A 144179-nucleotide genomic window follows, 5' to 3' on the forward strand; every position below is an offset into this window, starting at 1 on the left:
TCATGTCTCTCATCTTTCTCTTGGCAATGCCCCATAGATTCTCTATGGGGTTCAGGTCAGGCGAGTTTGCTGGCCAATCCAGCACAGTAATCCCACGGTCATTGAACCAGGTTTTGGTACTTTTGGCAGTTTGGGCAGGTGCCAAGTCCTTCTGAAAAATGAAGTCAGCATCTCCATAAAGCTTGTCTGCTGAAGGAAGCATGAAGTGCTCTAAAATGTCCTGGTAGATGGCTGCATTGACTCTGGACTTAATAAAGCACAGTGGACCAACACCAGCAGATGACATGGCTCTCTAAATCAACACAGACTGTGGAAACTTCACACTGGACTTCAAGCACCTTGGATTGTGTGCCTCTCGATTCTTCCTCCATACTCTGGGACCTTGGTTTCCAAATGAGATGGAAAATTTGCTCTCATCAGAAAAGAGGACTTTGGACCACTGAACAACAAACCAGTTCTTTTTTTTTGTCAGGAAAAGGCCATTCAAAAGTGTGGGGGAGCTTCACAAGGAGTGGACTGAGGCTGGAGTTAGTGCATCAAGAGTCACCACACACAGACGGATCCTGGACATGGGATTCAAATGTTGTATTCCTATTGTCAAGACACTCCTGAACAACAAACATCGTCAGAAGCGTCTTACCTAGGCTAAAGAAAAAAGTGAATCTATGGGGCATTGCCAAGAGAAAGATGAGAGACATGAGACCGAACAATGCAGAAGAGCTGATACTATAAATACTAAAAATATAAAAAAATACATGTTAAAAAGGGTAAAAATCTAAATAATCCTAAATCTATCTGGCCTCCAACCTACCCTTCCAGCCGGCCAGTCTCGTGCCTTTTTCTATAGTGTTATTCTGTTATGAATATTAAACATGTATTAACTTACTATAAATATTAAAAATACATGTGGAAAAGGGTAAAATATATAAATAACCCTAAATCTACCCAGCCTCCAACCTCCTCTTCCAGCCAACCAGTCTCACACCTTTTTCTATGGTGTTAGGCTATTACATAAACCACTATTAGGAGTACTAACTACCTACCTACTACTAGGAGTACAAACTTTCTTTAAAATTAAAATTTTAAATCTAAAGGTAAAACATGATTTTTTTTAATCTCTAACAATGTTTTTCAAATGTAAAAATTAACAAAAATATATTAAGATTCTTAAACTGTCCCAACCCTAACCCACCCTGTATGACCATCTAAACTGATACCAACCTAACAAAACTAAAACATTTAAAATAACCGGGAGCTTAAACTCATTATCTTCATTCTGTTCCATTTGATGCAGTCTTCCATTCTCGTAACCAGCAGTGCTGTTGCCTCAGCTGACATTTTTTATAGCTGTCAAATAAGAACCCTCTAAATCGTCCTTGCTCCTCAGCTGTTATTGATCGCTTACAGGTCCCTTCTGCCTCCATTCTCTGTAGGTGACTTATAATGAAGTCAGAGTATGGTAAGGATTGTGCCTTGGGGCTGCATGGGGGTACAGTCTCAAGGGCTTCCACTGTGACTCAGTTGACTGGTTAGAAGAACGGATGGTCTTGTATGTTACCATTGACTCCGAGTCATCTGTCACAATCTTTCTAGAGGAGCTCTTTAATTATGTCTTTCACAGCAGTGCCAAGTACATGAAATCTTGTAGGATGGTAATCAAGACTTCCGGTGATCATTTGGGTCATTATGACACTAAATGAAAACCAGTCGGCAACGGCACTGTACTTCTTGCCAGCACATACTTTAGGAGCAATGTAACCATGTGCTCCAGCGATGCCAGTTGGCCTCTGGTCTCCAAGGATGTTCTTGAGTGTGAGACTGAAGTCTGTGATCTTAATCTGGCCCGTTCCAGCCACCAGGATGTTCTCTGCCTTGAGGTCTTGGATTATGCCCTTAGAATGGAGGAACTGTATTCCACATACAAGCTTTACTGAGTAAAACCTGGCACTAGGGATGATAAGGCAGCTTTTCCTCTTCAAAAGCTGATGGAAATCTCCACTTGCATACTGCATTTCAAGTAACAGATGCTCCTTGGTACGCAGAGAAAAGGGGCCAATGATGAGGAAGGCACTTCCTTTTGCCAGTTCTAACACTCTCCTTTCTAAAAATGCTAGTTTTTATTTGCCCCTGGCTAGCAACTGTCTCTTCTTTATGACTTTCATAGCCACCATCTGATGGTTAGACAACTCTGCTGCCAGCAGGACCTTACCAAAGATACCCCAGCCTAACTGATGGAAAAACATCAGTCTTTGAATGGTGTCTCCTCTGAGCTGGATGAGAATGTCACACATCTCTTCTTACTTCCTTTCTGGATGCAGATATTTAGCTCTTCCTCATCAGAGGAGTCAGAAGAGTCATCTTGTATGTTATTCCTTTTTGACTCCAAACTGGATGAAAACTTCCACCATCTATTCTTCTCCTTCTTGATTGGGACCTTTGGCTGTTGCTCCTCAGAGGAGTCAGAAATTATAATCATCTTCCTGTCATGCCCGGCCTTGTTCTTCTCCTCTTCTGCACTAGATGATAGCTCCCTCAATGTTTTCCTCTTCTTTTTCATGGAAATCTTCTCCTCTTCTGAACTGGATGATACCTTCTTTTCCTCTCCTTCTTCATGGATATCTTGTACCTCAGAGCGGCTGGAAACGAACCAACTCTTATGGCCTTTTTCATGGCTGCTTCCAACTGTCACTCTGCCACCAAAGTAAGCAACCTGGTTGCCCTGGCAATGGCTGCATCTTTCAAAAGTGGCATGCAGCAGTCAGTGGCAGTTACCTGCCCAGTGTATGCTGGCTGTGTCTGTGTGCATGTGACATTAATTGGGAAGCATGTGTGAAATTAACACTCAATTAATCAGGCGTTTCCTAAATTATGAGGGGGGGGGGGCAATTTTATCAATGCAGATTGATCAGATTAAGATGTATCTATATTTAGATATATACTGAATTATGTTTGTCACTTATTAAGATAACAATAATTTATTTAATATTTGTATTATTATTATTGTGTTATTTATATAGAGCACACATATTACACACAGCTTTCAGTCATTGACATTAGTCCCTGCCCAGTAGATCTTAAAAGGCCACATTAATGTGCACAGATCATGTATTCAAACTGACTGAGGTACTAATTAAGTCACCTGTGATTAATCATGGATATTCATAAAACCTGGACTTTAGTGGGCCCTACACACTGGGCGATTTGCCACCGAGGTGCCCGAAGGCCGATGCGGCCGATGGCCGACCTGGCTGGGGGGGGGGAGGGGTGACGGGTGGAGTGAAGTTTCTTCACTCCCTGACATCACCCGCCCCGTAGCCCTGCATGCTAATATGGGCAATATTGTCCGTATTGGCTTGCAGGTATAAACGAGCCGGCACCAACGATGAATGACCGTGGGGCCGTGCATCGTTCATCGTTGGTGCCTACACACTGAAAGATATAAACAATATCTCGTTCATTACTGAACGAGATTGTTCATATCGGCCGCACACATCGGCCACTGTGTAGGGCCCTTTAGATTGCCTTGAGGGCCATGTTTGGGAACCACTAGAATAAAATGTAGGTGCAAAGTGGGCGTCTTCCTTAATTTGGGGCCAATTCAGTAAGGGTTGTAAAAATTACTAATGTGCTAAATTTGCGAGCAATCCCAAAATTGCGAAAGCACGCCCAAACGGAAAAAGTGCAACACTAATTTAATGTTACAAAAAGAAGGTGGGCTTGTGAAATGTGCAAATATTGCGAAGACCTAAAAAAGTATGCCTTATGTGCGTATAAATTTACAATTTTACGCATTTTTTGCTTACATGTTTCTGATGTTGCAATTTTTGCAAACAACTGTGTTTTAACCTCAAATATTGCTCTACCTACTTTCCGGGCCGAAAAAAAAAAAATGGTTCTTGAACATATGTTTGTGTGTGTAGCGATATAAAAAAAAATAACCAAATGTATGTGGCTATGTTTTGGTAACAAAAAATGTGTTGGTTGCTTAAATAGCATTAAAAAACATTAAAAGATATTAAGCAGATCCTACAAAACAAAATGCTTGGAAATGTTAATTAACGTTTGCTTTTAAAAAATAGTGTGGTTGTCAAACCTCGATTGTTAGTAAGTGTAAAAACAATTAGGTTCCTAACCTATATTTTATAAATAAACGTGTTACAGAGTTTAAAGCTCCCTTAGATGTTTAGAAGTTTCAATACAGCTGAATGAAGTGATTTGTGGTCTGAGGTGTGACCTTCTTCAGCTGGGTGTAATGAAGCAATGATTGCAGTATACATCGAACTAGAGATGTGCAGTGGGCATTTTTCGGGTTTTGTGTTTTGGTTTTGGATTCGGTTCCGCGGCAGTGTTTTGGATTCGGACGCGTTTTGGCAAAACCTCCCTTAAGAATTTTTGTCGTATTCGGGTGTGTTTTGGATTCGGTGTTTTTTTTCAAAAACTCCTCAAAAACAGCTTAAATTATATAATTTGGGGGTAATTTTGATCCTATAGTATTATTAACCTCAATAACCATAATTTCCACTAATTTCCAGTCTATTCTGAACACCTCACACCTCACAATATTATTTTTAGTCCTAAAATTTGCACCGAGGTCGCTGGATGACTAAGCTAAGCGACCCAAGTGGGCGGCACAAACACCTGGCCCATCTAGGAGTGGCACTGCAGTGTCAGACCGGATGGCACTTAAAAAATTAGTCCCCAAACAGCACATGATGCAAAGATAAATAAAAAAAAAAAGAGGTGCAAGATGGAATTGTCCTTGGGCCCTCCCTCCCACCCACCCTTATGTTGTATAAACAGGACATGCACACTTTAACAAACCTATCATTTCAGCGACAGGGTCTGCCACACGACTGTGGCTGAAATGACTGGTTGGTTTGGGCCCCCACCAAAAAAGAAGCAATCAATCTCTCCTTGCACAAACTGGCTCTACAGAGGCAGGATGTCCACCTCCTCCTCATAGTCCGATTCCTCACCCCTAACAGAGTATTAATTCGTCCCCACTGGAATCCATCATCACACTGGAATCCACCATCACAGGTCCCTGTGTACTTTCTGGAGGCAATTTCTGGTAAATGTCTCCAAGGAGGAATTGATTATAATTCATTTTGATGAACATCATCTTCTCCACATTTTCTGGAATTAACCTCCTACGCCGATCGCTGACAAGGTTACCGGCTACACTAAACACTCTTTTGGAGTACACACAGGAGGGGGGGCAACTTAGGTAAAATAAAGCCAGTTTGTGCAAGGGCCTCCAAATTGCCTCTTTTTCCTGCCAGTATACATACGGACTGTCTGACATGCCTACAGTGATGCTGTCACTCATAATCCTCAACCATTCTTTCAATGGTGACAGAATCATATGCAGTGACAGTAGACGACATGTTAGTAATCGTTGGCAGGTCCTTCAGTCCGGACCAGATGTCCGCTATCGCTCCTGACTGCCTTGCATCACCCCAGCAGGTGGTTTTGGAAATGTTATCCTATTCCTGGCAGCTCCAGTGGCGTGAGAAAATGAAGGAGGAGCTGTTGGCGGGTCACGTTCCGCTTGACTTGACAATTGTCTCACCAGCAGGTCTTTGAACATCTGCAGACTTGTGTCTGCTGGAAAGAGAGATACAACGTAGGCTTTAAACCTAGGATCGAGCACGGTGGCCAAAATGTAGTGCTCTGATTTCAACAGATTGACCACCTGTGAATCCTGGTTAAGCGAATGAAGGGCTCCATCCACAAGTCCCACATGCCTAGCAGAATCGCTCCGTTTTAGCTCCTCCTTCAATCTCTCCAGCTGCTTCTGCAGAAGCCTGATGAGGGGAATGACCTGACTCAGGCTGGCAGTGTCTGAACTGACTTCACGTGTGGCAAGTTCAAAGGGTTGGAGAACCTTGCACAACGTTGAATTCATTCTCCACTGTGCTTGAGTCAGGTGCATTCCCCCTCCTTTGCCTATATCGTAGGCAGATGTATAGGCTTGAATGGCCTTTTGCTGCTCCTCCATCCTCTGAAGCATATGGGTGTGGATCATCAAATCGACAGTATCTAGGTCGACAATGTTTAGGTCGACCCCTATAGGTCGACAGTCACTAGGTCGACAGGGATGGAAGGTCGACAGGGTTTCTAGGTCGACATGTGCTAGGTCAAAAGGTCGACATGAGGTTGTTGTTTTTTGGTGTCATTTTCTTCATAGAGTGAATGGGAACCCCAATTAGTGCACCGTGTCCCCTCGCAGCTTCGGGCATGGTGCCTCGCTTCACTAGGCACAGATTACCATTCCAATCGTAGTCCACGTAGATCGCTAAGTATGAAAAAGTTAAAAAAATGAAAAAAAAATGTGAAAAACTCATGTCGACCTAGCACATGTCGATCTAGAAACCCTGTCAACCTTCCATCCCTGTCGACCTAGTGAATGTAGACCTATAGTGGTCGACCTAAACATTGTCGACCTAGACAGTGTTGATCTTCAGACTGGATCCCGAAGCATATAGAGTGTTGAATTCCACCTCGTTACCACCTCTTGCTTCAGCTGATGGCAGGGCATGTTCAGGAGTGTTTGCTGGTGCTCCAGTCTTCGGCACGCGGTGGCTGAATACCAAAAGTGGCCCGCACTTCTTCGGGCCACCGACAGACAGCATCTCTTGCACGCCCCTGTCGTTTTTTAAAAAATTCTGCACCACCAAATTCATTGTATGTGCAAAACATGGGACGTGCTGGAATTTGCCCACATGTAATGCACACACAATATTGGTGGTGTTGTCCGATGTCACAAATCTCCAGGAGAGTCCAATTGGGGTAAGCCAATCTGTGATGATGTTCCTCAGTTTCAATAAGAGGTTGTCAGCTGTGTGCGTCTTATGGAAAGCTGTGATACAAAGCGTAGCCTGCCTAGGAACGAGTTGGCGTTTGCGAGATGCTGCTACTGGTGCCGCTGCTGCTGTTCTTGCTGGAGGCAATACATCTACCCAGTGGGCTGTCACAGTCATATAGTCCTTAGTCTGCCCTGCTCCACTTGTACACATGTCCGTGGTTAAGTGGACAGTGGGTACAACTGCATTTTATAGGACACTGGTGACTCTTTTTCTGACGTCTGTGTACATTCTCGGTATCGCCTGCCTAGAGAAGTGGAACCTAGATGGTATTTGGTACCGGGGACACACTACCTCAAGCAATTCTCTAAGTCCCTATGAAATAACAGCGGATACCAGACGCACGTCTAACACCAACATAGTTGTCAAGGCCTGAGTTATCCGCTTTGCAACAGGATGACTGCTGTGATATTTCATCTTCCTCGCAAAGGACTATTGGACAGTCAATTGCTTACTGGAAGTAGTACAAGTGGTCTTCCGACTTCCCCTCTGGGATGACGATCGACTCCCAGCAGCAACAACAGCAGCGCCAGCAGCAGAAGGATCCATCGGAGGAATCCTAGTTAGGAGAGGACTCGTCAGACTTGCCAGTGACATGGCCTGCAGGAGTATTGGCGTTCCTGTCTAAGGAGGAAATTAACACTGAGGGAGTTGGTGTTGTGGTTTGCAGGAGCTTGGGTACAAGAGGAAGAAGGTATTTAGTTGTCAGTGGACTGCTTCCGCTGTCACCCAAAGTTTTTGAACTTGTCAATGACTTCTGATGAATCCGCTCCAGGTGACGTATAAGGGAGGATGTTCCTAGGTGGTTAACGTCCTTACCCCTACTTATTACAGCTTGAAAAAGGCAACACACGGTTTGACACCAGTTGTCCGCATTTCTGTTTAATAATTCCACACCGAAGAGGTGATTTTTTTTGGTATTTTGACCAGGCATGTCAATGGCCTTATTCATCCCACGGACAACAGGTGTCTCCTCGGGTGCCTGACTTAAACAAACCACCTCTCCGTCAGAATCCTCCTTGTCAATTTTCTCCTCAGCGCCAGCAACACCCATATCCTCATCCTGGTGTACTTCAACAGTGACATCTTCAATTTGACTATCAGGAACTGGACTGTGGGTGCTCCTTCCAGCACTTGCAGGGGGCGTGCAAATGGTGGAAGGAGCCACCTCTTCCCGTCCAGTGTTGGGAAGGTCAGGCATCGCAACCGATACATTTGGACTCTCCTTGGAGATTTGTGATTTAGAACGCACAATTCTTTGCTGTGCTTTTGCCAGCTTAACTCTTCATTTTTCTAGCAGGAGGATGAGTGCTTCCATCGTCATGTGAAGCTGAACCACTAGTCATGAGGAACTCCGTGTCGTAATTGGCATATTGGCAAGTTTTCGCTTCTCCTCAGACGATTTTAATTTAGATTTTTGGGTCATTTTACTGAACTTTTGCTTTTTGGATTTTACATGCTCTCTACTATGACATTGGGCATCGGCCTTGGCAGACGACGTTGATGGCATTTCATTGTCTCTGCCATCACTAGTGGCAGCAGCTTCAGCACGAGGTGAAAGTGGATCTTGATCTTTCCCTATTTTACCCTCCACAATTTTTATCCATTTTTTAATATGTGGAATTATATGCCAGTAATATATCTGGAATTAGAAGGCAGTAATGTCTGGAATTAGATACCACTAGATAGATACCAGATACCACTGTGACTGGAATGATGATGACCCATGCACAGTGACAGGACACTACCACAGCACCCTACAGCTGCAAGATGCAGCACAAGACACTGGACTTTTAGTCACCACAATGCAGCACAAGACAATGAGTAGTGATACTGAGCACTGATGAGGATACTAGAACTGACACTGGGTAGTGAGAACAGCACTGGACTACTGTACTGTAGTATTATATACTGGTCACCACAGTGCAGCACTGATACTGAGCACAGATATTGATCACTGATGAGGATACTAGAACTGACACGGAGCAGCAAGTTGCAGCAATGGACTACTGTACTGTACTACTATATAATGGTCACCACAATGCAGCACTGATACTGAGCACAGATATTGAGCACTGATGAGGATACTAGAACTGACACGGAGCAGCAAGCTACAGCAATGGACTACTGTACTGTACTACTATATACTGGTCACCACAATGCAGCACTGATACTGAGCACAGATATTGAGCACTAATGAGGATACTAGTACGGACATGGAGCAGTAAGATACAGCAATGGACTACTGTACTGTACTACTATATACTTGTCACCACAATGCCGCACTGATACTGAGCACAGATATTGAGCACTGATGAGGATACTAGAACTGACACGGAGCAGCAAGATACAGCACTGGACTACTGTACTGCTCTACTATTTACTGGTCACCACAATGCAGCACTGACACTAAGCACAGATATTGAGCACTGATGAGGATATTACTAGAACTGACATGGAGCAGCAAGATACAGCAATGGACCACTGTACTGTACTACTATATCCTGGTCACCACAATGCAGCACTGATACTGAGCACAGATATTGAGCACTGATGCGGATACTAGAACTGACACGGAGCAGCAAGATACAGCAATGGACTACTGTACTGTACTACTATATCCTGGTCACCACAATGCAGCACTGATACTGAGCACAGATATTGAGCACTGATGAGGACACTAGAACTGACACGGAGCAGCAAGATACAGCACTGGACTACTGTACTGTACTACTATATACTGGTCACCACAATGCAGCACTGATACTAAGCACAGATATTGAGCACTGATGAGGATATTACTAGAACTGACACGGAGCAGCAAGATACAGCAATTGACTACTGTACTGTACTAATATACACTGGTCACCACAATGCAGCACTGATACTGAGCACAGATATTGAGCACTGATGAGGATACTAGAACTGACACGGAGCAGCAAGATACAGCAATAGACTACTGTACTGTACTACTATATACTGGTCACCACAATGCAGCACTGATACTGAGCACAGATATTGAGCACTGATGAGGATACTAGAACTGACACGGAGCAGCAAGATACAGCAATGGACTACTGTACTGTACTACTATATACTGGACACCACAATGCAGCACTGATACTGAGCACAGATATTGAGCACTGATGAGGATAATACTAGAACTGACACGGAGTAGCAAGATACAGCAATGGACTACTGTACTGTACTACTATACACTGGTCACCACAATGCAGCACTGATACTGAGCACAGATATTGAGCACTGATGAGGATACTAGAACTGACGCGGAGCAGCAAGATACAGCAATGGACTACTGTACTATACTACTATATACTGGTCACCACAATGCAGCACTGATACTCAGCACAGATATTGAGCACTGATGAGGATACTAGAACTGACACGGAGCAGCAAGATACAGCAATGGACTACTGAATTGTACTACTACTATATACTGGTCTCCACAATGCAGCACTGATACTGAGCACAGATATTGAGCACTGATGAGGATACTAGAACTGACACGGAGCAGCAAGATACAGCACTGGACTACTGTACTGTACTACTATATACTGGTCACCATAATGCAGCACTGATACTGAGCACAGATATTGACCTCTGATGAGGATAATACTAGAACTGACATGGAGCAGCAAGATACAGCAATGGGCTACTGTACTGTACTACTATATACTGGTCACCACAATGCAGCACTGATACTGGGCACAGATATTGAGCACTGATGAGGATAATACTAGAACTGACGCGGAGCAGCAAGATACAGCAATAGACTATTGTACTGTAGTATACTGGTCACCACAATGTAGCACTGATACTGAGCACAGATATTGAGCTGATATTGGGCTATTCAGGCAGAGAACATAGCCACGTCCTCTCCGCTCAATCTACAATGCACAAGTGACTTGTAGTTCTGCTACAAAAAACAATATTCTTTTTTTACACAAAAGGCTATCAGCCTCCCATCCACCGCCCACGGATGGGGGGGACAGCCTCGGACTTCACCCCTGGTCCTTGGGTGGCTGGAGGGGGGGACCCCTTGATTTAAAGGGTCCCCACTCCTCCAGGGTACCCCGGCCAGGGATGAGTAGATGGGGATGTAATGCCAGGGCCGCAGGGACCAATATAAAAGTGTCCCCCGGCTGTGGCAATATCTCCATGACTAGTGGAGCCCGGTGCTGGTGTTAAAAATACGGGGGACCCCTAAGTCTTTTGTCTCCCATATTTTTGGCACCAGGCGCAGAGCCCGGTGCTGGTTGTTTAAATATGGGGGAACCCTATGCATTTTTTTCCCTGTATTTTTACAACCAGGACCAACTCAAAGAGCCCGAGGCTGGTTACGCATAGGAGGGGGGATCTCACACAATTTTTTTTTACAATTTTTCATCACTTGTCACAATGCACTCAATGAAGACCTGCACGGATCTCACAGATCCGGCCGGGATTCATTGTGTTATCTCCGGCAGTGTTTTACTAATTACTCCCGTAAAACACTGCCCGACAATACGAATCACGACATCGGAAAATACGAAACTAGAAAACTCAGTAGCTTAGTAAATTACCATAGATAGATTCAAAAACTTGCATGAAAATGCACCCGATAAAAAATGAGTTTAAACTCTACCCAAACTGACTCAAACATGAATATTAGTAAATAAACCCCCTGGTCTTTTGAGAGCTGAGCAGAAACCCAGAGATGAGAGCATCATTGCCAGACTCCTACCCAGGCCTAGCAATGGCTGTTCTGTAATCACAACTCTCAGACATGTGACAATGTGACAAAATAAGCCCTCTCCCATCAGCAAATTGCTGTCCACTTTTATAAAAATTTTGCCCCTTTGGATGTCTTCACATTGGATAGGTTGGGAGCAGTAGCAGCTCTTGCTATGGGCAAGCAGGATTTTTTCCTGGCCGCCCCCTTCCAGAGGGCGCCACTGCCGTGGGAGCGGCACATAGACGCTAGAGGTCATAATTGATCTCTAGTGTCTATGCAGTGCTATGGGAGAGATGTCATAACGTCTCTCCCATAGATCCGTGGAGCGGCGCCGGCGGCCGGAGACGGAGGGCAGCAGCGGTCAGGAAGCAGGAGCGGGATTGTGAGTATTTATTTTGATATTTTTTTTTGTGTAAGTGGCGCAACTAGGGGGCAGAGTACTGGGGACAATACTACTGGGGGCACAACTCTACAGGGGGCACAGTACTAGGGGCAATACTACTGTGGGCACAACTGTACAGGGGGCACATAACTGAGGGCAATACTACTGTGGGCACAGCTACAGGGGGCACAGTACTGGGGCAATACTACCATGGGCACAACTCTACAGGGGGCATAGAACTGGGGGCAATACTACTGTGGGCACAGCACAGCTACAGGGGGCACAGTACTGGGGGCACAACTCTACAGGGGGCATAGTACTGGGGGCAATACTACTGTGGGCACAACTGTACAGGGGGCACATAACTGAGGGCAATACTACTGTGGGCACAGCTACAGGGGGCACAGTACTGGGGCAATACTACCATGGGCACAACTCTACAGGGGGCATAGAACTGGGGGCAATACTACTGTGGGCACAGCACAGCTACAGGGGGCACAGTACTGGGGGCACAACTACTGAGAGCACAGCTACAGGGGGGCATAACTGACCACACATCTTCTCCATGAAGCCACGCCCCTATTTTTTCGCTCTGGGCGCCACAAGATCTAGATCCGGCTCTGGTTGGGAGGTATGCAATGCTGCCACTGTTTATCCCTAAATACTCACTAAAACTGTCTTTCACACAAATGTCTTCATGTTTTGCTGTGGCCAATGTCTGTGCTATGACATAATGGACCTAATGCAGAGTTGATCGCAGCAGCAAATTTGTTAGCAGTTGGGCAAAACCATGGGGGTCATTCCGACCCGTTCGTACACAGCGGTTTGTCGCTGCGGTGCGAACGGGTCCAGAATGCGTATGCGCGGCGGCCGCACTGCGCATGCGCGATGTTGCCGGGATACGTCGTGTACTACGAAGAAAGCGGTCGCAGAGCCGACTACAAGAAGATTGACAGAAAGAAGGCGTACCTGGGCGTCACCGGACTGTTGCCTGCCGTTTTCGGGGAGTGGAGAAGAAAACGCAGGCGTGTCCAGCAGAACGGAGGGCGGATATCTGACATCAAAGCCGGCCCCAGCATCGCTGAGATCGTCGCATAGGGTAAGTATGTCCAGGGCTAGTCTTCTTTTTCTTGAATTTTTTTTAGCTTAGCAGGGCTGCACAAGCAATCGCAGTCCTATCTAAGCTAAAATCCACTCCCCCATAGACGTGTACTAGTTGATCGCAGCAGCAGCAAAAAGTTGCTGGCTGCGATCAACTTGGAATGACCACCCATGTGCACTGCAGGGGGGTCAGATATAACATGTGCAGAGAGAGTTAGATTTGGGTGTGGTGTGTTCAATCTGAAATCTAATTTGCAGTGTAAAAATAAAGGAGCCAGTATTTACCCTGCACAGAACCAAAATAACCCACCCAAATCTAACTCTCTCTGCAAATGTTATATCTGCCCCCCCTGCAGTGCACATGGGGAGTCATTCCGAGTTCTTCGCTCGTTGCCGATTTTCGCTATGCTGCGATTTGTTGCTAATTGCGCATGTGCAAGGCACGCAGGGCGCATGCGCTTAGTTATTTAACTAAAAACTTAGCAGATTTGCTGTGGATTCTGCGGCGCTTTTCAGTCGCTCTGCTGATCGGTGAGTGATTGACAGGAAAGGGGCGTTTCTGGGTGGTAACTGAGCGTTTTCCGGGAGTGTGCTAAAAAATGCAGGCGTGTCAGGGAAAAACGCGGGAGTGTCTGGAGAGACGGGGGAGTGGCTGGCCGAATGCAGGGCGTGTTTGTGACGTCAAACCAGGAACTAAACGGACTGAGCTGATCGCAATCTGTGAGTAGGTCTGGAGCTACTCAGAAACTGCAAAGAATTATTTATTAGCAATTCTGCTAATCTTTAGTTCGCTATTCTGCTAAGCTAAGATACACTCCCAGAGGGCGGCGGCCTAGTGTGTGCATTGCTGCTAAAAGCAGCTAGTGAGCGAACAACTCGGAATGAGGGCCATGGTTTTGCCCAACTGCTAACAAATTTGCAGCTGTGATCAACTCTGAATTTCTCTCCAATAAGCAGCAGTGTATGGTGGTACGTCGTACTGTTAACAAATTTTCGGCTGGTACACCATACCACATGGCCACCAGGAATGTGCAGTAAGGGTACGCAGAGCCTCACCTGTCATACTCCAATGAACAGAAGAGATTTTTCCAATGATCAGTGTTATATTTACAATATATATATATATTGTAAATATAACACTGATCATATATAACACTGATCATATATATATATATATAAATAAAACAGTCTGTTATAAACGTTAAAATATCTGCTTTTATCATTGGAGTATAAAAGGGAGAGACTATGGGAGAGATGTACTACTAAGCAGTAAAAAGAGTGGAGAAGTGAGCCAGCACTAAAGTAACATTTAATATTTGCATATTATAAAATTATACAGAGCAGCTGACTGGTTGCCATGGGTAACTTCTCTGCTCTCTCATTTCTCCACTATTATCACTGCTTAGTACATCTCCCCCTACGTGAGGCAGCAACAGATCAGCCTCCCCTCTCAATTAGAAACAGAAGAGGCAGCAAATAAGGCAGCTGCGGCGGGTGACAGCCAGACTGGAAGCTGCACCTGATCAGTGCATCTGCATCTCCCCGCCATTGTACAGCCATGGGGCCCAAGTCCGAGCAGCGTCCATCCCGTAAAGAAAGCAGCGATTCCACCAATCAGACTCCCCTATGCTGACAGGTTGAGGGCTGGGTGGTGCAGGGAGTCTGGCAGGTGGGGGGCTGTGGGGTGCTTACATATAATATATGTGTGCCTCCCCAGATTTTTACCTCACCGCACGTCACTGCTGACCACCTTGCAGCCATCATTAGTTACAAACGTAACTACGTAGTTGAAAAAAATCCACAGTGCTCTGTGGCATGACTCCTCTTCCTATCTACCCAGGGGCAGTCTACCGGAAGCACAATGGTGATGTTGTGATGTCACGCTCCCTGTCCTGGCACAAAGAGGATCCAAGATTCCTGCTGTGCACTTCATGCAGCATCCCTGCCTGGCATTACTGAATGCATCAGAGAGACATCAAAGGTGAGGCTGACAGGGAGTGACGGGGAGGAGTTAAGACAAAAGGAGAGGGGGACGTTGAGAGATGTGAAATAAGGGGGAGGCTGATAGATGTGTAATGATGGGGATACTTAAAGGCACAGGGGGTGAGGGAGACTGAGAGACACATGGGGTGGGGGAAACTGAGAGACACAGAGAGTGAGTGGGAGGCAGAGAGACACAAAGTTAGGAGGAGGCTAAGAGACAAAGAGAGTGAGGGGGAGGCAGACAGACACAAAGTTAGAAGAAGCCTAAGAGACACAAAGAGTAAGGGTAAGGCTGAGAGACACAGAGAGTGAGGGGGAGGCGGAGAGAGCCAAAGTTAGAAGGAGAGTAACAGACACAAAGAGTGAGGGGGAGGCTGAGAGACACAGGGGATGGGGGAGATGCAAAAGGCATAATTCATACTTGTGGGTCTGCATATGTGCAGAATAGGTCTTGCGATAGCGCTCGCAGCCCCGTCATCCACAGCGCATTTGGGGAGTGGAGTGGGGGCGCACCTGGCACCATTCTTCAAAATGGGGCGTGTCACCCCTGTTTTGAAGGTGTGATGAGTCCAGGGTCTGCGTTGTCGATCGCAGACTTCCTGGACCCGGGTATCCGGATCCGACGGCCAGCCTGAGTAACCTTCAGCGTATGTAGGCTGACTGCTTCCTAAAACCATTGCGAATCATGACTGATAGTCACAATGGATGCAATGGTGATCGGAGGCTGTGTCCTCAGACGCAGCACACAGATCTCGCTAATGCCAATAGGAGGCGTCTATTTCCTACGGACGCCTCCTGCTAACTTCTGATAGATAACTTCTGTATTATGTTCATCTAGAGCCCAGCCGGCATTAGGCTGTTTCGTCTCATAACATGTTTTTATTTTTCTTGAACACAGCAAACAAATAATAAATCTGGCTGTGATTTGTTGGCAAGCATGCTGGCGTCTCTAAAATGTTTTACTAGGCCACAGAAATTGTAGTATTGTTTAGAAAATATTTTTAGCATTATGAATTTCATATGAAATATAGAATACTGATATAATAAAACAAGCTTTGATCATCTTCAATCATGGAAGTTTAGTTTGATTGACAAATGTTTTTTCTTTTTTTTCCACCAAATGGTTGTATTTAGCAGTAAAGGATTACAGCTGTGGCATTGGCACCAGCATGCCCGGGGGAGGAGGTGGGGGCACTGAGCAACGAGCCCTGTTAGCACCAAATTATCGTCTGTAAAATTTCCCATCATCACGTTTTTCATGTGCACCCAAAAAAGCTAAATTAAAAAAAGAGTCTGAGCAATAGGAGCTGTTACTATAATACTATATAATGGGCGAGGTGAACTGTATTGTACACAAGGGCGTAGCTACCATAGGTGCAGGCAGTACAGTTGCTATGGGGCCTAGAGCTGAGAGGGGCCCACCTTCCCTGTCAAAATTACATATGTTGTACAGTATACGTTTTTCTCCATTGGTAGATATATAAGGGCCCTTACAAACTTTTACCTTGGGGGCTACAATTAGAGATGAGCGGGTTCGGTTCGCCGAGAACCGAACCCCCCCGAACTCCACGTGTCAAACACGGTTCCGAGCCTGGCTCAGTTGTTCCCACCAGACTCGGAAAGCCCGAACGAGACAAAACGTCATCATCCCGCTGTCGGATTCTCGCGAGATTCGTATTCCATATAAAGAGCCGCGTGTCGCCGCCATTTTCACTCGGGCATTGTAGAGGGTACAGAGAGGACGTGGCTACATTCTCTCAGTGTCAGTTCTCAGTGTCAGTGCTCAGTACCAGTGCTTATTGCTGCTCAGTAATACTAGTACAGTGTCTCTCTTGTGCTGCTCAGTAATACTAGTACAGTGTCTCTCTTGTGCTGCACACTAATACTAGTATGGTGTCTTGTGCTGCTCAGTGTCAGTTCTCAGTAGTATCATCAGTGCTCAGTATCACTGCTCATTGTCTTGTGCTGCATTGTGGTGCTCAGTAATACTACATTACTAATACTAGTACAGTGTCTTGTGCTGCATCGTGCTGCTCAGTGTCAGTGCTCAGTAGTATCATCAGTGCTCAGTATCACTGCTCATTGTCTTGTGCTGTATTGTGGTGCTCAGTAATACTACATTACTAATACTAGTACAGTGTCTTGTGCTGCATCGTGCTGCTCAGTGTCAGTGCTCAGTAGTATCATCAGTGCTCAGTATCACTGCTCATTGTCTTGTGCTGTATTGTGGTGCTCAGTAATGCTACATTACTAATACTAGTACAGTGTCTTGTGCTTCATCGTGCTGCTCAGTGTCAGTGCTCAGTAGTATCATCAGTGCTCAGTATCACTGCTCATTGTCTTGTGCTGCATTGTGGTGCTCAGTAATACTACATTACTAATACTAGTACAGTGTCTTGTGTTGCATCGTGCTGCTCAGTGTCAGTGCTCAGTAGTATCATCAGTGCTCAGTATCACTGCTCATTGTCTTGTGCTGCATTGTGGTGCTCAGTAATACTTAGTGATGAGCGGATTCGGTTACATTACTAATACTAGTACAGTGTCTTGCAGTGCCGTAACTAGGCATTTTAGCGCTGTGTGCAAGAAACGACAGTGGCGTCCCCCCCATGTAAGATTGGGCTAGTGGCGTGGCTTCACGGGGAAGGGGCGTGGCCACAAAATAATAGCAATCCATACTACGGTGCACAGTAGTCTACATTATTCAAATTACGCTGCACAGTAGCGCCACTACACCAGGTAGAGCCCCTTTTATACATTACAGCAGACAGTGTCCCCCTTTTTACACATTGCGGCAGCCAGTCCCCCTTTTTACACATTGCGGCAGCCAGTCTCCCTTTTTACACATTGCGGCAGCCAGGACCCCTTCTTACACATTGCGGCAACCAGGCCCCCTTTTTACACATTGTGGCAGATAGACCCTTTTTGCACATTGCGGCAGCCAGTCCCCCTTTTTACACATTGCGGCAGATAGACCCTTTTTACACATTGCGGCAGCCAGTCCCCCTTTTTACACATTACAGCAGCCAATCTCCCTTTTAACACATTGCGGCAGCCGGTCCTCCTTTTTACACATTGCGGCAGCCAGGACCCCTTTTTACACATTGCGGCAGCCAGGCCCCCTTTTTACACATTGCGGCAGCCAGGCCCCCTTTTTACACATTGCGGCAGCCAGGCCCCCTTTTTACACATTGCGGCAGCCAGTCCCCCTTTTTACACATTGCAGCAGCCAGTCCCATTTCTTACACATTGCAGCAGCCAGTCCCCCTTTTTACACATTGCAGCAGCCAGTCCCATTTTTTACACATTGCGGCTACCAGTCCCATTTTACACATTGCGGCAGCCAGTCCCATTTTACACATTGCGGCAGCCAGTCCCATTTTTTTACACATTGCGGCAGCCAGTCTCATTTTACACATTGCGGCAGCCAGTCCCATTTTTTACACATTGCGGCAGCCAGTCCCATTTTACACATTGCGGCAGCCAGTCCCTCTTTTTACACATTGCAGCAGCCAGTCCCCCTTTTTACACATTGCAGCAGCCAGTCCCCCTTTTTACACATTGCGGCAGCCAGTCCCATTTTACACATTGCGGCAGCCAGTCCCATATTTTACACATTGCGGCAGCCAGTCCCATTTTACATATTGCGGCAGCCAGTCCCATTTTTTACACATTGCGGCAGCCAGTCCCATTTTACACATTGCGGCAGCCAGTCCCTCTTTTTACACATTGCAGCAGCCAGTCCCCCTTTTTACACATTGCAGCAGCCAGTCCCCCTTTTTACACATTGCGGCAGCCAGTCCCATTTTACACATTGCGGCAGCCAGTCCCATTTTTTACACATTGCGGCAGCCAGTCCCATTTTACACATTGCGGCAGCCAGTCCTATTTTTTACACATTGCGGCAACCAGTCCCATTTTACACATTGCGGCAGCCAGTCCCTCTTTTTACACATTGCAGCAGCCAGTCCCCCTTTTTACACATTGCAGCAGCCAGTCCCCCTTTTTACACATTGCGGCAGCCAGTCACATTTTACACATTGCGGCAGCCAGTCCCTCTTTTTACACATTGCAGCAGCCAGTCCCTCTTTTTACACATTGCAGCAGCCAGTCCCCCTTTTTACACATTGCAGCAGCAGCCAGTCCCCCTTTTTACACATTGCGGCAGCCAGTCCCATTTTACACATTGCGGCAGCCAGTCCCATTTTTTACACATTGCGGCAGCCAGTCCCATTTTTTACACATTGCGGCAGCCAGTCCCATTTTACACATTGCGGCAGCCAGTCCCATTTTTTACACATTGCGGCAACCAGTCCCATTTTACACATTGCGGCAGCCAGTCCCATTTTACACATTGCGGCAGCCAGTCCCATTTTTTACACATTGCGGCAGCCAGTCCCATTTTACACATTGCAGCAGCCAGTCCCCCTTTTTACACATTGCAGCAGCCAATCCCCCTTTTTACACATTGCGGCAGCCAGTCACATTTTACACATTGCGGCAGCCAGTCCCTCTTTTTACACATTGCAGCAGCCAGTCCCTCTTTTTACACATTGCAGCAGCCAGTCCCCCTTTTTACACATTGCAGCAGCCAGTCCCCCTTTTTACACATTGCGGCAGCCAGTCCCATTTTACACATTGCGGCAGCCAGTCCCATTTTACACATTGCGGCAGCCAGTCCCATTTTTTACACATTGCGGCAGCCAGTCCCATTTTTTACACATTGCGGCAGCCAGTCCCATTTTTTACACATTGCGGCAGCCAGTCCCATTTTTTACACATTGCGGCAGCCAGTCCCATTTTACACATTGCGGCAGCCAGTCCCATTTTTTACACATTGCGGCAACCAGTCCCATTTTACACATTGCGGCAGCCAGTCCCATTTTACACATTGCGGCAGCCAGTCCCATTTTTTACACATTGCGGCAGCCAGTCCCATTTTACACATTGCAGCAGCCAGTCCCATTTTTTACACATTGCGGCAGCCAGTCCCATTTTTTACACATTGCGGCAGCCAGTCCCATTTTACACATTGCGGCAGCCAGTCCCATTTTTTACACATTGCGGCAGCCAGTCCCACTTTACACATTGCGGCAGCCAGTCCCATTTTTTACACATTGCGGCAGCCAGTCCCATTTTTTACACATTGCGGCAGGCGGTGTCCGAGAGAGAGAGAGAGAGAGAGAGAGGGGGGGGGGTATACTTACCTTCTCCCCGCTGACAGGCTCCTCGTGCAGCTCCCTCGGTGCAGGCAGTGGATGCTGGGATGCGATTGGCTGCCCGGCACTGCTGTGGATGCTGGGATGCGGTTCCTCCATCCCAGCATCCACAGCAGCGCCGGGCAGCCAATACGGAAGGAGAGGGGGATGCTGCAGCGGCGCTTACTACCAATAACATAGCGCTGCTGCGGCTCCCTGCTCCCCCTCCCTCCTCCTTCTCCGCTGCCCGGCGCTGATGTCTTCTATCTTCACAGCGCGGCGCACAGCGCAGAGACTTAGAGGCGGCATGTAATGAGTCAGTTTGACTCATTACATGCCGCTGGCCGTGCGCCCTCAGGGCAACTGCGCTGTGTGCCAAGCCCACTTGGCACACACGTAGTTACGGCCCTGGTGTCTTGTGCTGCATCGTGCTGCTCAGTGTCAGTGCTCAGTAGTATCATCAGTGCTCAGTATCACTGCTCATTGTCTTGTGCTGCATTGTGATGCTCAGTAATACTACATTACTAATACTAGTACAGTGTCTTGTGCTGCATCTTGCTGCTCAGTGTCACTGCTCAGTAATATCATCAGTGCTCAGTATCACTGCTCATTGGTGGTCATTCCCAGTTGTTCGCTCGGTAATTTTCTTCGCATCGCAGCGATTTTCCGCTAATTGCGCATGCGCAATGTTCGCACTGCGACTGCGCCAAGTAAATTTGCTATGAAGATTGGTATTTTACTCACGGCATTACGAGGTTTTTTCTTCGTTCTGGTGATCGTAATGTGATTGACAGGAAGTGGGTGTTTCTGGGCGGAAACTGGCCGTTTTATGGGAGTGTGTAAAAAAACGCTACCGTTTCTGGGAAAAACGCGGGAGTGGCTGGAGAAACGGAGGAGTGTCTGGGCGAACGCTGGGTGTGTTTGTGACGTCAAACCAGGAACGACAAGCACTGAACTGATCGCACTGGAAGAGTAAGTCTCGAGCTACTCAGAAACTGCACAGAGAAGTCTTTTCGCAATATTGCAAATCTTTCGTTCGCAATTTTGATAAGCTAAGATTCACTCCCAGTAGGCGGCGGCTTAGCGTGTGCAATGCTGCTAAAAGCAGCTTGCGAGCGAACAACTCGGAATGAGGGCCATTGTCTTGTGCTGCATTGTGGTGCTCATTAATACTACATTACTAATACTAGTACAGTGTCTTGTGCTGCATCGTGCTGCTCAGTGTCAGTGCTCAGTAGTATCATCAGTGCTCAGTATCACTGCTCATTGTCTTGTGCTGCATCTTGCTGCTGTAGGGTGCTGTGGTAGTGTCCTGTCACTGTGCATGGGTCATCATCATTCCAGTCACAGTGGTATCTGGAATCTATCTAGTGGTATCTAATTCCAGACATTACTGCCGTCTAATTCCAGATATACTACTGGCATATAATTCCACACATTAAAAAATGGAGAACAAAAATTTGGAGGGTAAAATAGGGAAAGATGAAGATCCACTTCCATCTAGTGCTGAAGCTGCTGCCACCAGTCATGGCAGAGACGATGAAATGCCATCAACGTCGTCTGCCAAGGCCGATGCCCAATGTCATAGTAGAGAGCATGTAAAATCCAAAAAGCAAAAGTTCAGTAAAATGACCCAAAAATCTAAATTAAAATTGTCTGAGGAGAAGCGTAAACTTGCCAATATGCCAATTACGACACGGAGTTCCTCATGACTAGTTATTTAGCTTCACATGACGATGGAAGCACTCATCCTCCTGCTAGAAGAATGAAGAGTTCAGCTGGCAAAAGCACAGCAAAGAATTGTGCGTTCTAAATCACAAATCCCCAAGGAGAGTCCAAATGTGTCTCCTTCCACCATTTGCACGCCCCCTGCAAGTGCTGGAAGGAGCACCCACAGTCCAGTTCCTGATATTCAAATTGAAGATGTCACTGTTGAACTACATCAGGATGAGGATATGGGTGTTGCTGGCGCTGAGGAGGAAGATGACGACGAGGATACTGATGGTGATGATGTGGTTTGTTTAAGTCAGGCACCCGGGGAGACAGTTGTTGTCCGTGGGATGAATAAGCCCATTGACATGCCTGGTCAAAATACAAAAAAAATCACCTCTTCATGTGGAATTATTTCAACAGAAATGCGGACAACAGGTGTCAAGCCGTGTGTTGCCTTTGTCAAGCCGTAATAAGTAGGGGTAAGGACATTAACCACCTAGGAACATCCTCCCTTATACATCACCTGGAGCGCATTCATCAGAAGTCATTGACAAGTTCAAAAACTTTGGGTAACAGCGGAAGCAGTCCACTGACAACTAAATACCTTCTTCCTCTTGTACCCAAGCTCCTGCAAACCACACCACCAACTCCCTCAATGTCAATTTCCTCCTTAGACAGGAACGCCAATAGTCCTGCAGGCCATGTCACTGGCAAGACTGACGAGTCCTCTCCTAACTGGGATTCCTCAGATGGATCCTTGAGTGGAACGCCTACTACTGCTGTTGCTGCTGGCGTTGCTGTTGTTGCTGCTGGGAGTCAATCGTCATCCCAGAGGGGAAGTCGGAAGACCACTTGTACTACTTCCAGTAAGCAATTGACTGTCCAACAGTCCTTTGCGAGGAAGATGATATATCACAGCAGTCATCCTGTTGCAAAGCGGATAACTGAGGCCTTGACAACTATGTTGGTGTTGGACGTGCATCCGGTATCCACCGTTAGTTCACAGGGAATTAGAGAATTGCTTGAGGTAGTGTGTCCCCGGTACCAAATCCCATCTAAGTTCCACTTCTCTAGGCAGGCGATACCGAGAATGTACACAGACGTCAGAAAAAGTGTCCTCAGTGTCCTAAAAAATGCAGTTGTACCCACTGTCCACTTAACCACGGACATGTGGACAAGTGGAGCAGGGCAGACTAAGGACTATATGACTGTGACAGCCCACTGGGTAGATGTATTGCCTCCCGCAGCAACAACAGCAGCGGCACCAGTAGCAGCATCTCGCAAACGCCTACTCATTCCTAGGCAGGCTACGCTTTGTATCACCGCTTTCCAGAAGAGACACACAGCTGACAACCTCTTACAGAGACTGGGGAACATCATCGCAGAATGGCTTACCCCAATTGGACTCTCCTGGGGTTTTGTGATATCGGACAATGCCACCAATATTGTGCGTGCATTACATGTGGGCAAATTCCAGCACGTCCCATGTTTTGCACATACAATAAATTTGGTGGTGCATAATTTTTTTAAAAACGACAGGGGCGTCCAGGAGATGCTGTCGTGGCCCGAAAAATTGCGGACCACTATCGGCATTCAGCCACCGCGTGCCGAAGACTGGAGCGCCAGCAAAACATGCCGTGCCATCAGCTGAAGCAAGAGGTGGTAACGAGGTGAAATTCAAACCTCTATATGCTTCAGAGAATGGAGGAGCAGCAAAAGGCCATTCAAGCCTATACATCTGCCTACGATATAGGCAAAGGAGGGGGAATTCACCTGACTCAAGCGCAGTGGAGAATGATTTCCATGTTGTGCAAGGTTCTGCAACCCTTTGAACTTGCCACACGTGAAGTCAGTTCAGACACTGCCAGCCTAAGTCAGGTCATTCCCCTCATCAGGCTTTTGTAGAAGCAGCTGGAGAGATTGAAGGAGGAGCTAAAACATAGCGATTCTGCTAGGCATGTGGGACTTGTGGATGGAGCCCTTCATTCGTTTAACCGGGATTCACGGGTGGTCAATCTGTTGAAATCAGAGCACTACATTTTGGCCACCGTGCTCGATCCTAAGTTTAAAGCCTATGTTGTATCTCTCTTTCCGGCAGACACAAGTCTGCAGATGTTCAAAGACCTGCTGGTGAGACACTTGTCAAGTCCAGCGGAACGTGACCTGCCAACAGCTCCTCCTTCATTTTCTCACGCCACTGGAGCTGCCAGGAAAAGGATAACATTTCCAAAACCACCCGCTGGCGGTGATGCAGGGCAGTCAGGAGCAAGTGCTGGCATCTGGTCCGGACTGAAGGACATACTAACGATTACTGACATGTCTACTGTCACTGCATATGATTCTGTCACCATTGAAAGAATGGTATAGGATTATATGAGTGACAGCCTCCAAGTAGGCATGTCAGACAGTCCGTACGTATACTGGCAGGAAAAAGAGGCAATTTGGAGGCCCTTACACAAACTGGTTTTATTTTACCTAAGTTGCCCCCCGTCCAGTGGGTACTCCGAAAGAGTGTTTAGTTCAGCCGGTAACCTTGTCAGCGATCGGCGTAGGAGGTTACTTCCAGAAAATGTGGAGATGATGATGTTCATCAAAATGAATTATAAATTCCTCCGTGGAGACATTTACCAGCAATTGCCTCCAGAAAGTAAACAGGGACCTGTGAAGGTGGATTCCAGTGAGGACAAATTAATACTCTGTGAGGAGGAGGATGTACACAGTGAAAGGGGAGAGGAATCGGAGGATGAGGATGAGGTGGGCATCTTGCCTCTGTAGAGCCAGTTTGTGCAAGGAGAGATTGATTGCTTCTTTTTTGGTGGGGGCCCAAACCAACCAGTCATTTCAGCCACAGTCGTGTGGCAGACCCTGTCGCTGAATGATTTGTTTGTTAAAGTGTGCATGTCCTGTTTATACAACATAAGGGTGGGAGGGCCCAAGGACAATTCCATCTTGCATGTCTTTTTTTATTTATCTTTGCATCATGTGCTGTTTGGGGACTATTTTTTGAAGTGCCATCCTGTCTGACACTGCAGTGCCACTCCTAGATGGGCCAGGTGTTTGTGCCGCCCACTTGGGTCGCTTAGCTTAGTCATCCAGCGACTAGGGTGCAAATTTTAGGACTAAAAATAATATTGTGAGGTGTGATTATTGAGCTTAATAATACTATAGGATCAAAATTACTCCCAAATTCTATAATTTTAGCTGTTTTTGAGGTTTAAAAAAAAAAATCACCCGAATCCAAAACCCGAAAGGGTGGTTTTGCCAAAACGCGTCTGAATCCAAAACACGACAGCAGACCCGTATCCAAAACCAGAACACAAAACACAAAAAATGTCCGCTGCACATCTCTAGCTACAATATATCTAGTTATGCCCCTAGACCTGCTCATTGTAATTTGGTATAAAATGAACTGGAAGGCATTATGCTGTTACATTATATAAACTAAAGCACTGTAATGTGACACAATATAAAGTGGAGGCACTATAGTGTGGCATAATATGAACTGTATCAAACTGTAATATGATTTGGGGATACTGTGTTGCATAACATTAACTAAGTCACTACTATGGTTCAGAAAATGAACTAGGGCACTATTATGGGGCATAAAATTAACAACTGCTCTGAATAGGTATCTCTCTTGAAGCATTGGGACAGGAGCCCTTCAAAATGTTGCTATGGGGCCCATTAGGTTCTGGCTACGCCCCTGATTGTACACTAGGCAATGACAATTGTGGTTTGCGTATGCACAATACAATATTATGGTGAGTGCTAGTAGAAGATATTATAAGGGAGCCCAAGCTCACATCTTGCACCCAGACATGGAGGCGGTTATCTTCACCACCCTACCAGTTGCTTTCTAGATTGCATGTAGTGGTATCTACTCTGCACATTGGATCCATCTGTTTCCACAGAGCATATTTATGCTGTAACAAATAGCATACAAATAAATAAATAAATAAATAAATAAATAAATAAATAAATGTCCTCTTAAACCCCTTTCACATCGCACAAATAACCCGGTACCGACACGGCATATTGCCGTGTCGAACCGGGTCAGTGTGCGATGTGAAAGCACACTGGCCGATTTAGCGGGTCGCCTGACCCGGTAAATCAACCCGGTAAAAAAGAAGGGTTTTACCCGGGTTGATTACCGGGTCAGGTGCGGTGTGAATGGGAGCCGTGTCGATGCGACACGGTTCCCATTCACAAGATAGGGAGAGGCGGCGCTGGAGATGAGCTCATCTCCCGACGCCGCCTCCACCCCCGCCCCTGCTGCTGCTGCGCGCTCCGTTGTTATGGCAACCGACCCGGTATATTGCCGGGTCGGAAAGCCAGCAGCGGAGTGCAAATGCCGGATCCCACCCGGTAAGTACACGTTTGTCTTACCGGGTAGGATCCGGCATTTGCAGTCTGAATGCAGCATTAAAGAGGAAAACCCTTCCAGAATAGTAAGCATGCTCTGTTTCATTTATATTTTCACCTTTATTTGCCTTTTAGACATTTGGGAAGGAATTAAATTGTTTGAAAAGTCGGTTGGGTATCTGTTTTTTCCTGTTTATTAAATAGGAAAAAACAGACACCCAACTGTCTTTTCAAACAATTGAATTCCCCCCTTTGAATCTGAAAAATAGTAACTACCAGTGGTGGCTCCAAAGGTGGGGCTGCAGCACAGTCCATATTTCAAATAGGGGAGTCACACCAACTGCCAGTAAGTACTAGCCGGAGATGTTTGGCAGTTGGTGTGACTCCTCTATTTGAATCTTGTACTGTTCTGCAGCCCCACCTCTGGAGCTGCCATTTGTAACTACTAATAACAGTCACAAATTATATGGAAACTAGTTACCAGCTTGTCAGAATGATGGAACAACATAACGTAATGTCAGCGCCCGAACAGAGCAACACTTGAATTGCTCTACTCTCCATATAGTGGCCGCCGGCACACAAAACAATTGACTCCCCATAGAGGTGAGGAGCAGCATTAGCCCTTTATTATATAGGAAGCTGATGGAAGAATCTAATTACTCCAGGGCAGTTGTGAGAAGAAATACCACTACTGTAGGCCCAACAGCATGCTGACACTAAGAACCTGGTTCTCCACTAGTGGGTTACATGGTAGGTTCTTTCCCTTTCCCAACATTTAGGTATATTTATTATGGTATCCGGATGATACATCGACAGTAAAAAGGTCGACAGTAAATAGGTTGACCCCAAAAGACTGACATGCATTAGATTGACAGGTATAAAAGGTCAACATGGTCAAAAGGTTGACACGTAAAAGGTAGGCAGCACTAAAGGTCAACAGTTTCAAAAGCTTGACAGTACAATGGTCAACACACATTGGCCGACACAAGTTCTTTACATTTTTTTAACTTTTTGGGAATAGTAACCTTGCCTGAAGCGTGGTGAGTGAATTGAGCCATGCAAGAGAATGAGGTACACTAGTGGGGGTACGCTAATGGGCATGGGGGAAGTTCTAGGAAAAAAGTGGAAAAAAAACCCCCAACAAAAAATGAAGAAAAAAAAAAAATTGTATACCTTTCTTGTGTGGACTATTTCCATCCCAACCTTTTGCACTATCCACATTTTGCCTGTCAACCTTTTGACCCTGTTGACCTTTTGATCCCATGTTGACCATTTGGGGTCGGTCGACCTATGGACTGTAGACCTTTTTAATGTCGATCTATTGAACCACATCCATTTATTACAGATCTTTCTTACAATACCACTGATTTTTGGAGACTTTGAGGTCTGGATTTAAAAGGGCAATAGTTATACACGCAAATAAAAACTTGTTTTGCATATACAGGTATTACAATTGCCCTTTCAGATACCAATGACCAATAGTAATATATGCAAAACAAGTCTTTAAAAAAAATTATCTTCAGTAAATATACACTCATGCCTTAGTCTGTCTGGCCCAGGGACGTGCAGTCAGGGGAGGCAGGGGAGGCAGTGCCTCCCCTGTCATTAATGATTAAAATAATATAAAGAAGATACTTATGACACATATTCTGTGTCATAAGTATCTCCTTTATATTAATGTAATCATTATCCCTGTCTAAATGGGGTTGGGAGGCACCGATCGTGGTGCCTCCCGGTCAGATAGGGAAAGGAATGGGGAGCAGGGGGCGGGAGCGGGCGGGGCCTAGCAATGGGCATTAAAAGCCCATTGAAATAACATAGGAAAGCGGCACCATTAGTGGTGCCGCTTTCACACAGGGACGTGCTTTCAACCTATGAAAGCACGTCCCCTGTCAGTCAGGCCACAGTGATTGGCCAGTGGATCCATCACTGGATCCGCTGTCAATCACTGATGTGGGCGTGGCGGAGGTGCGGGTGTCGGTGGAGGTGCTGGCGGCGGAAGTGCGGGTGTCGGCGGAGGTGCTGGCGGCGGCGATGTAGGCGGAGGAGGGCGGGTGACGGCAGAGGTGCGGGCGGCGGCGATGCAGAGTTTGGCAGCGGAGCGGTAACCCATTTAAAAAATGGCGCCTTAGCGTCATTTTTGAAATTGAAGATGGCCGCTGCGAGCCAATCACGGCTCGCCGCGTCATCGCTCCGCCCCCTCTGGCTGACTTATATAAGTCAGCGCGAGGGAGCGGCTGTCAGTCCGACGGCGGAGGAGGAGCGGAGAAGAGCTCCTGAAGGCTGAAGACGCCGGAAGTCCTGGATGGGCGGCGGCTATGCAAAAGAGCTTAGCAGCCCACGCCCACCAGGTGAAGACGCTGGAAGTCCTGGGGAAGGCGGCGGCCATGCAAAAGAGCTTAATGGCCGCCACCTCCCAGGTGAAGACGCCGGAGGAAGACGCTGGAAGCCCTGGGGAGGTGGCGCCCCCCAGGTGAAGACGCCGGAAGCCCTGGGGAGGCGTCGGCCATGCAAAAGAGCTTAAAGGCCGCCGCCCCCAGGTGAAGACCCTGTCAAATAAACTATTTTTTTTTTAAAGAGACTGGTGTTTTTATTTTAATATTTTCTTTACAGGTGGAGAACAGGTGCCAGCAGGCCATTTATGTCTGGGCATGCTGGCACTTGTGGTTCTCCATGTGCCAGCATGCTGGCGCAGGCTTGCTGGGACCTGTTGGCCACCTGTAAAGAACAATATTACTGTTCTTTACAGGTAGACCACAGGTGCCAGCGGGCCATTTATGTCCGGGCATGCTGGCACTTGTGGTTCTCCAAGTGCCGGCATGCTGGGGCAGGCTTGCTTGGACCTGTAGGGCACCTGTCAAGAACAATATTAACAATGAACCCCGCACCCACCGCCACCAGGGGTGCGGGGCATAGCACTGGGCCATCAGCCAAGTGCTGGTTGTTGCTCGGGAGAGGGACCCCATTTTCATTTTTTGGGGTCCCCACTTCCGAGGAATTCCAGCCCTCGGCTGACTGGTTTGGGGGGCAGATTAATGTTATGGCTGGGTGACCCCATACCGAGTGTCTCCCCTGCTATGGCATTAGACCCCCCTGGCTGGTTCTGCCCGGTGCTGGTTTCACGAATGTGGGGGGGCTACACTTTTTTTTTTTACCCCACTCTATGGGGGGGGGGGGGGGGTTGGCTGCTTGTGCCTCCCCAGCCACCGACCTCACCGCACGCCACTGGTCTGGCCACTGCAGAGCCCAACTTAAGTCTGCCCACTCTAGACCTCGGCCTATCTTACTGCCCAATCCAGTCTCCTGACTCTGGCCTATCTGATTGTCCACTCTACCACACCTGAACCTAGTCTGCCAAACTGCCCAATCCAGACCCTGGCCTGTCAGATTGTCCACTCTGCACTGAACGCAAATTGAATTATTGTCTAGCTTTGGCTCTTCCCCTTGGCTTCTATATCCATCTTTGCTTTGTTCATCAGTCATAGCTCCTGCTTTGTACAACCTCCCAAAATACATAAGGGTCTGTAAAATTCAATCATATTGATGCAATATATCTTGAAATTACCAAGTGATTAAGTAATACTGTACTTACTTATCTAGCGGTGTCCCACAAAGTCAGCCTCCTGAGGGTAGCAGCTTATCAGTGTTATACCACATCTGTGTCCGGTCCATAGATACTGCGCATGCCCTGGTGAAGTATACAGTGAGCTGGCTGTGGGAGAAAAGGGGTAATGGTGGAAGCAGGCAGTCAGCAGTGACCCAGCACATGCATTTGTCAGGTCACTTTACTTATATGTTGCAGCGAGGTAGAGCAGTGGAGAGGGTCAGTCAGACAGGCGGCATCAGACATTCTAGTGCCTCACTCACTCAGGGCAGTTTGTAATACATTCTGCCCTCAGTCATCCAAACCACTGCAGCTTCCCCACATAACATCCGGGAGCCAGCAAGCTGGATCGAATGCAGCAGGCAGCGGAGGGAGAGGAGTACACAGTCACAACAGCCAGCATGTAATTACCTACCTGCAGCCTGTCAGAGACTGAGGGTGGCAGCGGGGGCACTTGGGAGTGCCCTGCTGTCCTGGTCACACAGGGAGCAGGCAGAGTAGATTTTTCTCTGCCAGTTTTTCCCTGATTGTCCGGAGTCCGAGAAGGAGGATTTTCTCCACTCAGGAGGGTCTCTATGCTATCCTGAGATGGCAACATTTTTTTTGAGAAGCAAAATGGAAAGCACAGCTGTATGGACACTGCTCATAGTGTTCACGTCTTCCTTATATATATATATGAAAACGTGCTTTCACAATTTTCCCAGTCTATTGCCAGTATTCAATTACAGCAAAGAAAGTCTCAGTAGTTAGAAAGTCTCAGTAGTCTGAGCACCACCATACACCCACACTTGAGCATTCGTCTCATTACGACTGGGAACAGTGGTTTCAAATTTTATTTTATTTGATAAAGCTTTAAAGAATGTTTTTCTTCGAATCAGTGCAGTGAGGCATTTCCCCTTTTCCTTATTTTATGACAGTATTCAATTACCCCTGAAGAAACAGCTGGAGTGAAAAATTTACGTTTTCCCCTGATGTTTCCTCAATCTTTTTTTGGGGGGGGACTATCCAATAAGGTTACCCCCCAAAAAATTCTTCCAAACACACAGATTCAGTTAAACCTGCACGTTTTCGGTAGAAAAAGACCCATTTGCGGCCAAAAATGGGTCTGTTTTCAGGGCTTTTGCTTCACCTGCCTCAATAATCCGGTGTGAGCTGCGATTTATCAGGGCTAATTGAGTCCCCGGCAACGCAATTACCCGCGATCAATGATCGCTGGTAATTGAATTAGAGCCTATGCCATTTTAACAATGTATTTCTCAGAGATGAGCGCACACATGTTCTAATCAGCAGGAAGCCATCTAAAACATATTGGTTTATAATCATTTGTCAGAACAGGCGATGTTAGAATAAGTAATTTGCAAGTATCATTTTTATTGGCAGGTACATTACACAACGGGTAATATGAAAGTGCAGCCTGTCAAACATTTCAGACAAGCAATATGTGAAATAATAATATTAACAAGTCCCTGTGCTACAATACTATATTTATTCCTAGCTCAGATGAATGATTAGACCAGGCTAGGAAAGCTTTATGCATGAAGGAATGCGGGAACATTCTTGCCCCAAATCCCTTTCTCTAGCACAATTTCAGCACTCCAGTATTCAGTTTAATTTTATGAAGTTGAATGAGGGGGAATGGATAACCCTACAGGACTTTTCGTAATCAATATCCATTTGTGTCCATCCATCTGGTTTATCAAAACAGAGAGACGAGCCAAAGAAAGTACCTTGGATCGTGTTGTACTGAACTGATGTTATAGGCAATACCTGCAAATAAATCTGGGAATGGGTAAAATAACATTTTCAGAAATGTGATCTGGTTGTCGTGTTTAATTGCTGTACTAAACCACGTTACATTAACATAAAATGTGGTTTTCAGATATGTGAATTAGCTACAAAACGCTCATATCAGTTCTGTGAACTAATTATTTTTTGATTTAGTCAATGATTTTCACAAAACAGACCTTCACTGATTTGATATAATACAGTGGCCCTCATTCCAAGTTGATCGCTCGCTAGCTACTTTCAGCAGCCGTGCATACGCATAGTCGCCGCCCACGGGGGAGTGTATTTTCGCTTTGCAGGAGTGCGAACGCCTGTGCAGCAGAGCGGCTGCAAAAACATTTTGTGCAGAACAAGACCAGCACTGTAGTTACTTATCCTGTGCAATGATTGCTGCGACGTGTGACATAGTAATGACGTCAGATACCCGCCCAGAAAACGCCCGGCCACGCCTGCGTTTTACCAAACACTCCCAGAAAACGGTCAGTTGCCACCCAGAAACTCCCACTTTCTGTCAATCTCCTTGCGATCGGCTGTGCGACTGAAAGCGTCGCTAGAACCTGTGCAAAACCACGATGCTCTTTGTACCCGTATGCCGCGAGTGCGCATTGCGCTGCATGCGCAGTTTTGCTATTTTTTAACTGATCGCTATGCAGTGAACAACGGCAGCTAGCGATCAACTCGGAATGAGGGCCAGTATGTAACACTGATACACACATGAAATGAGCTGTCCAGACAGGGACAATGAAGGTTTTCCTGAATTTTTGTCCCGTTCATTACTTAACTTTGTCAAGTCACCTACTCCTGTGGTTTTCAACACCAGAACCCACAGCAGGTCATATTTTCAGGACTTCCCACCTGTAAGGAGCGAAACCGGTTAGATATTGTATTGTGGCTTAATTATCTACCCTGTGGATAAGTGAAGCCCGCATTGTGCCAGCTGTGCTGTAACACATCTATCGTCTGGAGTATCAGCACACTATCATAGCCCATTGAAGGGCTCACACAGCCACCAAGCCTGCTGCAAGTGGCTAATACAACAAATAGGGCGACCAGCTAACCAAAACAGTTACAGTGAGCAGTGGGCCTAATTCAGACCTGATCGCTGTGCTGCAAATTTGCAGAGGTCTGTGATTAGATAGTCATCGCTCAGGAAGAGTGAAAACCTGCTCCGTGCAAGTGTGCGAATGCATGTGTACGCCGTGCAAAAACTTCACCAGGCAAAGGACATCTGCTTATCCGTTCGCAACTCACTCACCGTCAAATGGTTTTTCCATACTGTGCAGTCTGTGTGTAGCCCAGGACTTACTCCTGTAGTGCGATACAAACAGGCTGATCGGGGCCGGAGCTGAAATCACACACCCTTGCTGAAAACGCTTGGGAACGCCTGCGCTTTTCCTGACACTCCCAGAAAATGGGCAGTTACCACCCACAAACATCCACTTCCTGTCAATCACCTTGCGAACGTCATTGCGATCGAAAATTTTTGCACCAAATTGTCGCTGTTTGGTGTCGCACCGGTGTATTGCGGTGCCTGCGCAGTCATTCGATAATCGTCCGCTGAGCGATTTCGCACAACAGCAATCAGTTCTGAATTAGGCGCAGTGTTTCTAGAGGGGCTGGAAAAGCTACACACAGGAGCGGGAGAGTGGCAATCCTTTCTTCATAGGCAGCAGCCGCACCTGCTTTACTACAGTGCTCATTGGAGGTGTCTGTTTATTCCACATTTGGATCCTTCTTGCACAATCACCTTATGAGTAATTCACGAGTTTATTAAACGATCTGCACTATAAGAAACTTAGGGCCCGATTCAGACCTGAACGCTCCTCTGCGATTTTGCAGAGGTTTTGGATAACATAGTCGCCGTCCAGAAAAAGTGAATACCCGCCCTGTGCAAGTCTCAGTACGCCTTGCAAAAAGCTCTGCATACACTGGTCAGCTGCAAATCCGTTCGCAACTCACACACCATCTAATGTTTTTTCCAGTCTGTGCGTAACCCAGGACCTACTCCTATAGTGCAATAGCAACAGTCTGTTTGGAGCCAGAGCTGATGTCACACACCCTCCCTGAAAACACTTGGGAACGCCTGCGTTTTTCCTGACACTCCCAGAAAACAGCAAGTTACCACCCACAAACCTCCGCTTCCTGTCAATCATCTTGCGTCCACTGAACAATCCAAAAATTTGCTGGATTATTTTGCAGTTTGGCCTCGCACATGCGCATTATGATCCGTACGCATGTGCAGTCGATCGATAAACGTCCACCTTGCGAAGTCGCACAACAGCGATTAGGTCTGAATTAGGCCCTTAATGCAGGTGGTTTTGTCACCAGCAGTTGCAATATATATATATATATATATATATATATATATATATATTACATATATATATATATATATATACACAGATTTTTATATTGTGGTTTTAATAACATTGTCATTACATTAGTGTTACATTGTTACAAATAATTGTATATATTTTTATTGTGTTTGGAGCAACCGGCTGTCCTTTTTTGAATATTGAATGCTTAATTAACATTTGTTTCAATAAAACAATCCATGATTCTTCCTATCAGACTGAGAGTGTTTAACTAGTGCAATGCCAAAGTATTCTTTCTTGTGTCTTTTCATCTGCTTAACTGCAGGTGTAATTTTGAATGCATTCACAGGCATTCAAGTTAGTTTGCTGCTTATATTACTAGATATACTTTATTTATTTAATTCATCTTATTAGCACTTGAATTTGTTTGTTTTATTGTTTAGACACACAGACACACACACACACACACACACACACACACACACACACACACACACACACACACACACATCTCTAGTCTCTACCTGGATGACCATCCCAAAGCAGCAGTTGTAGCGCCGGAGCAGACAACGTGGCAGGCTCAGTGTCTGTGTCTCGCTGGAGTTAACTTTATTATACCATGAGACATGTACATTGGAGCTTGAGCTCCTCGGTGGCAGCTGTTAATAAACAGTTGAGCCATGAGGGCGCATGCCTCCGGTTCAAATAGCACTGTGTGGGGGCCCCAAATATGTGGGTGCCCCAGGACAACCGTCCCTGTCGCCCCTCCTTTAATCCGTCCCTGCCTACTGTGTTGGCTGATACAGATGCAATGACTTGGTTGGTTACAACTACGAAAATTTTACTTTACTATTCAGTTTTGACCGAGATGCTAGTTGTCAATTAAATCCTAAAAAAAATTATGATCAGGTAAACCTGTAATACTGTAATGGAAAAAATATTTTCCCTATGTAATATACTGTATGTACCACATAAATTCCTAGATAAATTCCTAAATTACTAATTTGTCATATATTTTATTATATTTGATACTAGGGACATCTAATCCCATATAAATTAACATCAGCATAGAAACGGAAAAGCTAAATTTGGGCATCCTAATCAAAGATGACAATGACATAGCGGAAAAGTTAAACAAATGAAAGTAAATCAAACCCCCAAAAGTTTTTCAAATACATCAACAGCAAAAGTTTAAAGAAAGAGAGTATAGGCCATTTAAAAGGCAATTTGGGCATCCTAATCAAAGATGACAATGACATAGCGGAAAAGTTAAACAAGTTTTTCTCATCAGTATTCACAAGAGAGGACCAGATGGCGGGATTGACGCATCACATCAGCAATGATAATGTCCCGCTGCTTAATGCTTATTTAAGTGAGGAAGTAGTCGGGTAATTATAGACCAGTAAGTATTACATCTATAGTGGGGAAAGTACTGTAAGGTATTTTAAGGGATAGAATACAGGAGTTCCTCGAAACCAATAAAGTTATTATTAGGAACCAACACGGATTTGTGAAGGATAGATCATATCAAACTAACTTAATAGGCTTTTATGAAATGGTTAGTGCAAATCTAGATCAGGGTAAAGAGGTGGATATAATCTTTTTAGTAGAGATGTGTGGCGGGCACTTTTCGTGTTTTGTGTTTTGGTTTCGGTTCTAATTCCATTTTTGTGTTTTGGTTTTGGCTTGGTTTTGCCAAAACCACCCTTTCGTGTTTTGGTTTTGGTTTTGGATCTGGATGATTTTTGAAAAAAACATAAAAACAGCTAAAATAACAGAATTTTGGGGTAATTTTCCTCCTACAGTATTATTAACCTCAATAACAATCATTTCCACTCATTTCCAGTCTATTCTGAACACCTCACACCTCACAATATTGTTTTTAGGTTGCACTGAGGTGGCTGTATGACTAAACCAAGCGACACAAGTGTGCGGCAAAAACACCTGGCCCATCTAGGAGTGGCACTGCAGTGGCAGACAGGATGGCAGATTTAAAAAATAGGCCCCAAACAGCACATGATGAAAAGAAGAAAAAGAGGTGCAATGAGGTAGCTGGATGGCCAAGCTAAGCAACACAAGTGTGCGGCACAAACACCTGGCCCATCTAGGAGTGGCACTGCAGTTACAGACAGGATGGCACTTAAAAAAACTAGTCCCCAAACAGCACATGATGGGAAGAAGAAAAAGAGGTGCAAGATGGAATTGTCCTTGGGCCCTCCCACCCACCCTTATGTTGTATAAACAGGACATGCACACTTTAACAAACCAATCATTTCAGCGACAGGGTCTGCCACACGACTGTGGCTGAAATGACTGGTTTGTTTGGGCTCTCACCATAAAAGAAGCAATCAATCTCTCCTTGCACAAACTGGCACTACAGAGGCAAGATGTCCACCTCATCATCATCCTCCGATTCCTCACCCCTTTCACCGTGTACATCCTACTCACTGAGTATTAATACGTCCCCACTGGAATCCACCATCACAGGTCCCTGTGTACTTTCTGGAGGCAATTGCTGGTAAAGGTCTTCCCGGAGGACTTTATATTTCATTTTGATGAACATCATCTTCTCCACATTTTGTGGAAGTAACCTCCTACGCCGATCGCTGACAAGGTTACCGGCTGCACTAAACACTCTTTCGGAGTACACACTGGAGGGGGGGGGGGCAACTTAGGTAAAATAAAGCCAGTTTGTGCAAGGGCCTCCAAATTGCCTCTTTTTCCTGCCAGTATATGTATGAACTGTCTGACATGCAGGGGCGGATTGGGAACAAAAAACGGCCCTGGAAAAATTTGTACTAGTGGCCCCACATGGGCAGCACCAGAGGTGTAAGGTCTAGCCATGGGCCATGGCAGCAGCACCCTCCACCCAAGACTTTCCAGATAGTGGGCATGTCTAGCATCAAGGGGGAAGTTAAAAGGAAATAAAATTAAATATTATGAGCACATTATATGATACACCTTCAGAATTTAGGAAACTATATAATTCTTTAGAAAGATATAATTAATTGCTTATTACACCAACCGTATCCCAATCACTATTCACTCAATCTTTTATGTCAGCCAAGCAGGCAGACAGAGCATGCACTAGATCATCTGCAATCACAGGCTAAGTGGCAAAATAATTTTCATGTATGCAAATTATTTTGCACCTTATTCATTATGTCTATAAATAGGACCACATGTCCTCAAACAAAACAGGCCCCCACGGGTGCGTCAGCCCATCGGGAATCTTCCCTGTAAGCCCTATGGCCAATCCACCTCTGCTGACATGCCTACTTGGATGCTGTCACTCATATAATCCTCCACCATTCTTTCAATGGTGACAGAATCATATGTAGTGACAGTAGACATGTCAGTAATCATTGGCAGGTCCTTCAGTCCAGACCAGATGTCAGCTTTCGCTCCTGACTGCCCTGCATCACCGCCAGCGGGTGGGCTAGGAAATGTTATCCTTTTCCTTGCAGCCCCAGTGGCGGGAGAGATTGAAGGAGATGTTAACGGGTCACGTTCCGCTTGAGTTGACAATTTACTAACCAGCAGGTCTTTACACCTCTGCACACTTGTGTCTGCTGGAAAGAGAGATACAACGTAGGCTTTAAACCTAGGATCGAGCACGGTGGCCAAAATGTAGTGCTCTGATTTCAACAGATTGACCACCCTTGAATCCTGGCAAAGCGAATGAAGGGCTCCATCCACAAGTCCCACATACTTTGCGGACTTGCTCCGTTTTAGCTCCTCCTTCAATTTATCCAGCTGCTTCTGCAAAAGCCTGATGAGGGGAATGACCTGACTAAAGCTGGCAGTGTCAGAACTGCAGGGCTACCATCACAAATTGTGAGGCCTGAAACTGACAAAACAGACAGGCACCCCCATCAAAAATAAAAAAGATTCTGCCACCGCTCCACCGCTATGTGATGTCACACATCATGATGTTACATAAAGGTGGAGCATTGCGGACCTGCAGGAACGATTTACAGAGCTGAAGCACAGGGAAGGCTTGTTTTAAGTCTTCACTGTGCATCAGCCCGCTGTTGTTGCACTGCCTGTGCAGCTCTCCAGGTATTGGCTGTAGGAGCCAAGGGCCTCTCTCTGATGGCTGCCCTGCTGAACTGACTTCACGTGTGGCAAGTTCGAAGGGTTGGAGAACTTTGCACAAGACGGAAATCATTCTCCACTGCGCTTGAAGTCAGGTGCATGACCCCTCCTTTGCCTATATCGTAGGTGGATGTATAGGCTCTGAAGCATAGAGTGTTGAATTCCACCTCGTTACCACCTCTTGCTTCAATTGATGGCAGGGCATGTTCAGGAGTGTTTGCTGGCGCTCCAGTCTTCGGCACGCAGTGGCAGAATGCCGAAAGTGGCCACCGACAGCATTTCTTGCACACCCCTCTCATTTTTAAAAAAATTCTGCACTACCAAATTAATTGTATGTGCAAAACATGGGACATGCTGGAATTTGCCCAGATGTAATGCACGCACAATATTGGTGGCGTTGTCCAATATCACAAATCCCCAGGAGAGTCCAATTGGGGTAAGCCATTCTGCGATGATTTTCCTCGGTTTCCGTAAGAGGTTGTCAGCTGTGTGCCTCTTATGGAAAGCGGTGATACATAGCGTAGCCTGTCTAGGAACGAGTTGGCGTTTGCAAGATGCTGCTACTGGTGCTGCTGCGGGAGCCCATACATCTACCCAGTGGGCTGTTAAAATCATATAGTTCTTAGTCTGTCCTGTTCCACTTGTCCATATGTCCGTGGTTACAACCGCATTTTTTAGGACACTGGTGACTCTTTTTCTGACGTCTGTGTATATTCTCTGTATCGCCTGCCTAGAGAAGTGGAACCTAGATGGGATTTGATACCGGGGACACAGTACCTCAAACAAATCTTTAAGTGACTCTGAACTAATGGTGGATACCGGACGCACCTCCAACACCAACATAGCTGTCAAGGCCTCAGTTATCCGCTTTGCAAAAGGATGACTGCTGTCATATTTCATCTTCCTCACAAAGGACTGTTGGACAGTCAATTGCTTACTGGAAGTAGTACAAGTGGTCTTCCGACTTCCCCTCTGGGATGACGATCGACTCCCACCAGCAACAACAGCAGCGGCAGCAACAGCAGGAGTAACACTCAAGGATCCTACGGAGGAATCCCGGTTAGGAGAGGACTTCTCAGTCTTGACAGTGACATGGCCTGCAGGACTACGGACGTTCTTGACTGAGGAGGAAGTTGACGTTGAGGGAGTTGGTGGTGTGGCTTGCAGGAGCTTGAGTACAGGAGGAAGAAGGGATTTAGGTGTCAGTGGAATGCTTACGATCTTACCCAAAGTTTCTGAACTTGACAGTGACTTCTGATGAATGCGCAGCAGGTGACGTATAAGGGAGGATGTTCCTAGGTGGTTAACACCCTTACCCCTACTTATTACAGATTGACAGAGGCAACAGATGGCTTGACACCTGTTGTCCGGATTTGTGGAGAAATAATTCCACACCGAAGAGGTGGCTTTTTTGGTAGTTTGCCCAGGCATCACAATGGGCTACTTCGTCCCAGGGACAACAGGTGTCTCCCCCGGTGCCTGACTTAAACAAACCACATCACCATCAGCAGTGGCGTAAGTTCGTCCCAGGTGCCCGGAGGCAAGATAAATGTTGGTGCCCCCCCTTCCCATGCCGACTCTTTGTAAAACAAATTTGAACCTGATTTACGGTTATACAGGCAACAAAAATGCAAGTAAGCATAGATCACCATGAAGGCACAGATTACCGTTCCTATCGTAGTCCACGTGGATCGTTAAGTATGAAAAAGTTAAAAAATAAAATAAAATGTGAAACTCATGTCGACCTTTTGACCAGTTGACCTAGCACATGTTGACCTAGAAACCCTATCGACCTTCCAACCCTGTCGACCTAAACATTGTCGACCTAGACACTGTCGATCTAATGATCCACACCGGATTTTTCCAAATTATGCATGTACAGTAGCACAGAAAGAATATAAATGTCCCACTTAATTCCTGGCTACTGGTGCTATAGCAGTCTATGATAGTTTTCAGTAACACAAATTTTGATGGCAGATAACCACTTGGCCCATCTAGCCTGCCCATGTACACACACACTTGGGTTCATTTTTGTTGAGTGACAATGAACCTACCAGTATATTTTTTGATTGTGGGAGAAAACCCACACAAGCATGGGGAGAATATACAAACTCCACACAGTTAGGCTCATGGTGAGAGTAAAACCCATGACCTCAGTGCTGCAAGGGAGTAATGTTATCCATTACACCGTCCATACTGCCCATTACAACATCCATACTGCCTGTAACTTACATTTTTAAAGTGGAAGTTCCATATAGACAAATTACATCACAGTAACACCCAGCCAGCGCTCTGCCTACAGGCAAGTAGAATGGACTTGAAGATATACAAATAAGTGGCCAGTCTGGCATTGAGAGGTCAAGCAAATAGGAGATCAACACAAAGAGCAATGTGCAATGGAAGGGGACTGAGAATTGGGGACAGTGTGAAATGTTCATACGCTAGCCATGGTCTAAGCTGTGTTTACTGTCTGGGAGCCGCATGCATTTATGATATATATAGATAGATAGATAGATAGATAGATAGATAGATAGATAGATAGATAGATAGATAGATAGATAGATAGATACACAGCAAATGACCCAGCACTCCCGTATACCAGAGCTTTAGACACCCGGTGCCTCCGAAAGAGTAATGTGTATACAGCGAACAGCTGTGCGGCACTCAAGGCAATAATGACAGAACTCCAATAATGCTGGTAGACTACCAGCATTATTGGAGTTCTGTCATTATTGCCTTGAGTGCCACACCGCTGTGTGTGTGTGTGTGTGTGTGTGTGTGTGTGTGTGTGTGTGTGTGTGTGTGTGTGTGTGTGTGTGTATGTATGTATGTATGTATGTATATATATATATAGTGTTCACTCTAGGATTTTTTTAGGGCAGGGTGCTGATCACGGGGAGGGCACATTTTTCATTCGTGAGGGCACATTTTTAAGTTAGAAGGGCAAAATTAGGTACATACTATAATGCTTGGTGCTCCCATTCCTATAGGTGAAAGCATGGACAGTGCGCGCCGAAGCAAAAATTTAGGGGCGTTGTTTCGTGGGGAAGGGGCGTGACCACATAATAGTACCAAATCACATTATACCACACAACAGTGCCGCTTATACACATTGCACCAGGTAGAACCTCCTATACACACTGCGCCAGGTAGAGCACGTTATACATATTGCGCCAGATAGAGCACGTTATACACATTGCACCAGGTAGAACCTCCTATACACACTGCGCCAGGTAGAGCACGTTATACATATTGCACCAGATAGAGCACGTTATACACATTGCACCAGGCAGAGCACTGAGACACACTGCACCAGGGAGAGAACACTGAGGCACATTGCACCAGGGAGCGAACACTGAGGCACACTGCACCAGGGATGGAGCACTGAGGCACATTGCACCAGGGAGAGAACACTGAGGCACACTGCACCAGGGAGAGAACACTGAGGCACATTGCACCAGGGAGAGAACACTGAGGCACATTGCACCAGGGAGAGAACACTGAGGCACATTGCACCAGGGATAGAGCACTGAGGCACATTGCACCAGGGAGAGAACACTGAGGCACATTGCACCAGGGAGAGAACACTGAGGCACATTGCACCAGGGAGAGAACACTGAGGCACATTGCACCAGGGAGAGAACACTGAGGCACACTGCACCAGGGAGAGAACACTGAGGCACACTGCACCAGGGAGAGAACACTGAGGCACATTGCACCAGGGAGAGAACACTGAGGCACATTGCACCAGGGAGAGAACACTGAGGCACACTGCACCAGGGAGAGAACACTGAGGCACATTGCACCAGGGAGAGAACACTGAGGCACACTGCAACAGGTAGAGAACACTGAGGCACACTGCACCAGGGAGAGAACACTGAGGCACACTGCACCAGGGAGAGAACACTGAGGCACACTGCACCAGGGAGAGAACACTGAGGCACATTGCACCAGGGAGAGAACACTGAGGCACTTTGCACCAGGGAGAGAACACTGAGGCACATTGCACCAGCGAGAGAACACTGAGGCACATTGCACCAGGGAGAGAACACTGAGGCACACTGCACCAGGGAGAGAACACTGAGGCACATTGCACCAGGGAGAGAACACTGAGGCACACTGCACCAGGGAGAGAACACTGAGGCACACTGCACCAGGGAGAGAACACTGAGGCACACTGCACCAGGGAGAGAACACTGAGGCACACTGCAACAGGGAGAGAACACTGAGGCACACTGCAACAGGGAGAGAACACTGAGGCACACTGCAACAGGGAGAGAGCACTAGGAGGAAAGGGAGGACGGGCACAGGGCCGATGCAGAGCGGCACTCACCGTTGCAGAGGAGAGCGCTGTGCCGGGTCAGCGGGGCCGGTCTCTTGATGCTGACAGCGGAGCCCAGGTCAGCGCACAGCGCCATGGTGAGGGGGAATCAAACCATGCCGGAGGACTGGCGGGAGACACCACAGGCTCTGATTGGCTGCTCCTCCCCGCTGCACGCTGACCCTGTCTCCGCCTTCAGCTGAGAGATATCAGCGCGGCGGGGGGGAGAAGTGACAGCACGGCGGGGGGAGAAGTGACAGCACGGCGGGGGGAGAAGTGACAGCGCGGCGGGGGGAGAAGAGCAGTCCTTAGCAGGGCGGGCACAAACGGGCAGGGCGGCATTCTGTCACTCAAAAAAGGGGCAGGGCGCAGCGCCCTGCGAAAGAAGCTTAGAGTGAACACTATATATATATATATAAATCCACTTTGTCCGGCTCTCCCTTTAAGCTGGTTGCTGCAGCAGGTGCCCAAACAGAAGGATTACACAAAATAGCAGCAGGTTCAGCACTCATAGTGACTCACACACAGGTACACTGGTGGCAGGGTTAATGGCCATCAGTGTACCTGTGTGTGAGTCACTATGAGTGCCGAACCTGCTGCTATTTTATGTTTATGTGTCAAACCCCCCCCCCCTCTCTCTTTCCGAAAGTGCTTGCATTTTTACATACTGAGTGTAGGGTACTTTACAGGAGTCCACGCTCCTGACTGTGACAGCTCCGCTATCCCGCACTACCACTCTCTCCTGGCGGCTCTTTTCTTATGTGTCCTGGTGGGCGGCTGCTCTGGGTCGCGGGAGGATGTCACGTGACATCTGCGACCCAGGCCAGAGCACACAGCAGCAGACAGCACAGAGAGGAGGAGGAGCGAGCGCCGCTGATGCTGATAGCGCTGCGCTCGCTCGTTCGTTCGTCAGCTGCTGCTCCTCTAGCAGCTCCTGCTGCACTACAGAAACGTATCGTGTGAACGGAACGGGGGACAACGGAGCAGCTGTAGGCGCCGTGCCCCCTTCATGGCCAGGAGCCCGGCGGCAACAGACTCCGCTGTCTCCGGGAGTTCCGCCCCTGACCATCAGACTCCTCATCGTCAACTTCCTCCTCAGCGCCAACACCCATATCCTCATCCTGGTGTACTTCAACAGTGACATCTTCAATTTGAACATAAAGAACTGGACTGTGGGTGCTCCTTCCAGCACTTGCAGGGGGCACCCCTTCCTGTCCAGTGTTGGGAAGGTCAGGCATCGCAGCCGCCGACACACTTGGACTCTCCTTGGGGATTTGTGATACCATCTCAGAGCGCACAGTTCTTTTCTGTGCTCTTTCCAGCTTAACTCTTTTAATATTTCTAGTGGGAGGATGAGGGCTTCCATCATCATGTGAATCTGAACCACTAGCCATGAACATAGGCCATGGCCTCAGCTGTTCCTTGCCGTAAATGGCATATTGGCAAGTTTACGTTTCTCCTCAGACAATTTAAATTTCTTTTTTTGGTTCTTTTTACTGAACTTTGGCTTTTTGGATTTTACACACCCTCTACTATCACATTGGGCATCGGCCTTGGCAGACGACGTTGATGGCATTTCATCGTCTATGTCATGGCTAGTGGCAGCAGCTTCAGCACTAGGAGGAAGTGGTTCTTCTTGATCTTTCCTTATTTTATCCTCAAAATTTTTGTTCTCCATTATTTTTTGGGAGTTATATGAGATAATATGCGTCACAGGAATGACTGGAATTACTGATGACACAGGACACTACCACTGGTCTGATGCAGCACAACACGTTGTTGTTGTTATAATTATTATACTGCAGCAGTGGACATATAGCAGCAGCATATATCGTCACTGGAATTACTGATGACACAGGACACTACCACTGGTCTGATGCAGCCCAACAGGTTGTTATAATTGTTATACTGCAGCAGTGGACATATAGCAGCAGCGTATATCGTCACTGGAATTACTGATGACACAGGACACTACCACTGGTCTGCACAACACAGCACCACTTTATACAGCTACACTGGATATATGGCAGCAGAGAACACCAACACTGTGAATGGCTGGACTCATACAGCACAATACACTGACTACTCTGGACTGGTCTGCACAACACAGCACCACTTTACAGCTACACTGGATATATCTGCCTGGACTGATACAGCACAATACACTAACAACACTGGACTGGTCTGCACAACACAGCACCACTTTACAGCTACACTGGATATATGGCAGCAGAGAACACCAACACTGTGACTGCCTGGATTGATGCAGCACAATACACTGAGTGACTACACTGGACTGGACTGAGCATCACAACACTTGCCACCCAACTTTCCCGTCCCAACACACAGACACTGAACACTGAGGACACGTCCTCTCTATACACTCTCCGAGACTGGAGTGAAAATGGCGGGGACGCGCAGCTCCTTATATGGAATCCAAATCCTGCGAGAATCCGACAGCGGGATGATGACTAGTGCTATTCTCTTACCCTGCTCAGAGTGTTCCAGTGACCACTACCATTCCTCAGTACTTCCAGTCAGCACTACCATTCCTCAGTACTTCCAGTCAGCACTACCATTCCTCAGTACTTCCAGTCAGCACTACCATTCCTCAGTACTTCCAGTCAGCACTACCATTCCTCAGTACTTCCAGTCAGCACTACGTTCGGGTTTCCGAGTCAAGAGGGAAAATCCGAGCCTGGCTCGGATCCGGACTCGGAAGCCAAAGTTCGGTAGGGTTTGGTTCTCTGAGAACCGAACCCGTTCATCTCTACTTTTTAGACTTTGCCAAAGCTTTCGATACAGTACCTCACATGAGACTCATATACAAATAAAGAGAACTTGGGCTGGGGAGCACAATATGCACTTGGGTTTGAAATTGGTTGGATAAAAGGGAGCAGTGAGTTGTGGTAAATGGAAGATTTTCAAATTGGACTGAAGTACTAAGTGGTGTCTGTAAGGGTCTGTATTTGGACCATTATTGTTTAACATTTTCATAAATGATCTACATAGTAACATAGTAACTAAGGTTGAAAAACGACAATTGTCCATCGAGTTCAACCTATTTGTGGTCTCCTATGCAGTCTTATTATAGGACTAGTTACTTTTATGTTAGGACTAGTTAAATTAACTATAATGCGTGCCTACGCAACATAACCCTGAATATCTTTATCCAATAGGAATTTATCTAACCCATTCTTAAAGGTGTTGACTGAGTCCGCAGTTACTACTCTCTCAGGCAGGGAATTCCAAACACGTATTGTCCTTACTGTGAAAAAACCTTTTCGCCTCAATGTGCGGAAACTCCTCTCCTCTAATCTAAGCGAGTGACCACGTGTTCTCTGTACTGATCTTATATAAAACAGGTCCCTCCCAAGCTCTGTGTATTGACCCCTTATATATTTGTAGAAGTTGATCATGTCCCCTCTTAGTCTCCTCTTTTCCAATGTAAACATGCCTAGCCTTGCAAGCCTTTCCTCGTATTCCAGCGTCTCCATGCCCTTGATTAGTTTGGTCACCTGCCTCTGAACCTTTTCTAGCTCCAGGATATCCTTTTTGTAATATGGTGCCCAAAATTGCACACAGTATTCAAGATGTGGCCTCACTAGTGATTTATATAATGGGAGTATAATACTCTCGTCCCTTGCATCAATTCCCCGTTTTATGCATGCTAATATCTTATTAGCCTTCTTTGCTGCACTCCTACTTTGGGTACTGCTGCTTAATTTGTTATCTATGTGAACCCCTAAGTCTTTTTCCAATACATAATCCCCTAATATTACCCCATTTAGTATGTAGGTGTAATTTTTGGTCTTGCACCCACAGTGCATTACCTTACACTTGTCTGTGTTGAATCTCATTCTACATTTTGCTGCCCATGCTTCCAGTTTAGTTAAGTCGTTCTGAAGAAACTCAGCATCCCCCTCCGTATTTATAACCTTACACAATTTGGTATCTAGATGTGGCTCTAGAGAGTACAATGTCAATTTTTGCAGACGATACCAAACTGTGTAAGGTTATAAATTCGGAGGAGGATGCTAAGTCTCTGCAGAATGACATATTTAGAGTAGAAACATGGGCAGCAAAATGGAGAATGCAGTTCAACATAGACAAATGTAAAGTAATGCACTTTGGTAGCAAGAACAGCAATACTACCTCCATACTAAATGGGGAGAAACTAGGGGATTCTGTACTGGAGAAAGATTTAGGTGTTCACATTAAAACAGTTAAACATTCACCAAAGTTAAATTAGTGATCTCCTATACTCAGGGCCGGTTCTAAGAGTTGTGGCGCCCCGGGCAAAATATGGGGGCGTGGCTTCAATTGGGGGCGTGATCACAACGCTGCAAGAAAATAAATAAATAAATAAAAAGAATACTTACCATCCCCGTTCCTGATCCAGACCCCCTCCGCCGGCGGCACCGCTCTTCTCCCCTCTCTCTTCTCTTCGATCTATGGGAGAGACGTTATTACGTCTCTCCCATAGAACAGCATAGACACTAGAGGTCAATTATGACCCCTAGTGTCTGTGCCACTATGCTGTGCGGTGCGCGATGACGTCATCGCGCATCGCACAGCAAAGGTCCTCTACACGAAGGGAAACTAGACCGTAGCGTCTAGTTTCCCTTCATGGAGAGGACCTTTGCTGTGCGGTGCGCGATGACGTCATCGCGCACCGCACAACTAAGGTCCTCTCAATGAAGGGAAACTAGACGCTACGCGTCTGGTTCCCTTCAAAGCGGGGGGGCACAGCAGGGCACTGCGGGGGGCACAGTGGCGGATCTTGCCCTGGTGCGGCGCCCTTCGGGCAAAAGTACCGCTTGCCCGTGGCAAGAACCGCCACTGCCTATACTGCAATATTTTAAGACTAATAGGTTGAACTCGATGGACAAATTGTCTTTTTTCAACCTCAAAAACTATGTTACTATGTTACTGAGGGCCTAATTTAGATCTGATCGCAGCAGCAAAATTGTTAGCTAATGGGCAAAACCATGGGGGTAATTCCAAGTTGATCGCAGCAGGATTTTTGTTAGCAATTGGGCAAAACCATGTGCACTGCAGGGGAGGCAGCTATAACATGTGCAGAGAGAGTTAGATTTGGGTGGGGTGTGTTCAATCTGCAATCTAATTTGCAGTGTAAAAATAAAGCAGCCAGTATTTACCCTGCACAGAAATAAAATAACCCACTCAAATCTAACTCTCTCTGCAAATGTTATATCTGCCTCCCCTGCAGTGCACATGGTTTTGCCCAATTGCTATCAAAAATCCTGCTGCGATAAACTTGGAATTATCCCCCATGTGCACTGCAGGTTGGGCAGATATAACATGTGCAGAGAGTTAGATTTGGGTGGCGTGTGTTCAAACTGAAATCTAAATTGCAGTGTAAAAATAAAGCAGCCAGTATTCACCCTGCACAGAAACAATATAACCCACCCAGATCTAACTCTCTCTGCACATGTTATATCTGCCCCACCTGCAGTGCACATGGTGGGTAATTCCAAGTTGATCGCAGCAGGAAATTTTTTAGCAGTTGGGCAAAACCATGTGCACTGCAGGGTAGGCAGATATAACATGTGCAGAGAGAGATAGATTTGGGTGGGTTATTCTGTTTCTGTGCAGGGTAAATACTGGCTGCTTTATTTTTACACTGCAATTTAGATTGCAGATTGAACTCACCACACCCAAATCTATCTCTCTCTGCACATGTTATATCTGCCTCCCCTGCAGTGCACATGGTTTTGCCCAATTGCTAACAAAAATCCTGCTGCGATCAACTTGGAATTACCCCCTTGGTTTTGCCCAATAACTAACAAATTTGCTGCTGCGATCAGATCTGAATTAGGCCCTATGTTACTATCATCAGTTACAGGGCCTATTAAATCACAAAGAAATTAATCCTTATCTAAACAGTACAGGAAGAAATATAACTTGTAATTCTAAAATTGCGTTTTTTAAATACTTAATATATATTATTTTCTATAATGCAGTAAGAGTGAGACATAGACTTAGGAAAGGAAGTACTGAGGAATGGTAGTGCTGACTGGAAGTACTGAGGAATGGTAGTGCTGACTGGAAGTACTGAGGAATGGTAGTGCTGACTGGAAGTACTGAGGAATGGTAGTGCTGACTGGAAGTACTGAGGAATGGTAGTGCTGACTGGAAGTACTGAGGAATGGTAGTGCTGACTGGAAGTACTGAGGAATGGTAGTGCTGCTGACTGGAAGTACTGAGGAATGGTAGTGCTGACTGGAAGTACTGAGGAATGGTAGTGCTGACTGGAAGTACTGAGGAATGGTAGTGCTGACTGGAAGTACTGAGGAATGGTAGTGCTGACTGGAAGTACTGAGGAATGGTAGTGCTGACTGGAAGTACTGAGGAATGGTAGTGCTGACTGGAAGTACTGAGGAATGGTAGTGCTGACTGGAAGTACTGAGGAATGGTAGTGGTCACTGGAACACTTTGAGCAGGGTAAGAGAATAGCACTAGTCTTGTCTATTTACCAGGACGATGAAGAGAGTCAGCCTCAAGTATAGAGTGAGCAAGTGTATGGGGACATGGCCTAACCCTATTGTGAATATTGCTGCCCTGTGTAAATGCAGCAGCATTGAGCATGGGGGACATGGTTTCATCTCCTGGGCCCCACGACAAGACTCTGGCCCAGATTTAACAAGCCTTTGAGAATGATAAATTGCACGGTGATAAAGTACCAATCAGCTTCTAACTGCCATGTTACAGGCTGTGTTTGAAAAATGACAGTTAGGAGCTGATTGGTTGGTACTTTATCAGCGTGCAATTTATCACTCTCCAGGGCTTGATAAATCTGGGCATCTGTACTTGCCCCATTCCCTTTTCTGAGCCATTGGCTCTCTAATACACATACTGCCGATTGCGTTTGCCTTAATAAGTGCATTTTTCCAGCCTGTACAGTATGTATAAGGATACTACAGTGCTGCTGCTGCTACTATTAATAATAATAAATGAATGATAGATGACTGTTGGGATAAATGTGTGATGCCTGAGTGATCCTTCCCTGACCAGTGGTGCCGAGAGAGGGGGGGAGAGGGTACAAATTACATGCACCCAGGTCTGATAGAGGGGCCCAGTGAGGGCCCAATGTAGGCCCTGGGCCCCCTCCCCCTTACCTGGCAGCAGCTGCAGTTCTTCTCAGCCCAGCACACGCTACTGTGTACTGGGCTGCAGTGTGGCCATGGAGGAGCTTAAAATACCATTTTTTTCAGTATTTTTTTCTAAGGTGCATGACCACTCCTCCTGTGATTAGGCCATGCCCCCTGAAAATTACCTGGGCCCAGCCATGCTCTCTACTGCCCTGTCCCTACTTAAGTCAAACACCTAGTTGCAGTTCAGCCTCTCTCTCCCTCCTCCATCCAAGGGCAGAGCGGTCTTTACATAACTTACTTGCATATATTTATTTAGTCTCTCTGTGTACAGTCTCTCAAAAGACAATGCAGAATAAAGAGCCTGTTCACACCTGTATCCGTGCATTGATTTAAATAATCCCATCTTCATTAGAGATACAATCTAATTACATGTCTGCTTGGCATATCAGGGCTATCTCTCTCAGTGCTCTCTTCCAGCAATGTAACTGTACTCTGTTCCTTCATAACTCCACTTCCAGGACTCCTCTCTGTGATGCCACCCACTGCCCAGGTTCTAGACAATGAACATAAACTTCACATTATCATACATGTACGTCTTCAGATTCTGATGCTCATACTAAGAATGGTCAGTACGCTACGCTGACGTTTACTCTGTTACAACATTCCCTTTATCTCTCATGGGGATCATACTGAGGTGGGTGGGGAAGAGGTCAGGATTCTGGTAGTCAGGGTCCCGACAGCATCATCCTGCCGGTCAGAATCCCGATGGATCATGAAGTTAAGTAATGGGGTTGGGGTTAGGGATAGGTTGCAGGAGGGAACAGTTAGGGTTAGGCTGCGGGAGTGTGGGGGTTTAGGGTAGAATTAGGCTTAAAATACTTACTGGAATCTGTTGGCATTCAACCGTCAGAATCCCGAATAACTGCCGGGATTTTGTACTTAACCCATTGGGTGTATATACCCATTTGGTTAGCAAATAATCATAATAATAATAATAATAATAATAATAATAATAATAATAATAATTATTATTATTATTATTATTATTATAAAGTATATGTGCACCTGGCCTGTCCTAATATCTGACCAAGGATAGGCACATACAGTAGGGGTATATTGGACAGTAATTTGCAGGAAATCTTCACATCCGTTTTTGTATGATTTGTGCAAAAATTAAATATCCCCCAGACATATGGAGTAATGACAACAACAGATATCTGAGATATGCCTGCTGAGGCCCTTCCGTTACCAATTGCAAAAACAGCCTCTGACCTTGGCCATGCCATAATAGCCTGTGGGTTACATTTTGCAAAAATTTCCAACAAGAGGATCTGTGTAACTGCAGCAATGCCTTCAGTATTTATTATAGCCGTGATATGCAATTTCACTTAGCTGGGTTTTATTTGGAACATTGGCAAAAAGAGAGACAAATATGTAGTAGATAATATGGAACAAGAAGCAAAACTCAGACACTTATTAGGCAGAAAAGATTGTCGAGTGTATGACCCTCTCCTACTAGTTCTGTTATAGAAATTCCTAACATCCTCTTGCACTACAGATAATGGCAATGTGTATCCTAGTAGAGAGCTACAAGGATCTTCTTGGGCTCATCAAGAGGTAAAAACAATAGCAGCTTAGAGTGTAGTTTGAGTTCTATCCATCATCTTCTGCCAAAACCAGCTTTTTTATAGAGAAACAGATGGCCAGTTTTCATACTGCAACATTTTACATCTTGGCCTTGAAGTCAAATAAAAATAATTGCAAACTTTCTTAAGATGCCAAAATGGATAATTGGCCCCTAGTGGATTACAAGATGCTGTATATTTCTACCACATGAAGCACAATGAATAACAAGGACCAGCAGAAAAGTCTTATTAGGGTTGTTTTGCTAAGTTCAGTAATAAAATGATGCCTATTTAAATAATAATAATTTAATGATGTCACAAAATATACAATGGAACCTGGAACTTGTGACTAAAAAAGCCTTTTGCAATAATATTGTAGCATAGCATTTATCCTGGATGCAGTAATTGGATACTCTATGCATTGTACCAGCTTTTCCCAGCATACGGCAATGTCCTTCAGTGCTCCTTAATCAAAGTGTTAGATTAATCTTATTGTCCACTGCAGTTTGTTTGCTTTGTACAGTGAAGATGCTGTGACTTCAGGAATGACAACAGTCATGTCAAGTAATTCTTCTTGACATGAACTAGAAGGCCTGTAGTTTCCATCCCTGCTTGTCAACAGGGTTAGCCAGAACCAATGCCAAATATCGTCTACTGATGACATAGAATGGGAACAGCCATGGCAAAAATGGACATAATTTACCTTCTGACTGGTGAGCTATTGGACCCTGGTACTAGGGGTCGTGGCCAAGCATGTGGGGCCATGACCACACCTCACTGGAAAATTTAAGCTTACCATGTTGAAATTTAGCTCTACTAACTATTAATGTTATCTTCAGACAGCAATCTCTTTTGACTTCAGCTTTACCTATTTCCTAGCTAGTGATGAGTTGTCCTCCTTCCCTTTTGCAGTATATAATAAAATTAATCCGGGCCCTATACTTGGCCCTGAACACACCCCACCACTAGTTAGAGCAGGGATAGGAAACTTTGTCCCTCCAGCTGTTGTTGAACTACACATCCCAGCATGCCTTGCAACAGTTTTAGCATGGCCAAATAGCAAAATTGTAGCAAGGCATGCTGGTATGTGTAGTTCAACAACAGCTGGAGGACCGAAGGTTCCCCATCCATGACTTAGAGGTTCCTCTGCTCTAATTTACTAAAATTGTGTCACTGGATTTTCAGATAGTATTGGGGGAACCCCTTTCTCATGGATCCCAGATACCAGTGGTCACTGGTCAGTTTAGGTTTCATGTCTGCCTCCAATTTCTCACACTGCTGTCAGCTGTGTAACTTGTCAAAGCAAGTTCACTGGAACTACAGTATATTAAAAATATAGCCTAATGCTTCTCTATCTGTGGTTTGCATTGCTATGGCAAATGGTTCTAATGCGAAGTTAGAGTAAGATCTGTGTCAAATGTGATATTTTCCCTAAAGTTTGAGTTGGTTCATTGGGACGGGCTTTGCCTGACTCTTTGGAATTGGCTGTATCTCATTCCTGAATTATATCACTACTTCTTTGTTAATCTTTAGGATGCCGCCTCATGTTTAGGTCACAACATGACCGTTTCCTCTTGGGCTAATGCAGATTTGGTAGAAAAATGGCCACAATTATAATAAAAAAACGATGTACAGAAAAATTAGGAATGAGTTATATTTGTACCTGTCCTATAGCAGGTGTATTTATATGCATAACTTATGGACTGCATAAGACTAATTTGTGTGAGTACGCCCTTACTGAACTTGGCCTACATAAGAAAGCCCCTCCCCACCTCCGTTCTGCCGAATGATAATTTATCTCTGCCTAGGGATCATTAATCCCTATTCTCAACCGATTATCAGTATGCAGGGGCCTCATAAAATGGGTGACAGATCATGAATGCACCATACATTCTGTTGTGGCTCAAACTCTGTCATTTGATTTCTATTCGTTATGCTTAGTTAGCATCTCTCACTCAGTTTATGGTGACTGGAGGAAAGCTGCTTGTGCTATTTAACCCTGAGTTGCTGCAGATTGCAATGGTATAATAATAAAAATAGTACATGTGATTTGTACATAAACACAGTGCCTGGTGAAAAGTCTTTAATTCTCCTGTACATCCAGCTGGGATTATCCCAAATTTTAGAGTGCCATTAAAAATGTTATTAGGAAATTGTAAAGTACTATTTTCCAAGAAATGGGACAGCTTAATATCCTATTAATGCAGCCGCTTTCACACTAAATAAAGCCAGCTATTCCTTGTGCCATCAATCGTGGACAGAATACGCAAAGTCCAAGTGTTTTACAATGTGTTGCTTTCCAGAGCTTGTTTGATGGTCCTCCAGTGCTCATTGAAGTGAGTTTTCAACTTCCTTGTGGTTTTAACCACATTGGAAAGACCACAGTGTGTTTAGTCAGTTTTATGACATGAGACAAGGACAACATTAGCAAATAATGACTCCTACTACTGTAGGTTGAGTGAATAAATTGTACCATACTGGCACTGCCCAACCATTACTGTACACCACTGAGTCTTTTATTCCTTGGTTACACAGTGTTTTGCCTAATTTGATGGAATCTACATGTTTACATATTTAGCTATCTCCCATTCTCTTTCTCTAACATTTATATTAAGATATTTGCATGTTGTTCTCTATTTTCAGAGAAAGCAAAACTCTTTTTTTAAATTTTTTATTGGAAGTCCCTAGTTTAATAAACTACGTCATAAAGACCAAGTACAGCTCACTCATTTAACAACACATTTCCCAAAACATCCTCATTTTCACAGACCATATAATGGGCCCCTTTTTAACAAGAAAAAAAAAACAGACGCACTGCCATTTTGCATGGTGGGGTCTGGATTCTCTGGTATCCAGGCTCGGTGCCATGCCCGAGACTGATGGCGGATCCTTCAGGATTCAGACCACCATCTTACTGAGGCCTCCGTCAGAGCATGCTGCACCCAGGGCCGGATTAACAATGGGGCGGATGGAGCTGCAGCTCCAGGCCCCCCATCAAAATAGGCCCACAGGATCTGGAAGTGGTTGTGCTGAAGTAGACATAAATTTTTTCCCTGTTATAGCCAGCCATCAGACAGCTGACAAAGTTCTGCTCACTTCCTTCAAACACCGGGTGCACTGACTCACACACGTGACATATCCCTCCCTACACTCCATAGTGTATGGGGACGGTGGCTTCTACGCGCCATTTGATGTCACACAGGTGCAGTCCCGCAGTGCTGTAAGGAGGGTGGGGCAAGCAAGAAAGTATTGTCGGCGACAGTGTATATGGGTGCCAACACAGGGCTTACATTCAGCGTGGCTCCAGACACTCTGCCTAGTATAATTTTGTGGAGCGCCTACCAGTGCCCTGTGCTCTTCCTTCTAAAAGTGCCAGCGTGGATGACCTTCCTGCAATGTTCTCTGCATTCCAGACAGATGTGCATTTGGCTCCCGGCAGTGTTTTGTAATGAGGATGCGAAGATGCCTCAGAGGAGCCGGCAGAAGGAGAGCCCTTTCAGGAGCATACAGGAGGAGAGGGAGTACGTATGTTAGCAGTTACAGGCAAGTGTGTGTGTGTGTGTGTGTGTGTGTGTGTGTGTGTGTGTATAGAAGGGCGTGAGGAGCACTTTGATGAAATTAAGCAACATACAGAGGATGGCTGGGTATTTTTGACTTGTGGTCGGCTGGCATCTGCCGGCACACTGAAGCATTTGTGATTGGTGATTGCTGTATTTTCCCTCTTCTCAGTTGGCTACACTAAGGTGAAGCTGTCCCAACTCTGGCTCCCTCCTGTTCCCAAAACCTTGCCCCTTCCTTCTCCTCTATCACCTACCGCTTTCTATTTCCTGCTTCCACTCTGCAGCCTGCAGTTTGATGAGCCTCTCCTCTGCAGTTCTGCAGTCATGTGGTATACTGGCCTGAGATCCTGTTTCAAGGTTTAGTATCCGTGGAGGAAGTGCATTAGTATAAACTAGAATTGGGGTGGTATGGAAGAATATTAATGTTGTCTAGGAGGCAGTATTGTGCTGTAGGGGAGTACTAAAGTGTTTCTGGGAGGGGGTATTGTGCTGTGGGAGTGTAATGAACTGTCTCTGGGTGGGGGTATTGTGCTGTGGGAGTGTACTGAAGTGTCTCTGGGAGGGGGTATTGTGCTGTGGGAGTGTACTGAAGTGTCTCTGGGAGGGGGTATTGTGCTGTGGGAGGTTAATGAACTGTCTCTGGGAGGGAGTACTGTGTGGGGGTGTACTGAAGTGTCTCTGGGAGGGGGTATATTGTGTTGGGGTGTACTGAAGTGTCTCTGGGAGAGGGTATTGTGCTATGAGGGTGTGCTGAAGTGTCTCTGGGAGAGGGTATTGTGCTGGGGGGTGTACTTAAATGTCTCTGGGAGGGGGTATTGTGCTGTGGGAGTGTAATGAACTGTTTCTGGGAGGGGGTATTGTGCTGTGGGAGTGTAATGAACTGTCTCTGGGAGGGGATATTGTGCTGTGGGAGGGTAATGAACTGTCTCTGGGAGGAAGTAGTGTGTGGGAGTGTACTGAAGTGTCTCTGGGAGAGGGTTTTGTGCTATGGGGTGTACTGAAATGTCCCTGGGAGGGGGTATTGTGCTGTGGGGGTATGCTGAAGTGTCTCTTGGAGAGGGTACTGTGCTGTAGGGGTGTGGTGAAGTGTCTTTTTGGAGGGGGTATTGTGCTATGAGGGTGTGCTGAAGTGTCTCTGGGAGGGGGTATTGTGCTGTGGGAGTGTAATGAACTGTGTCTGGGAGGGGGTATTGTGCTGTGGGAGGGTAATTAACTGTCTCTGGGAGGGAATACTGTGTGGGAGTGTACTGAAGTGTCTCTGGGAGGGGGTATTGTGCTGTGGGGGTGTACTGAAGTGTATCTAGGAGGGGGTATTGTGCTATGGGGGTGTGCTGAAGTGTCTCTGGGAGAGGGTATTGAGCTATGGGGGTGTACTGAAATGTCTCTGGGAGGGGGTATTGTGCTGTGGGGGTATGCTGAAGTGTCTCTTGGAGAGGGTGCAGTGGGGATGTGCTGAAGTGTCTTTTGGATGGAGTATTGTGCTATGAGGGTGTGCTGAAGTGTCTCTGGGAGGAGGTATTGTGCTGTGGGAGTGTATTGAACTGTCTCTGGGTGGGGGTATTGTGCTGTGGGTGTGTATTGAACTGTCTCTGGGAGGGGGTATTGTGCTGTGGGTGTGTAATGAACTGTCTCTGGGAGGGGGTATTGTGCTGTGGGAGGGTAATGAACTGTCTCTGGGAGGGGGTAATGTGTGGGAGTGTACTGAAGTGTCTCTGGGAGGGGGCATTGTGCTGTGGGGGTGTACTGAAGTGTCTCTAGGAGGGGCTATATTGTGTTGGGGTGTTCTGAAGTGTCTCTGGGAGAGGGTATTGTGCTATGAGGGTGTGCTGAAGTGTGTCTGGGAGAGGGTATTGACCTATGGGGTGTGCTGAAGTGTGTCTGGGAGAGGGTATTGACCTATGGGGTGTACTGAAATGTCTCTGCTAGGCAGAGGCAGAACTCTGGGAGGTAACGGAGTAATCTGCCGTCGGGCTCCAGCTCTGAAGGGGGGCACCTCTCCTCCCATTCTGTGAGACCATTGAATTGAATTAAGTTAATTGATAGCTGCAAATCACACTCTCTTTATTATACTGAATATACACATTTTACAAGTGTCACACCCAGGATTAGAAACCAGAACCTATTACACTGGAAGCAGACGCCTTACTGATGAAGCTGTTTCTCCTGTATAGGAAATATGAGAATTTTATCTATATGAAGATACTTCTCTGACAATTACACGTAACTTCATATAGTTAGCATTCTCATGCTTCATCTACAGGAGCAAATAACTCCATCAGTAAAGTGTCTGCTGTTAGTGTAACAGGTCATGGGTTCTAATCCTGGGTATGACTGCTAAGAAATGTGTGATTTAAAATAAAAGACAATTAAATGTATAAATACAGTATATACATTTTTTTCAGAACACTCCACACACACACACACACACACACACACACACACACGCACACGCACACACGCACACGCACACACACGCACACACGCACACACGCACACATACACACATATATTTATCTTAATATAGGAAATAGGGGGGCACCAATATTTATCTTGCCTCCGGGCAACTGGGACGAACTTACGCCACTGCTGGGAGGTGGTATTGTGCTGTGGGGGTGTGCTGAAGTGTCTCTTGGAGAGGGTACTGTGGGGGGTGTGCTGAAGTGTCTTTTGGAGGAGGTATTGTGCTATGAGGGTGTGCTGAAGTGTCTCTGGGAGGGGGTATTGTGCTGTGGTAGTGTAATGAACTGTCTCTGGGTGGGAGTATTGTGCTGTGGGTGTGTATTGAACTGTCTCTGGGAGGGGGTTTTGTGCTGTGGGTGGGTAATGAACTGTCTCTGGGAGGGGGTATTGTGCTGTGGGTGGGTAATGAACTGTCTCTGGGAGGGGGTAATGTGTGGGAGTGTGCTGAAGTGTCTCTGGGAGGGGGTATTGTGCTGTGGTAGTGTAATGAACTGTCTCTGGGTGGGAGTATTATGCTGTGGGTGTGTATTGAACTGTCTCTGGGAGGGGGTTTTGTGCTGTGGGTGGGTAATGAACTGTCTCTGGGAGGGGGTATTGTGCTGTGGTTGGGTAATGAACTGTGTCTGGGAGGGGGTAATGTGTGGGAGTGTGCTGAAGTGTCTCTGGGAAAGGGTATTGAGCTATGGGGGTGTACTGAAATATCTCTGGGAGTGTGACTGTGTGTGTGTTATCCAGAGGGTATTGTGGAAGAATCATAGCATTTTCCAGCATGGAGTATTTACTGATACAATGTTTCTCCTATAGTATCTGTCTTCAAGTGACACATCGTGATTTCTTTGTAATCTTGCATTTTCAATTATATTCATGATATATGTATATATACACACACACTCACACACACACTTATATACTGCTGGAACCATCGCATACCTCCCAAAAGCGAGACAATCCCGTTTTTCTGGGACCCTCTGCTAAGCGGATCAGTGAGTGACAGGATCCTCCCAATTGCCCTCCCCACTGCTTGACACTGTAGCCCATGGTTGGAACAGCCATGCGCAAATTGGGACAGTTGGGAGGTATGCATGCTGGTTACAGTCTCTACGGCAGCGCGCAATAGGCCCTTCATAAATTTCAGCTCCAGGCACAAATGGACCTTAATTTGGCACTGGCTGCACCAGTGGATGGGACTTGAATAATTCCAGATTTAGGCCAGATGGAGGTCTGCCATCAGTAAAGCATAAAGGATGAGTGTGCAGTGTCAGCCATTGGATTCATAAAAAAGAATTTAACATAAGATCTAGATTTCTCTATCATAAATTCATAATATGGGGGACACTGGACCCTGGAGAAATCACATATCTGCTTAGTTGGGGCTTGGGGGGTGTTCCCAACAGTTGCAGTCCATTTGCAGTTGCTTTTCAAAAGAAGGCAATGTATGCACCAAGGCCAGGATGAGTGCCATGCACAGCTGCACAGCCAAAGCCCCATATCGTGCCACCTAGGATGCACTTACTAGTCTAATAGACAGTGCCTTCTCAGTATCAAAAAATAGATATCCTTGCCCCAGTGTTAACCTATTAAATAACCAAAGTTATCCATCCAGCAAGATTTTTCCTTAACACTAATACAGTAAAGGGGGGTACTCACGGAGCGATATTCTAAGCAATCTGACTAGATTGCTTAGAATTTAAGCATTATCGCTCCGTGTGTACCCCCTACAGTGATAGCGATGCGCAGCCCCGCGCATCGCTATCGCTGGTGCTATATTGGCCTGCCGTGCAGGCCAATCTAGCAGGTCGCTCACTTCATCCGCTGGGTGAAATGAGTGCCCCCCCGTCTCCCCCCGCACACTCAGTACACATCGCGCTGTGCTGAGCGTCGGGAGAGATGTGTGCTGAGCGGTTCGCTCAGCACACATCTCTCCCACATCGGCCCGTCTATATGTGCCTTAAGTCTATGTTTTCCAAAGTTTAAGAATTTTACTAATATAGATCTTACTGATCTAAGGGCAGATGTACTAAGATGTACTGGAGAGTGATAAAGTGGAGAGATATAAAGTATCAGCTAATCAGCTCCTAACTACCATGTTACAGACTGCATTTGAAAAATGAAAGTTAGGAGCTGATTGGTTGGTAGTTTATCTCTCTCCACTTTATTACTCTCCAGGGATTAATACAACTGCCCTTTAGAGACATAGCAACATCCAACAAGTGAGAGCTCTCATTGGGGGTCATTCCAACTTGATCGCTATTCGATGCGCACGCAAGCAGCATTCGCACTGCAGCGAAAGCTTCGTACGAGTGCAAACGAACGCCCACCACGTACAACTGCAAATGACCGGGCAGCAATACACAGTAGGTGTGTGCTCTCGTCCTTCGCATGGTAGCGATACGTTCGTATGCCTGCAAAACGCACCGCTAGCAACACGGAGACTGTTGTACATGTGCTATTCCTTCGCTGGCTTGCATATGTTTTCGTTACTTTGCAAATATTCGCACAGCGATAGGTTTTTTTAAGTTTTTCATCCCATTCCTCTATAAATTAAGACACCAATTAGACAAATGGTTTGTAATGTGATTGAACAATTAAGTGATCCAACTCTGCAAAATGAAGAGTTTGACAACCTAATTGCACAATAACAATCAGCAATTAAGGCAACAAATATATAATTTTAATATATTTGTTGGCCTATTTGCTAAATACCCCAAAATGTAATAATTTTGAATCCCTGACTGACATACTTTAGATTACACAGTTTACCATATATGCTTCATTGGGGTAAATTTACTAAGATGGGAGTTCTATTTAAGATGGGAAGTTGCCCATAGCAACCAATCAGATTCCAGGTATTATCTTCTAGAAGGGTCTAGATAAATGAGAAGTAGAATCTGATTGGTTGCTATGGGCAACATCCCATCTTAAATAGAACTCCCATCTTAGTAAATTTACCCCATTGTTTGGAAAATGTTAAAATGGGGAGTGATAAAGTAACAAACAATCAGCTGATAACTGTCATGTCTCTGGCTTTTATTTTTAAATGTCATTTAGTAGTTGAATAACTAGTAATTGTTCACTCTTCATTGTAACACTTTACAAGTGATGGCACATATATGTTATTTACCTTGACAGAACACAACACACAACATTTTGAAGTAAACAAAAAATATTTTATTTTTATTTTTTAAAGAAAAAAAATTAAGGCAACATTTGGCCAAGCCACATAATTTCTTCAAGGAGCCCCCTGTAATGCTGCTCCATTCGTCCCACCACTCTCCTCAATTCTGCATTGGGATCTCCAACCACAGCATCTGTAATGAATGTTTGAAAAAATTACAAAATAAATTTCACACATTACGCAATATACAAGAAAGGCACGCAATATACAAGAAAGGCACAAAACACACTTCAACAGCTCACTAGCTAGGTCAGGGATGGTGAATGTTTGGCCCTCCAGCTGTTGATGAAGTATACACACCAGCATGGCCTGCAACTGTTTTTTAAAATTGCCATGCCAAAACTGTAGCAGGGCATGCTGAGATGTGTAGTTTGGCCACATCTGGAGTGGCAAAGGTTCACCATTTCAGGTGTAGGTCCAGGCTCAACAAACTGCATCTTTACATCTGCTGTGGAACTACATATCCAAGCATGTCCTGCCTCAGTGATAGCATGCCTTAATCCATAAACTGTGACAGGGAATGTTGGAATGTGTTTTAGCACAGCAGTTGCAGGGACTCAGTGTGAAAACACATGTTGTTGTATCTACATTTAAACCAACTTACAAAAACATTTTGTTGAAATGACTAACTCTCCACCAACGCCAGAAGAGCTCCCTCAACTTCCTCCGGGGCATCAGCTGCCCACTCTCCTGTGTCACTTTGGATGGGGGAAGGGTCTTGAAAGGGGTGGGTGGGTGAGAGGGGGAGGCAGATTAATGGGGGGAAGGTGGTTGAGAGGGGGAGGCAGATTGATGGGGGGAGGATGGTTTAGAGGGGGAGGATAATTGATGGGGGTAGGCTGGTTGAGAGGGGGAGGAGGATTAATGGGGGAGGGTGGTTGAGAGGGGGAGGATGATTGATGGGGGAGGAGAAGGATGATTGATTGGGGAGGTGGTTGAGAGGGGGAGGATTCCTGCGGTGCAGCTCCTGCCACCTGCCTTTGTGCACTGCCTAAAGAGATAGAAACACACAAATATGTAAGTATGTTTTGTTAGAAATATATTTTTCAGAAATTAAATATACTTTTTATTTATTTATTTTGTTTTTTTTCTCATATGGTACCATTGTGGTTTTTCGCTTAAAATTTTATATTGTGGTTTATATACATTTGTAACCTGTTTTTATGTTTTTTTATTTAAAAATTATTTTAAAATTTAAACTTCATTTTTTTGTTTCAAAATTGCACAGACATACAGGAACGTACTGGGCCACAGGAGTACACGGCAGTTCCCCGGTGGCCCACTGTGGCTTGGCCCCCCACCTGCAACTCTAGGGATCATGCACCAGCTTGCGCACTTGAATTATACATAAGATATATGTAAACTTAGACTACGCAGGACTATGGCCATTTCTATGCATTGCATTGTTATTATCATGCTTGCATTAGTAATGTTTACTGTACATATTTCTGAAGGGCCACAGTCCATGCACTCCAAACTTGTTTGACAATCAAAGTGGTGTCTGTCTACACCCTCTCTGAGGACTGGCCACACCCCTACACATGGGCCCCTACCACTGCATTCCCCAGTGTGTCCTGCATGGCCTACCCCCACACAGTCTATATACATACAGTACAGGGCTTTCGTATAAGTGTCATGATGTTTGCTAATATTGTTAAGCATTTAAATGCAAAAATACACACTCATGCAAACACAAGTGTTATTGTGGATTACTCACTTGCGCTTATTTGCTGGCGCAGCTGCGCTAGCAATTCGGGCTGATGGCGGCGGAGGTCAGACCACCGCCGCTCAAGCTGGACTATGGTCCGTCGGGTGCGGAGCCTCGCCTACAGTCTTCTGCGGACCTCCGCGTAGGCCGCACTCTTTCTTGAGTTTGGAATATACGGCTCCGCATGGCCTACGCGGCGATTCATGATGGCTGTCAGGAGCCGCAGCTCCCTCATTGAGAAAGCCGCAGCTCGCATGGTGCCAATGGCGGTTTTGTTAACAGCGGCTAATATTTATACTGATGTGCTAACTGTTGATTGGAAGACACCTATGATGGTGTCATCTTTATTAATAAACTTTATTAATGTTACTGTATATTAACAATGTGTTGTTTGGTCCTTTTGCGTATGCATATGCGACTATTTGCGACTGTCAGTGCTAAAAACCTCACTGTTATAAAAATATTGTAAACTCACTGGATTTGCCATCACCATTCAGCTAAACAATCCAGGATTGTTGTATTAGTGTGGCCATGTGTATGTGTTGAGTGAAAAATAAAGCATAGATTAAATCAGAGGATTGCATGTCAAATTATCAATAACATAAAACAATGTACCATTTTAATTGGAAGCATAAAAAATTAGTATTTAAAAAACTAAATCAACATTATAATATATCCAATATATATGTTAACCACACAATACTGTTGTTCATTGCCCATTTACATACATAGAAAAATCACAGTAAGATAATTACCTACTCAAAACACATACAAATATAATACTTATACTGCAAACTTTTTAATTTCATTATTTGAAAACTCAAATCTGGAGCAACATATACTACACCTTACACAAATATCACTATAAATACTACCATAAACACTTGTCTAACGTGTTCAGTACATAAGCATACCTGAAATATTCTCTGACTATTCGTACAATAAGAGCATGTCCCTGCGGGGCCTCCGAGCCCCGGATCCTTGTCCGGCCAACCCCTGGCTCCTCATCCTCTCTGGACAATTCCTCACTTTGAGGAAGCTCAACACGCCTCCTTACAGCAATATTGTGCAGGATTGCACACAGGACCACAATTTTACTTACCATTTCCGGCGAATACATGAGGTGGCCACCAGTGCGATGGAGCACACTGAAGCCAATTGTGTACTCCACCAGCTGCCTAGTGGCTGTAAGCGTGGAATTAAATGCCGTTTGTGGCCCTGGTGTGGGTGTGCTGTAAGGAGTCATGAGCCAGGGGGTGCAAGGATATCCACGATCTCCTGTAAAAACACAATACAATCTTAAGTATCAAATATGTCCAACATAAAAACAATTAAAACCACTTTACTACATTATGGCAATACAACGCACCCAATAGCCACGTCTTGGCCTTCCATCAGTCTTAATTGTTGCCATATCACTGATTGCCTTATGACGTGGGAATCATGGCCCTCATTCCGTGTTGTTAGCTCGCAAGCTGCTTTTAGCAGCTTTGCACACGCTAAGCCACCGCCTACTGGGAGTGAATCTTAGCATAGTAAAATTGCGAACGAAAGATTAGCAGAATTGCGAATAGACACTTCTTAGCAGTTTCTGAGTAGCTCCACACTTACTCGGCAACTGCAATCAGTTCAGTCAGTTTCGTTCCTGGTTTGACGTCACAAACACACCCAGCGTTCGCCCAGACACTCCTCCGTTTCTCCAGCCACTCCCGCGTTTTTCCCAGAAACGGTAGCGTTTTTTCACACACACCCATAAAACGGCCAGTTTCCGCCCAGAAACACCCACTTCCTGTCAATCACATTACGATCACCAGAACGAAGAAAAAACCTTGTAATGCCGTGAGTAAAAAACCTAACTGCATAGCAAATTTACTTGGCGAAGTCGCACTGCGGACATTGCGCATGCGCATTAGCGACTAATCGCTCCGTTGCGAAAAAAAAATAACGAGCGAACAACTCGGAATGACCCCCCATGTGCACTGCTTGGGTACTTGGCTTTCAGGGAAAGGATTTGGAGGGATGGGCCACAAACAACCATCACATTAAAAGAGTGGAACATTTTTCGGTTCCTATATATTTCTTCATTATGTTTTGGTGCCACAAGTGGAACGTGTGTCCCATCCACAACCCCAATAACGTGTGGGAAGCGACTACCCCCTTCCTGGAATTGCCGCTTCAACACAGCTAGGGACCCTACATCCAATGGCATTGATATGAACTGCTTAATGCACCAATTACGCATTTAGAAAAAGCAGACTGTGAGATTCCTACCAGCACCCCAATCACATGCTGGTAGGAACCTGTGGCGCAGAAATGTAACACAGCAAGGAATTGTGTCAGTGCTGGTATTGCTGTAGGATGCCGAATTGATCTATCTAGATCACTCTCTATTATTGACATAGGAGTGCGCAGGGGGGGTGCCTGGTGCGCACAGGCACCCCCTAATGTCCGACAATCCGATCTCACATGCCTGATGCAGCGATCGCCGAGCAGGCTGATTACTGTCCCCTCTGCGTTGCACCCTGTCTGGTTGTATTACTGACTGGACGCCTGGGTTAATCATGGGTGCCACTGCCACCTGCTTTCAAACTCCCAGCTCCACCTCAGTGTACAAAAACAGTGTGATGTGACGTGATGACATCATGCTGCTCGTAAGCCCACCCGTCACACGCCCACCTCTCTCCTTCTATTCTATGCCAGGAGCAGCATGCAGTCAGCGTTCCATTTAGGAAGACAAATTCAATACTGGCAGGCGGTCGGCAGCAGCATTGACACGTAACGCGTTTTTCCAGCAGCAGCAGTACTAGTGTACGACTGTCAGTGTCAGCTTGCAGGGGAAAGAGAGGGCAAGCCAGACCAGGCTGAGGAGGAGCACTGTCATTGCAGTGAGTGCCATCAGGGGTGTTTGTTTGGTGCACACCACAATATCTGACAATGCATTTGCATTATTAGGATTGGTACAAAGGTGGATATTTTATATTGCGTTGACCGTCAATAGATGGTACTAGACACGACCAAAAGGCGGTGCTAGACACACCCCTCCAAAAGTGCACCCCCTAATAAAATGTGCTACGCACGCCTATGATTATTGAGAGAGTTTCTAGGGTGACATGAGGGGCCAGCCTGTAGCACCGCACCACCTCATCATCTGGCATACCAAAAAGGGTGACACGGGTACGCAATATAGTAGGCCTTGCACACCTCCGTTGCCTTCGAGGATGAGGGCAGGTTGGGGTTGGATGGCTTCGGACCCTAGATACGAGGCGACCAGCATCTTAAAAATTATTAAAAAAATAGTGTGAAAACAACATCCAATGTGTTTTAAAAAATGAAACATTTAAATACAGTATATGCATAATTAAATAAACACTTACTTCGGTATCATAATCCATATCCTAATGTAGATCACCAGGAGGAAAGTAAAAAAAACATTTTGTTGGCAATATTTAACACAATTTAAACAAACAATACTATACCACAAATGAAACAACAACAACACAATTAGCATGCATATACTTACCTTAAACATACAATTAACAAACAAATACACTTATGTTGAAAAAAAAAACACCCAACACCCCAACATACCACACACACACATGAGCATGCATATACTTACCAGCAGATGAATAAAGGGCTACAAAATAAAGGCAAAAGGCTGAGGACAAATAAAATAGGGGTAAGCCCCTCAAAAACAAAACACAAATAGAATCTCCCTTGAGAAGGAAACAAAAATAAAACAAACATAAGCACACAAATATATATACCCACATCCCTACAAACCACACAGACCTATGAACATGCATATACTTACCAGCAGATGGACATCAATTAAATAAAAAAAGGCAAAAGGCCACGAAAAAAAAGCAAGGAAATCCTTTCCAAAAACCTTGAAATTAAATAGAATCTTCCTTGAGAAGTAAATGACAACAAAAAACTAGAGATGAGCGCCGGAAATTTTTCGGGTTTTGTGTTTTGGTTTTGGGTTCGGTTCCGCGGCCGTGTTTTGGGTTCGACCGCGTTTTGGCAAAACCTAACCGAATTTTTTTTTGTCGGATTCGGGTGTGTTTTGGATTCGGGTGTTTTTTTCCAAAAAACCTAAAAAACAGCTTAAATCATAGAATTTGGGGGTCATTTTGATCCCAAAGTATTATTAACCTCAAAAACCATAATTTCCACTCATTTTCAGTCTATTCTGAATACCTCACACCTCACAATATTATTTTTAGTCCTAAAATTTGCACCGAGGTCGCTGGATGACTAAGCTAAGCGACCCTAGTGGCCGACACAAACACCTGGCCCATCTAGGAGTGGCACTGCAGTGTCACGCAGGATGTCCCTTCCAAAAAACCCTCCCCAAACAGCAAATGACGCAAAGAAAAAAAGAGGCGCAATGAGGTAGCTGTGTGAGTAAGATAAGCGACCCTAGTGGCCGACACAAACACCGGGCCCATCTAGGAGTGTCACTGCAGTGTCACGCAGGATGTCCCTTCCAAAAAACCCTCCCCAAACAGCACATGACGCAAAGAAAAAAAGAGGCGCAATGAGGTAGCTGTGTGAGTAAGATAAGCGACCCTAGTGGCCGACACAAACACCGGGCCCATCTAGGAGTGGCACTGCAGTGTCACGCAGGATGTCCCTTCCAAAAAACCCTCCCCAAACAGCACATGACGCAAAGAAAAAAAGAGGCGCAATGAGGTAGCTGTGTGAGTAAGATAAGCGACCCTAGTGGCCGACACAAACACCGGGCCCATCTAGGAGTGTCACTGCAGTGTCACGCAGGATGTCCCTTCCAAAAAACCCTCCCCAAACAGCACATGACGCAAAGAAAAAAAGAGGCGCAATGAGGTAGCTGTGTGAGTAAGATAAGCGACCCTAGTGGCCGACACAAACACCGGGCCCATCTAGGAGTGTCACTGCAGTGTCACGCAGGATGTCCCTTTCAAAAAACCCTCCCCAAACAGCACATGACGCAAAGAAAAAAAGAGGCGCAATGAGGTAGCTGTGTGAGTAAGATAAGCGACCCTAGTGGCCGACACAAACACCGGGCCCATCTAGGAGTGTCACTGCAGTGTCACGCAGGATGTCCCTTTCAAAAAACCCTCCCCAAACAGCACATGACGCAAAGAAAAAAAGAGGCGCAATGAGGTAGCTGTGTGAGTAAGATAAGCGACCCTAGTGGCCGACACAAACACCGGGCCCATCTAGGAGTGGCACTGCAGTGTCACGCAGGATGTCCCTTCCAAAAAACCCTCCCCAAACAGCACATGACGCAAAGAAAAAAAGAGGCGCAATGAGGTAGCTGTGTGAGTAAGATAAGCGACCCTAGTGGCCGACACAAACACCGGGCCCATCTAGGAGTGTCACTGCAGTGTCACGCAGGATGTCCCTTCCAAAAAACCCTCCCCAAACAGCACATGACGCAAAGAAAAAAAGAGGCGCAATGAGGTAGCTGTGTGAGTAAGATAAGCGACCCTAGTGGCCGACACAAACACCGGGCCCATCTAGGAGTGTCACTGCAGTGTCACGCAGGATGTCCCTTCCAAAAAACCCTCCCCAAACAGCACATGACGCAAAGAAAAAAAGAGGCGCAATGAGGTAGCTGTGTGAGTAAGATAAGCGACCCTAGTGGCCGACACAAACACCGGGCCCATCTAGGAGTGTCACTGCAGTGTCACGCAGGATGTCCCTTCCAAAAAACCCTCCCCAAACAGCACATGACGCAAAGAAAAAAAGAGGCGCAATGAGGTAGCTGTGTGAGTAAGATAAGCGACCCTAGTGGCCGACACAAACACCGGGCCCATCTAGGAGTGGCACTGCAGTGTCACGCAGGATGTCCCTTCCAAAAAACCCTCCCCAAACAGCACATGACGCAAAGAAAAAAAGAGGCGCAATGAGGTAGCTGTGTGAGTAAGATAAGCGACCCTAGTGGCCGACACAAACACCGGGCCCATCTAGGAGTGGCACTGCAGTGTCACGCAGGATGTCCCTTCCAAAAAACCCTCCCCAAACAGCACATGACGCAAAGAAAAAAAGAGGCGCAATGAGGTAGCTGTGTGAGTAAGATAAGCGACCCTAGTGGCCGACACAAACACCGGGCCCATCTAGGAGTGGCACTGCAGTGTCACGCAGGATGTCCCTTCCAAAAAACCCTCCCCAAACAGCACATGACGCAAAGAAAAAAAGAGGCGCAATGAGGTAGCTGTGTGAGTAAGATAAGCGACCCTAGTGGCCGACACAAACACCGGGCCCATCTAGGTGTGTCACTGCAGTGTCACGCAGGATGTCCCTTCCAAAAAACCCTCCCCAAACAGCACATGACGCAAAGAAAAATTAAAGAAAAAAGAGGTGCAAGATGGAATTGTCCTTGGGCCCTCCCACCCACCCTTATGTTGTATAAACAGGACATGCACACTTTAACCAACCCATCATTTCAGTGACAGGGTCTGCCACACGACTGTGACTGATATGACGGGTTGGTTTGGACCCCCACCAATAAAGAAGCAATTAATCTCTCCTTGCACAAACTGGCTCTACAGAGGCAAGATGTCCACCTCATCATCATCCTCCGATATATCACCGTGTACATCCCCCTCCTCACAGATTATCAATTCGTCCCCACTGGAATCCACCATCTCAGCTCCCTGTGTACTTTGTGGAGGCAATTGCTGCTGGTCAATGTCTCCGCGGAGGAATTGATTATAATTCATTTTAATGAACATCATCTTCTCCACATTTTCTGGATGTAACCTCGTACGCCGATTGCTGACAAGGTGAGCGGCGGCACTAAACACTCTTTCGGAGTACACACTTGTGGGAGGGCAACTTAGGTAGAATAAAGCCAGTTTGTGCAAGGGCCTCCAAATTGCCTCTTTTTCCTGCCAGTATAAGTACGGACTGTGTGACGTGCCTACTTGGATGCGGTCACTCATATAATCCTCCACCATTCTTTCAATGTTGAGAGAATCATATGCAGTGACAGTAGACGACATGTCCGTAATCGTTGTCAGGTCCTTCAGTCCGGACCAGATGTCAGCATCAGCAGTCGCTCCAGACTGCCCTGCATCACCGCCAGCGGGTGGGCTCGGAATTCTGAGCCTTTTCCTCGCACCCCCAGTTGCGGGAGAATGTGAAGGAGGAGATGTTGACAGGTCGCGTTCCGCTTGACTTGACAATTTTCTCACCAGCAGGTCTTTCAACCCCAGCAGACTTGTGTCTGCCGGAAAGAGAGATCCAAGGTAGGCTTTAAATCTAGGATCGAGCACGGTGGCCAAAATGTAGTGCTCTGATTTCAACAGATTGACCACCCGTGAATCCTTGTTAAGCGAATTAAGGGCTCCATCCACAAGTCCCACATGCCTAGCGGAATCGCTCCGTGTTAGCTCCTCCTTCAATGTCTCCAGCTTCTTCTGCAAAAGCCTGATGAGGGGAATGACCTGACTCAGGCTGGCAGTGTCTGAACTGACTTCACGTGTGGCAAGTTCAAAGGGCATCAGAACCTTGCACAACGTTGAAATCATTCTCCACTGCGCTTGAGACAGGTGCATTCCACCTCCTATATCGTGCTCAATTGTATAGGCTTGAATGGCCTTTTGCTGCTCCTCCAACCTCTGAAGCATATAGAGGGTTGAATTCCACCTCGTTACCACTTCTTGCTTCAGATGATGGCAGGGCAGGTTCAGTAGTTTTTGGTGGTGCTCCAGTCTTCTGTACGTGGTGCCTGTACGCCGAAAGTGTCCCGCAATTCTTCTGGCCACCGACAGCATCTCTTGCACGCCCCTGTCGTTTTTTAAAAAATTCTGCACCACCAAATTCAAGGTATGTGCAAAACATGGGACGTGCTGGAATTTGCCCATATTTAATGCACACACAATATTGCTGGCGTTGTCCGATGCCACAAATCCACAGGAGAGTCCAATTGGGGTAAGCCATTCCGCGATGATCTTCCTCAGTTGCCGTAAGAGGTTTTCAGCTGTGTGCGTATTCTGGAAACCGGTGATACAAAGCGTAGCCTGCCTAGGAAAGAGTTGGCGTTTGCGAGATGCTGCTACTGGTGCCGCCGCTGCTGTTCTTGCGGCGGGAGTCCATACATCTACCCAGTGGGCTGTCACAGTCATATAGTCCTGACCCTGCCCTGCTCCACTTGTCCACATGTCCGTGGTTAAGTGGACATTGGGTACAACTGCATTTTTTAGGACACTGGTGAGTCTTTTTCTGACGTCCGTGTACATTCTCGGTATCGCCTGCCTAGAGAAGTGGAACCTAGATGGTATTTGGTAACGGGGGCACACTGCCTCAATAAATTGTCTAGTTCCCTGTGAACTAACGGCGGATACCGGACGCACGTCTAACACCAACATAGTTGTCAAGGCCTCAGTTATCCGCTTTGCAGCAGGATGACTGCTGTGATATTTCATCTTCCTCGCAAAGGACTGTTGAACAGTCAATTGCTTACTGGAAGTAGTACAAGTGGGCTTACGACTTCCCCTCTGGGATGACCATCGACTCCCAGCAGCAACAACAGCAGCGCCAGCAGCAGTAGGCGTTACACGCAAGGATGCATCGGAGGAATCCCAGGCAGGAGAGGACTCGTCAGAATTGCCAGTGACATGGCCTGCAGGACTATTGGCATTCCTGGGGAAGGAGGAAATTGACACTGAGGGAGTTGGTGGGGTGGTTTGCGTGAGCTTGGTTACAAGAGGAAGGGATTTACTGGTCAGTGGACTGCTTCCGCTGTCGCCCAAAGTTTTTGAACTTGTCACTGACTTATTATGAATGCGCTGCAGGTGACGTATAAGGGAGGATGTTCCGAGGTGGTTAACGTCCTTACCCCTACTTATTACAGCTTGACAAAGGCAACACACGGCTTGACACCTGTTGTCCGCATTTCTGTTGAAATACTTCCACACCGAAGAGCTGATTTTTTTGGTATTTTCACCAGGCATGTCAGTGGCCATATTCCTCCCACGGACAACAGGTGTCTCCCCGGGTGCCTGACTTAAACAAACCACCTCACCATCAGAATCCTCCTGGTCAATTTCCTCCCCAGCGCCAGCAACACCCATATCCTCCTCATCCTGGTGTACTTCAACACTGACATCTTCAATCTGACTATCAGGAACTGGACTGCGGGTGCTCCTTCCAGCACTTGCAGGGGGCGTGCAAATGGTGGAAGGCGCATGCTCTTCACGTCCAGTGTTGGGAAGGTCAGGCATCGCAACCGACACAATTGGACTCTCCTTGTGGATTTGGGATTTCGAAGAACGCACAGTTCTTTGCGGTGCTTTTGCCAGCTTGAGTCTTTTCAGTTTTCTAGCGAGAGGCTGAGTGCTTCCATCCTCATGTGAAGCTGAACCACTAGCCATGAACATAGGCCAGGGCCTCAGCCGTTCCTTGCCACTCCATGTGGTAAATGGCATATTGGCAAGTTTACGCTTCTCCTCCGACAATTTTATTTTAGGTTTTGGAGTCCTTTTTTTACTGTTATTTGGTGTTTTGGATTTGACATGCTCTGTACTATGACATTGGGCATCGGCCTTGGCAGACGACGTTGCTGGCATTTCATCGTCTCGGCCATGACTAGTGGCAGCAGCTTCAGCACGAGGTGGAAGTGGATCTTGATCTTTCCCTAATTTTGGAACCTCAACATTTTTGTTCTCCATATTTTAATAGGCACAACTAAAAGGCACCTCAGGTAAACAATGGAGATGGATGGATACTAGTATACAATTATGGATGGACTGCCGAGTGCCGACACAGAGGTAGCTACAGCCGTGGACTACCGTACTGTACTGTGTCTGCTGCTAATATAGACTGGTTGATAATGAGATGTAGTATGTATAAAGAAGAAAGAAAAAAAAAACCACGGGTAGGTGGTATACAATTATGGATGGACTGCCGAGTGCCGACACAGAGGTAGCTACAGCCGTGGACTACCGTACTGTACTGTGTCTGCTGCTAATATAGACTGGATGATAATGAGATGTAGTATGTATAAAGAAGAAAGAAAAAAAAAACCACGGGTAGGACTAGGTGGTATACAATTATGGATGGACTGCCGAGTGCCGACACAGAGGTAGCTACAGCCGTGGACTACCGTACTGTACTGTGTCTGCTGCTAATATAGACTGGTTGATAATGAGATGTAGTATGTATAAAGAAGAAAGAAAAAAAAAACCACGGGTAGGTGGTATACAATTATGGATGGACTGCCGAGTGCCGACACAGAGGTAGCTACAGCCGTGGACTACCGTACTGTACTGTGTCTGCTGCTAATATAGACTGGATGATAATGAGATGTAGTATGTATAAAGAAGAAAGAAAAAAAAACCACGGGTAGGTGGTATACAATTATGGATGGACTGCCGAGTGCCGACACAGAGGTAGCTACAGCCGTGGACTACCGTACTGTACTGTGTCTGCTGCTAATATAGACTGGATGATAATGAGATGTAGTATGTATAAAGAAGAAAGAAAAAAAAACCACGGGTAGGTGGTATACAATTATGGATGGACTGCCGAGTGCCGACACAGAGGTAGCTACAGCCGTGGACTACCGTACTGTACTGTGTCTGCTGCTAATATAGACTGGTTGATAATGAGATGTAGTATGTATAAAGAAGAAAGAAAAAAAAAACCACGGGTAGGTGGTATACAATTATGGATGGACTGCCGAGTGCCGACACAGAGGTAGCTACAGCCGTGGACTACCGTACTGTACTGTGTCTGCTGCTAATATAGACTGGATGATAATGAGATGTAGTATGTATAAAGAAGAAAGAAAAAAAAAACCACGGGTAGGTGGTATACAATTATGGATGGACTGCCGAGTGCCAACACAGAGGTAGCTACAGCCGTGGACTACCCTACTGTACTGTGTCTGCTGCTAATATAGACTGGATGATAATGAGATGTAGTATGTATAAAGAAGAAAGAAAAAAAAAACCACGGGTAGGTGGTATACAATTATGGATGGACTGCCGAGTGCCGACACAGAGGTAGCTACAGCCGTGAACTACCGTACTGTGTCTGCTGCTAATATAGACTGGTTGATAATGAGATGTAGTATGTATAAAGAAGAAAGAAAAAAAAAACCACGGGTAGGTGGTATACAATTATGGATGGACTGCCGAGTGCCGACACAGAGGTAGCTACAGCCGTGGACTACCGTACTGTACTGTGTCTGCTGCTAATATAGACTGGTTGATAATGAGATGTAGTATGTATAAAGAAGAAAGAAAAAAAAAACACGGGTAGGTGGTATACAATTATGGATGGACTGCCGAGTGCCGACACAGAGATAGCTACAGCCGTGGACTACCGTACTGTACTGTGTCTGCTGCTAATATAGACTGGATGATAATGAGATGTAGTATGTATAAAGAAGAAAGAAAAAAAAAACCACGGGTAGGTGGTATACAATTATGGATGGACTGCCGAGTGCCGACACAGAGGTAGCTACAGCCGTGGACTACCGTACTGTACTGTGTCTGCTGCTAATATAGACTGGATGATAATGAGATGTAGTATGTATAAAGAAGAAAGAAAAAAAAAACCACGGGTAGGTGGTATACAATTATGGATGGACTGCCGAGTGCCGACACAGAGGTAGCTACAGCCGTGGACTACCGTACTGTACTGTGTCTGCTGCTAATATAGACTGGATGATAATGAGATGTAGTATGTATAAAGAAGAAAGAAAAAAAAAACCACGGGTAGGTGGTATACAATTATGGATGGACTGCCGAGTGCCGACACAGAGGTAGCTACAGCCGTGAACTACCGTACTGTGTCTGCTGCTAGTATAGACTGGATGATAAATAATGATATAAAATATATATATATATCACTACTGCAGCCGGACAGGTATATATTATATAATGACGGACCTGCTGGACACTGTCTGTCAGCAGAATGAGTTTTTTAATTTTTATAGAATAAAAAAACACCACACAAGTCACACGACGAGTGTACTTTTTCAGGCAGACATTCAATCACAATATACTATACTGGTGGTCAGTGTGGTCAGGTCACTGGTCACAGTGGTCAGTGGTCAGTCACACTGGCAGTGGCACTCTGGCAGCAAAAGTGTGCACTGTTTAATATGTACTCCTGGCTCCTGCTATAACCTATAACTGCTCCCCAGTCTCCCCCACAATTAAGCTGTGTGAGCACAGTCAGATATTATACATAGATGATGCAGCACACTGGGCTGAGCACAGATATGGTATGTGAGTGTGACTGAGTCACTGTGTATCGTTTTTTTCAGGCAGAGAACAAGAACAGAACGGATTATTAAATAATAATAAATTATAAAACTGCACTGGTGGTCAGGTCACTGGTCATCAGTCACTAGTATAACTCCTCCTAAGCTCCAGTAAGTAAATGAAGTGTCTCACTCTCACTCTCCTATCTATTTTAATTTCTAAACGGAGAGGACGCCAGCCACGTCCTCTCCCTATCAATCTCAATGCACGTGTGAAAATGGCCGCGATGCGCGGCTCCTTATATAGAATCCGAGTCTCGCGATAGAATCCGAGCCTCGCGAGAATCCGACAGCGTGATGATGACGTTCGGGCGCGCTCGGGTTAACCGAGCAAGGCGGGAAGATCCGAGTCGCTCGGACCCGTGTAAAAAAACATGAAGTTCGGGCGGGTTCGATTCAGAGAAACCGAACCCGCTCATCTCTACAAAAAACATAATAAGCACGCAAAGATATACCAACACCCCAACACCCAAAACACACCTAGGAACATGCATATACTTACCAGCAGATAGGTATACTGTTGGTCCAATTATAATAAAGGTAAACAGATTACAATTACAATTAAGGACATCACCACTACAAACTTCAGACAATACATACAATAATACACAACCACAAAATATAAAAAATAAATAAAATGCTGTGTGTTCGCACAATAATCATACCTCCCAACTTTATCCTCATTGGAAGAGGGACACACGCGCGGCATCGCAGCGCGTGCTCCAGAAAATGGGTGTGGCCTATGAAAAGGGGTGTGGCTTTGTGGAGGACCCTCGATCGTGAGCCACGCCCCCGTTTTTGTCACTGAGGGGGGGTGCCCAGCGCTCTGTGAGCCGCTGGCATGCCCCCTCTCCCTCTGACTTCAGTGAAGAGACGCTGTGCGCATGCGCACAACGTCTATTCACCGCTGCTCTGCTGAGCAGAGCAGCGAGAGACAGAGTCTCCCAACTGCCCCCTCCCCCCCCCCATCCCCCACCGCGAGACTCTGCTGCCCGCGAGTGGGACAGTGGGACAGACCCCAAGAAACGGGACTGTCCCTCGAAAATCGGGACAGTTGGGAGGTATGCAATAACAAATAAACGCACCGCACCACATAGGGACTTGCTGCATACATATCACTATACAATATACTAAACTAGATTATTCCAATAAATAAGTACACGTGTCTGCATAACATTCCATATACATTACTCCATGGACTTAAGCTTGGAAGCAATGCTTTGTTTAAAAAATGTTGCAAAAAACATATCTTACCTTGAATACTGGACACGTCTCAAACACAGCAAACACTACACAAAATAAATAACAGACTCCTGCATACACCCACAAACACAGGCTGCATTGAACCTGCTTAAATAGGACCAGCAATCAAAGCACATGTAACAATTGTGTATGTATCACCTGCGCCGTTCCCCGCATAACCATGCATACGCAGGTATAAAAACGCACCACAGAGCCCAGAGCCGGATTAACAATGGGGCGGGTGGAGCTGCAGCTCCAGGCCCGCCCATCATAATAGGCCCACAGGATCTGCTCCGCTGCTAGAAACAGCACGCAGACACTGCTACTGTGTCCGGCTGGCTCAGTGAAGGGGAGGGAAGCAGGGTGTGGGTCGGGTGTCTGGGGGAACTGTGTATGTGTGTGACTGTGAACAGGTTGTAAGTAGTGACTGGAGGCAATAGGCTGGCTGGGTGTGTGTTGTGATAGGCTGTGTGTGTGTGTTTGTGACAGGCTGTGTGTGTATGTAGTGACTGGAGGGGACAGGCTGTGTGTGTGTGTAGTGACTGGAGGGGACAGGCTGTGTGTGTAGTGACTGGAGGGGACAGGCTGTGTGTGCGTTGTGACTGGAGGGGACAGGCCGTGTGTGTACGTGTAGTGACTGGAGGGGTCAGGCTGTGTATGTGTGTAGTGACTGGAGGGGACAGGCTGTGGGTGTGTAGTGACTGGAGGGGACAGGCTGTGTGTCTGTGTAGTGACTAGAGGAGACTGGCTGTGTGTGCGTTGTGACTGGAGGGGACAGGCCGTGTGTGTGCGTGTAGTGACTGGAGGGGACAGGCTGTGTGTGTGTGTAGTGACTGGAGGGGACAGGCTGTGTGTGCGTTGTGACTGGAGGGGACAGGCCGTGTGTGTGCGTGTAGTGACTGGAGGGGTCAGGCTGTGTATGTGTGTAGTGACTGGAGGGGACAGGCTGTGTATGTGTGTAGTGACTGGAGGGGACAGGCTGTGGGTGTGTAGTGACTGGATGGGACAGGCTGTGTGTCTGTGTAGTGACTAGGGGAGACAGGCTGTGTGTGCGTTGTGACTGGAGGGGACAGGCTGTGTGTGTGCGTGTAGTGACTGGAGGGGTCAGGCTGTGTATGTGTGTAGTGACTGGAGGGGACAGGCTGTGGGTGTGTAGTGACTGGAGGGGACAGGCTGTGTGTCTGTGTAGTGACTAGAGGGGACAGACTGTGTGGGTGGGTGTGGGTCTGGGGGTAACAGGTTATGTGTGTAGTGTCGAAGTCGAAAAATATCATGATTCATATGCCTTGTACTAACCCCATGCACATGCCCGCTGCTCGTGCACCCACTCCCCCGTTCGTACACATCCCCGCAGGTTGCGTAGGGGACGCACTTGCGTCTTGTGCGCATAGGATGTGTATTTACGGCGGAGTTTGTGAGCGTCTAGCGTGCGACTCGATCGTAGCATATTTAACCCATATAGTGTGTTTTGTAGTTAATATTCCCCTAGCCACTGTCAGCGAGTATGTTTAGTTTAAACTGTTCCTGGACAGAGAGATTCCTCTTTGCATGATAGGAAGGGTCAGATAAAGGTTGAAAGGTGGTGTCTAGTATCCAGCTGTAGGGTATTTTAAGGGTAACATTTCGGTGTTGGTTAGGAAAGCATCGCTCGCTCCTGCGTATAGTTATGTACAAAAGTAGTTTATGAACATTGACTGTATTTGCTGTTTATTACACATGCGGCGGGAATCCTGAGGATACCTCCCACCAGAGCAGTTGGAGAAAGACACAGCCCACCTGTTCAAATCCACCTATGACCTTTGCTGTAATGTAGAGACACATTCCTGTGTCCAATGAACAATAAGATTACAAGGTACCATTGTATTGTGAATGTATGTTGTGTATATAAAGACCACCATTGCCTGGCCAGACTCACTCTCTCTGAAGGCTTTCTCCCTGAATGCTGAGGTCTGGATCCAGGTCGCGCTTGCGAATCATCCCCATGTATGTATTATTCTCTGTAGCCATTTTGTTTCGCCATTGTTCACATTATTTTCTGTTATTATGTTAGATTTCTATGTTAGTTTGTAGTGTATAACTTGTATTGTTTTTCCCTTTTACTCTAAACCATCCACGGCGGTGTTAGAGCTGCTGTGGTTTTTTTAAAATCCAAACCAGGTCTTGTGTTTTCACTGTTTACTGCAAAGGGCTTTTCTTATCGTCTCAATCGCTCAAACAGCATACACATTGTTAAAAGGTTTTTAAGCGTTACATCATTGTAGTATTTGAATACTAAGGTTTAGAGTATAAGCATATTCTTACTGTGTTTTATTAATAAGGTTTACTGCGTATCATTCTGTGAGCGTCTGCGCCGCTCGTGTCTCACTCTTACGGCGCAGCATCCGCTATGCCAATAGCGTAGCAGTACGGCACTCTGTACGCCTATAGCGTGCTTGATACGAAGCGTGAATCCGTGAGCGTACGTGTCGCTCGTGCGTCACGCCCACTGCCTAGCGTCTGCTACGCTAAGTGCGTACCCCTACGGTACTCAGAGCGCCAATAGTGTACTTAGTCCGTAATAGTGTATAGCTTTACGTTTGTTGATAATAATTGACATTATCAATTGAGGGCTTGTCCGGTTCTCCTCATATCCGCAGCCTAGCAGGGCAAGGCAGACTTTTATCTATCAGCAAAGGGCGGGAAGGTAGTATCCCCTGTTAGCCGTTTGGTGGTCGGGGATACAGTAGTGCTGATTAGATAAGCGTCTGCTCCGCTTGGTTTGTAGGGATGCTGGTGGGATCCGGATCCGAAAGGTAAGAACGTTAAGCTATTGTCTTTTAAATCTGGTAAATTTCTGTTTGGTGCAAACTGAGCACGCAACACACGCACACACCTGTATTTACATTTGTGTATTTTCACATATCTACCCTCTTGTTTGCCATTAGCATTGATCACGTGCTGAGAAATTTGTTGCTATTTAGTTAAAAGTAAAGAATAATACTTAAGGGAGTAATTGTAAAGCACACACGCAGCCTGACCCAGTTATAAAGGTTTATACAGGAGATACTGTGCAGTGCATGGTAAGCGATTATAATTAAATATCGTTTACATTTTATAGAAGCGTGTTATTTGTGTTACTGCGGACGTATCCGGCCTGTGAACACGTGTCTCTGACCGCGTGCGAGACTGCGTACGCAACGGCCTGCACACGTGGCGTATATTACGCAACGTGCGTACGGATACGCCCACTAAATACAAATCACACGATAGCATTGTTTTAGTCTAGTAGATACGGAAGCCACGCGATAATAGCACAAATTTGTTCAGTTTCCAAAATTTTAGTTTAAAAGATCCTTCTCTTATTGCATCACCTCTGGGATTAGCCTGTTTCACCTGAATGAAAGTAATTTTCTGTACAGAAAAATCAAAGTGTATATGAGTGAGCAGGAGTGAGTGCGAAAATAAAGGTTTTGTGAACCCATAATTCGGGATCCCGTCAGAGACCACATCAGGTGAGTGGACACTTGGTGGCGTGGGAGTGGCTTTCTCACGTTAACATTGTATAAGGTATAAAGGAGCAAATTAGAATTACAGCAGACCAAAAGGTCGGCAAAGTCAGAAATCTTTTTAAGGTAACTAGCGAAGTTCTGAAAACCCTGACTTGAGAAAGGTCAGAGGTAGTGAGCGCAGCCCCGGGGGTTTGCGCAGTACCCATATAGTCCCGTTTTGAGAATACGCTCCGGCTGAGGTTTCGCCGCCTAAACAATCAATTCCGCTGGTCGTTCGGCGGATAAGTAATAGTTACTTATACGCAGTGCGACTGGACCGCACGCTACTGTGTACATTAGTTAGTTCACCTTGATACCCACTAAATTTGCTGCGGGATCATAGACGCTAATTGTACAGGTAAACGTGATTTGTGTAGGTTTTTATATTATTTTAAGGGAGTTTCGCTGTTCACTCAGGAAATTTCCTACAACTGATATTTACTGGGAGGGGTAGCATACTCCCACACGCTCTCAGTAAATAGAGGTTACAAAAGATCCCGAGGTTGGGCACAGGGCTTGGTGTATTGGCCAATAGGGGCGTGAGTGAGTGAAAGCGCTCGGAGAACTTTCACCGTCGCCTTACCACTGAGTAAGTTGGTTTTTGTAAGGGTTCGCTGAGAAGGCAATACCTGCAAAGAATGGGGGCCAGTTGCTCAAGTAGGGGACGATCAACAAGGGTTCACGTTGATATTTGTCGGCCCAAAGGGTCGGCGAGGTACATAATGTGTGAGAAATATGGATCACACGCAGAGGTCTTATGCAATGAGTGGGAACGTATGACTGTGAACGATGGGGAACAGTTCCCTAGGGTAGGCAGTTTTAATCCTGAGGTATGGCAAAATTTAAGGAGAAGGATATGTCTAATAAAATCCGGAAAGCAACGGATTAGACATTATGATTATTTACAGTTATGGCAACAGGAAGGTGAGATACAAAGGGGATTAACTCAAGCAGCTGGTTCCAACCCTAGCAGGAAACTGATAGCAACAGCACCACCACCACCACCATACATAACGGGAGAGAAAATGGCTACAGAGAATGGCATACTGGTATATGATAAAAGTGCACTTAATAAATGTATTAATGATAAGAGTAAAGTAGATAAGTGTATTGATGCTAATGCTAACCCGTGCAAGTTGTATCCCATCTTAAACTTCCCTCAGGACTGTGACCAGGAAGATGAGCCCACAACGATATCGGCACTCTCTTTAGCAGCCACCATACAAGAGACTACAGTGGGCACGGCCCAACCAGTAAGAGGAGTAGCAAAGGCCCCTAGTGGAGGGATAGGTGAGGTCGTGTCCACGGGTAAGTACGGAACTGTACATTATGCGGAAACAATTACACCTCACATTGTAGAAGAAACACAGAGTGATGTAGTTGAACTTAATCCTGTCTGTCACGATCCGGGTATCTGGACGCCATTTCTTACCCATCAGATGCCTCCTAAGGCTGGCTCAGCGCTCCAGGACCGGATTCCATCTGTTATCCTGATGTGTACATTCCTGTATCCTCTCCTGTCACTCTGGGACGCTGTCACAGTAAACGCCATATTACACCTGGCATGGCGTCTCCCGCGGCCGCCGTCCCTGAACTTCTGCATGCAGAGTATCTGAGTGGCGATTACGTCAGCCGCGGCCTCCGCTGTGTCCGCGTGGTTGGATGTGCATCTGTCAGCCTGGCGCCTCCTGTCTCCGGTGGCCGGCGCCGCCATTACTGTTTTCATTACCACATGGATTACAAACCAAACTTCCCTCCAAGTATCTGCATGGGCGCAGCCATCTTGGATTCTGTCAGCTGATCATTTCCACCAATCTGTTCTCAGTATTGATAATCTGCATAATTGCCTAGCCAATCCCTTCCTTGCTGCAGGTATAAATACACTGTGCCTGAGCAAGGAAGGCGTCAGTGCTTTGGTTGTCAAACCTAGTTCCTGTTTGTCTCTCTCCTGTGACTGTCTTCCAGGTTCCAGCTCCTGTCTCAAGACTTCCACCATAGAGACCCGCACCAGCATTCCACCTGCGGTGTAGCCTGACTCTCCAATCCATTGTGGATTCATCTGTTTCCAGCTACAACTTTACCTGCTTCCAGCTCAGCTTCCAGCAGAGTACAGCTTCCCTTAAAGGGCCGGTGTCCTTTCTACACTTTACCACTCTCCACCGGTATTATTATTTCTCCGCTCTCAAGTTCTACATTTGAGTTCATATTTCATCGCTCCCAAGTTCATTTATTATTTAACTGGTTCCAGCCAGTATCCACTCCGTGCTAACAACAGTCTGGTTCCAGCCAGTATCCACAGCAGCTGTTTTATCTTCAGCAACCCAGCTTTTCCTGGAACACCAGCTGGCACAATCCTGGGTTATCTCCATTGCTACAGTCGGGCCTGGTAAGGACTTTCCATCTAGAAGATCATAAGAACTATCTCACACTACCAGTGCCCTGTGGCTCCTGCCATCCTGTAGTACCCAGGAACTGTATTTATTCTTTGCTGACTTTTACGTTTTCTTTTACTGCTGCTGTGTTGCGGAGTTGTCATAATAAACATCATTGACTTTTATCCAAGTTGTCGTGGTCACGCCTTCGGGCAGTTATTATTCATGTTACTTACATGTCCAGGGGTCTGATACAACCTCCCAGGTTCCGGTACATCTCAGCCCCTACAACTGAGGCTGCCTCCCGTCAGCTCAGGCCCTCAGTTGTGACAGTAAGCACTGACCTAATGAATCCAGCCGGAGACCAGGATCAAGCGGCCAGGCCGATGCAAGAACTGGCAGCCCGACTAGAACATCAGGAGGCTGCACAGGGCCACATCATCCGCTGTCTCCAGGATCTCTCTACTCGGCTGGATGGGATTCAGACAACTCTCCGTGGATCAGGCGCGTCTGGTGCGTCAACCACAGTGACTCCAGCTATAACCCCACCCACCTTACCCACTTCTGCTCCACGTCTTCATCTTCCAACGCCAGCAAAATTTGACGGATCTCCAAGATTCTGCAGGGGATTTCTCAACCAGTGTGAGATTCAGTTTGAGCTACAACCTGGCAATTTTCCCAGTGACCGTACAAAAATTGCCTACATTATTTCTCTTCTCAGTGGCTCAGCCCTTGATTGGGCATCACCGTTATGGGAGAGGTCCGACACCCTGCTATCTTCCTACACTGCCTTCGTGTCAACATTCAGGCGCATCTTCGACGAGCCAGGCCGGGTAACCTCAGCTTCATCCGAGATTCTCCGTTTACGCCAGGGGTCACGTACTGTAGGACAATATCTGATACAGTTCCAGATCCTGGCATCCGAACTGGCATGGAACGACGAGGCCCTGTATGCTGCATTCTGGCATGGCTTATCTGAGCGTATTAAAGATGAGTTAGCTACCAGAGACTTACCTTCTAAGTTAGATGAGCTAATCTCACTCTGCACGAAAGTTGATTTACGTTTCAGAGAGAGAGCAACTGAGCGTGGAAGATCATCTGCTCCAAAATCTTCTGCTCCTCCTCCTCGTCAACTGTCACCATCTAAAGATGAGCCCATGCAACTTGGCCGTTCCCGTTTAACTCCTGCTGAGCGCCGAAGACGTCTCTCCGAGTTTCTCTGTCTCTATTGTGCAGCTCCGTCTCACACCATTAATGCCTGTCCCAAACGTCCGGGAAACTCCAAATCCTAGCTCGCCAAGGAGAGGGCCGGCTAGGAGTAATGATCTCCTCTCCATCTCCTCAAGATTGTAATCTCCCAGTCTCGCTTCAAGTTGCTCAACGTTATCGGAACGTCATTGCCCTCCTTGATTCCGGAGCGGCTGGGAACTTTATTACCGAAGCCTATGTTAAACGGTGGTCCCTACCCACCGAGAGACTTCCTTCGTCCATTTCTTTAACTGCCGTGGATGGCAGCAAAATTTTTGATGCAGTTATTTCTTTAAGGACTCTACCAGTTCGTCTGAGAGTGGGAGTTCTTCATTCCGAACTTATTTCTTTTTTAGTGATTCCAAGAGCCACACATCCTGTGGTCCTGGGCCTTCCATGGCTCCGTCTTCACAATCCTACAATTGATTGGACGACTACGCAAATCCTGGCATGGGGTTCCTCCTGTGCTGAGACATGTTTGTTTAAAGTATTGCCTGTCTGTTCTTCCTCCCCCAGGTCGTCTGATGTTCCACCTCCTCCATATCAAGATTTCACGGATGTGTTCAGTAAAGCTTCTGCTGATATCCTTCCTCCTCATAGAGAATGGGACTGTCCGATTGATCTCGTTCCAGGGAAGGTTCCACCTCGAGGCCGAACTTATCCGTTGTCTCTGCCTGAGACTCATTCTATGGAGGAATATATTAAAGAGAACCTAGCAAAGGGGTTCATTCGACCTTCTTCTTCTCCAGCCGGCGCAGGCTTCTTTTTTGTAAAAAAGAAAGATGGTGGTCTGCGGCCGTGCATCGACTACAGAGGTTTGAACGACATTACCATCAAGAACCGTTATCCTTTACCCCTGATTACTGAGCTCTTTGACAGAATTAGCGGAGCTACCATCTTTACAAAGCTGGACTTGCGAGGTGCATACAATCTCATCCGGATCCGTGAGGGTGACGAGTGGAAGACCGCCTTTAACACCCGTGACGGACATTATGAGTACCTCGTCATGCCCTTCGGATTGAGCAATGCTCCAGCTGTCTTCCAGCATTTTGTCAATGAGATCTTCAGAGACATTCTATACCGTCATGTCGTGGTCTATCTAGACGATATCCTCATTTTTGCCAACGATTTAGAGGAACATCGTTTTTGGGTTAAAGAGGTTCTGTCCCGTCTCCGTGTCAATCATCTCTATTGCAAATTAGAAAAAAATGCGTCTTTGAAGTCAAGTCCATTCCGTTTCTAGGGTACATTGTGTCCGGTTCCGGACTAGAGATGGATCCTGAGAAACTACAAGCAATCCAAAATTGGCCGGTACCCTTAACCCTCAAAGGGGTCCAGAGGTTCTTAGGGTTCGCCAACTATTACCGAAAGTTTATACGAGACTTTTCCACCATTGTGGCGCCTATTACTGCTTTTACTAAGAAGGGCGCTAACCCGTCCAAGTGGTCTGAAGAAGCCATGCAAGCATTTCATCTTTTAAAACAAAGGTTCATCTCTGCGCCTGTTCTGAAACAGCCTGACATCGACTCTCCTTTCATCTTAGAGGTGGATGCCTCCTCCGTTGGAGTAGGAGCGGTGTTATCTCAGAGGGCTAAAGATGGCCATTTACACCCTTGCAGTTTCTTCTCCCGGAAGTTCTCCCCAGCTGAGCGCAACTATGCCATTGGCGACCAGGAGTTGCTAGCCATCAAGCTCGCTCTAGAAGAGTGGAGGTATCTGTTGGAGGGAGCTTCTCATTCAATCACCATACATACAGACCACAAGAACCTTTTATACCTGAAGGGCGCACAATGTCTCAACCCTCGTCAGGCCAGATGGGCACTTTTCTTTTCCAGGTTCGACTTTAAACTCCAGTTCTGTCCGGGCTCTCAGAATCGCAAGGCCGATGCCCTTTCCCGCTCATGGGAGCAAGAAAATGAGTCAGAGTCTTCAGACAAGCATCCTATTATAAATCCGTTGGCATTCTCCACGGTAGGGATGGACTCTACGCCCCCATCAGGGAAAAGTTTTGTGAAGCCGATGCTAAGGAAGAAGCTCATGCATTGGGCCCATGCTTCCCGTTTTGCCGGACATACAGGTATCCAAAAAACCCTGGAGTTTATCTCTAGGTCCTATTGGTGGCCAACTCTGAAAAAGGACGTCTTGGAGTTTATTGCATCTTGCCCAAAGTGTGCCCAACATAAAGTATCCCGCCAGTCGCCTGCGGGGCAACTGGTTCCACTATCCGTTCCCCGTCGACCATGGACTCACTTGTCGATGGATTTCATTACAGACTTACCCATGTGCAACAAGTTCAATACCATCTGGGTGGTAGTTGACCGGTTCACCAAGATGGCACACTTCATTCCTCTCACCGGTCTTCCGTCAGCTTCCAAGTTGGCTCAAGTATTCATACAAGAGATCTTCCGACTCCACGGTCTTCCTGAAGAAATTATCTCAGATCGAGGAGTTCAATTCACAGCCAAATTCTGGCGAAGTTTATGTCAAGTCCTCCAAGTCAAGCTAAAGTTTTCCACGGCTTACCATCCTCAGACCAATGGTCAAACCGAGAGGGTGAATCAGGACTTGGAGGCCTTCCTCCGCATCTATGTGTCCTCCTCTCAAGATGACTGGGTTCAATTACTTCCCTGGGCCAAGTTCTGTCATAACAACCAGTATCATTCTTCATCTGCTTCAACACCATTCTTCACTAACTTTGGATTCCACCCTAAAGTCCCTGAGTTCCAACCGCTTCCAGCAACTTCTGTTCCCGCAGTGGATATCACCTTGCATCAGTTTGCCAATATCTGGAAGAGCGTACGATCAGCTCTGCTCAAGGCATCGTTCAGGTACAAGAAGTTTGCGGATAAGAAGCGTCGAGCAGTTCCTGCTCTCAAGGTGGGTGATCGGGTATGGTTATCCACGAAGAATTTGAGGTTAAGAGTTCCCAGTATGAAGTTTGCACCTCGCTATATCGGTCCTTTCAAGATTGAACAAGTCATCAATCCTGTTGCTTACAGACTCCAGTTGCCTCCCTTCTTAAAAATACCCAGGACATTCCATGTTTCCCTGTTGAAACCGCTGATCTTGAATCGGTTTCATTCCTCACTTCCTCCAACTCCGAAAGTCCAAACTCAATGAGGCGTTGAGTATGAAGTGGCCAAGATCCTGGACTCACGTCACCGTTACGGTCAACTTCAATATCTTATTGACTGGAAAGGTTATGGTCCTGAGGAACGTTCATGGACCAATGCTTCTGATGTCCATGCTCCTGCCTTGGTCCGGAGATTCCATTCCAAGTTTCCTCAAAAGCCAAAGAAGTGTCCTGGGGCCACTCCTAAAGGGGGGGTGCTGTCACGATCCGGGTATCTGGACGCCATTTCTTACCCATCAGATGCCTCCTAAGGCTGGCTCAGCGCTCCAGGACCGGATTCCATCTGTTATCCTGATGTGTACATTCCTGTATCCTCTCCTGTCACTCTGGGACGCTGTCACAGTAAACGCCATATTACACCTGGCATGGCGTCTCCCGCGGCCTCCGCCGCCGTCCCTGAACTTCTGCATGCAGAGTATCTGAGTGGCAATTACGTCAGCCGCGGCCTCCGCTGTGTCCGCGTGGTTGGATGTGCATCTGTCAGCCTGGCGCCTCCTGTCTCCGGTGGCCGGCGCCGCCATTACTGTTTTCATTACCACATGGATTACAAACCAAACTTCCCTCCAAGTGTCTGCATGGGCGCAGCCATCTTGGATTCTGTCAGCTGATCATTTCCACCAATCTGTTCTCAGTATTGATAATCTGCATAATTGCCTAGCCAATCCCTTCCTTGCTGCAGGTATAAATACACTGTGCCTGAGCAAGGAAGGCGTCAGTGCTTTGGTTGTCAAACCTAGTTCCTGTTTGTCTCTCTCCTGTGATTGTCTTCCAGGTTCCAGCTCCTGTCTCAAGACTTCCACCATAGAGACCCGCACCAGCATTCCACCTGCGGTGTAGCCTGACTCTCCAATCCATTGTGGATTCATCTGTTTCCAGCTACAACTTTACCTGCTTCCAGCTCAGCTTCCAGCAGAGTACAGCTTCCCTTAAAGGGCCGGTGTCCTTTCTACACTTTACCACTCTCCACCGGTATTATTATTTCTCCGCTCTCAAGTTCTACATTTGAGTTCATATTTCATCGCTCCCAAGTTCATTTATTATTTAACTGGTTCCAGCCAGTATCCACTCCGTGCTAACAACAGTCTGGTTCCAGCCAGTATCCACAGCAGCTGTTTTATCTTCAGCAACCCAGCTTTTCCTGGAACACCAGCTGGCACAATCCTGGGTTATCTCCATTGCTACAGTCGGGCCTGGTAAGGACTTTCCATCTAGAAGATCATAAGAACTATCTCACACTACCAGTGCCCTGTGGCTCCTGCCATCCTGTAGTACCCAGGAACTGTATTTATTCTTTGCTGACTTTTACGTTTTCTTTTACTGCTGCTGTGTTGCGGAGTTGTCATAATAAACATCATTGACTTTTATCCAAGTTGTCGTGGTCACGCCTTCGGGCAGTTATTATTCATGTTACTTACATGTCCAGGGGTCTGATACAACCTCCCAGGTTCCGGTACATCTCAGCCCCTACAACTGAGGCTGCCTCCCGTCAGCTCAGGCCCTCAGTTGTGACACTGTCAGGGTGATCGCAGTCCCAAATGGAAAGACTGACGCTCTGGGAGTCACTCCCGTAAGGAACATTGCGATGCATTGCCCCTGGTCCCGGCAGAATTAAGGACAATTATGTCTGAATTTCCTGATCCCAGGAAAGATCTAGTCGCATGCCAAAGGTTCATTAAAGAACTAGGTAACGCCGCCGAACCCACTAACAAAGATTGGCGGACAGTACTGCGGGCATGTTTGCCCTCTACTATTGACCCTTTGAAATTTATTTCTGATTGTAAGTTAGATGAAGAGAAACCTCTCACTGATGCATACAATCAGGAAAATGTTAAACAGATCAATCTACAGTTAGGAGTATATTTCCCAACTGTTGTCAGGTGAAACAAAATTTTCTCCATTAGACAAAAAGAAGGTGAAACTGCTTCTGATTATTTCCATAGGGCATTAGAGGAAATGGCTAGATACACTGGAGTTGTAGACAGTGAGGAAAATGTGCACCATAGGGAAGTAGCGGTTTCTGTATTAATGGATGGGTTAAAGGAAGTATTGAGAACTAGGGTACAAACCACTCAACCTAACTGGAGAGGTATGTCGGTGGCTGCTTTGAGAGAGACCGCTGTCGGGCATGATCGGAACATCATTAGACACAGGGAGTCACAGGGCGATATACTGATGGCAGTAAGTATACAGGCCCTTACAACAAGGCCACCTCAGCCTAAGCCCCAGACCCCTGACGGTAAGTCGTATGTGTTAAAATGTTATAACTGTCAGAAGGAAGGACATTTTGCACGAAACTGCACCTATAGAAACCCACATAAGGTATATCGACCCCCTAGACCGGAACATGACACACAGTATGACGCACGCAAATGGGATCAGGGACCGCAGAGGAGGAGTTATGAGCCACATACAGGGGAAACAAAAAGGTACCCACCAAGGAGAGACTGGCAGGTCTCTGAAAATTCTCTGTTACCCCCCTCACATATTGTAGCTGCCAACGCGCTGCGGGAGGGCAACAACTTACAATAGGGGTCAGGCCACACCTGTAGTCTGCAGCCAGTGAAATTAATTGCGAGCCTTGGAAGTGAACCCGAGGTCACAATTGATGTAGCTGGTAGATCACTACCTTTCCTTGTAGACACGGGGGCGGCCAAGTCAGTGTTAAATTCAACCGTGGGTATGAAAACCACTGGTAAAACAATTCCAGCCATGGGAGTAACAGGAGTAGTACAACACTACCCTTTAAGTAAACCAGCAGAGATTACTATAGGGCCTTTGCAGACCAAGCACTCCTTTTTGCTAGGTGCATCGACTCCGACTAATCTACTTGGGAGAGATTTACTGTGTAAGATGGGGTGTGTCATATATTGTACTCCTGGAGGTGTTTTCTTAGATATACCCGAGAATCACGCTCAGGAAGTGCAGGATAAGCTAGACTCCCCACAAAGGTTAATGACACACTGCTGTTACAGACAGGTGTCCATCCAAGGTAGAGGAAATGATCTCCCAGATACCGGAATCACTTTGGACCAAGGATGGACAAGACACTGGATTGATGGCAAATGTAGCTCCTGTAGTAGTTCAAGTAAAAGATGGTAGGATAGCTCCAAAAATCCCACAGTATCTTCTGAAGCCAGAGGTGGAGTTAGGAGTTTACCCAGTAATAGAGCGCTTGCTACAACAGGGCATTCTGGTTAGGACGTCCAGCACTGCCAATAGTCCCATCTTCCCTGTGAAAAAGAGTGGGGGGAGGGGTACAGGCTAGTGCAGGATCTAAGGGGGATCAACAAAATAGTTGAGAGCCAATTCCCCGTAGTGCCAAATCCAGCTGTCATCCTTATGCAAATCCCTCCCACTGCGAAATTTTTCACTGTTATTGACCTCTGCTCCGGTTTCTTTTCGGTCCCTCTGCACCCTGACAGCCAATACTTGTTTGCATTTACATACAGAGGAGTACAGTACACCTGGACTCGCTTACCACAAGGTTTCATTGACAGCCCAAGTATTTTCTCACAGGCTTTGCATGATTGTTTACAATCCTTTCAACCTGAGAGCGGATCAGTATTAATACAGTATGTAGATGACTTACTGCTGTGTTCTGATTCACTCGAATCATCCTTGAGAGACACGAAACAGCTTTTGTTTCATCTTTCTAATACGGGACTCAAGGTTTCAAAGGATAAGTTGCAGTTATGCCAGACCAAGGTAAAATATTTGGGACATTGCTTGACACAAGGACTGAGACACCTCACCGCTGATAGAATACAGGCGATTCGCGACATGACTCTGCCACAAACCCAGCAACAGATTCGCACTTTCCTAGGAATGTGTGGGTACTGCCGCAACTGGATCCCAGGGTTTTCCATACTGGCCTTACCTTTATAAGAGATGGTCTCATCAAACAAACCAGATCAGATTTCGCACACAGATGAGTCCGAACTGGCATTTGAGAGACTCAAACAGTGCCTATCGCAGGCACCAGCATTAGGTATGCCAGATTATGGGAAACCCTTTGAGCTGTACGGTACGGAAAGTGCTGGGTGTGCGGCAGGTGTTTTAACCCAGAAACATGGTGATGCCAGCAGGCCGGTAGCCTACTACAGCGCTCAGCTAGACACCGTAGCACGATCTCTCCCCACATGCTTGCGAAGTGTTGCAGCGATAGCATTGCTAGTGAGTAAAAGCGAAGATGTAGTGTTAGGGCACAACCTGACCATCCATACACCTCATGCAGTGTCAGCCTTACTGAATTCTGCCCAAACCAGACACGTCTCATCTGCACGGTTTACAAGGTGGGAATTAGCACTAATGGCCCCTGTAAACATCACCATAAGGAGATGCAGCGCACTAAATCCTGCAACGTATCTCCCAGGTGTGCCTGGACAGGCACAAAGGGTGGGGGATGAGAGTGATGGTGAAGGAGGATTTAGTACAGACACTGACACACATGATTGTATGGAATATTTGACCCAAAATTTCACTGCAAGGCCCGACATCAGTGACAACCCACTGGAAGGTGTAGATTTTTCTTTTTACACTGATGGTAGTTGCCACAGACAGACGGACTCGGGAGACTTGTGTACTGGATACGCAGTCGTAGACGACACAGGTACCATAGAAGCGGAACCCCTGGGCCCACCTCACTCAGCACAAGTTGTTGAGCTGGTCGCCCTAACCAGAGCGTGTGAATTGGCTAAGGGTAAGTCAGCCAATATTTACATGGATTCTAGGTATGCCTTTGGAGTAGTGCATGATTTCGGGGCCCTATGGCACCTCAGAAATTTCATGACGGCAGCTGGCACACCCGTGGCGCATGCGACTCACATCAATAGACTTCTAGCAGCGATACAGGAACCTGACAGAGTGGCTGTTATCAAGTGTAAAGCCCACACATACAGCCAAGACCCAGTGTCACTTGGTAACAGCCGGGCAGACGAAGCTGCAAAATCAGCAGCCAGTACCCCCATACAGACAGACATCACACAACTGATGGTATTCAATACCGTCAACACACAGAAATTGAGTGAAATGCAAAATTTGTGTTCCCCACAGGAAAGGGCAGTCTGGAGGTCAAAAGGATATGGCCAGGAGTCCTCAGGACTCTGGACAGATGGACAGGGTAAGCCAGTGGCACCCAGAGCATACCTTCCAAGTTTAGCTGAGGCGGCACATGGTCTGACTCATCTAGGCAAAGAAGGTATGTGCAGTGGAGTGTCTGTTCCGGGAAGGTTGAGAGGCAGGACTGTTGTCACGGCACCTGAGCACAGAGAACTACAGGATCAGAGGCGGTTGTCGCACCAGTTTTCTTTCCCTCCTAATTATTTTCTTTCCCCCACTACAACTCTTTCTTTCTCCTCCTGCAAGATGGACTTGCCCCAAGAGACTGCATTCCGTGTTTTCCTGTTGACCCTGTTGTTGACCAGAGCAGTCTGTTTCGGTGAGAGTACCAGAGAGGTCGAGAAGGGATCTGGAATGGGTCCTGATGACAAGGATGGATTCGTAGAATTCCAAGAGCAACACATTCACCGAGCAAAGGCGAGTATCAGAAAATGATCTGGTAGTCATGACACTAGGAGACATTGTGAAGGATTGTTAGCTGAAGAGAATTGTATCTGTAGGGATTGTGAAAACATAGTTGAAGACGGGTGCATCCAGAGATGTCAGTCCAGCCTTAATATCAACATGGACCAACATCCATTGAGTGACTATCACTCATTAGTGGGTAAGGTTTTAAACCAAACGGAATGCTGGGTGTGCTCACAAGTACCTCAAGGTCATAGAAAGTCAGGACTAGTGCCATACGCTTTAACGATAGATGAGGTACTTGAATTAAGGGGTGGGAGACCGGTGGACAAGAAATTTAATATTTCTAAGCCTCCTAGTTTGAAGCTCCACCAATATCATGTGGATAGGTCCTTAATATGTTTTAACATTTCCAATCCCCGAAAGCCGGGAAATTGGGAAGTGACATGGAACAACCGAACCATGGCATTTTCACACAGAGCTGATAGAATGCCCATAGACTCAGAGCTTATACGCCAAATAGCCAATGGTGGGAGATATTTTCAGTATAGGTACACTCTAGGAAGTAGGACCATGCGAGTTGGAGAAGTATCACCAGGATACTGTGCGCATATCATACAGCCTGATACGTGTACTAGACAAATGAGAGAGTTAGGGATAGGATTTTTCACATGGAAGGTTTGTAATATGGTGATGTCATATTCTGTCCCATATGTCCTCCCCGATGATGCATATTTCATATGTGGGAGGAAGGCGTATAAGTGACTTGCCCCAAACTCAGAGGGATTGTGTTACATTGGAAGAGTGTTGCCAGAAATAATGACCATTACCCATGATAAAATGAAAGACGTTCACCGCAATGCTCAAGCTCCTTACACTCACACTCATTACGAACACATTGTTAAGAGACACCTTATAGATAGGACAGAGCATGCAGCCTCTGATTTGATCCACGAATCCACCGGGATTCAACTCCTACTCGCGCTAGATATCACCCGTACCGCCAGAGGAGTTATAAATTTTAGGTATATAACTGCGCTAGCGAACCTGATAGACAATATCACCGAGATGTATGATGACACCTTCAGGTATACTGGGAGAGAATTGCAAGCTTACAAAACGGAACTGATCCAGCACAGGATGGTTCTCAATTACATCACAGCGGTGACAGGCGGGTATTGTGTAACCCTAGCAACTCAGTATGGTGTGAAGTGCTGTACATATATCACAAACAGCACTGATGACCCAACCGAGGTCATAGATCAAAAGATGGACGATATCTTGCAATTGAAGTGGGAGTTCCGAAGGAGACACAACCTTACCCTTGCTGCTGTGGGTAATGAACTGACCGGCTGGGTTTCATGGTTGAACCCACGCAATTGGTTCTCAGGTTTAGGAGAATGGGCTCAAAATGTTATCGTAAATGTAGGAAAATTTCTCCTTTGTATCCTAGGAGTTGTCATAATGATTGGTTTGATAGTTAGATGTGTTCGGATTTTAATGCATCGCAAGCGCAGTACCAAATTGATGAATTTGAGGAGTGAGGGCATTGTTACAACAACTGGTTTAATTTATGACCCATCACTCGAGACAATGCTGTGATAAGACGTGATTCCACGGTCCGTTTCTTTCACCCGTTTCTCCTTTGTTTTTCTCCAAGGTAAAAAGACATCCACTCGGAAGAAGATTTTGATGACCCTTTATACAGACCATTGATGAACTTTTTCACAGACATTTGATGAACTTTTAGAGACTTTAACTTTCTATGGAAACTTGAAAAACTTTACTTGCCACTTACAGCAAAGATACAGCAACCCGGACAAGACATCAACAAGACATCCATGGACAATTACACACATTACCATATGAATGCATTTATAACACATGTTTCTTATCTTCATCTCTACGATCTTCAGGTAGTGACACACATAGTCGACAGGTGATATAGGTACATATATTAGGACTCACATATTTTCCCCCTTCATGTATCATCAACTAATGTGCACCCCATTTGTTGGAACTAAAAGCCGAAAAGAGCTCGGTAGAGTTTGTTAGCCCACTTACAGACCCTTAATACGGGATAAGAAGGATTCAATGTATACTTCGCAATACCTCGAAGCTTATTTTAGAACATGTATGGCACGATGATACATGACCCCTCAGACATGAATTTCATACATACATGCTTTTACTATCCCACTAGGTCATACATTTCCACCCTTCTCCTCTCCTCCCTACACCCAATCATATATAGGTATTTCACGGTATTATATATTTTTCTGCTTAAATTGTTTAGATAAGTGGCAGTTATTGTTGACTGCCAAAGGGTGGACTGTCGAAGTCGAAAAATATCATGATTCATATGCCTTGTACTAACCCCATGCACATGCCCGCTGCTTGTGCACCCACCCCCCCGTGCGTACACATCCCCGCAGGTTGCGTAGGGGACGCACCAGCGTCTCGTGCGCATAGGATGTGTATTTACGGCGGAATTTGTGAGCGTCTAGCTTGCGACTCGATCGTAGCATATTTAACCCATATAGTGTGTTTTGTAGTTAATATTCCCCTAGACAATGTCAGCAAGTATGTTTAGTTTAAACTGTTCCTGGACAGAGAGATTCCTCTTTGCATGATAGGAAGGGTCAGATAAAGGTTGAAAGGTGGTGTCTAGTATCCAGCTGTAGGGTATTTTTAGGGTAACATTTCGGTGTTGGTTAGGAAAGGATCGCTCGCTCCTGCGTATAGTTATGTAAAAAAGTAGTTTATGAACATTGACTGTATTTGCTGTTTATTACACATGCGGCGGGAATCCTGAGGATACATCCCACCAGAGCAGTTGGAGAAAGACACAGCCCACCTGTTCAAATCCACCTATGACCTTTGCTGTAATGTAGAGACACATTCCTGTGTCCAATGAACAATAAGATTACAAGGTACCATTGTATTGTGAATGTATGTTGTGTATATAAAGACCACCATTGCCTGGCCAGACTCACTCTCTCTGAAGGCTTTCTCCCTGAATGCTGAGGTCTGGATCCAGGTCGCGCTTGCGAATCATCCCCACGTATGTATTATTCTCTGTAGCCATTTTGTTTCGCCATTGTTCACATTATTTTCTGTTATTATGTTAGATTTCTATGTTAGTTTGTAGTGTATAACTTGTATTGTTTTTCCCTTTTACTCTAAACCATCCACGGCGGTGTTAGAGCTGCTGTGGTTTTTTTAAAATCCAAACCAGGTCTTGTGTTTTCACTGTTTACTGCAAAGGGCTTTTCTTATCGTCTCAATCGCTCAAACAGCATACACATTGTTAAAAGGTTTTTAAGCGTTACATCATTGTAGTATTTGAATACTAAGGTTTAGAGTATAAGCATATTCTTACTGTGTTTTATTAATAAGGTTTACTGCGTATCATTCTGTGAGCGTCTGCGCCGCCCGTGTCTCACTCTCACGGCGCAGCGTCCGCTACGCCAATAGCGTAGCAGTACGGCACTCGGTACGCCTATAGCGTGCTTGATACGAAGCGTGAATCCGTGAGCGTACGTGTCGCTCGTGCGTCGCGCCCACGGCCTAGCGTCTGCTATGCTAAGTGCGTACCCCTACGGTACTCAGAGCGCCAATAGTGTACTTAGTCCGTAATAGTGTATAGCTTTACGTTTGTTGATAATAATTGACATTATCAGTAGTAACTGAAGGGGACATACTGTGTTTGCAGTGACTGGAGGGGACAGCCTATGTGTGTGTGTGAGGGGGGGATGGGGGGGGGGTCTGGGGGAACAGGCTGTGTTTGTGTAGTGTAGTTCCTGAAGGGGACAGGTTGTGTTTGGAGTGACTGGGGACAGGCTGAGGGGGGACGACGACTTGGAAATAGGGTGTATGTGTGTATGTGTGTGTGTGTTTGTGTGTATAGACTCTGGGTTGCTCACATTGGCGGCCATATTCAGACAGGTGATCTGCACGTCTGGATGCTCAGTCTTTGTACGTTCAGCAAAGTTATGTGCACTGCGAGGGGCTGTGTTAGTGGCATTGGAGTGGAGACACAGCTGTGAGGGTGCTGGAAGGGCCACTGCTCGTCGGGCTCAGGGGATCCCGGTCCCCTCAGCAATCCCTGCCTCCATTGGGGCTGCTTACAGAAGTTTCCCCGGCTGGTTTTCTTTGCCATCCCTCTCCTGGCAGCAGCCAAACTCCGCTCCAGGAAGGCGGCCCGGGAGATTGTGTCTGAGGTAACTGGCTGCTGCTGATTGCTAAGGAAGCCGGGATGAATTGCTGCTGCAGACAGAGGCACGCATATCCGACCAGCTGTAAGTTATACCACCAGCCAGTTGGCATACATATATAACTGCACTGACAGAGCGCTTGGCACCACAAGCACATACTCAAAGCCGGACGTCTAGCTATCATCCCCAGGACACTGCTATACAAGTGTTCCCTCATCGGACTTCTACTGACCGCCAGCGGCCCCCACATCCGTACCTGTCTTTACACGCTTACTTACCTCACAAACTCACCCTGAGCACTGTCAAATGTTTCATGTTGTATGTGTTGTACACACATTACATCCTACACACTTCTGTTAGACACTAGCCAGCACCTACTGTACATCACCAACCAAAGGCCCAGATTTATAAAGCCTTGGATAGTGATAAAATGCACAGTGGTAAAGTACCAACCAGCCAATCAGCTCCTAACTGCCATGTTACAGGCTGTGTTTGAAAAATGAGAGGAGCAGATTGGTTGGTGCTTTATCACTGTGCAATTTATCACTCTCCAAGGCCTGATAAATATGGGCCATAATACGTATTTTTTAGATTGTTTTGATATTCACTGCACTGAACACTAGTAGCAGACACTAGTACTAGTACTGTTGCTGGTCACACCCCCTTCGGCGGTACACAATAGGCCCTCCATAAATTTCAGCTCCAGGCCCATATGGTCCTTAATCTGGCACTGACAAAGCCATACGCACATGCTATCAGCATCATGGAGCATGATTCAGTTGCAGAGGAGATGGCCAGGCTGAATAAAGAGATGAGGGCCATCTTCCAAAGGAGCAGACAGCTGGCGCAACAAAGATGACAGCAACAAACACCTGCCATTGCAGAGGAGGAACGACCAGAACCCAGTAGTGACGAACCCCCATCTACTGGCCCACAAAACACAAGAAGAGGCTGGTGTGAGTGCCCTGACTGAGGAACATGTGGCACAAACTGAGGAAGAATCTGGGCCAACTTCCCAAACCCAGCAATCACAGCCACAAAGTGAAGAGGGAGGTGGCGATACTTCTCAGGCTGATGCATCACAGGCAAAAAGAGAAGATGACAACCCCCATTTACAAAGAGGGAGCTGGGAATTCTGGTCCTCCAGGCCAGGAGATAAAAACATGGGTGCTGGGACACAGGACCAGATCTGGGGAGGAATCAGACTGTGTGAATGGTGTTGGCCCAATTGTCCGCACACCACAGGAAGTAAGAAGACGGTAAGTACCTACTTAGTACCTACTTAGCTACAATGTCAAACACTATAGTATGCATTAACTAAGATTTAAGCAGCATTTACAAAGTCATGTTGCCTATAGCAACCAATACTATGACATGTGCTCAAAAAGTATGCATCACATTTACTTGCGTTTCATTTCTTCTCCTTTCAACTAGATGTGCGGTGGGAACTTTTCGCGTTTTGTGTTTTGATTTTGGTTCTGGTTCCATCCTAGTGTTTTGTATCTGGATAGGTTTTGCCAAAACCACCCTTTCGTGTTTTGGTTTTGGTTTTGAATCTGGAGGATTTATGAAAAAAAACTTAAAAACAGCTAAAATCACAGAATTTGGGGGTAATTTTGATCCTGCGGTATTAATAACCTCAATAACATTCATTTCCAATCATTTCCAGTCTATTCTGAACACCTCACAATATTTTTTTAGGCCAAAAGGTTGCACCGAGGTGGCTGTATGAAAGCTAAGGGACACAAGTGTGCGGCACAAACACCTAGCACAACTAGGAGTGGCATTGCAGTGGCAGACAGGATGGCAGATTTAAAAAATAGGCCCCAAACAGCACATCATGCAAAGCAGAAAAAGAGGTGCAATGAGGTAGCTGTATGATTAAGCTAAGCGACACAAGTGTGCGGCACAAACACCTGGCCCATCTAGGAGTGGCACTGCAGTTGCAGACAGGATGGCACTTAAAAAAACTAGGCCCCAAACAGCACATCATGCAAAGAAGAAATGAGGCAAAGAAGAAATGACTAAGCTAAGCGATACAATTGTGCGTCACAAACAACATGGGACGTGCTGGAATTTGCCCAGATGTAATACATGCACAATACTGGTGACACAGGAGAGCGTACCCCTCACACACCACACACACACACACACACACACACACACACACACACACACACACACACACACACACACACACACGCAAAGCCTGTAAAATGAATTTGGATAATAATAACCCTTTTATTTGGAGCTATTATAATAATATGCAGCACAGGCGAGCGTACCCCTACACCACACAGGCCCTGTAAAAATTATAATTGGATTAAATGTTAATAACCCGTTTATTTGGAGTAAATAGTATACAGCACAGGACACTACCACTGGTCTGATGCAGGACAACACAGCGACACTGTAAGGGACTTATGCAGCAGCACTGGACATATGGCAGCAAAGGACACCACCACTGTGACTGGTTACTGGACTGACTGATGCACAGGACACTACCACTGGTCTGATGCAGGACAACACAGCGACACTGTAAGGGACTTATTATACAGCAACACTGGACATATGGCAGCAAAGGACACCACCACTGTGACTGGTCACTGGACTGACTGATGCACAGGACACTACCACTGGTCTGATGCAGGACAACACAGCGACACTGTAAGGGACTTATTATACAGCAGCACTGGACATATGGCAGCAGACACCAGCACTGTGACTGGTCACTGGACTGACTGATGCACAGGACACTACCACTGGTCTGATGCAGGACAACACAGCAACACTTTAAGGGACTTATACAGCAGCAATGGACATATGGCAGCAGAGGACACCGCCACTGTGACTGGTCACTGGACTGACTGATGCAGCTAAGACACTACACAGGACTGAGTAGCACAAGACAGCACTATAATCGCCACCCCACTTTACCGCCCGCACAGACACTGAGGACGGAGACACATCCTCTCACTACACTCTCCAGGACTGGAGTGAAAATGGTGTCAATGCGCGGATCCTTATATGGTATCCAACCCCGCGAGAATCCGACAGCGGGATGATGACGTTTTGCCTCATTCTGGTTTCCGAGTCAGGCGGAAAAACCCGAGCCGGACTCGGATCCGGGCTCGGTATGTGAAGTTTGGTAGGGTTCGGTTCTCTGAGAACCGAACCCGCTCATCTCTATTTTCAACCAAACCCCAAAACATATGTAGTTGGGCTGACTTCAAGTCCCGCCTGAAGCAGAAAAAGGTTGCGCACTGGAACGCTTTGAGGGCAACAGGGGGTGGGCTACTCCCTGAGACTGTGGAGTCTACAGACCTGGAGGAGCTAGCGATGGTCTGCGTGTCCTATAAGGAGGTGGCAGGTGTGTCCGAAATGGACCACGACACTCCTGCCATGGAAGGTCCACATGCCTTGGAAGTAGAGATGAGCGGGTTCGGTTCCTCGGAAACCTAACCCCCCGAACTTCACCCATTTTACACGGGTCCGAGGCATACTCGGATTCTCCCGTATGGCTCGGTTAACCCGAGTGCGCCCGAACGTCATCATCCCGCTGTCGGATTCTCGCGAGATTCGGATTCTATATAAGGAGCCGCGCGTCGCCGCCATTTTTCACTCGTGCATTGGAAATGATAGTGAGAGGATGTGGCTGGCGTCCTCTCACTTTGTTTCAGGGGGCTGCATATCTTTATTCTGGGGACCAGCAGTATTATAGGAGGAGTACAGTGCAGAGTTTTGCTGACCAGTGACCACCAGTATTATACGTTGTCTGCCTGAAAAACGCTCCATATCTGTGCTCAGTGTGCTGCATATATCTGTGCTCACACTGCTTTATTGTGGGGACTGGGGACCAGTAGTATTATATAGGAGGAGTACAGTGCAGAGTTTTGCTGACCAGTGACCACCAGTATACGTTGTCTGCCTGAAAAACGCTCCATATCTGTGCTCAGTGTGCTGCATATATCTGTGCTCACACTGCTTTATTGTGGGTACTGGGGATAGAGATGAGCGGGTTCGGTTCCTCGGAATCCGAACCCGCCCGAACTTCATTTTTTTTTACACGGGGCCGAGCGACTCGGATCTTCCCGCCTTGCTCGGTTAACCTGAGCGCGCCCGAACGTCATCATCCCGCTGTCGGATTCTCGCGAGGCTCGGATTCTATCGCGAGACTCGGATTCTATATAAGGACGTAGAGATGAGCGCCTGAAATTTTTCGGGTTTTGTGTTTTGGTTTTGGGTTCGGTTCCGCGGCCGTGTTTTGGGTTCGACCGCGTTTTGGCAAAACCTCACCGAATTTTTTTTGTCGGATTCGGGTGTGTTTTGGATTCGGGTGTTTTTTTCAAAAAACCCTAAAAAACAGCTTAAATCATAGAATTTGGGGGTCATTTTGATCCCAAGGTATTATTAACCTCAAAAACCATAATTTCCACTCATTTTCAGTCTATTCTGAATACCTCACACCTCACAATATTATTTTTAGTCCTAAAATTTGCACCGAGGTCGCTGTGTGAGTAAGATAAGCGACCCTAGTGGCCGACACAAACACCGGGCCCATCTAGGAGTGGCACTGCAGTGTCACGCAGGATGTCCCTTCCAAAAAACCCTCCCCAAACAGCACATGACGCAAAGAAAAAAAGAGGCGCAATGAGGTAGCTGTGTGAGTAAGATTAGCGACCCTAGTGGCCGACACAAACACCGGGCCCATCTAGGAGTGGCACTGCAGTGTCACGCAGGATGTCCCTTCCAAAAAACCCTCCCCAAACAGCACATGACGCAAAGAAAAAAAGAGGCGCAATGAGGTAGCTGACTGTGTGAGTAAGATAAGCGACCCTAGTGGCCGACACAAACACCGGGCCCATCTAGGAGTGGCACTGCAGTGTCACGCAGGATGTCCCTTCCAAAAAACCCTCCCCAAACAGCACATGACGCAAAGAAAAAAAGAGGCGCAATGAGGTAGCTGACTGTGTGAGTAAGATAAGCGACCCTAGTGGCCGACACAAACACCGGGCCCATCTAGGAGTGGCACTGCAGTGTCACGCAGGATGGCCCTTCCAAAAAACCCTCCCCAAACAGCACATGACGCAAAGAAAAAAAGAGGCGCAATGAGGTAGCTGACTGTGTGAGTAAGATAAGCGACCCTAGTGGCCGAAACAAACACCGGGCCCATCTAGGAGTGGCACTGCAGTGTCACGCAGGATGTCCCTTCCAAAAAACCCTCCCCAAACAGCACATGACGCAAAGAAAAAAAGAGGCGCAATGAGGTAGCTGACTGTGTGAGTAAGATAAGCGACCCTAGTGGCCGACACAAACACCGGGCCCATCTAGGAGTGGCACTGCAGTGTCACGCAGGATGGCCCTTCCAAAAAACCCTCCCCAAACAGCACATGACGCAAAGAAAAATAAAAGAAAAAAGAGGTGCAAGATGGAATTGTCCTTGGGCCCTCCCACCCACCCTTATGTTGTATAAACAGGACATGCACACTTTAACCAACCCATCATTTCAGTGACAGGGTCTGCCACACGACTGTGACTGATATGACGGGTTGGTTTGGACCCCCCCCAAAAAAGAAGCAATTAATCTCTCCTTGCACAAACTGGCTCTACAGAGGCAAGATGTCCACCTCATCATCATCCTCCGATATATCACCGTGTACATCCCCCTCCTCACAGATTATCAATTCGTCCCCACTGGAATCCACCATCTCAGCTCCCTGTGTACTTTGTGGAGGCAATTGCTGCTGGTCAATGTCTCCGCGGAGGAATTGATTATAATTCATTTTAATGAACATCATCTTCTCCACATTTTCTGGATGTAACCTCGTACGCCGATTGCTGACAAGGTGAGCGGCGGCACTAAACACTCTTTCGGAGTACACACTTGTGGGAGGGCAACTTAGGTAGAATAAAGCCAGTTTGTGCAAGGGCCTCCAAATTGCCTCTTTTTCCTGCCAGTATAAGTACGGACTGTGTGACGTGCCTACTTGGATGCGGTCACTCATATAATCCTCCACCATTCTTTCAATGTTGAGAGAATCATATGCAGTGACAGTAGACGACATGTCCGTAATCGTTGTCAGGTCCTTCAGTCCGGACCAGATGTCAGCATCAGCAGTCGCTCCAGACTGCCCTGCATCACCGCCAGCGGGTGGGCTCGGAATTCTGAGCCTTTTTCTCGCACCCCCAGTTGCGGGAGAATGTGAAGGAGGAGATGTTGACAGGTCGCGTTCCGCTTGACTTGACAATTTTCTCACCAGCAGGTCTTTCAACCCCAGCAGACTTGTGTCTGCCGGAAAGAGAGATCCAAGGTAGGCTTTAAATCTAGGATCGAGCACGGTGGCCAAAATGTAGTGCTCTGATTTCAACAGATTGACCACCCGTGAATCCTTGTTAAGCGAATTAAGGGCTCCATCCACAAGTCCCACATGCCTAGCGGAATCGCTCCGTGTTAGCTCCTCCTTCAATGTCTCCAGCTTATTCTGCAAAAGCCTGATGAGGGGAATGACCTGACTCAGGCTGGCAGTGTCTGAACTGACTTCACGTGTGGCAAGTTCAAAGGGCATCAGAACCTTGCACAACGTTGAAATCATTCTCCACTGCGCTTGAGACAGGTGCATTCCACCTCCTATATCATGCTCAATTGTATAGGCTTGAATGGCCTTTTGCTGCTCCTCCAACCTTTGAAGCATATAGAGGGTTGAATTCCACCTCGTTACCACTTCTTGCTTCAGATGATGGCAGGGCAGGTTCAGTAGTTTTTGGTGGTGCTCCAGTCTTCTGTACGTGGTGCCTGTACGCCGAAAGTGTCCCGCAATTCTTCTGGCCACCGACAGCATCTCTTGCACGCCCCTGTCGTTTTTTAAAAAATTCTGCACCACCAAATTCAAGGTATGTGCAAAACATGGGACTTGCTGGAATTTGCCCATATTTAATGCACACACAATATTGCTGGCGTTGTCCGATGCCACAAATCCACAGGAGAGTCCAATTGGGGTAAGCCATTCCGCGATGATCTTCCTCAGTTGCCGTAAGAGGTTTTCAGCTGTGTGCGTATTCTGGAAAGCGGTGATACAAAGCGTAGCCTGCCTAGGAAAGAGTTGGCGTTTGCGAGATGCTGCTACTGGTGCCGCCGCTGCTGTTCTTGCGGCGGGAGTCCATACATCTACCCAGTGGGCTGTCACAGTCATATAGTCCTGACCCTGCCCTGCTCCACTTGTCCACATGTCCGTGGTTAAGTGGACATTGGGTCCAGCTGCATTTTTTAGGACACTGGTGAGTCTTTTTCTGAGGTCCGTGTACATTTTCGGTATCGCCTGCCTAGAGAAGTGGAACCTAGATGGTATTTGGTACCGGGGGCACACTGCCTCAATAAATTGTCTAGTTCCCTGTGAACTAACGGCGGATACCGGACGCACGTCTAACACCAACATAGTTGTCAAGGCCTCAGTTATCCGCTTTGCAGCAGGATGACTGCTGTGATATTTCATCTTCCTCGCAAAGGACTGTTGAACAGTCAATTGCTTACTGGAAGTAGTACAAGTGGGCTTACGACTTCCCCTCTGGGATGACCATCGACTCCCAGCAGCAACAACAGCAGCGCCAGCAGCAGTAGGCGTTACACGCAAGGATGCATCGGAGGAATCCCAGGCAGGAGAGGACTCGTCAGAATTGCCAGTGACATGGCCTGCAGGACTATTGGCATTCCTGGGGAAGGAGGAAATTGACACTGAGGGAGTTGGTGGGGTGGTTTGCGTGAGCTTGGTTACAAGAGGAAGGGATTTACTGGTCAGTGGACTGCTTCCGCTGTCACCCAAAGTTTTTGAACTTGTCACTGACTTATTATGAATGCGCTGCAGGTGACGTATAAGGGAGGATGTTCCGAGGTGGTTAACGTCCTTACCCCTACTTATTACAGCTTGACAAAGGGAACACACGGCTTGACACCTGTTGTCCGCATTTCTGTTGAAATAGTTCCACACCGAAGAGCTGATTTTTTTGGTATTTTCACCAGGCATGTCAACGGCCATATTCCTCCCACGGACAACAGGTGTCTCCCCGGGTGCCTGACTTAAACAAACCACCTCACCATCAGAATCCTCCTGGTCAATTTCCTCCCCAGCGCCAGCAACACCCATATCCTCCTCATCCTGGTGTACTTCAACACTGACATCTTCAATCTGACTATCAGGAACTGGACTGCGGGTGCTCCTTCCAGCACTTGCAGGGGGCGTGCAAATGGTGGAAGGCGCATGCTCTTCACGTCCAGTGTTGGGAAGGTCAGGCATCGCAACCGACACAATTGGACTCTCCTTGTGGATTTGGGATTTCGAAGAACGCACAGTTCTTTGCGGTGCTACTGCTTTTGCCAGCTTGAGTCTTTTCATTTTTCTAGCGAGAGGCTGAGTGCCTCCATCCTCATGTGAAGCTGAACCACTAGCCATGAACATAGGCCAGGGCCTCAGCCGTTCCTTGCCACTCCGTGTGGTAAATGGCATATTGGCAAGTTTACGCTTCTCCTCCGACAATTTTATTTTAGGTTTTGGAGTCCTTTTTTTACTGATATTTGGTGTTTTGGATTTGACATGCTCTGTACTATGACATTGGGCATCGGCCTTGGCAGACGACGTTGCTGGCATTTCATCGTCTTGGCCATGACTAGTGGCAGCAGCTTCAGCACGAGGTGGAAGTGGATCTTGATCTTTCCCTAATTTTGGAACCTCAACATTTTTGTTCTCCATATTTTAATAGGCACAACTAAAAGGCACCTCAGGTAAACAATGGAGATGGATGGATACTAGTATACAATTATGAATGGACTGCCGAGTGCCGACACAGAGGTAGCAACAGCCGTGGACTACCGTACTGTACTGTGTCTGCTGCTAATATAGACTGGATGATAATGAGATGTAGTATGTATGTATAAAGAAGAAAGAAAAAAAAAACACGGGTAGGTGGTATACAATTATGGACGGACTGCCGAGTGCCGACACAGAGGTAGCTACAGCCGTGGACTACCGTACTGTACTGTGTCTGCTGCTAATATAGACTGGATGATAATGAGATGTAGTATGTATAAAGAAGAAAGAAAAAAAAAACCACGGGTAGGTGGTATACAATTATGGATGGACTGCCGAGTGCCGACACAGAGGTAGCTACAGCCGTGGACTACCGTACTGTACTGTGTCTGCTGCTAATATAGACTGGTTGATAATGAGATGTAGTATGTATGTATAAAGAAGAAAGTAAAAAAAACCACGGGTAGGTGGTATACAATTATGGATGGACTGCCGAGTGCCGACACAGAGGTAGCTACAGCCGTGGACTACCGTACTGTACTGTGTCTGCTGCTAATATAGACTGGATGATAATGAGATGTAGTATGTATAAAGAAGAAAGAAAAAAAAAACCACGGGTATGTGGTATACAATTATGGATGGACTGCCGAGTGCCGACACAGAGGTAGCTACAGCCGTGGACTACCGTACTGTACTGTGTCTGCTGCTAATATAGACTGGATGATAATGAGATGTAGTATGTATGTATAAAGAAGAAAGAAAAAAAAACCACGGGTAGGTGGTATACAATTATGGATGGACTGCCGAGTGCCGACACAGAGGTAGCTACAGCCGTGGACTACCGTACTGTACTGTGTCTGCTGCTAATATAGACTGGTTGATAATGAGATGTAGTATGTATGTATAAAGAAGAAAGAAAAAAAAACCACGGGTAGGTGGTATACAATTATGGACGGACTGCCGAGTGCCGACACAGAGGTAGCTACAGCCGTGGACTACCGTACTGTACTGTGTCTGCTGCTAATATAGACTGGATGATAATGAGATGTAATATGTATAAAGAAGAAAGAAAAAAAAAACCACGGGTAGGTGGTATACAATTATGGATGGACTGCCGAGTGCCGACACAGAGGTAGCTACAGCCGTTGACTACTGTACTGTACTGTGTCTGCTGCTAATATAGACTGGATGATAATGAGATGTAGTATGTATAAAGAAGAAAGAAAAAAAAAACCACGGGTAGGTGGTATACAATTATGGATGGACTGCCGAGTGCCGACACAGAGGTAGCTACAGCCGTGAACTACCGTACTGTGTCTGCTGCGACTGGATGATAAATAATGATATAAAAAATATATATTTATCACTACTGCAGCCGGACAGGTATATATTATATAATGACGGACCTGCTGGACACTGTCTGTCAGCAGAATTAGTTTTTTATAGAATAAAAAAAAAAAAACACCACACAAGTCACACGACGAGTGTTTAACTTTTTCAGGCAATCACAATATAGTATACTATACTGGTGGTCAGTGTGGTCAGGTCACTGGTCAGTCACACTGGCAGTGGCACTCCTGCCTGCAGCAAAAGTGTGCACTGTTTAATTTTAATAATATGTATGTACTCCTGGCTCCTGCTATAACCTATAACTGCTCCCCAGTCTCCCCCACAATTAAGCTGTGTGAGCACAGTCAGATATTATACATAGATGATGCAGCACACTGGGCTGAGCACAGATATGGTATGTGACTGAGTCACTGTGTATCGTTTTTTTCAGGCAGAGAACGGATTATATTAAATAAAACTGCACTGGTGGTCACTGGTCAGTGGTCAGTCACTAGTAAACTCTGCACTCTCTAGTACTCCTAAGCTCCAGTAAATCAAGTGTCTCTGTCTCAATCTCACTCTCTCTCTTCTAATCTAAATGGAGAGGACGCCAGCCACGTCCTCTCCCTATCAATCTCAATGCACGTGTGAAAATGGCGGCGACGCGCGGCTCCTTATATAGAATCCGAGTCTCGCGATAGAATCCGAGCCTCGCGAGAATCCGACAGCGTCATGATGACGTTCGGGCGCGCTCGGGTTAACCGAGCAAGGCGGGAAGATCCGAGTCGCTCGGACCCGTGTAAAAAAACATGAAGTTCGGGCGGGTTCGGATTCCGAGGAACCGAACCCGCTCATCTCTAATAAGGAGCCGCGCGTCGCCGCCATTTTCACACGTGCATTGAGATTCATAGGGAGAGGACGTGGCTGGCGTCCTCTCCGTTTATAGAGAAGAGAGTGAGACTAGAGTAGAGAGAGACACAGTAGTAATTTTGGGGAGCATTAGGAGGAGTACTACTACTTGCTGAAGTGATAGATAGATAGTGTGACTGTATAATGTATATCTGACTTGTGGGGGAGACACTGACAGTGGGGAGCAGTTGGAGTCTGAGAGCAGGACTCAGGAGTACATATAACGTACAGTGCACACTTTTGCTGCCAGAGTGCCACACTGCCATTGTGACCACACTGACCACCAGTATAATATATATTGTGATTGTCTGCTTAGGAGTACTACTTGCAAGTTGCTGATAGTGTGACCAGTGACCTGACCACCAGTTTAATAATCACCACCAGTTTAATATATATATATATATATATATATATATATATATTGTATATAATATATATATAATATTGTATACCACCTACCCGTTTTTTTCTTTTTCTTTCTTCTTCTTTATACAAACTACTATAGTAGCTTACTGTAGCAGTCTGCGGTGCTGCTGAGCTGACAGTGTCCAGCAGGTCCGTCATCAGTCATTACATAATAAATATATCTACCTGTCCGGCTGCAGTACTAGTGATATTATATATATATATATATATATATATATATATATATTGATTTCATCTCATTATCATCCAGTCTATATTAGCAGCAGACACAGTACGGTAGTCCACGGCTGTAGCTACCTCTGTGTCGGCAGTCGCTCGTCCATCCATAATTGTATACCACCTACCCGTGGTTTTTTTTTTCTTTCTTCTTTATACATACTACTATAGTAGCTTACTGTAGCAGTCTGCGGTGCTGCTGAGCTGACAGTGTCCAGCAGGTCCGTCATCAGTCATTACATAATAAATATATCTACCTGTCCGGCTGCAGTACTAGTGTGATATTATATATATATATATTGATTTCATCTCATTATCATCCAGTCTATATTAGCAGCAGACACAGTACGGTAGTCCACGGCTGTAGCTACCTCTGTGTCGGCAGTCGCTCGTCCATCCATAATTGTATACCACCTACCCGTGGTTTTTTATTTTTCTTTCTTCTTTATACATACTACTATAGTAGCTTACTGTAGCAGTCTGCGGTGCTGCTGAGCTGACAGTGTCCAGCAGGTCCGTCATCAGTCATTACATAATAAATATGTCTACCTGTCCGGCTGCAGTACTAGTGTGATATTATATATATATATATATATATATATATATATTGATTTCATCTCATTATCATCCAGTCTATATTAGCAGCAGACACAGTACGGTAGTCCACGGCTGTAGCTACCTCTGTGTCGGCAGTCGCTCGTCCATCCATAATTGTATACCACCTACCCGTGGTTTTTTGTTTTTTCTTTCTTCTTTATACATACTACTATAGTAGCTTACTGTAGCAGTCTGCGGTGCTGCTGAGCTGACAGTGTCCAGCAGGTCCGTCATCAGTCATTACATAATAAATATATCTACCTGTCCGGCTGCAGTACTAGTGTGATATTATATATATATATATTGATTTCATCTCATTATCATCCAGTCTATATTAGCAGCAGACACAGTACGGTAGTCCACGGCTGTAGCTACCTCTGTGTCGGCAGTCGCTCGTCCATCCATAATTGTATACCACCTACCCGTGGTTTTTTTTCTTTTCTTTCTTCTTTATACATACTACTATAGTAGCTTACTGTAGCAGTCTGCGGTGCTGCTGAGCTGACAGTGTCCAGCAGGTCCGTCATCAGTCATTACATAATAAATATATCTACCTGTCCGGCTGCAGTACTAGTGTGATATTATATATATATATATATTGATTTCATCTCATTATCATCCAGTCTATATTAGCAGCAGACACAGTATGGTAGTCCACGGCTGTAGCTACCTCTGTGTCGGCAGTCGCTCGTCCATCCATAATTGTATACCACCTACACGTGGTTTTTTTTTTTTCTTTCTTCTTTATACATACTACTATAGTAGCTTACTGTAGCAGTCTGCGGTGCTGCTGAGCTGACAGTGTCCAGCAGGTCCGTCATCAGTCATTACATAATAAATATATATACCTGTCCGGCTGCAGTACTAGTGATATTATATATATATATATATATATATTGATTTCATCTCATTATCATCCAGTCTATATTAGCAGCAGACACAGTACGGTAGTCCACGGCTGTAGCTACCTCTGTGTCGGCAGTCGCTCGTCCATCCATAAGTATACTAGTATCCATCCATCTCCATTGTTTACATTGGCACGTCACACAGTCCGTACTTATACTGGCAGGAAAAAGAGGCAATTTGGAGGCCCTTGCACAAACTGGCTTTATTCTACCTAAGTTGCCCTCCCACAAGTGTGTACTCCGAAAGAGTGTTTAGTGCCGCCGCTCACCTTGTCAGCAATCGGCGTACGAGGTTACTTCCAGAAAATGTGGAGAAGATGATGTTCATTCAAATGAATTATAATCAATTCCTCCGTGGAGACATTGACCAGCAGCAATTGCCTCCACAAAGTACACAGGGAGCTGAGATGGTGGATTCCAGTGGGGACGAATTGATAATCTGTGAGGAGGGGGATATACACGGTGATATATCGGAGGATGATGATGAGGTGGACATCTTGCCTCTGTAGAGCCAGTTTGTGCAAGGAGAGATTAATTGCTTCTTTTTTGGTGGGGGTCCAAACCAACCCGTCATTTCAGTCACAGTCGTGTGGCAGACCCTGTCACTGAAATGATGGGTTGGTTAAAGTGTGCATGTCCTGTTTATACAACATAAGGGTGGGTGGGAGGGCCCAAGGACAATTCCATCTTGCACCTCTTTTTTCTTTAATTTTTCTTTGCGTCATGTGCTGTTTGGGGAGTGTTTTTTGGAAGGGCCATCCTGCGTGACACTGCAGTGCCACTCCTAGATGGGCCAGGTGTTTGTGTCGGCCACTAGGGTCGCTTATCTTACTCACACAGCTACCTCATTGCGCCTCTTTTTTTCTTTGCGTCATGTGCTGTTTGGGGAGGGTTTTTTGGAAGGGCCATCCTGCGTGACACTGCAGTGCCACTCCTAGATGGGCCCGGTGTTTGTGTCGGCCACTAGGGTCGCTTATCTTACTCACGCAGCTACCTCATTGCGCCTCTTTTTTTCTTTGCGTCATGTGCTGTTTGGGGAGTGTTTTTTGGAAGGGCCATCCTGCGTGACACTGCAGTGCCACTCCTAGATGGGCCCGGTGTTTGTATCGGCCACTAGGGTCGCTTATCTTACTCACACAGCTACCTCATTGCGCCTCTTTTTTTCTTTGCGTCATGTGCTGTTTAGGGAGTGTTTTTTGGAAGGGCCATCCTGCGTGACACTGCAGTGCCACTCCTAGATGGGCCCGGTGTTTGTGTCGGCCACTATGGTCGCTTAGCTTAGTCATCCAGCGACCTCGGTGCAAATTTTAGGACTAAAAATAATATTGTGAGGTGTGAGGTATTCAGAATAGACTGAAAATGAGTGGAAATTATGGTTTTTGAGGTTAATAATACTTTGGGATCAAAATGACCCCCAAATTCTATGATTTAAGCTGTTTTTTAGTGTTTTTTGAAAAAAACACCCGAATCCAAAACACACCCGAATCCGACAAAAAAAATTCGGTGAGGTTTTGCCAAAACGCGGTCGAACCCAAAACACGGCCGCGGAACCGAACCCAAAACCAAAACACAAAACCCGAAAAATTTCAAGTGCACATTTCTAACTGGGGACCACCAGTATATTATATAGGAGGAGTACAGTGCAGAGTTTTGCTGACCAGTGACCACCAGTATTATACGTTGTCTGCCTGAAAAACGCTCCATATCTGTGCTCAGTGTGCTGCATATATCTGTGCTCACACTGCTTTGTTATGGGTACTGGGGACCACCAGTATATTATATAGGAGGAGTACAGTGCAGAGTTTTGCTGACCAGTGACCACCAGTATTATACGTTGTCTGCCTGAAAAACGCTCCATATCTGTGCTAAGTGTGCTGCATATATCTGTGCTCACACTGCTTTATTGTGGGTACTGGGGACCACCAGTATATTATATAGGAGGAGTACAGTGCAGAGTTTTGCTGACCAGTGACCACCAGTATTATACATTGTCTGCCTGAAAAACGCTCCATATCTGTGCTCAGTGGGCTGCATATATCTGTACTCACACTGCTTTATTGTGGGGACTGGGGACCAGCAGTATTATATAGGAGGAGTACAGTGCAGAGTTTTGCTGACCAGTGACCACCAGTGTTATACGTTCTCTGCCTGAAAAACGCTCCATATCTGTGCTGCATTGTAGTATATAGTAGGAGTACAGTGCATAATTTTGCTGACCACCAGTATATAATATATAGCAGTACGGTACAGTAGGCCACTGCTCTACCTACCTCTGTGTCGTCAAGTATACTATCCATCCATACCTGTGGTGCATTTAAGTTTTTCACAGTTTGCTGACCACCAGTATATAATATATAGCAGTACGGTACAGTAGGCCACTGCTCTACCTACCTCTGTGTCGTCAAGTATACTATCCATCCATACCTGTGGTGCATTTAAGTTTTGCACAGTTTGCTGACCACCAGTATATAATATATAGCAGTACGGTACAGTAGGCCACTGCTCTACCTACCTCTGTGTCGTCAAGTATACTATCCATCCATACCTGTGGTGCATTTCAGTTTTGCACAGTTTGCTGACCACCAGTATATAATATATAGCATTACGGTACAGTAGGCCACTGCTCTACCTACCTCTGTGTCGTCAAGTATACTATCCATCCATACCTGTGGTGCATTTCAGTTGTTCACAGTATATATAGTAGTAGGCCATTGCTATTGATACTGGCATATAATTCCACACATTAAAAAATGGAGAACAAAAATGTGGAGGGTAAAATAGGGAAAGATCAAGATCCACTTCCACCTCGTGCTGAAGCTGCTGCCACTAGTCATGGCCGAGACGATGAAATGCCATCAATGTCGTCTGCCAAGGCCGATGCCCAATGTCATAGTAGAGAGCATGTAAAATCCAAAACACAAAAGTTCAGTAAAATGACCCAAAAATCAAAATGAAAAGCGTCTGAGGAGAAGCATAAACTTGCCAATATGCCATTTACGACACGGAGTGGCAAGGAACGGCTGAGGCCCTGGCCTATGTTTATGGCTAGTGGTTCAGCTTCACATGAGGATGGAGGCAATCATCCTCTCGCTAGAAAAATGAAAAGACTTAAGCTGGCAAAAGCACAGCAAAGAACTGTGGGTTCTTCTAAATCACAAATCCCCAAGGAGAGTCCAATTGTGTCGGCTGCAATGCCTGACCTTCCCAACACTGGACGGGAAGAGGTGGCGCCTTCCACCATTTGCACGCCCCCTGCAAGTGCTGGAAGGAGCACCCGCAGTCCAGTTCCTGATAGTCAAATTGAGGATGTCACTGTTGAAGTACACCAGGATGAGGATGTGGGTGTTGCTGGCGCTGATGAGGAAATTGACAAGGAGGATTCTGATGGTGAGGTGGTTTGTTTAAGTCAGGCACCCGGGGAGACACCTGTTGTCCGTGGGACGAATATGGCCATTGACATGCCTGGTCAAATTACAAAAAAAATCACCTCTTCGGTGTGGAATTATTTTAACACAAATGCGGACAACAGGTGTCAAGCCGTGTGTTGCCTTTGTCAAGCTGTAATAAGTAGGGGTAAGGACGTTAACCACCTCGGAACATCCTCCCTTATACGTCACCTGCAGCGCATTCATCATAAGTCAGTGACAAGTTCAAAAACTTTGGATGACAGCAGAAGCAGTCCACTGACCACTAAATCCCTTCCTCTTGTAACCAAGCTCCTGCAAACCACACCACCAACTCCCTCAGTGTCAATTTCCTCCTTACACAGGAAAGCCAATAGTCCTGCAGGCCATGTCACTGTCAAGTCTGACGAGTCCTCTCCTGCCTGGGATTCCTCCGCTGCATCCTTGAGTGTAACGCCACCTGCTGCAGGCGCTGCTGTTGTTGCTGCTGGGAGTCGATCGTCATCCCAGAGGGGAAGTCGGAAGACCACTTGTACTACTTCCAGTAAGCAATTGACTGTCCAACAGTCCTTTGCGAGGAAGATGAAATATCACAGCAGTCATCCTGCTGCAAAGCGGATAACTCAGGCCTTGGCAGCCTGGGCGGTGAGAAACGTGTTTCCGTTATCCACCGTTAATTCACAGGCAACTACAGACTTGATTGAGATACTGTGTCCCTGGTACCAATACCATCTAGGTTCCATTTCTCTAGGCAGGCGATACCGAAAATGTACACAGACCTCAGAAAAAGAGTCACCAGTGTCCTAAAAAATGCAGTTGTACCCAATGTTCACTTAACCACGGACATGTGGACAAGTGGAGCAGGGCAGACTCAGGACTATATGACTGTGACAGCCCACTGGGTAGATGTATTGCCTACCGCAGCAAGAACAGCAGCGGCGGCACCAGTAGCAGCATCTCGCAAACGCCAACTCGTTCCTAAGCAGGTTACGCTTTGTATCACCGCTTTCCAGAAGAGGCACACAGCTGACAACCTCTTACGGAAACTGAGGAACATCATCGCAGAATGGCTTACCCCAAATGGACTCTCCTGGGGATTTGTGACATCGGACACCGCCAGCAATATTGTGCGTGCATTACATCTAGGCAAATTCCAGCACGTCCCATGTTTTGCACATACATTGAATTTGGTGGTGCAGAATTATTTAAAAAACGACAGGGGCGTGCAAGAGATGCTGTCGGTGGCCCGAAGAATTGCGGGCCACTTTCGGCATTCAGCCACCACGTGCCGAAAACTGGAGCACCAGCAAACACTCCTGAACCTGCCCTGCCATCATCTGAAGCAAGAGGTGGTAACGAGGTGGAATTCAACCCTCTATATGCTTCAGAGGATGGAGGAGCAGCAAAAAGCCATTCAAGCCTATACATCTGCCTACGATATAGGCAAAGGAGGGGGAATGCACCTGACTCAAGCGCAGTGGAGAATGATTTCAACGTTGTGCAAGGTTCTGCAACCCTTTGAACTTGCCACACGTGAAGTCAGTTCAGACACTGCCAGCCTGAGTCAGGTCATACCCCTCATCAGGCTTTTGCAGAAGAAGCTGGAGAGATTGAAGGAGGAGCTAAAACAGAGCGATTCCGCTAGGCATGTGGGACTTGTGGATGGAGCCCTTCATTCGCTTAACCAGGATTCACGGGTGGTCAATCTGTTGAAATCAGAGCACTACATTTTGGCCACCGTGCTCGATCCTAGATTTAAAACCTACGTTGTATCTCTCTTTCCGGCAGACACAAGTCTGCAGAGGTTCAAAGACCTGCTGGTGAGAAAATTGTCAAGTCAAGCGGAACGTGGCCCGTCAACAGCTCCTCCTTCACATTCTCCCGCAACTGGGGGTGCGAGGAAAAGGCTAAGAATTCCGAGCCCACCCGCTGGCGGTGATGCAGGGCAGTCTCGAGCGAGTGCTGACATCTGGTCCGGACTGAAGGACCTGCCAACGATTACTGACATGTCGTCTACTGTCACTGCATATGATTCTCTCACCATTGAAAGAATGGTGGAGGATTATATGAGTGACCGCATCCAAGTAGGCACGTCAGACAGTCCATACGTATACTGGCAGGAAAAAGAGGCAATTTGGAGGCCCTTGCAGAAACTGGCTTTATTTTACCTAAGTTGCCCACCCTCCAGTGTGTACTCCGAAAGAGTGTTTAGTGCAGCCGCTCACCTTGTCAACAATCGGCGTACGAGGTAACTTCCAGAAAATGTGGAGAAGATGATGTTCATCAAAATGAATTATAATCAATTCCTCCGTGGAGACATTCACCAGCAATTGCCTCCAGAAAGTACACAGGGACCTGAGATGGTGGATTCCAGTGGGGACGAATTAATAATCTGTGAGGAGGGGGATGTACACAGTGAAAGGGGTGAGGAATCGGACGATGAGGAGGAGGTGGACATCTTGCCTCTGTAGAGCCAGTTTGTGCAAGGAGAGATTGATTGCTTCTTTTTTGGTGGGGGCCCAAACCAACCAGTCATTTCAGTCACAGTTGTGTGGCAGACACTGTCGCTGAAATGATGGGTTTGTTAAAGTGTGCATGTCCTGTTTATACAACATAAGGGTGGGTGGGAGGGCCCAAGGACAATTCCATCTTGCACCTCTTTTTTCTTTCATTTTTCTTTGCATCATGTGCTGTTTGGGGACTATTTTTCTTAAGTGCCATCCTGCCTGACACTGCAGTGCCACTCCTAGATGGGCCAGGTGTTTGTGTCGGCCACTTGTGTCGCTTAGCTTAGCCATCCAGGGACCTTGGTGCACCTCTTTTTTTCTTTGCATCATGTGCAGTTTGGGGACTATTTTTTTGAAGTGCCATCCTGTCTGACACTGCAGTGCCACTCCTAGATGGGCCAGGTGTTTGTGTCGGCCACTTGGGTCGCTTAGCTTAGTCACACAGCTATCTCATTGCACCTCTTTTTTTCTTTGCATCATGTGCTGTTTGGGGACTATTTTTTTGAAGTGCCATCCTGTCTGACACTGCAGTGCCACTCCTAGATGGGCCAGGTGTTTGTGTCGGCCACTTGTGTCGCTTAGCTTAGCCATCCGGCGACCTTGGTGCACCTCTTTTTTTCTTTGCATCATGTGCTGTTTGGGGACTATTTTTTTGAAGTGCCATCCTGTCTGACACTGCAGTGCCACTCCTAGATGGGCCAGGTGTTTGTGTCGGCCACTTGGGTCGCTTGGCTTGGTCACACAGCTACCTCATTGCGCCTTTTTTTTTCTTTGCATCATGTGCTGTTTGGGGACTATTTTTTTGAAGTGCCATCCTGTCTGACACTGCAGTGCCACTCCTAGATGGGCCAGGTGTTTGTGTCGGCCACTTGGGTCGCTTAGCTTAGTCATCCAGCGACCTCGGTGCAAATTTTAGGACTAAAAATAATATTGTGAGGTGTGAGGTGTTCAGAATAGACTGAAAATGAGTGGAAATTATGGTTATTGAGGTTAATAATACTATGGGATCAAAATGACCCCCAAATTCTATGATTTAAGCTGTTTTTGAGGGGTTTTTGTAAAAAAACACCAGAATCCAAAACACACCTGAATCCGACAAAAAATTTTCAGGGAGGTTTTGCCAAAACGCGTCCGAATCCAAAACACGGCCGCGGAACCGAATCCAAAACCAAAACACAAAACCCGAATTTCCGGTGCACATCACTACTTGGAAGGTGAGTTTAAAAAAATATATTGTCAAGTGTTTACTGTATAAGTTTGTAAAAATATACAATTTTTTTTTTAACTCTTCCTTTTTACAAAACACAGCACAGGAGGGGCATCTCACTGAGTCACAGGAGGGGCATCTCACTGAGGCTGAGGAGGGGGGGAGTTAGTAACACCTCCAGTGTGGGGCAGGATATACCACCAGCCCAGCCCCACTGGCACCCCCCCCCCCCCCCCAAAAGCACTCCCGCGCTGATTCTGGCTGAGATACCCAGTCATGGAGTTCGAAACACTGAATTCCATGACCAGATGATCCGGGAGGTACGTGAGATGTCCTTTCAGCTCATTGACCTGACCACCCGTGTTCGCCAAGGCATGTGCGACATCCACTCCTTGGTCCAACAACTCAACAACACAATAGGACAAGGCATACAGACCATCGCTGGCCTCCTGGGCCACAGTCTCAGGGAGGCTCCTACACCTGGCCCATCCCCTACCCCTGCCCAGGAACAAAATCACACTGGGCAGGGCCCTCGAAGGTCAGTGTGCAGACCTACCACTGACCAACATCCCCTTCAGGTGGGGCAGAAATAGAAGAAAAAAATAAATTTTCTCCAGATGCGGCCACATTTCCCACCACCCATGTTGTTTATATTCTAAAATGGTTTATCAATGGCTTGTGGGACCAGAATGAAAAACTCCCTCCGGCTGAATGGGGTTTGTCGTCTTCTCTTTTTGTTTCCAGCCTGTGATGCATTAGCCTTTGAACTTGTCCCACCTTCCTCTTCTGATTGTGGTCTGGCTAGCTGGGTTTGGGTATTGTGTCCAAATTCTTCCTCAATTTGCTCCACATCTTCCTCAGCCAGGGTAATGAGACCAGTTTCTTGTTGTGTTTGATGGCCAGTAGATGGGGTTGCTTCACTACTGGGTACTGACTAGTGATGAGCGAGTTCGTATCCTCGGGATCCGAACCCGCCCGAACTTCACCTTTTTTTGCACGGGTCCGAGAAACTCGGATCCTCCCTCCTTGCTCGGTTAACCCGAGCGCGCCCAAACGTCATCATCCAGCGGTCGGATTCTCACGAGATTCGTATTCTATATAAGGAGCCACGCGTCGCCGCCATTTTTCACTTGTGCATTGGAGATGATCGTGAGAGGACGTGGCTGGCGTCCTCTCAGTTTCTATGTTCAGTGGGCTGCAAATATCTGTGCTCAGTGTGCTGCAAATATCTGTGCTCAGTGTGCTGCAAGTGCAAATATCTACGTTCTCTGCCTGAAAAACGCTCCATATCTGTGCTCAGTGTGCTGCAAATATCTGTGCTCAGTGTGCTAATTGCTTTATTGTGGGGACTAGGGACCAGCAGTATTATATAGTAGGAGGACAGTGCAGAGTTTTGCTGACCAGTGACCACCAGTATTATACGTTCAATGCCTGAAAAACGCTCCATATCTGTGCTGCATTGTAATATATAGTAGGAGGACAGTGCAGAATTTTGCTGACCACCAGTATAACTGTATATATAGCAGTACGGTACAGTAGTCCACTGCTCTACCTCTGTGTCGTCAAGTGTACTATCCCATCCATACCTGTGGTGCATTTCAGTTTTGCACAGTTTGCTGACCACCAGTATATAATATATAGCAGTACGGTACATTATGCCACTGCTCTACCTACCTCTGTGTCGTCAAGTATACTATCCATCCATACCTGTGGTGCATTTCAGTTTTGCACAGTTTGCTGACCACCAGTATATAATATATAGCATTACAGTACAGTAGGCCACTGCTCTACCTACCTCTGTGTCGTCAAGTATACTATCCATCCATACCTGTGGTGCATTTCAGTTTTGCACAGTTTGCTGACCACCAGTATATAATATATAGCAGTACGGTACAGAAGGCCACTGCTCTACCTACCTCTGTGTCGTCAAGTATACTATCCATCCATACCTGTGGTGCATTTCAGTTTTGCACAGTTTGCTGACTACCAGTATATAATATATAGCAGTACGGTACAGTAGGCCACTGCTCTACCTACCTCTGTGTCGTCAAGAATACTATCCATCCATACATGTGGTGCATTTCAGTTTTGCACAGTTTGCTGACCACCAGTATATAATATATAGCAGTATGGTACAGTAGGCCACTGCTCTACCTACCTCTGTGTCGTCAAGTATACTATCCATCCATACCTGTGGTGCATTTAAGTTTTGCACAGTTTGCTGACCACCAGTATATAAATATGTAGCATTACGGTACAGTAGGCCACTGCTCTACCTACCTCTGTGTCGTCAAGTATACTATCCATCCATACCTGTGGTGCATTTCAGTTTTGCACAGTTTGCTGACCACCAGTATATAATATATAGCAGTACGGTACAGTAGGCCACTGCTCTACCTACCTCTTTGTCGTCAAGCATACTATCCATCCATACCTGTGGTGCATTTCAGTTTTGCACAGTTTGCTGACCATTAGTATATAATATATAGCAGTACGGTACAGTAGGCCACTGCTCTACCTACCTCTGTGTCGTCAAGTATACTATCCATCCATACCTGTGGTGCATTTAAGTTTTGCACAGTTTGCTGACCACCAGTATATAATATATAGCAGTACGGTACAGTAGGCCACTGCTCTACCTACCTCTGTGTCGTCAAGTATACTATCCATCCATACCTGTGGTGCATTTCAGTTTTGCACAGTTTGCTGACCACCAGTATATAATATATAGCAGTACGGTACAGTAGGCCACTGCTCTACCTACCTCTGTGTCGTCAAGTATACTATCCATCCATACATGTGGTGCATTTCAGTTTTGCACAGTTTGCTGACCACCAGTATATAATATATAGCAGTACGGTACAGTAGGCCACTGCTCTACCTACCTCTATGTCGTCAAGTATACTATCCATCCATACATGTGGTGCATTTCAGTTTTGCACAGTTTGCTGACCACCAGTATATAATATATAGCAGTACGGTAGAGTAGGCCACTGCTCTACCTACCTCTGTGTCGTCAAGTATACTATCCATCCATACCTGTGGTGCATTTAAGTTTTGCACAGTTTGCTGACCACCAGTATATAATATATAGCATTACGGTACAGTAGGCCACTGCTCTACCTACCTCTGTGTCATCAAGTATACTATCCATCCATACCTGTGGTGCATTTCAGTTTTGCACAGTTTGCTGACCACCAGTATATAATATATAGCAGTACGGTACAGTAGGCCACTGCTCTACCTACCTTTGTGTCGTCAAGTATACTATCCATCCATACCTGTGGTGCATTTCAGTTGTGCGCAATATATATAGTAGTAGGCCATTGCTATTGATATATTACTGGCATATAATTCCACACATTAAAAAATGGAGAACAAAAATGTGGAGGGTAAAATAGGGAAAGATCAAGATCCACTTCCACCTCGTGCTGAAGCTGCTGCCACTAGTCATGGCCGAGACGAAATGCCATCAACGTCGTCTGCAAAGGCCGATGCCCAATGTCATAGTAGAGAGCATGTAAAATCCCAAAAAATAAAGCTCAGTAAAATGACCCAAAAATCTAAATCAAAATCGTCTGAGGAGAAGCGTAAACTTGCCAATGTGCCATTTACGACACGGAGTGGCAAGGAACGGCTGAGGCCCTGGCCTATGTTCATGGTAGTGGTTCAGCTTTACATGAGGATGGAAGCACTTATCCTCCTGCTAGAAAACTTAAAAGAGTTAAGATGGCAAAAGCATAGCAAAGAACTGTGCGTTCTTCTAAATCACAAATCCCCAAGGAGAGTCCAATTGTGTCGGCTGCAATGCCTGACCTTCCCAACACTGGACGGGAAGAGGTGGCGCCTTCCACCATTTGCACGCCCCCTGCAAGTGCTGGAAGGAGCACCCGCAGTCCAGTTCCTGATAGTCAAATTGAAGATGTCACTGTTGAAGTACACCAGGATGAGGATATGGGTGTTGCTGGCGCTGGGGAGGAAATTGACAAGGAGGATTCTGATAGTGAGGTGGTTTGTTTAAGTCAGGCACCCGGGGAGACACCTGTTGTCCGTGGGAGGAATATGGCCATTGACATGCCTGGTCAAAATACAAAAAAAATCACCTCTTCGGTGTGGAATTATTTCAACAGAAATGTGGACAACTGGTGTCAATCCGTGTGTTGCCTTTGTCAAGCTGTAATAAGTAGGGGTAAGGACGTTAACCACCTAGGAACATCCTCCCTTATACGTCACCTAGAGCGCATTCATCAGAAGTCATTGACAAGTTCAAAAACTTTGGGTGACAGCGGAAGCAGTCCACTGCCAACTAAATCCCTTCCTCTTGTAACCAAGCTCCTGCAAACCACACCACCAACTCCCTCAGTGTCAATTTCCTCATTAGACAGGAAAGCCAATAGTCCTGCAGGCCATGTCACTGTCAAGTCTGACGAGTCCTCTCCTGCCTGGGATTCCTCCGATGCATCCTTGAGTGTAACGCCTACTGCTGCTGGCACTGCTGTTGTTGCTGCTGGGAGTCGATCGTCATCCCAGAGGGGAAGTCGGAAGACCACTTGTGCTACTTCCAGTAAGCAATTGACTGTCCAACAGTCCTTTGCGAGGAAGATGAAATATCACAGCAGTCATCCTGCTGCAAAGCGGATAACTCAGGCCTTGGCAGCCTGGGTGGTGAGAAACGTGTTTCCGGTATCCACCGCTAATTCACAGGGAACTAGAGAATTGATTGAGGTACTGTGTCCCCGGTACCAAATACCATCTAGGTTCCATTTCTCTTACGTCCTAGAGGATGCTGGGGACTCCGTAAGGACCATGGGGTATAGATGGGCTCCGCAGGAGATAGGGCACCTAAAAAGAACTTTGACTATGGGTGTGCACTGGCTCCTCCCTCTATGCCCCTCCTCCAGACTTCAGTTAGATCTTGTGCCCAGAGGAGAATGGGTGCACTGCAGAGAGCTCTCCAGAGTTTTCTGTTGAAGAAGAATTCTGTTAGGTTTTTTATTTTCAGGGAGTCCTGTTGGCAACAGGCTCCCTGCATCGTGGGACCGAGGAGAGAGAAGCAGAGCTGGCTTGTCAAGTTGGGCACTGCTTCTAAGGCTACTGGACACCATTAGCTCCAGAGGGAGTCGGAACACAGGTCTCACCTGGGGTTCGTCCCGGAGCCGCGCCGCCGTCGTCCTCCTCACAGATGCCGAAGATAGAAGCCGGATAGAGAAAGCAGAAGACATCTTAGGCGGCAGAAGACATCAGATCTTCATGAGGTAAGGCCATTGATCCCAGTCACACACACACAGAGCAGCACTGAAGGGTGCAGGGCGCAGGGGGGGGGGGGCGCCCTGGGCAGCAATAAACCTTACATTTTGGCCAAATACAGTTTGATTAGGCTGCGGAGGCAGTAAATCTATGATCCCCCGCCATTTTATTGAAAAATCACTGGGACCGAAGCCCGCCGTCGGGTGGGCGGGGCTTGATCCTCAGCACTAACCAGCGCCATTTTCTCCACAGAAGCTGCATGAGGAAAATGCTGGCTCCCTGGTCTCTCTCCTGCTGAACTTCACTAGCTTGGTAAAGAGGAGGGGGGCACATTAGCGACGCAGTGAGTGGGAATTGGCATATTATATATAAAAAAGCGCTATCTGGACATATTTTTCCCAGTGGTTTTAAGTGCTGGTGTGTGCTGGCATACTCTCTCTCTGTCTCTCCTTAGGACCTGGTTGGGGTTTTGTCCCCTTATAGGTTAATCCCTGTGTGTGTGGGGTGTCGGTACGTGTGTGTTGACATGTCTGAGGCGGAAGGCTTCTCCAAGGAGGAGGTGGAGCAAATGAGTAGTGTGTCCCCGTCGGTTATGCCGACTCCAGATTGGATGGACATGTGGCATATGTTAAATGCAAGTGTGGCATCTTTACATAAAAGGCTTGATAAGGCTGATTTAAGGGGGACATCAGGGGGTCAATCCTCGGATTGGACCGACTCACAGGGCCCGTCGGGGTCTCAAAAGCGTCCCTTAACACAAGACACTACTACCGACACGGATTCTGATTCCAGTGTCGACTATGACGAAGTAAAATTGCACCCTAGGGTGACTAAAACCATTCAGGGTATGATTGTGGCAATAAGGGATGTGTTGCATATTGTGGATGAACCCTCGGTCCCCGACACAAGGGTACACATGTTTAAGGAAAAGAAACAGATTATTAACTTTCCCACATCTCATGAATTAAATGAATTCTTTGGAAAAGCTTGGGAGACTCCGGATAAGAGACCGCAGATCCCCAAAAGAATTTATATGGCATACCCCTTCCCTAAGCAGGACAGGGAGATTTGGGAATCACCCCCCACTGTGGACAAGGCCCTGACGCGCTTGTCCAAGAAAGTGGCGCTACCGTCTCCTGACACAGCAGCCCTTAAGGACCCTGCAGATCGCAGGCAAGAAACTACCTTAAAGTGTATTTATTCTCATACTGGGGCTGTGCTACGACCGACAATTGCGTCGGCATGGGTGTGTAGCGCAATTGCAGCTTGGACAGATGAACTGACAGATCAATTTGATAATATGGATAAGGATACTATATTCTTAACTCTAGCCCATATTAAAGACGCAGTCTTATTTATGAGGGATGCTCAAAGGGACATTGGATTGCTAGCTTCTAGGGCCAATGCCATGTCTGTCTCAGCGAGAAGATCCTTATGGACTCGCCAATGGACGGGTGATGCGGATTCCAAAAAACATATGGAAGTACTACCCTATAAGGGTGATGTATTGTTTGGGGATGGGCTGACGGACCTGGTTTCCACAGCTACAGCAGGTAAATCTAATTTTTTACCATATATTCCCCAACAGCAAAAGAAAGTAACACCCTATCAGATGCAGTCCTTTCGGTCGCACAAGTCCAAAAGAGGTCGGGGATCCTCTTTCCTCACCAGAGGTAAGGGTAGAGGCAAGAGAGCACCTGCTTCGGCAGATGCCCAGGAACAAAAGTCCTCCCCGGCTACTCCAAGACCCACAGCATGACGCTGGGGATCCCCTGAGGGAGTCCGCACCGGTGGGGGCACGTCTTCGACTTTTCAGTCAGGCCTGGGTCAGTTCGGACCTGAATCCCTAGGTGTTGGAAATAGTTTCCCAGGGTTACAAATTGGAATTCGAGGAGGTGCCCCCGCGCCGATTTTTCAAATCGGCCCTACCAGCTTCCACATCGGAAAGGGATATAGTGTTAGCTGCAATTCAAACGCTGTGTATACAGCAAGTGCTAATCAAGGTTCCCCTGCACCGGCAGGGAAGAGGTTACTACTCAACCCTATTTCTGTTCCCGAAACCGGACGGTTCGGTCAGACCTATTTTGAATCTGAAATCCCTAAACCTGTACATAAAAAGATTCAAATTCAAAATGGAATCTCTCAGAGCGATAATAGCCAATATGGAGGAGGGGGAGTTTATGGTGTCTCTGGACATAAAGGATGCGTACCTTCATGTCCCCATATATGCCCCCCATCAGGAATACCTGAGATTTGCTGTACAGGATTGTCATTACCAATTTCAGACGTTGCCGTTTGGACTCTCCACGGCCCGAGGATTTTCACCAAGATAATGGCGGAAATGATGGTGGTCCTGCGCAAGCATGGAGTCACAATTATCCCATACTTGGACGATCTCCTGATAAAAGCGTGATCAAGGGAGAAATTGCTGAGCAGTGTGGCGCTCTCTCTGAGAGTGCTCCGGTAACACGGTTGGATTTTAAATCTACCAAAGTCACAGTTGATTCCGACAACTCGACTACCGTTCCTAGGTATGATACTGGATACGGAACAAATGAAGGTCTTCCTCCCAATAGAGAAAGCCCAAGACATCCAGAACATGGTCAGAGACCTGCTAAAACCGAAGAGGGTGTCAGTTCACCAATGCACTCGAGTTGTGGGGAAAATGGTGGCGGCCTACGAGGCCATTCCCTTCGGAAGGTTCCATGCAAGGATTTTTCAATGGGACCTTCTGGACAAGTGGTCCGGGTCCCATCTGCACTTACATCGGAAAATAACTCTGTCCACAGGGACCAGAGTGTCCCTCCTGTGGTGGTTGCAAAGTGCTCACCTACTAGAGGGTCGCAGGATCGGAATTCAGGATTAGATCCTGGTTACCACGGACGCGAGCCTCCGAGGATGGGGAGCGGTCACACAGGGAAAAAATTTTTTAGGGTCTTTGGTCAGACCAGGAGTCCTGTCTACACATCAATGTGTTGGAACTCAGGGCCATTTACAACGGCCTTCGACAAGCGGAGAGTTTTCTTCGAAACCTACCGGTTCTGATACAATCAGACAATGTCACAGCAGTGGCTCATGTGAACCGCCAAGGCGGGACAAGAAGCAGAGTCGCAATGGCGGAAGCCACAAGGATCCTTCGCTGGGCGGAAAATCATGTAAGCTCTCTGTCAGCTGTCTTCATTCCAGGAGTGGACAACTGGGAAGCAGACTGCCTCAGCAGACACGATCTCCATCCAGGAGAGTGGGGACTTCATCAAGAAGTCTTTGCAGACGTAACACATCTTTGGGGAACTCCTCAAATAGACATGATGGCGTCACGCCTCAACAAAAAACTTCGGAGGTATTGCGCCAGGTCTCGGGACCCTCAGGCAGTAGCAGTAGACGCTCTGGTAACACCGTGGGTGTTCAAATCGGGCTACGTGTTTCCTCCTCTTCCTCTCATCACAAAGGTGTTGAGGATCATAAGACGAAGAAGAGTACGAACGATACTCGTTGTCCCAGACTGGCCTCGAAGGGCCTGGTACTCGGATCTACAAGAGATGCTCACAGGAGATCCCTGGCCTCTTCCTTTGAGGGAAGACCTGTTGCAGCAGGGGCCCTGTGTATTTCAAGACTTACCGCAGTTGACGGCATGGCGGTTGAGCGCCGAATCCTAGCGAAAAAGGGGATTCCGGAAGAGGTCATCCCTACTTTAATAAAGGCTAGGAAGGAGGTGACGATAAAACATTATCACCGTATCTGGCGAAAGTATGTGTCTTGGTGTGAGACCAAGAATGCATCTACGTAAGATTTTAATCTGGGTCGTCTTCTCCACTTCCTACAGACAGGAGTGGATATGGGCCTGAAATTAGGCTCTGTTAAGGTACAGATTTCGGCCCTCTCGATTTTCTTTCAAAAGGAATTGGCTTCTCTTCCAGAAGTCCAGAAATTTGTAAAGGGAGTGCTGCACATCCAGCCACCTTTTGTGCCTCCAGTGGCACCATGGGACCTGAACGTGGTGTTGCAGTTCCTAAAATCACACTGGTTTGAACCACTTAACAAGGTTGAGTTGAAATTTCTTACCTGGAAGGTGGTCATGTTGTTGGCCTTAGCATCGGCAAGGCGAGTGTCAGAATTGGCGGCTTTGTCACACAAGAGCCCCTACTTGATTTTTCATGTGGATCGAGCTGAATTGAGGACACGTCCGCAATTTTTGCCTAAAGTGGTTTCTTCGTTCCATATGAATCAACCTATTGTGGTGCCTGTGGCTACAAGTGACCTGGAGGATTCCAGATCCCTGGACGTAGTCAGGGCCTTAAAAATTTATGTAGCCAGCACGGCTAGAATTAGGAAAACAGAGGCTCTGTTTATCCTGTATGCGGCCAATAAGATTGGCGCTCCTGCTTCAAAGCAGACTATTGCTCGCTGGATCTGTAATACGATTCAGCAGGCTCACTCTACGGCTGGATTGCCGGTACCAATTTCAGTTAAGGCCCATTCCACTAGGAAGATGGGCTCTTCTTGGGCGGCTACTAGAGGCGTCTCGGCATTACAACTTTGCCGAGCGGCGACTTGGTCGTGGTCAAACACTTTTGCTAAATTCTACAAGTTTGATACCCTGGCTGATGAGGACCTAGCGTTTGCTCAGTCAGTGCTGCAGAGTCATACGCACTCTCCCGCCCGATTGGATGCTTTGGTATAAACCCCATGGTCCTTACGGAGTCCCCAGCATCCTCTAGGACGTAAGAGAAAATAAGATTTTAAACCTACCGGTAAATCTATTTCTCCTAGTCCGTAGAGGATGCTGGGCGCCCGTCCCAGTGCGGAAACTCTGCAAGACTTGTATATAGTTGTTGCTTACATAAGGGTTATGTTACAGTTGACATCGGTCTTGGGCCGTTACTGTTGTTTGTTCATACTGTTAACTGGTTATGTATGTTCCAGGTTACATGGTATGATTGGTGTGGGCTGGTATGAATCTTGCCCTTGGATTGCTAAATCCTGCCTTGTATTGTCCATCTCCTCTGGGCACAGTTCTCTAACTGAGGTCTGGAGGAGGGGCATAGAGGGAGGAGCCAGTGCACACCCATAGTCAAAGTTCTTTTTAGGTGCCCTATCTCCTGCGGAGCCCGTCTATACCCCATGGTCCTTACGGAGTTCACAGCATCCTCTACGGACTAGGAGAAATAGATTTACCGGTAGGTTTAAAATCTTATTTTCTCTAGGCAGGCGATACGGAAAATGTACACAGACGTCAGAAAAAGAGTCACCAGTGTCCTAAAAAATGCAGTTGTACCCAATGTCCACTTAAACACGGACATGTGGACAAGTGGACCAGGGCAGACTCAGGACTATATGACTGTGACAGCCCACTGGGTAGATGTATTGCCTCCCGCAGCAAGAACAGCAGCGGCGGCACCAGTAGCAGCATCTCGCAAACGCCAACTCGTTCCTAGGCAGGCTACGCTTTGTATCACCACTTTCCATAAAAGGCACACAGCTGACACCTCATACAGAAACTGAGGAACATCATCGCAGAATGGCTTACCCCAATTGGACTCTCCTAGGGATTTGTGACATCGGACAACGCCACCAATATTGTGCGTGCATTACATCTGGGCAAATTCCAGCACGTCCCATGTTTTGCACATACATTGAATTTGGTGGTGCAGAATTATTTAAAAACGACAGGGGCGTGCAAGAGATGCTGTCGGTGGCCCGAAGAATTGCGGGCCACTTTCGGCATTCAGCCACCGCGTGCCGAAGACTGGAGCACCAGCAAACACTCCTGAACCTGCCCTGCCATCATCCGAAGCAAGAGGTGGTAACGAGGTGGAATTCAACCCCCTATATGCTTCAGAGAATGGAGGAGCAGCAAAAGGCCATTCAAGCCTATACAGCTACCTACAATATAGGCAAAGGAGGGGAAGGCACCTGACTCAAGCGCAGTGGAGAATGATTTCAATGTTGTGCAAGGTTCTGCAACCCTTTGAACTTGCCACACGTGAAGTCAGTTCAGACACTGCCAGCCTGAGTCAGGTCATTCCCCTCATCAGGCTTTTGCAGAAGAAGCTGGAGAGATTGAAGGAGGAGCTAAAACAGAGCGATTCCGCTAGGCATGTGGGACTTGTGGATGGAGCCCTTAATTCGCTTAACCAGGATTCACACGTGGTCAATCTGTTGAAATCAGAGCACTACATTTTGGCCACCGTGCTCGATCCTAGATTTAAAACCTACGTTGTATCTCTCTTTCCGGCAGACACAAGTCTGCAGAGGTTCAAAAACCTGCTGGTGAGAAAATTGTCAAGTCAAGCGGAACGTGACCCGTCAACAGCTCCTACAAGCTCCTCCTTCACATTCTCCCTCAACTGGGGCTGCGAGGAAAAGGCTAAGAATTCCGAGCCCACCCGCTGGCGGTGATGCAGGGCAGTCTGGAGCGAGTGCTGACATCTGGTCCGGACTGAAGGACCTGCCAACGATTACTGACATGTCGTCTACTGTCACTGCATATGATTCTGTCACCATTGAAAGAATGGTGGAGGATTATATGAGTGACCGCATCCAAGTATGCACGTCAGACAGTCCGTACGTATACTGGCAGGAAAAAGAGGCAATTTGGAAGCCCTTGCATAAACTGGCTTTATTTTACCTAAGTTGCCCCCCCTCCAGTGTGTACTCCGAAAGAGTGTTTAGTGCAGCCGCTCACCTTGTCAGCAATCGGCGTATGAGGTTACTTCCAGAAAATGTGGAGAAGATTATGTTCATCAAAATGAATTATAATCAATTCCTCCGTGGAGACATTCACCAGCAATTGCCTCCAGAAAGTACACAGGGACCTGAGATGGTGGATTCCAGTGGGGACGAATTAATAATCTGTGAGGAGGGGGATGTACACAGTGAAAGGGGTGAGGAATCGGATGATGAGGAGGAGGTGGACATCTTGCCTCTGTAGAGCCAGTTTGTGCAAGGAGAGATTGATTACTTCTTTTTCGGTGGGGGCCCAAACCAACCAGTCATTTCAGTCACAGTTGTGTGGTAGACCCTGTGGCTGAAATGATGGGTTTGTTAAAGTGTGCATGTCCTGTTTATACAACATAAGGGTGGGTGGGAGGGTCCAAGGACAATTCCATCTTGCACCTCTTTTTTCTTTTATTTTTCTTTGCATCATGTGCTGTTTGGGGACTATTTTTTGAAGTGCCATCCTGTCTGACACTGCAGTGCCACTCCTAGATGGGCCAGGTGTTTGTGTTGGCCACTTGGGTCGCTTAGCTTAGTCACACAGCTACCTCATTGCGCCTCTTTTTTTTTTGCATCATGTGCTGTTTGGGGACTATTTTTTTGAAGTACCATCCTGTTTGACACTGCAGTGCCACTCCTAGATGGGCCAGGTGTTTGTGTCGGCCACTTGGGTCGCTTAGCTTAGTCACACAGCTACCTCATTGCGCCTCTTTTTTTATTTGCATCATATGCTGTTTGGGGACAATTTTTTTAATCTGCCATCCTGTCTGACACTGCAGTGCCACTCCTAGATGGGCCAGGTGTTTGTGTCGGCCACTTGGGTCGCTTAGCTTAGTCACACAGCTACCTCATTGCGCCTCTTTTTGTCTTTGCATCATGTGCTGTTTGGGGACAATTTTTTTAATCTGCCATCCTGTCTGACACTGCAGTGCCACTCCTAGATGGGCCAGGTGTTTGTGTCGGCTACTTGGGTCGCTTAGCTTAGTCATCCAGCGACCTCGGTGCAAATTTTAGAACTAAAAATAATATTGTGAGGTGTGAGGTGTTCAGAATAGACTGGAAATGAGTGTGAATTATGGTTATTGAGGTTAATAATACTATGGGATCAAAATGACCCCCAAATTCTATGATTTAAGCTGTTTTTGAGGGGTTTTTGTAAAAAAACACCCGAATCCAAAACACACCCGAATCCGAGAAAAAAGTTTCAGGGAGGTTTTGCCAAAACGCGTCCGAATCCAAAACACGGCCGCGGAACCGAATCCAAAACCAAAACACAAAACCCTAAAAATTTCCGGTGCGCATCACTAGTACTGTCATCCTATATTGGCCACAGGCAGATGTTTGTTGCTGTGCCATGTTCTGTTAGGTTTGTACAAATATTTTTTTTTCGTTACACAACATTATCTAATATTGTTTTGCCTTGTACAAATACTTTTAAGAGATGTGCGGCGGGTACTTTTCGTGTTTTGGTTTTGGTTCTAATTCCACTTTCGTGTTTTGGTTTTGGCTTGGTTTTGCCAAAACCACCCTTTCGTGTTTTGGTTTTGGATCTGGATGATTTAAAAAAAAAAAACATAAAAACAGCTAAAATCACAGAATTTGGGGAAATTTTGCTCCTACGGTATTATTAACCTCAATAACAATCATTTCCACTCATTTCCAGTCTATTCTGAACACCTCACACCTCACAATATTGTTTTTAGGCTAAGCGACACAAGTGGACAACACAAAAACCAGGCTCATCTAGGAGTGGCACTGCAGTGGCAGACAGGAGGGCACATAAAGGCACCAAACAGCACATTGTGCAAAGAAGAAAAAGAATTGCAATGAGGTAGTTGTATGACTAAGCCAAGCGACACAAACAATTGGCCCTACTAGGTGTGGCACTGCAGTGGCAGACAGGAGGGCAGATATAAAAAAGGCCCCTAATAGCACATGATGCAAAGAAGAAAAAAAGGTGCACCGAAGTTGCTGTATGACTAAGCTGAGCGACACAACCACCTGGCCCATCTAGTAGTGTCACGCAGTGGCTGAATGTTGAGAGTGGGCTGCAATTGTTCGGTCCACTGACAGCATCTCCTGCACGTTCCAGTCACTTTAAAAAAAAATCTGCAATTGGTGGACTTATACGGCAGTACCCCAGGACTAATACAGCAGTACCCCTGGACTCATACGTCAGTGTCAGACAGGATGGCACTTTTCAAAAACTAGGCCCCAAACAGCACCTCATGCAAAGATGTCGAAGAGGTGCAATGAGGTAGCTGTATGACTAAGCCAAGCGACACAAACAATTCCAACTGGAATTATACGTCCAAATCACTGGAATTAATTGGCAAGATCACTATAATTAATAATTATAAATCACTGAAATTAATTGGCAAAATCTCGCTATCGCCTGCCTAGTGAAGTGGAATCTAGATGGGATTTGGTACCGGGGACATAATACCTCCATCAATTGTCTAAATCCCACTGCACTAATGGCGGATACCGGGCGCACTTCTAACACCAACATAAGTGTCAAGGCCTCAGTTATGAGGGCTTCCATCGTCATGTGAAGCTGAACCACTAGTCATGAACATAGGCCAGGGCCTCAGCCATTCCTTGCCACTCCGTGTCGTAAATGGCATATTGGCAAGTTTATGTTTCTCCTCAGACCATTTAAATTTCTTTTTTTGGGTCTTTTTACTGAACTTTGGCTTTTTGGATTTTACATGCCCTCTACTATCACATTGGGCATCGGCCTTGGCAGACGACGTTGATGGCATTTCATCGTCTATGGCATGGCTAGTGGCAGCAGCTTCAGCACTAGGAGGAAGTGGTTCTTGATCTTTCCCTGTTTTATCCTCCAAATTTTTGTTCTCCATTATTTTTTTGGAGTTATATAACACAATATGCGGCACAGGAATGACTGATGGCCAAGACACTACCACTGGTCTGATGCAGCACAACACAACAACACTGTAAGAGGCTTGTGGATGTTGTTGTTATAATTATTATAATACTGTAGCAGTGGACATATAGCAGCAACGTATACCACTGTGACTGCCTCATCACTGGAATGACTGATGGCTAGGACACTACCACTGGTCTGATGCAGCACAACACAACAACACTGTAAGGGACTTGTGGTTGTTGTTATTATTATTATTATTATTATTATACGTCAGCAGTGGACATATAGCAGCAGCGTATATCGTCACTGGAATGACTGGTGAGACAGGACACAACCACTGGTCTGATGCAGCACAAGACAACAACACTGTAAGGGACTTGTGGTTGTTGTTATAATTATTATACGACAGCAGTGGACATATAGCAGCAGCGTATATCGTCACTGGAATGACTGATAAGACAGGACACTACCACTGGTCTGATGCAGCACAACACAACAGCACTGTAAGGGACTTGTGGTTGTTATTATAATTATTATACGACAGCAGTGGACATATAGCAGCAACGTATAGCGTCACTGGAATGACTAATGAACAGGACACTACCACTGGTCTGATGCAGCACAACACAACAAACTTTATACAGTTACACTGGATATATGGCAGCAGAGAACACCAACACTGTGACTGGCTGGACCGATGCAGCACAATACACTGACTACACTGGACTGGACAGCACATCACAGCACCACTTTATACAGCTACACTGGATATATGGCAGCAGAGAACACCAACACTGTGACTGGCTGGACTGATGCAGCACAATACACTGACTCCACTGGACTGGACAGCACATCACAGCACCACTTTATACAGCTACAATGGCAGGAGAGGACACCAACACTGTGACTGGCTGGACTGACGAAACATAATACACTGACTACACTGGACTGAACTGAGCAGCACAACACAGCACAAGACTTGCCACCCCACTTTCCCGCCCCCACACAGACACTGAACACTGAGGACACGTCCTCTCAATACACTCTCCGAGACTGGAGTGAAAATGGCCGCGACTCGCGGCTCCTTATATGAAATCCAAATCCCGCGAGAATCCAACAGCGGGATGATGACGTTTTGCCACGTTCGGGTTTCTGAGTCAGGCGGGAAAACCCGAGCCGGGCTCGGAACCGAACTCAGAAGACAAAGTCCGGTAGGGTTCGGTTCGAACCGAACCCGCTCATCTCTACTTTTAACCCATACACTTTGGTCTGAAATTGTGTTTATATTATTGTGTGTGTGTGTGTGAAAAGTTTTACATTGTAGCTAAATATACAAATTCATTTTTATCCTGCGTGTGTCAATTCCCGAAAAACATGGGATGTTACATATAGAAAAATAACCAAATATGCTTCACATGTGTTTTGCTCCTTAGACAATGTAAGGGCAGGAATCTGTTTTGTTACTATGGAGAACAAGCCATCTTAAATATAACTCACATCTGAACAAATTAATCCATAGGAAGGTAGTAGCTAAAGCAAGAGTTACTAACATGATAGTTTAGGGTTAGAGATGTGCACCGGACATTTTTAGGGTTTTGTGTTTTGGTTTTGGATTCGGTTCCGCGGCCGTGTTTTGGATTCGGACGCGTTTTGGCAAAACCTCCCTGAAAATTTTTTGTCGGATTCGGGTGTTTTTTTTCAAAAACCCCTCAAAAACAGCTTAAATCATAGAATTTGGGGGTAGTTTTGATCCTATAGTATTATTAACCTCAAAAACCATAATTCCACTCATTTCCAGTCTATTCTGAATACCTCACACCTCACAATATTATTTTTAGTCCTAAAATTGGCACCGAGGTCGCTGGATGACTAAGCTAAGCGACCCAAGTGGGCGGCACAAACACCTGGCCCATCTAGGAGTGGCACTGCAGTGTCAGACAGGATGGCACTTAAAAAAATTGGCCCCAAACATCACATGATGCAAAGATAAATAAAAAAAGAGGTGCAAGATGGAATTGTCCTTGGGCCCTCCCACCCACCCTTATGTTGTATAAACAGGACATGCACACTTTAACAAACCCATCATTTCAGCCACAGGGTCTGCCACACGACTGTGGCTGAAATGACTGGTTGGTTTGGGCCCCCACCAAAAAAGAAGCAATCAATCTCTCCTTGCACAAACTGGCTCTACAGAGGCAAGATGTCCACCTCATTATCATCCTCCGATTCCTCACCCCTTTCACTGTGTACATCCTCCTCCTCACAGAGTATTAATTCGTCTCCACTGGAATCCACCATCTCAGGTCCCTGTGTACTTTCTGGAGGCAATTGATGGCGAATGTCTCGATGGAGGAATTGATTATAATTCATTTTGATGAACATCATCTCCACATTTTGTGGCAGTAACCTTGTACGCCGATCGCTGACAAGGTGACCGGCTGCACTAAACACTCTTTCGGAGTACACACTGGAGGGGGGGCAACTTAGGTAGAATAAAGGCAGTTTGTTCAAGGGCCTCAAATTGCCTCTTTTTCCTGCCAGTATACGTACGGACTGTCTGACGTGCCTACTTGGATGCGGTCACTCATATAATCCTCCACCATTCTTTCAATGGTGACAGAATCATATGCAGTGACAGTAGACAACATGTCAGTAATCGTTGGCAGGTCCTTCAGTCCGGACCAGATGTCAGCACTCGCTCCAGACTGCCCTGCTTCACCGCCAGCGGGTGGGCTCAGAATTCTTAGCCTTTTCCTCGCAGCCCCAGTTGTGGGAGAATGTGAAGGAGGAGCTGTTGACGGGTCACTTTCCCCTTGAGTTGACAAGTGTCTCAACAGCAGGTCTTTATACATCTGCAGACTTGTGTCTGCCAGAAAGAGAGATACAACGTAGGCTTTAAACCTAGGATCGAGCACGGTGGCCAAAATGTAGTGCTCTGATTTTAACAGATTGACCACCCGTGAATCCTGGTTAAGCGAATGAAGGGCTCCATTCACAAGTCCCACATGCCTAGCGGAATCGCTCGGTTTTAGCTCTTCCTTCAATCTCTCCAGCTGCTTCTGCAAAAGCCTGATGAGGGGAATGACCTGACTCAGGCTGGCAGTGTCTGAACTGACTTCACGTGTGGCAAGTTCAAAGGGTTGCAGAACCTTGCACAACATTGAAATCATTCTCCACTGCGCTTGAGTCAGGTGCATTCCCCCTCCTTTGCCTATATCGTAGGCAGATGTATAGGCTTGAATGGCCTTTTGCTGCTCCTCCATCCTCTGAAGCATATAGAGGGTTGAATTCCACCTTGTTACCACCTCTTGCTTCAGATGATGGCGGGGCAGGTTCAGGAGTGTTTTCTGGTGCTCCAGTCTTCGGCACGCGGTGGCTGAATGCTGAAAGTGGCCCGCAATTCTTCGGGCCACCGACAGCATCTCTTGCACGCCCCTGTCATTTTTTTAAAAAATTCTGCACCACCAAATTCAATGTATGTGCAAAACATGGGACGTGCTGGAATTTGCCCACAAGTAATGCACGCTAGAGATGTGCACCGGAAATTTTTCGGGTTTTGTGTTTTGGTTTTGGGTTCGGTTCCGCGGCCGTGTTTTGGGTTCGAACGCGTTTTGGCAAAACCTCACCGAATTTTTTTTGTCGGATTCGGGTGTGTTTTGGATTCGGGTGTTTTTTTCAAAAAACCCTAAAAAACAGCTTAAATCATAGAATTTGGGGGTCATTTTGATCCCAAAGTATTATTAACCTCAATAACCATAATTTCCACTCATTTTCAGTCTATTCTGAACACCTCACACCTCACAATATTATTTTTAGTCCTAAAATTTGCACCGAGGTCGCTGGATGACTAAGCTCAGCGACCCAAGTGGCCGACACAAACACCTGGCCCATCTAGGAGTGGCACTGCAGTGTCATGCAGGATGGCCCTTCCAAAAAACACTCCCCAAACAGCACATGACGCAAAGAAAAAAAGAGGCGCAATGAGGTAGCTGTGTGACTAAGCTCAGCGACCCAAGTGGCCGACACAAACACCTGGCCCATCTAGGAGGAGTGGCACTGCAGTGTCAGGCAGGATGGCCCTTCCAAAAAATACTCCCCAAACAGCACATGACGCAAAGAAGAAAAAAAAGAGGCGCAATGAGGTAGCTGTGTGACTAAGCTCAGCGACCCTAGTGGCCGACACAAACACCTGGCCCATCTAGGAGTGGCACTGCAGTGTCAGGCAGGATGGCCCTTCCAAAAAACACTCCCCAAACAGCACATGACGCAAAGAAAAAAAGAGGCGCAATGAGGTAGATGTGTGACTAAGCTCAGCGACCCAAGTGGCCGACACAAACACCTGGCCCATCTAGGAGTGGCACTGCAGTGTCACGCAGGCTGGCCCTTCCAAAAAACACTCCCCAAACAGCACATGATGCAAAGAAAAAAAGAGGCGCAATGAGGTAGCTGTGTGAGTAAGCTAAGCGACCCTAGTGGCCGACACAAACACCTGGCCCATCTAGGAGTGTCACTGCAGTGTCACGCAGGATGGCCCTTCAAAAAAACACTCCCCAAACAGCACATGACGCAAAGAAAAAAAGAGGCGCAATGAGGTAGCTGTGTGACTAAGCTCAGCGACCCAAGTGGCCGACACAAACACCTGGCCCATCTAGGAGTGGCACTGCAGTGTCAGGCAGGATGGCCCTTCCAAAAAATACTCCCCAAACAGCACATGACGCAAAGAAAAAAAGAGGCGCAATGAGGTAGCTGTGTGAGTAAGCTAAGCGACCCTAGTGGCCGACACAAACACCTGGCCCATCTAGGAGTGGCACTGCAGTGTCACGCAGGCTGGCCCTTCCAAAAAACACTCCCCAAACAGCACATGACGCAAAGAAAAAAAGAGGCGCAATGAGGTAGCTGTGTGAGTAAGCTAAGCGACCCTAGTGGCCGACACAAACACCTGGCCCATCTAGGAGTGGCACTGCAGTGTCACGCAGGCTGGCCCTTCCAAAAAACACTCCCCAAACAGCACATGACGCAAAGAAAAATGAAAGAAAAAAGAGGTGCAAGATGGAATTGTCCTTGGGCCCTCCCACCCACCCTTATGTTGTATAAACAGGACATGCACACTTTAACCAACCCATCATTTCAGTGACAGGGTCTGCCACACGACTGTGACTGAAATGACGGGTTGGTTTGGACCCCCACCAAAAAAGAAGCAATTAATCTCTCCTTGCACAAACTGGCTCTACAGAGGCAAGATGTCCACCTCATCATCATCCTCCGATTCATCACCGTGTACATCCCCCTCCTCACAGATTATCAATTCGTCCCCACTGGAATCCACCATCACAGCTCCCTGTGTACTTTGTGGAGGCAATTGCTGCTGGTGAATGTCTCCATGGAGGAATTGATTATAATTCATTTTAATGAACATCATCTTCTCCACATTTTCTGGAAGTAACCTCGTACGCCGATTGCTGACAAGGTGAGCGGCGGCACTAAACACTCTTTCGGAGTACACACTTGTGGGAGGGCAACTTAGGTAGAATAAAGCCAGTTTGTGCAAGGGCCTCCAAATTGCCTCTTTTTCCTGCCAGTATACGTACGGACTGTCTGACGTGCCTACTTGGATGCGGTCACTCATATAATCCTCCACCATTCTTTCAATGGGGAGAGAATCATATGCAGTGACAGTAGACGACATGTCCGTAATCGTTGGCAGGTCCTTCAGTCCGGACCAGATGTCAGCATCAGCAGTCGCTCCAGACTGCCCTGCATCACCGCCAGCGGGTGGGCTCGGAATTCTGAGCCTTTTCCTCGCACCCCCAGTTGCGGGAGAATGTGAAGGAGGAGATGTTGACAGGTCGCGTTCCGCTTGACTTGACAATTTTCTCACCAGCAGTTCTTTGAACCCTGCAGACTTGTGTCTGCCGGAAAGAGAGATCCAAGGTAGGTTTTAAATCTAGGATCGAGCACGGTGGCCAAAATGTAGTGCTCTGATTTCAACAGATTGACCACCCATGAATCCTTGCTAAGCGAATTAAGGGCTCCATCCACAAGTCCCACATGCCTAGCGGAATCGCTCTGTGTTAGCTCCTCCTTCAATGTCTCCAGCTTCTTCTGCAAAAGCCTGATGAGGGGAATGACCTGACTCAGGCTGGCAGTGTCTGAACTAGAGATGAGCGGGTTCGGTTTCTCTGAATCCGAACCCGCACGAACTTCATGTTTTTTTTCACGGGTCCGAGCGACTCGGATATTCCCGCCTTGCTCGGTTAACCCGAGCGCGCCCGAACGTCATCATGACGCTGTCGGATTCTCGCGAGACTCGGATTCTATATAAGGAGCCGCGCGTCGCCGCCATTTTCACATTGCATTGAGATTGATAGGGAGAGGACGTGGCTGGCGTCCTCTCCATTTAGATTAGGAGAGAGAGAGAGAGATTGACCTGAGGCTGATACTGTAGAAGAGAGTGCAGAGTTTAGTGACTGACCACAGTGACCACCAGCAGTGCAGTTGTTTTATTTAATATATCCGTTCTCTGCCTGAAAAAAACGGTACACACAGTGACTCAGTCACATACCATATCTGTGTGCACTGCTCAGCCCAGTGTGCTGCATGCCTGCATCATCTATGTATATATTATATATCTGACTGTGCTCAGCTCACACAGCTTATAATTGTGGGGGAGACTGGGGAGCACTGCAGTGCCAGTTATAGGTTATAGCAGGAGCCAGGAGTACAAGACAGTCACATACCATATCTGTGTGCACTGCTCAGCCCAGTGTGCTGCATCATCTATGTATATATTATATATCTGACTGTGCTCAGCTCACACAGCTTATAATTGTGGGGGAGACTGGGGAGCACTGCAGTGCCAGTTATAGGTTATAGCAGGAGCCAGGAGTACATATTATATTAAAATTAAACAGTTGCTGCAGGAGTGCCACTGCCAGTGTGACTGACCAGTGACCTGACCACACTGACCACCAGTATAGTTAGTAGTATACTATATTGTGATTGCCTGAAAAAGTTAAACACTCGTCGTGTGACTTCACTTGTGTGGTGTTTTTTTTTTTATTCTATAAAAAACTCATTCTGCTGACAGACAGTGTCCAGCAGGTCCGTCATTATATAATATATATACCTGTCCGGCTGCAGTAGTGATATATATATATTTTTTATATCATTATTTATCATCCAGTCGCAGCAGACAGTACGGTAGTTCACGGCTGTAGCTACCTCTGTGTCGGCACTCGGCAGTCCATCCATAATTGTATACCACCTACCCGTGGTTTTTTTTTCTTTCTTCTTTATACATACATACTACTACATCTCTTTATCAACCAGTCTATATTAGCAGCAGACACAGTACAGTACGGTAGTTCACGGCTGTGGCTACCTCTGTGTCGGCACTCGGCAGTCCGTCCATAATTGTATACCACCTAACCGTGGTTTTTTTTTCTTTCTTCTTTATACATACATACTACGACATCTCTTTATCAACCAGTCTATATTAGCAGCAGACACAGTACAGTACGGTAGTTCACGGCTGTGGCTACCTCTGTGTCGGCACTCGGCAGTCCGTCCATAATTGTATACCACCTAACCGTGGTTTTTTTTTCTTTCTTCTTCATACATACATACTACGACATCTCTTTATCAACCAGTCTATATTAGCAGCAGACACAGTACAGTACGGTAGTTCACGGCTGTGGCTACCTCTGTGTCGGCACTCGGCAGTCCGTCCATAATTGTATACCACCTAACCGTGGTTTTTTTTTCTTTCTTCTTTATACATACATACTACGACATCTCTTTATCAACCAGTCTATATTAGCAGCAGACACAGTACAGTACGGTAGTTCACGGCTGTGGCTACCTCTGTGTCGGCACTCGGCAGTCCGTCCATAATTGTATACCACCTAACCGTGGTTTTTTTTTCTTTCTTCTTCATACATACATACTACGACATCTCTTTATCAACCAGTCTATATTAGCAGCAGACACAGTACAGTACGGTAGTTCACGGCTGTGGCTACCTCTGTGTCGGCACTCGGCAGTCCGTCCATAATTGTATACCACCTACCCGTGGTTTTTTTTTCTTTCTTCTTTATACATACATACTACTACATCTCTTTATCAACCAGTCTATATTAGCAGCAGACACAGTACAGTACGGTAGTTCACGGCTGTGGCTACCTCTGTGTCGGCACTCGGCAGTCCGTCCATAATTGTATACCACCTAACCGTGGTTTTTTTTTCTTTCTTCTTCATACATACATACTACGACATCTCTTTATCAACCAGTCTATATTAGCAGCAGACACAGTACAGTACGGTAGTTCACGGCTGTGGCTACCTCTGTGTCGGCACTCGGCAGTCCGTCCATAATTGTATACCACCTAACCGTGGTTTTTTTTTCTTTCTTCTTCATACATACATACTACGACATCTCTTTATCAACCAGTCTATATTAGCAGCAGACACAGTACGGTAGTTCACGGCTGTAGCTACCTCTGTGTCGGCACTCGGCAGTCCGTCCATAATTGTATACTAGTATCCATCCATCTCCATTGTTTACCTGAGGTGCCTTTTAGTTGTGCCTATTAAAATATGGAGAACAAAAATGTTGAGGTTCCAAAATTAGGGAAAGATCAAGATCCACTTCCACCTCGTGCTGAAGCTGCTGCCACTAGTCATGGCCGAGACGATGAAATGCCAGCAACGTCGTCTGCCAAGGCCGATGCCCAATGTCATAGTACAGAGCATGTCAAATCCAAAACACCAAATATCAGTAAAAAAAGGACTCCAAAACCTAAAATAAAATTGTCGGAGGAGAAGCGTAAACTTGCCAATATGCCATTTACCACACGGAGTGGCAAGGAACGGCTGAGGCCCTGGCCTATGTTCATGGCTAGTGGTTCAGCTTCACATGAGGATGGAGGCACTCAGCCTCTCGCTAGAAAAATGAAAAGACTCAAGCTGGCAAAAGCAGTAGCACCGCAAAGAACTGTGCGTTCTTCGAAATCCCAAATCCACAAGGAGAGTCCAATTGTGTCGGTTGCGATGCCTGACCTTCCCAACACTGGACGTGAAGAGCATGCGCCTTCCACCATTTGCACGCCCCCTGCAAGTGCTGGAAGGAGCACCCGCAGTCCAGTTCCTGATAGTCAGATTGAAGATGTCAGTGTTGAAGTACACCAGGATGAGGAGGATATGGGTGTTGCTGGCGCTGGGGAGGAAATTGACCAGGAGGATTCTGATGGTGAGGTGGTTTGTTTAAGTCAGGCACCCGGGGAGACACCTGTTGTCCGTGGGAGGAATATGGCCGTTGACATGCCTGGTGAAAATACCAAAAAAAACAGCTCTTCGGTGTGGAACTATTTCAACAGAAATGCGGACAACAGGTGTCAAGCCGTGTGTTCCCTTTGTCAAGCTGTAATAAGTAGGGGTAAGGACGTTAACCACCTCGGAACATCCTCCCTTATACGTCACCTGCAGCGCATTCATAATAAGTCAGTGACAAGTTCAAAAACTTTGGGTGACAGCGGAAGCAGTCCACTGACCAGTAAATCCCTTCCTCTTGTAACCAAGCTCACGCAAACCACCCCACCAACTCCCTCAGTGTCAATTTCCTCCTTCCCCAGGAATGCCAATAGTCCTGCAGGCAATGTCACTGGCAATTCTGACGAGTCCTCTCCTGCCTGGGATTCCTCCGATGCATCCTTGCGTGTAACGCCTACTGCTGCTGGCACTGCTGTTGTTGCTGCTGGGAGTCGATGGTCATCCCAGAGGGGAAGTCGTAAGCCCACTTGTACTACTTCCAGTAAGCAATTGACTGTTCAACAGTCCTTTGCGAGGAAGATGAAATATCACAGCAGTCATCCTGCTGCAAAGCGGATAACTGAGGCCTTGACAACTATGTTGGTGTTAGACGTGCGTCCGGTATCCGCCGTTAGTTCACAGGGAACTAGACAATTTATTGAGGCAGTGTGCCCCCGTTACCAAATACCATCTAGGTTCCACTTCTCTAGGCAGGCGATACCGAGAATGTACACGGACGTCAGAAAAAGACTCACCAGTGTCCTAAAAAATGCAGTTGTACCCAATGTCCACTTAACCACGGACATGTGGACAAGTGGAGCAGGGCAGGGTCAGGACTATATGACTGTGACAGCCCACTGGGTAGATGTATGGACTCCCGCCGCAAGAACAGCAGCGGCGGCACCAGTAGCAGCATCTCGCAAACGCCAACTCTTTCCTAGGCAGGCTACGCTTTGTATCACCGGTTTCCAGAATACGCACACAGCTGAAAACCTCTTACGGCAACTGAGGAAGATCATCGCGGAATGGCTTACCCCAATTGGACTCTCCTGTGGATTTGTGGCATCGGACAACGCCAGCAATATTGTGTGTGCATTAAATATGGGCAAATTCCAGCACGTCCCATGTTTTGCACATACCTTGAATTTGGTGGTGCAGAATTATTTAAAAAACGACAGGGGCGTGCAAGAGATGCTGTCGGTGGCCAGAAAAATTGCGGGACACTTTCGGCGTACAGGCACCACGTACAGAAGACTGGAGCACCACCAAAAACTACTGAACCTGCCCTGCCATCATCTGAAGCAAGAAGTGGTAACGAGGTGGAATTCAACCCTCTATATGCTTCAGAGGTTGGAGGAGCAGCAAAAGGCCATTCAAGCCTATACAATTGAGCACGATATAGGAGGTGGAATGCACCTGTCTCAAGCGCAGTGGAGAATGATTTCAACGTTGTGCAAGGTTCTGATGCCCTTTGAACTTGCCACACGTGAAGTCAGTTCAGACACTGCCAGCCTGAGTCAGGTCATTCCCCTCATCAGGCTTTTGCAGAAGAAGCTGGAGACATTGAAGGAGGAGCTAACACGGAGCGATTCCGCTAGGCATGTGGGACTTGTGGATGGAGCCCTTAATTCGCTTAACAAGGATTCACGGGTGGTCAATCTGTTGAAATCAGAGCACTACATTTTGGCCACCGTGCTCGATCCTAGATTTAAAGCCTACCTTGGATCTCTCTTTCCGGCAGACACAAGTCTGCTGGGGTTGAAAGACCTGCTGGTGAGAAAATTGTCAAGTCAAGCGGAACGCGACCTGTCAACATCTCCTCCTTCACATTCTCCCGCAACTGGGGGTGCGAGGAAAAGGCTCAGAATTCCGAGCCCACCCGCTGGCGGTGATGCAGGGCAGTCTGGAGCGACTGCTGATGCTGACATCTGGTCCGGACTGAAGGACCTGACAACGATTACGGACATGTCGTCTACTGTCACTGCATATGATTCTCTCACCATTGAAAGAATGGTGGAGGATTATATGAGTGACCGCATCCAAGTAGGCACGTCACACAGTCCATACTTATACTGGCAGGAAAAAGAGGCAATTTGGAGGCCATTGCACAAACTGGCTTTATTCTACCTAAGTTGCCCTCCCACAAGTGTGTACTCCGAAAGAGTGTTTAGTGCCGCCACTCACCTTGTCAGCAATCGGCGTACGAGGTTACATCCAGAAAATGTGGAGAAGATGATGTTCATTAAAATGAATTATAATCAATTCCTCCTCGGAGACATTGACCAGCAGCAATTGCCTCCACAAAGTACACAGGGAGCTGAGATGGTGGATTCCAGTGGGGACGAATTGATAATCTGTGAGGAGGGGGATGTACACGGTGATATATCGGAGGGTGATGATGAGGTGGACATCTTGCCTCTGTAGAGCCAGTTTGTGCAAGGAGAGATTAATTGCTTCTTTTTTGGGGGGGGTCCAAACCAACCCGTCATATCAGTCACAGTCGTGTGGCAGACCCTGTCACTGAAATGATGGGTTGGTTAAAGTGTGCATGTCCTGTTTTGTTTATACAACATAAGGGTGGGTGGGAGGGCCCAAGGACAATTCCATCTTGCACCTCTTTTTTCTTTTATTTTTCTTTGCATCATGTGCTGTTTGGGGAGGGTTTTTTGGAAGGGACATCCTGCGTGACACTGCAGTGCCACTCCTAAATGGGCCCGGTGTTTGTGTCGGCCACTAGGGTCGCTAATCTTACTCACACAGTCAGCTACCTCATTGCGCCTCTTTTTTTCTTTGCGTCATGTGCTGATTGGGGAGGGTTTTTTGGAAGGGACATCCTGCGTGACACTGCAGTGCCACTCCTAAATGGGCCCGGTGTTTGTGTCGGCCACTAGGGTCGCTAATCTTACTCACACAGTCAGCTACCTCATTGCGCCTCTTTTTTTCTTTGCGTCATGTGCTGATTGGGGAGGGTTTTTTGGAAGGGACATCCTGCGTGACACTGCAGTGCCACTCCTAAATGGGCCCGGTGTTTGTGTCGGCCACTAGGGTCGCTAATCTTACTCACACAGTCAGCTACCTCATTGCGCCTCTTTTTTTCTTTGCGTCATGTGCTGATTGGGGAGGGTTTTTTGGAAGGGACATCCTGCGTGACACTGCAGTGCCACTCCTAAATGGGCCCGGTGTTTGTGTCGGCCAATAGGGTCGCTAATCTTACTCACACAGTCAGCTACCTCATTGCGCCTCTTTTTTTCTTTGCGTCATGTGCTGATTGGGGAGGGTTTTTTGGAAGGGACATCCTGCGTGACACTGCAGTGCCACTCCTAAATGGGCCCGGTGTTTGTGTCGGCCACTAGGGTCGCTAATCTTACTCACACAGTCAGCTACCTCATTGCGCCTCTTTTTTTCTTTGCGTCATGTGCTGATTGGGGAGGGTTTTTTGGAAGGGACATCCTGCGTGACACTGCAGTGCCACTCCTAAATGGGCCCGGTGTTTGTGTCGGCCACTAGGGTCGCTAATCTTACTCACACAGTCAGCTACCTCATTGCGCCTCTTTTTTTCTTTGCGTCATGTGCTGATTGGGGAGGGTTTTTTGGAAGGGACATCCTGCGTGACACTGCAGTGCCACTCCTAAATGGGCCCGGTGTTTGTGTCGGCCACTAGGGTCGCTAATCTTACTCACACAGTCAGCTACCTCATTGCGCCTCTTTTTTTCTTTGCGTCATGTGCTGATTGGGGAGGGTTTTTTGGAAGGGACATCCTGCGTGACACTGCAGTGCCACTCCTAAATGGGCCCGGTGTTTGTGTCGGCCACTAGGGTCGCTTATCTTACTCACACAGTCAGCTACCTCATTGCGCCTCTTTTTTTCTTTGCGTCATGTGCTGATTGGGGAGGGTTTTTTGGAAGGGACATCCTGCGTGACACTGCAGTGCCACTCCTAGATGGGCCAGGTGTTTGTGTCGGCCACTAGTGTCGCTTAGCTTAGTCATCCAGCGACCTTGGTGCAAATTTTAGGACTAAAAATAATATTGTGAGGTGTGAGGTATTCAGAATAGACTGAAAATGAGTGGAAATTATGGTTTTTGA

The sequence above is a fragment of the Pseudophryne corroboree genome, chromosome 9, assembly GCF_028390025.1.
Source record: "Pseudophryne corroboree isolate aPseCor3 chromosome 9, aPseCor3.hap2, whole genome shotgun sequence".
NCBI classification, from domain to species: Eukaryota; Metazoa; Chordata; class Amphibia; order Anura; family Myobatrachidae; genus Pseudophryne; species Pseudophryne corroboree.